Raw genomic sequence first — 144,179 nt, forward strand, 5'->3', positions numbered from 1 at the left:
AGTAGTGGAGGTGTGGGGATGGCCATGGCGAGGTGTTCGTCGTCATTGATGACATGTTGAAGGCTGCGGAGAACATGGCGTATTTTCTCCGCTCCGAGGATGTACTGGACGACGAAGGGTACTCTGTTGGTTGCGTCCCGTGTTGGTCTCCTGAGGAGGTCTATGCGATTTTTCGCTGTCGCCCGTCGGAACTGTCGATCGATGAGTCGAGCGTCATATCCCGTTCTTACGAGGGCGTCTTTCCGCGTCTGTAGGTGTCCATCGCGTTCCTCCTCGTCTGAGCAGATCGCAGGACCTGTCCATGGGGGATGGCCTCTTTGACGTGGTTAGGGTGGAATCTGGAAAAGTGGAGCATCGTGAGGTTGTCCGTGGGCTTGCGGTAGAGTGAGGTGCTGAGGTGCCCGTCTTTGATGGAGATTCGTGTGTCCAAGAAAGAAACTGATTCTGAGGAGTAGTCCATGGTGAGCTTGATGGTGGGATGGAACTTGTTGATGTTATCGTGTAGTCTCTTTAGTGATTCTTCGCCGTGGGTCCATAGAAAGAAAATGTCGTCGATGTATCTGGTGTATAGTGTTGGTTGGAGGTCCTGTGCAGTGATGAAGTCCTGCTCGAACTTGTGCATGCAAATGTTGGCGTATTGGGGTGCGAATTTGGTCCCCATGGCTGTTCCGTGTGTTTGGGTAAAGAACTGGTTATCGAAGGTGAAGACATTGTGATCCAGGATGAAGCGGATGAGTTGTTGGATGGCGGCTGTTGTTGGTGTTGAGTATTGATGCTGTCGCAACGATGCCGTCATCGTGGGGGATACTGGTGTAGAGTGCAGAAACGTCCATCGTGGTGAGAAGTGTTCCTGGTTCAACTGGTCCGTGGGTGCTGAGTTTTTGTAGGAAGTCTGCAGTGTCGCGACAGAAGCTGGGAGTTCCCTGTACGATGGGTTTCAGGAGTGAGAGGGGATATATCCGAGGGTTCGCCCACTGAGTCCATATGGGTAGAACTGAAAAATAAGAAGGGAGAGATCACTTTGATAGGATTGTACTACAGACCCCCAAATAGTCAACGGGAAATTGAGGAGCAAATATGTAAGGAGATTACAGACAGCTGCAAGAAAAATAGGGTGGTAATAGTAGGGGACTTTAACTTTCCCAACATTGACTGGGACAGCCATAGCATTAGGGGCTTGGATGGAGAGAAATTTGTTGAGTGTATTCAGGAGGAATTTCTCATTCAGTATGTGGATGGCCCGACTAGAGAGGGGGCAAAACTTGACCTCCTCTTGGGAAATAAGGAAGGGCAGGTGACAGAAGTGTTAGTGAGGAATCACTTTGGGACCAGTGATCATAATTCCATTAGTTTTAAGATAGCTATGGAGAAGGATAGGTCTGGCCCAAAAGTTAAAATTCTAAATTGGGGAAAGGCCAATTTTGATGGTATTAGACAGGAACTTTCAGAAGTTGATTGGGAGAGTCTGTTGGCAGGCAAAGGGACGTCTGGTAAGTGGGAGGCTTTCAAAAGTGTGTTAACCAGGGTTCAGGGTAAGCACATTCCTTATAAAGTGAAGGGCAAGGCTGGTAGAAGTAGGGAACCTTGGATGACTCGGGAGATTGAGGCACTAGTCAAAAAGAAGAAGGAGGCATATGACATGCATAGGCAGCTGGGATCAAGTGGATCCCTTGAAGAGTATAGAGATTGCCGGAGTAGAGTTAAGAGAGAAATCAGGAGGGCAAAAAGGGGATATGAGATTGCTTTGGCAGATCAGGCAAAGGTGAATCCAAAGAGCTTCTACAAATACATAAAGGGCAAAAGGGTAACTAGGGAGAGAGTAGGGCCTCTTAAGGATCAACAAGGTCATCTAAGTGCGGAACCACAAGAGATGGGTGAGATCCTGAATGAATATTTCACATCGGTATTTACGGTTGAGAAAGGCATGGATGTTAGGGAACTTGGGGAAATAAATAGTGATGTCTTGAGGAGTGTACATATTACAGAGAGGGAGGTGCTGGAAGTCTTAACGCGCATCAAGGTAGATAAATCTCCGGGACCTGATGAAATGTATCCCAGGACGTTATGGGAGGTTAGGGAGGAAATTGCGGGTCCCCTAGCAGAGATATTTGAATCATCCACCGCTACAGGTGAGGTGCCTGAAGATTGGAGGGTAGCAAATGTTGTGCCTTTGTTTAAGAAGGGCGGCAGGGAAAAGCCTGGGAACTACAGACCAGTGAGCCTGACATCTGTAGTGGGTAAGTTGTTAGAGGGTATTCTGAGGGACAGGATCTACAGGCATTTGGAGAGGCAGGGACTAATTAGGAACAGTCAGCATGGTTTTGTGAGAGGAAAATCATGTCTCACGAATTTGATTGAGTTTTTTGAAGGGGTAACCAAGAAGATAGATGAGGGCTGTGCAGTAGACGTGGTCTACATGGACTTCAGCAAAGCATTTGACAAGGTACCGCATGGTAGGTTGTTACATAAGGTTAAATCTCATGGGATCCAAGGTGAGGTAGCCAATTGGATACAAAATTGGCTTGACGACAGAAGACAGAGGGTGGTTGTCGAGGGTTGTTTTTCAAACTGGATGCCTGTGTCCAGCGGTGCGCCTCAGGGATCGGTGCTGGGTCCGCTGTTATTTGTTATTTATATTAATGATTTGGATGAGAATTTAGGAGGCATGGTTAGTAAGTTTGCAGATGACACCAAGATTGGTGGCATTGTGGACAGTGAAGAAGGTTATCTAGGATTGCAACGGGATCTTGATAAATTGGGCCAGTGGGCCGATGAATGGCAGATGGAGTTTAATTTAGATAAATGTGAGGTGATGCATTTTGGTAGATCGAATCGGGCCAGGACCTACTCCGTTAATGGTAGGGCGTTGGGGAGAGTTATAGAACAAAGAGATCTAGGAGTACAGATTCATAGCTCCTTGAAAGTGGAGTCACAGGTGGAAAGGGTGGTGAAGAAGGCATTCAGCATGCTTGGTTTCATTGGTCAGAACATTGAATGCAGGAGTTGGGATGTCTTGTTGAAGTTGTACAGGGCATTGGTGAGGCCACACTTGGAGTACTGTGTACAGTTCTGGTCACCCTATTATAGAAAGGATATTATTAAACGAGAAAGAGTGCAGAAAAGATTTACTAGGATGCTACCGGGACTTGATGGTTTGACTTACAGGGAGAGGTTAGACAGACTGGGACTTTATTCCCTGGAGAGTAGGAGGTTCAGGGGTGATCTTATAGAAGTCTATAAAATAATGAGGGGCATAGATAAGGTCGATAGTCAAAATCTTTTCCCAAAGGTAGGGGAGTCTATAACGAGGGGGCACAGATTTAAGGTGAGAGGGGAGAGATACAAAAGGATCCAGAGGGGCAATTTTTTCACTCAAAGGGTGGTGAGTGTCTGGAACGAGCTGCCAGAGGCAGTAGTAGAGGCGGGTACAATTTTGTCTTTTAAAAAGCATTTGGACAGTTACATGGGGAAGATGGGTATCGAGGGATATGGGCCAAGTGCAGGCAATTGGGACTAGCTTAGTGGTATAAACTGGGCGACATGGACATGTTGGGCCGAAGGGCCTGTTTCCATGTTGTAACTTCTATGATTCTATGATTCTATGATTCTCTACCCTCGATGTATCCAGAGAGGTTCTCACACAGGTGTCCGTTGCCTGATACGATAGGACGTCCGGGTGTGTTGGCTTTGTGTATCTTTGGGAGGCAGTAGAAGTCTCCCACGCGGGGAGTACGTGGGATGAGAGTGCGTTGGATGCTTTGAAGGTCTGGATCGAAGGTCTTGATCAGTTTGTTGAGCTGGTGGGTGTGTTCTTTGGTCGGGTCTGCGGGTAACCGTCTGTAGTGTTCCTGGTTGTCCAGTTGTCGGTATGCTTCTTCGCAATAGTCCGTTCTGTTCTGTATGACGATGGCTCCTCCTTTGTCCGCTGGTTTGATAACGATGTTGCGGTTGGTCTTGAGAGCGTTGATGGCGTTGCGTTGAGCTCGGGTGACATTCTGGACTGTCTGCTGAGTGCGGCTGATGAATCTGGCATAGACGCATTTCGTGACAGCTTGAGCATACATGTCAAGCTGGGGGCAGCGACCCTCCGGAGGCGTCCAGTTTGACTCTTTCCTCTTCGGTTGCTGTGCCACGGATCCCTCTGTCTGCTGTTCCAGATCGTTGATTGTCTCATTGGGTTCGCTGCTGAAATCTTGGGGTTTGTGGTAGAATTCCCGGAGCCTCATTCTCCTGATGAATTCCTCTGTGTCCGCCGCGAGACCAGTGGGGTCCATTTTGGTAGTGGGGCAGAAATTGAGCCCTCGGCTGAGAACTTCGATTTCGTCTGGTTGAAGGGTGTGGTCGGACAAATTGATGATAGACTTCCCTGTGGTTGCAACCGTGGTACCAGGAAAAGCTTGGTCGATGCTGGTGGTGATGCCGAGTTTCTCAAGCTTCCTGCTCTTCGTTTTCATGCAGGCAGCGTAGTTCCATTGCCTCATCTGTTTGGCGGTATCTCGTAGCTGGTCTGCTGTGTCCTGAGTACAGGTTGAGAGGATGGACTCTATCTTAGTTTCGAGGTTGCGGCGTCTGCTGTCGAGTTGGTGTACGAGATGGTTGCGGAGTGTGCGAGAGGTACGACGGCAGAGTCTCTCAGCGTAATCCGAGTTGTATGTGGACTTGAGTGGGTTCGTGATCTGTAGTCCTTTCGGGATCTTGTCTGCTTTCTTGCAGCTCTGTAAAAACATGATGTCTGTGTCTATATGCGCGATCTTCTTGGATATCCTTTCCACTGTCAGCCGGCAGTCTGTGGTGTCGATGGTAGCCATGATGTGGAGATGCCGGTGATGGACTGGGGCTGACAATTGTAAACAATTTTACAACACCAAGTTATCGTCCAGCAATTTTATTTGAAATTCACAAGCTTTCGGAGGCTTCCTCCTTCCTCAGGTGAACGTGGAAATGAAATCATCGAACCCTTCGCATTTATAAACCATAGAACAACACTTGGTGATTACAGACAGTGTTTTCAACTGCCCGTTGCAAAGGCAATCAGTGTGCAGACAGACCGGTGTTACCTACAGATCCCCCGAATATACAAATCACCAAAAAAAAAGGAGAGAGGCAGAAACATCGAAAAGACAGCAAATGACCCGTTGTATTAAAAACAGATAACATTTGTTCGCTGGTGGGGTAACGTGTAGCGTGAAATGAACCCAAGATCCCGGTTGAGGCCGTCCTCATGGGTGCGGAACTTGGCTATCAATTTCTGCTCGACGATTTTGCGTTGTCGTCTGTCTCGAAGGCCGCCTTGGATTCAGATAAAACATAATGCGAACACGACCAACTTCAGATAAAACACAGTGCTAACACTACCAACCTCAGATAAAACACAGCGCTAACACCACCAACTTCCGGAAAAACAGAGTGCTAACAATACCAACTTCAGATAAAACACAATGCTGACACCACCAACTTCAGATAAAACACAGTGCTAACGTTACCAACTGCAGATAAAACACAATGCTGACACCACCAACTTCAGGTAAAACACAGTGCGAACACGACCAAATTCAGGTAAAACATAGTGCTAAAACTACCAACTGCAGATAAAACACAATGCTAACACTACCAACTTCAGGTGTACAAAATTATGAGGGGCACAGATAGGATGGATACGAAGGAGCTTTTTCCCTTCGTTGAGGGTACTATAACAAGGGGACATAGATTCAAGGTAAAAGGCGGGAGGTTTAGAGGGGATTTGAGAAAGAACTTTTTCACCCAGAGGGTGGTTGGAGTCTGGAACTCACTGCCTGAAAGGGTTGTGGAGGCAGGAAGCCTCACAACATTCAAGAAGCATTTGGATGAGCACTTGAAATGCCATAGCATACAAGGCTACGGACCAAATGCTGGAATATGGGATTAGAGTCGACAGGGCTGATGGCCGGCGCGGACACGATGGGCCGAAGGGCCTCTATCCGTGCTGTATAACTCTATGACTCTAAATAAAAGACAGTGGTAACACCACCAAATTCAGATAAAAGACAGTGCTAACACGACCAACTTCAGATAAAACACGTTGTGAACACCACCAACTTCAGATTGAACAAAGTGCTAACACTACCAACTTCAGATAAAACACAGTGCTGACACTACCAACTTCAGATAAAACAATGTGCTTACACGACCAAATTCAGAAAAAACACAGTGCTCACACCACCTACTGCAGATAAGACACAGTGCTGACACTACCAACTTCAGATAAAACACAGTGCTAATACTGCCAACTTCAGATAAAACTCAGTGCTAACACTACCAATTTCCGATAACACACAGTGCTAACACTATCAAATTCAGATAAAAAACTGTGCTAAAACGACTAACTTCAGATTAAACACAATGCTAAAACTAACAAGTTCACTTAAATCGCAGTGCTAACACTGCCAACTTCAGATAACACAGCGTGAGCAACATCAAGTGCAGATAAAACACAATGCTGACACCGCCAACATCAGATAAAACACAGTGCTCACACGACCATCTTCAGATAAAAAAAGTGCTAACACTACCAACTTCAGACAAAACACAATGCGAACACTACCAACTTCAGATAAAACAAAGTGATAACACTTCCAACTGCAGATAAAACACAATGCTGACACCACCAACTTCAGATAAAATACAGTGCTAACACTACCAACTTCAGATAAAAACAATGCTAACACTACCAACTTCAGATAAAACAGAGTGCAAACACCACCAACTCGAGACAAAACACAATGCGAACAAGACCAACTTCAGTTCAAACACAGTGCAAACACTACAATCTTCAGATAAAACACAGTGCTAACACAGCAACTTCAGATAAAACACAGTGCTAAAACCTCTAACTTCAGATAAAAGACAACGCGAACACCACCAACTTCAGATAAAACACGTTGCGAACACCACCAACTTCAGATTGAACAAAGTGCTAACACAACCAGCTTCAGATAAAAGACAGTGCGAACAGTACCAACTTCAGATAAAACACGTTGCGAACACCACCAACTTCAGATAAAACACAGTGCAAACACCACTAACTTCAGACAAAACACAGTGCTAACAATACCAAATTCAGATAAAACATAGTGCTCAAACTACCAACTTCGGATAAAACAGCGCGAGCATCAGCAAGTGCAGATAAAACACAATGCTGACACCGCCAACATCAGATAAAACACAGTGCTCACACGACCATCTTCAGATAAAACAAAGTGCTAACACTACCAACTTCAGACAAAACACAATGCGAACACTACCAACTTCAGATAAAACAAAGTGCGAACACTTCCAACTTCAGATAAAACACAGTGCTAACACTACCAACTTCAGATAAAACCGTGCTAACGCGACCAACTTCAGACAAAACACAATGCTAACACGACCAAGTTCAGATGACACACAGTGCAAACACTACTAACTTCAGATCAAACACAGTGCTAACACTACCAACTTCAGACAAAACACAATGCGAACACTCGCAGCTTCACATAAAACACAGTGCAAACACCACCATCTTCAGATAAAACACAGTGCTAACACAGCAACTTCAGATAAAACACAGTGCTAACACGACCAACTTCAGACAAAAGACAATGCGAACACGACCAACTTCAGATAAAACACGTTGCGAACACCACCGACTTCAGATTGAACAAAGTGCTAAGACAACCAGCTTCAGATAAAAGACAGTGCTCACACGACCAACTTCAGATAAATCAATGTGCTAACACTAACAACTTCAGAAAAAAGACAGTGCGAACACCAGCAACTACTGATAAGACACAGTGCTGACAATACCAACTTCAGATATAACGCAGTGCTAACACGACCAACTTCAGATAAAAAAAAGTGCAAACACGACCAACTTCAGAAAAAACACAGTGCCAACACTACTAACTACAGAATAGACACAGTGCTGACACTACCAACTTCAGATAAAACACAGTGCTAATACGACCAACTTCAGATACAACACAGTGCTAACACTACCAAGTTCCAATAACGCACAGTGCTAACACTACCAACTTCTGATAAAAGACAGTGCTAACACGACCAACTTCAGATAAAACACAGTGCTAATACGACCAACTTCAGATACAACACAGTGCTAACACTATCAAGTTCCAATAACGCACAGTGCTAACACTACCAAATTCAGATGGCACACAGTGCAATCACTACTAACTTCAGATAAAACAAAGTGCTAACAATACCAACATCAGATAAAATACAGTGCTAACACTGCCAAATTCAGATAAAACACAGTGCTAACACAACAAACTTCAGATAAAACACAGTGCGAACACGACCAATTACGGATAAAACACAGTGCTGACACTGCCAACTTCAGATAAAACACAGTGCTAATACTGCCAACTTCAGATAAAACACACTGCTAACACTACGAAGTTCCAATGACGCACAGTGCTAACATTACCAAATTCAGATAAAAAATAGTGTTAACACTACAAACTTCAGATAAAACACAGTGCGAACACAACCAACCTCAGGAAAAACACAGTGCTAACACCACCAACTTCAGGTAAAACACAGTGCTGACACTACGAACTTCAGATAAAAGATAGTTATAACACGACCGACTTCAGATAAAACACCATGTTAACATCAGCAACTTCAGATAAAACACAGTGCTAACACTACCAACTTCAGATAAAACACAGTGCGAACACTACCAACCTCAGATAAAACACAGTGCTAAGACCACCAACTTCAGGTGAAACACAGTGCTGAAACTACCAACTTCAGATAAAAGACAGTGCTAGTACAACCAACTTCAGATAAGACACAGTGCTAACACGACCAACTTCAGATAAAACACAGTGCTAACACTACCAACTTCACATAAAACACACTGCTAACACCACCAACTTCAGATAAAACATTGTGAAAACAGGACCAACTTCAGATAAAACACAGTGCTAACTTTACCAACTTGAGATAAAACACGGTGCTAACACTACGAACTTCAGATAAAACACAGTGCTAATGCTACCAACGTCAGATAAAACACAGTGCGAACAATATCAACTTCAGATAAAACACAGTGCTAACAGTATCAACTTCTGATAAAACACAGTGCTAACACTATCAACTTCTGATAACACACAGTGCTAACACGAACAACTTCAGATAAAACACAGTGCAAACACTACCAAATTAAATTAAACACTGTGCTAAAACTACCAAATTCAGATAAAACACTGTGCTAAAACTACTAACTTCAGATAAAAAACAATGCTAAAACTAACAACTTCAGTGAAAACGCAGTGCTAACACTACCAAATTAAATAAAACACTGTGCTAAAACTACCAAATTCAGATAAAACACTGTGCTAAAACTACTAACTTCAGATAAAACACAATGCTAAAACTAACAACTTCAGTGAAAACGCAGTGCTAACACTACCAACTTCAGATAACACAGCGCTAGCAACAGCAACTGCAGATAAAACACAATGCGAACACTTCCAACTTCAGATAAAGCACAGTACTGACACCACCAACTTCAGATAAAATACAGTGCTAACACTACCAACTTCAGATAAAACACAATGCTAACACTACCAAGTTCAGTTGACACACAGTGCAAACACCACCAACTTCAGATAAAAGACAACGCGAACACGATCAACTTCAGATAAAACACGTTGCGAACACCACCAACTTCAGATTGAACAAAGTGCTAACACAACCAGCTTCAGATAAAAGACAGTGCTAACACGACCAACTTCAGATTAAAAAAAAGTGCGAACACGACCAACTTCAGAAAAAACACAGTGCTAACACTACCAACGACAGAAAAGACACAGTGCTGACACTACCAACTTCAGATAAAACACAGTGCTAATACTTCCAACTTCAGATACAACACAGTGCTAACACTACCAAGTTCCAATAACGCACAGTGCAACACTACCAAATTCTGATAAAACACAGTGCTAACACTACAAACATCAGATAAAACACAATGCGAACACGACCAACCTCAGAAAAAACACAGTGCAAACATCACCAACTTCAGGTAAAACACAGTGCTGATACTACCAACTTCTGATAAAAGACAGTGCTAACACGACCAACCTCAGATGAAACACAATGCTAACACTACCAAATTCAGATGGCACACAGTGCAATCACGACTAACTTCAGATAAAACACAGTGCTAACAATACCAACATCAGATAAAACACAGTGCTAACACTACCAAATTCAGATAAAACACAGTGCTAACACAACAAACTTCAGATAAAACACAGTGCGAACACGACCAATTACGGATAAAACACAGTGCTGACACTGCCAACTTCAGATAAAACACACTGCTAACACGACGAAGTTCCAATGACGCACAGTGCTAACATTACCAAATTCAGATAAAAAATAGTGTTAACACTACAAACTTCAGATAAAACACAGTGCGAACACAACCAACCTCAGGAAAAACACAGTGGTAACACCACCAACTTCAGGTAAAACACAGTGCTGACTCTACTAACTTCAGATAAAAGATAGTTATAACACGACCGACTTCAGATAAAACACAGTGTTAACATCAGCAACTTCAGATAAAACAAAGTGCTAACACTACCAACTTCAGATCAAACACAGTGCGAACACTACCAACCTCAGATAAAACACAGTGCTAAGACCAGCAACTTCAGGTGAAACACAGTGCTGACACTACCAACTTCAGATAAAAGACAGTGCTAGTACAACCAACTTCAGATAAGACACAGTGCTAACACGACCAACTTCAGATAAAACACAGTGCTAACACTACCAACTTCAGATAAAACACAATGCTAACACTACCAAGTTCAGATGACACACAGTGCAAACACTACTAACTTCAGATAAAACACAGTGCTAACACCACCAACTTCAGATAAAAGACAACGCGAACACGCCAAACTTCAGATAAAACACGTTGCGAACACCACCAACTTCAGATTGAACAAAGTGCTAACACAACCAGCTTCATATAAAAGACAGTGCTAACACGACCAACTTCAGATAAAACAAAGTGCTAACTTTCCCAACTTCAGATAAAACACGGTGCGAACACTGCCAACTTCAGATAAAACACAGTGCTAATGCTGCCAACGTCAGATAAAACACAGTGCTAACACTATCAACTTCTGATAACACACAGTGCTAACACTACCAACTTCAGATAAAACAGTGCGAAGGCGACCAACTTCAGATAAAACACAATGCTGACACTACCAACTTCAGATAAAACAGAGTACAAACACCACCAACTCGAGATAAAACACAGTGCGAACAAGAACAACTTCAGATCAAACACAGTGCTAACAATACCAACTTCAGATAAAACACAGTGCAAACACGAGCAACTTCAGATAAAACACAGTGCAAACACCACCATCTTCAAATAAAACACAGTGCTAACACAGCAACTTCAGATAAAAGACAACGCGAACACGACCAACTTCAGATAAAACACGTTGCGAACACCACCAATTTCAGATTGAACAAAGTGCTAACACGACCAACTTCAGATAAAACACAGTGCTCACACCACCAACTTCAGATAAAACACAGTGCTAACACTATCAACTTCTGATAACACACAGTGCTAACACGAACAACTTCAGATAAAACACAGTGCAAACACTACCAAATTAAATTAAACACTGTGCTAAAACTACCAAATTCAGATAAAACACTTAGCTAAAACTACTAACTTCAGATACAAAACAATGCTAAAACTAACAACTTCAGTGAAAACGCAGTGCTAACACTACCAAATTAAATAAAACACTGTGCTAAAACTACCAAATTCAGATAAAACACTGTGCTAAAACTACTAACTTCAGATAAAACACAATGCTAAAACTAACAACTTCAGTGAAAACGCAGTGCTAACACTACCAACTTCAGATAAAACACAGTGCTCACACGACCAACTTCAGATAACACAGCGCTCGCAACAGCAACTGCAGATAAAACACAATGCGAACACTTCCAACTTCAGATAAAGCACAGTGCTGACACCACCAACTTCAGATAAAATACAGTGCTAACACTACCAACTTCAGATAAAACACAATGCTAACACTACCAAGTTCAGATGACACACAGTGCAAACACCACCAACTTCAGATAAAAGACAACGCGAACACGACCAACTTCAGATAAAACACGTTGCGAACACCACCAACTTCAGATTGAACAAAGTGCTAACACAACCAGCTTCAGATAAAAGACAGTGCTAACACGACCAACCTCAGATAAATCAATGTGCGAACACTAGCTGGCCCGTGCACCATCTTCCTACCTGTCGCTGTCAAAGTCACCACTGCCCTCCCGAACTTCTGCTCCACAGCCTTCCAGGCTGCAACCGGGGACATCCCCGATGTCTCTCAGTCGTCTGCGCAGAAGGGCCCTGCAAATACACCTACACCCACTCTGCAGTGACACACTGGGTGGCATCAGTGGTGGGTCCTCATAGGGATACCCAGGAGCGGGCATTATTGCACAAACCGGACAGGATTCGCGAAGACATGGCAGTAGTGGTGCCAATATAATGTGTGATGTGAGTTGTTCTTTAATTCAATAGAAGTAAGAACCAAGACAATCCCTCAAACACACTTGTGCATCCCCTTCATGCTCACGACACGTTTGCCTTACGCTGCCTACTGCACATATGTGATGCATGCCCTGTGGCTGCAGCACAGGTGGTGGCAGGTTGAGTGAGGCTGGCCGTGAGAGAGATGCACGAGAGGGTGAGTATGGGATAGAGCCATGAGATTGTATGAGGATTGGTTTGCGTGGTAGTGGCGGGGTGAGTACTCGCGAGGTGAGTAGGTGGAGGTAAGTTGAGGATGAGGTTTGAGTGGGTATGAGGGGTCATGTGACAGAGTAGTGTTGGCAGTGCCGAAGGAGATGTGGGGTGGGGGCAGTGTTGTGGCAGGCGTAGTGTAGGGGAAAGACTACGTGTTCTCACTGTTGCTGACCTACTGAGGTCATTGGAGCGCCTCCTGCACTGTATGCAGGTGGGCGATATGTTTGTGGCGCAGGTGACCCCCTCTGCCACCTCGAGCCAGGCCTTCTTGGTGGCAGAGGTGGGCCGCTTCCTCCAGCCCGCCGGGGGGAAGATCTCTGTCCTCCCCCTCCTCCTCACCCCATCTAATGATACCTGGGGTGAGGCATCATTAAACTGGGAGCAGCGTTCCCCCTGGGCTGCTCCATGAGGTAATTTTTGCTGTTTGTGGCAGCATCTGTCAGTGGAGGACTGCCCCTTTAAATAGAGCGCCTCCAGCTGACAGATCTTACTGCGCATGCGCAGCCCGCCCAACGCGCAGATCAGCATCGGGGAACCCGGAGGAGCAGGTAAGTGGATCCAATTAGTGTGTTTCCTGCTACGATCGCGCGGGCAACCCACTAATTTCACCGGGCGCGTTACCCGCCGGAAACCCGCACCCCTGGTAAAATCGGGCCCAATGTTCTGTAATTAACATATAACTATTATAATAATAGACAGAAGGTGCTGGAATTATCACATAACTACTATAATAATAGGCACAATGTGCAGTAATTAACACATAACTATTCTAATAAAAGACACAAGGTGCTGGAATTAGCACATAACTATTAGAATAATAGACACAATGTGCTGTAATTAACACAAATCTATTATAATAATAGACACAATGTGCAGTAATTAGCACATAACTATTCTAATAAAAGACACAAGGTGCAGGAATTGGCACATAACTATTAAAATAAATGAAATTTCACTTCATTTCACTTCATTTGACCCCATTTGTTTTAATTGACCCAATTTCTTTTCTTGTCAATTCATTTGATCCTCTGTCACTTCACTTGACTTAATCTGACCCCCTTTCACTTCATTTGACATGATTTGAACCCTTTTCACTTCATTTCTCTTATTTTCAACCCATTTCACTTCATTTGAACCAATTTCACTTCATTGGTGTTAATTTGAACCCATTTTACTTCATTTTACACCATTTCACATCATTCTGACAAGAGAAATGGGGTCAAATGAAGTAAAAAGAGGGTGAAATGGGGTCAAATGTAGTGAAATGGGGTCAAATTAATTCAAATGAAATGAAATGGGTTCAAGTGAAATGAAATGTGGTCAAATAAAGAAAAATTAAGAGAAAAGGAGTCAAATGAAGTCAAGTAAAGTGATATCGGGTACAAATGAAGTCAAATAAACTGAAGTAGGGTCAAATGAACTTGAATGGAGTGAAATGGGTTCAAAAGAAATGAAATGGCATCAAATGCAGTGAAATGGGGGTCGAATGAAGTGAAGTGAAGACATAAATAAACTGAAATGGGTTCAAATGAACTCAAATTGAGTGAAATGTGGTCAAATAAAAAAAACGAAATAGGATCAAATGAAGTCGAATGAAATGAAAAGGACTCAAATAAAGTTAAGTGAAATGAAATGGGGTCAAATGTATGAACATGGGGTCAAATAAAGTTAAATGAATTGAGAGAGGGTCAAATGAAGTGAATTTGTGTCAATTGAAAGCTAATGAAATGACATGGTGTTAAGTGAACGCCAATGGATGAAAATGGGATGAAATGAAGTCATCTGAAGTGAAATCGGGTCAAATGAATTGTAATGAAGGCAAGTGGGGTCAAATGAAATCAAATGAAGTGAAATGTGAGCAAATAAAGAAAAATTAAGAAATGGGGTGAAATGCAGTCAATCGGGGTCAAATGAAGTGAAATGGGGGCAAAAAGAGAAAAATTAAGTGAAGTTTGATCAAATGAAGTCGAATGAAGTGAAATAAAGGCACAAATAAATTGAAATGGGTTCAAATGTAGTCTTACGGAGTGAAATGGGGTCAAATGAAGTGAAATCATGAAATGGTGTTTAATGAAGTCGAATGAAGTCAAATGATGGGGTCTAATGAATTCAAAGAAAAGATATGGTTCAAATGAATTGAAATGGGGTCAAATGAATTGAAATGGGGTCAATTGAAGTCAAATAAAGTGAAATGGGGGCGCCATCCCCAAGTTGGACCCCACTCACTGGCGTCGACCCCATACTGGTCTCCTCTTGCTGCCCCCGACCCAATTTGGTCCATTTACAGGTGCGTCAAATGAAGTTTAATGGAGTTAGATTTCATTTTATGAATTTATTTGACCCCATTTCTTCTCTTTTCAATTCATTTGACCCAATTTCACTTCCTTTGACACCATTTCTCATTATTTGTCCCCATCTCTCGTCATGGGGCCCCCTTTCCCATCATTTGACCCCATTTCACTTCATTTGACTGAATTTCACTTCATTTGTATTCATTTGACCCAATTTCTTTTCTTTTCAATTTATTTGACCCTCTTGTCACTTCACTTGACTTAATCTGACCCTGTTTGGCTGCATTTGACACAATTTCACTTAATTTGACATGATTTGAACCCTTTTCACTTCATTTCTCTTATTTTCAACCTATTCACTTCATTTGAACCAATTTCTCTTCATTTGACCACATTTCTCATTATTTGTCCCCATTTCTTGTCATTTGTCTCCATTTCTCGTCATGGGCTCCCCTTTGCCATCGTTTGATCCCATTTGACCCCATTTAACTTCATTTCACTTTATATGAACCCATTTCACTTTATCTGAGTTCATTTGGACCCATTTCACTTCATTTTACCCCATTTCACTTCATTTGACATAATTTGAACCCTTTTCACTTCATTTCTCTTATTTTCAATCCATTTCACTTCATTGGTGTTAATTTGAACCCATTTTACTTCATTTTACACCATTTCACATCATTCTGACAAGAGAAATGGGGTCAAATGAAGTAAAATGGTGTCAAATGGTGTCAAATTGAAATGAAATGTGGTCAAATAAAGAAAAATTAAGAGAAAAGGGGTACAAATGAAGTCAAATAAACTGAACTGGGGTCAAATGAACTTGAATGGAGTGAAATGGGTTCAAAAGAATTGAAATGGCGTCAAATGCAGTGAAATGGGGTTAAATTTGGTCAAATACAAAATCTGAAATGGGGTCAAATGAAGTTGAATGAAATGAAAAGGACTCAAATAAAGTTAAGTGAAATAAAGGAGGTTAAGGGGTGATCTTATGGAAGTCTATAAAATAATGAGGGGCATAGATAAGGTCGATAGTCAAAATCTTTTCCCAAAGGTAGGGGAGTCTATAACGAGGGGGCACAGATTTAAGGTGAGAGGGGAGAGATACAAAAGGATCCAGAGGGGCAATTTTTTCACTCAAAGGGTGGTGAGTGTCTGGAACGAGCTGCCAGAGGCAGTAGTAGAGGCGGGTACAATTTTGTCTTTTAAAACGCATTTGGACAGTTACATGGGGAAGATGGGTATCGAGGGATATGGGCCAAGTGCAGGCAATTGGGACTAGCTTAGTGGTATAAACTGGGCGACATGGACATGTTGGGCCGAAGGGCCTGTTTCCATGTTGTAACTTCTATGATTCTATGAAATGGGGTCAAATTAAGTGAAAAGGGCTAAAATGAATTTAAATGAATTGAGAGAGGGTCAAATGAAGTGAATTTGTGTCAATTGAAGGCTAATGAAAGGAAATGGTGTTAAATGAACTCAAATGGAGTAAAATGGGATGAAATGAAGTCATCTAAAGTGAAATGGGGTCAAATGAATTGCAATGAAGGCAAGTGGGGTCAAATGAAATCAAATGAAGTGAAATGTGAGCAAATAAAGAAAAATTAAGAAATGGGGTGAAATGCATTCAATTGGGGTCAAATGAAGTGAAATTCTGTCAAATGAAGTGAAATGAAGTGAAATAGGTTCAAATGAAGATAAAAGAAGTGAATTTGGTTCAAATGAAGTCAAATTCTATCAAATCAAGTGAAATGTGGGCAAATGAAGAAAAATGAAGTAAAATGGGATCAAATGAAGTGAAATGGAGTGAAATGTGGGCAAATGAAGTAAAATCATGACATGGTGTTTAAAGAAGTCGAATGAAGTGAAATGATGGGGTCTAATGAATTCAAAGAAAATATATGGGTCAAATGAAGTGAAATGGGGTCAAATAAAGTTAAATGAAGTGAAATGTTGGCACCGTACCCAAATTGGTCTCCGCTCACTGGCGCCGACCCCATACTGGGACATGTGAACCCAATAAAGGCAGAAGCAGGTGAGACTACAACGTGGATAAGAAAATGGCAGACTTGTTGAATGAATACGTTGTATCCGTTTTCACAGTGGAGGAAGAGGGGAACATACCAGTGGTACAAAGGAATCTAAAAATAAGTCAAGGGGCTAGTGAATTTCATATAAGTTAAAAAATGGCAATGGAGAAAACAATGGCACTGAATACAAATAAATCTCCAGGACCTCATGGTTTCCACCCTGGGGTATTAAAATAGGTAAAGAAATTGCAGATGAATTACTCAAATTTTCCAAAGCTCTGCAGATTCAGGAATTGTTCTTTTGGATTGGAAAATTGGAAATGTCACTCCATTATTTCAGAAGGGAGGGAGAAATCAGGTAACTGTAGGTCTGTCAGTTTAATGTTAATTATGGGGAAGTTACTGGAATCTATTATAGATAGAGGCCTAAATTTTATCTAGGAGGCGGGATCTCAGCGGGGGGGAGGTGAAAATAATCGGTGGGAGACCCGGAGAAAAAAATTGTGCGGTTTCCCGAGCAATTGCGACTCAAATGAAGCCACTTACCTCAGCTTCTGGGCTTTGTGTCCTCATGCCATGCGGTGGGCGGACTGCGCATCTGCATGACGCATTTAAAGCCCACTATTTAAAGGACCAATGCACTTTGAAGGAGATAGGAGGCTACAATGACTATGCAATGTTCCAGAGCCAAGGCAGCACCTAGGTTCTCCGATGCAGCACTGGAGACTTTGCTGAGCGCAGTGAGAAGCAGGAGGGATGTGCTTTAACCAGCAGATAGGAGGAAGAAACCTGGATTTGTCACAAAGGCAGCATGGCTGGAGGTGGCAGACCAGGTCAGTAGCAGGAGCACGGTGCCCTAGTCCTGGCTGCAATGCAGAAAGAGATTTAATGACCTAACCAGGTCAGGAAAAGTGAGTACATCTACTGATTGATCTGCATTCTGTGGTGATCATTACCCCCTTCACACTGCCCTGTGATGCCTACTCCATCACATCACTCTTCACACCCCCACTTAAGGTTCAGTGACAAGTTACCTTTCTATGCACTTCTTCACCCCCCTCACTTTGTGCACCCACCTCTCCCACTCATCCCAATCCTGATGCAATGTGATCAATCTGTCTGATAGTCACCCTCTGATGCATCTGCTTCATTGTCATTCTGACCCAAAGCAATGCATCCATCGGGTGACTACTTCATCCTCATTCACACGTCTGTACTTGTAGGGCAAGAGTGCGCAAAATGTAAGGGAGAGGGCGAGGACTTGAGGGGGGCTTCCACAAATCGTGGCCCTTACAGAGGCGGAGGAGGAGGCCTTGGAAATAAGTCGAACGGTGGAGTGCCTGGCCGTCAGAGATGCCGAGACTGGCACCCTGCAATCGTCTGGTGATAGAACTTTAACATCCCTCACACACAACATGGATTGATGTTATCAATGATTGACCTCATGGGATCCAAGGTGAGGTAGCCAATTGGATACAAAATTGGCTTGACGACAGAAGACAGAGGGTGGTTGTAGAGGGTTGTTTTTCAAACTGGATGCCTGTGTCCAGCGGTGTGCCTCAGGGATCGGTGCTGGGTCCGCTGTTATTTGTTATTTATATTAATGATTTGGATGAGAATTTAGGAGGCATGGTTAGTAAGTTTGCAGATGACACCAAGATTGGTGGCATTGTGGACAGTGAAGAACGTTATCTGGGATTGCAACGGGATCTTGATCAATTGGGCCAGTGGGCCGATGAATGGCAGATGGAGTTTAATTTAGATAAATGTGAGGTGATGCATTTTGGTCGATCAAATCGGGCCAGGACCTACTCCGTTAATGGTAGGGCGTTGGGGAGAGTTATAGAACAAAGAGATCTAGGAGTACAGATTCATAGCTCCTTGAAAGTGGAGTCACAGGTGGATAGGGTGGTGAAGAAGGCATGCTTGGTTTCATTGGTCAGAACATTGAATGCAGGAGTTGGGATGTCTTGTTGAAGTTGTACAGGGCATTGGTGAGGCCACACTTGGAGTACTGTGTACAGTTCTGGTCACCCTATTATAGAAAGGATATTATTAAACTAGAAAGAGTGCAGAAAAGATTTACGAGGATGCTACCGGGACTTGATGGTTTGACTTACAGGGAGAGGTTAGACAGACTGGGACTTTTTTCCCTGGAGAGTAGGAGGTTAAGGGTTGATCTTATGCAAGTCTATAAAATAATGAGGGGCATAGATAAGGTCGATAGTCAAAATCTTTTCCCAAAGGCAGGGGAGTCTATAACGAGGGGGCATAGATTTAAGGTGAGAGGGGAGAGATACAAAAGGGTCCAGAGGGGCAATTTTTTCACTCAAAGGGTGGTGAGTGTCTGGAACGAGCTGCCAGAGGCAGTAGTAGAGGCGGGTACAATTTTGTCTTTTAAAAAGCATTTGGACAGTTACATGGGTAAGATGGGTATAGAGGGATATGGGCCAAGTGCAGGCAATTGGGACTAGCTTAGTGGTATAAACTGGGCGACATGGACATGTTGGGCCGAAGGGCCTGTTTCCATGTTGTAACTTCTATGATTCTATGATTCTATGACCTGTTGCACACCTCTATATGCTCATCACAACATTACTGATTATTAATATTGTTGTATGTTCTCTTCCAGGGGCGTCATGGACTGAAGACGTGGTCAAGGGCGATTCCTCTGAGGATCTCCATGCCATGAGGGCTTACCGTCACATCTTAGCAAGCCATCCACCAGCGCAGATACTCATACCTTGGTGGGTCTTATTAGAGAGGTGGTTGGGTTATCACCTGGTGAATCAGCACACACAAGTGAGCACGAGCAGACACTGGGGTAGCGGTGGAGAGTCCGCGCATTTAGACACAATGCCTTTAGACTTGTCTTTTTAAGATTGCGAGTCATCTTAGTATTATTTTGCACTATGGCCCAATTTGTTTTTCGCCCTTGTTTTCTCTGCCTTCCACTATTACTTCTTCCCTTTCTATCCTTATTTCCCCCTCCTCTGTCCCCCTGCTCAGGTTACCATCCCCCTGCCATTCCAGTTTAAACCTTCCCCAACAGCACTAGCAAACACCCCCGCGAGGACATGGGTCCCGGTCCTGCTCGGGTGTAACCCGTCCCGCTTCTACAGGTCCCATCTTCCCCAGAACCGGTCCTAATGTCCCAGGAATTTAAATCCCTCCCTCCGACACCATCCCTGCATCCAAGCATTCATCTGGTCTATTGTCCTGTTCCTATACTCACTAGCACGTGGCACTGGTAGTAATTCTGAGATCACTACCTTTGAGGTCCTTTTTAAAAAAAAAATCTCCTAACTCCTTAAATTCAACTTGCAGGACCTCATCCCTTTTTTTAAACCGATGTCGTTGGTACCGATATGGACCACGACTACTGGCTGTTCACCCTCCCCCTCCAGAATGTCCTGAAGCCGCTCCGTGACTTCCTTGACCCTAGCACCAGGGAGGCAACATACCCTCCTGGAGTCACATTTGCGGCCGCAGAACCGCCTATCTGTTCCCCTTACAATTGAATCCCCTATCGTGACATCGCAGCTGATCCTGATCTTGTTCTTAACTGATATCCATAAACCTGCCCGTTTCAATTGAACCTATGCCTCTTGTAGAATCTGTGACTGTTAAACATAGAAGTTTATTTTCTCTATAGGAGCTTGAATACTTCAATAAGATCACCCCTGAGCCTTCTCTTCTGTGTAAACAATCCCAGCTTCTGCAGAGTCTTCTCAACTTGGGTGGCTCATCCCAATTATTAATTTAGTTTCCCTTCACTAACCCTAACCCCTCCAATGCCTGGGTATCTTTCTCATAATAACAAGTGACCAGAATTGTACACAGTACTCCATACCAATACTCTATACAATTCAGAATCACTTCCTAATATCTGCTCTTCTTCTAGTTATACAGCCCAAGATACTATTTACTTTCTCTCCTGCATAGTGTGCTGAAATCTTCAGCAATGTAACAATACCCCCTGCTCTCCTTTGTGTTGCCCTGAGGAATAATATTATTTGGCTTATATTGCCACTGTTGAGCATCCTTTCTCAAGCTCGTGACTTTGCATTTTTCCACATTAAATGACATCAGCCACTCATCAGCCCAGATTATAACGTCTTTAGAAAGGACAGGGGAAATTGGAAAAGGAAGAGTAGCAATATTGATAAAGGACATGATTGCAGCATTAGAATGGATATCAGTAAGAGTGAGCAGGCAATCGAAATTCTGGGTAGAATTGAGAAATAGAAAAAGATGTAAGACTTTGGTGAGAGTTGTCTACAGACCTGTTGGAGTGATAAAGTAACGGGATGCATACATATGGAAATCAGAGAAGCTTGTTGCAAAAGCAGCGTTGTTATAATGAGAGACTTAAATTTTCACATAGACTGGGAGAAGCAGAACAGCTCAAATCTAATGGAAAGAAAACAACTTGCGTTTGTATAGCACTTTTAACGTAGTAAAACGTCCCAAGACACTTCACAGGAGCATTATCAAACAAAATTTGACAATGAGCCACATAAAGAGATATTAGGACAGGTGAAGGAGGTAGGTTTTAAGGAGCGTCTTAAAGGAGGACAGAGATGCGGAGAAGTTTAGAGAGGGAATTCCACAACTTAGGGCCGAGACGGCTGAAGGCATGGCCGCCAATGGTGGGGCGATGGAAATCGGAGTTGTACAAGAGGCCAGGATTGGAGGAGCGCAGAGATCTATGATGGCTGTATTGTTGGAGAAGGTTATAGAGATAGGGAGGGGCGAGACCATGAGAGGATTTGTACACAGGATGAAAATTTTAAATTCGCGATGTTGCTGGACTGGGACAACGTAGGTCAGCGAGCACAGGGATGATGAGTGAACGGGACTTGGTGTGAGTTAGGATACAGGTAGCAGAGTTATGGAGGAGCTGAAGTTTACTGGCCAAGAGAGCAGGCAGATAACCAGTCTCTTGCACCTTATCGCTACTACTTGATTTACCCAAGTTCTCACTTAACTTTACCAACCTTGGTAGCTTCCTGCACTGTAGGCCTTCACCTAGGTTTCTCAACAAAAAAAAACCGAGATTGATTTCCTTTACCTACCATCTCCATTATTTTCAGCTTCTCCTCTAAAATAACATTTTCCCTTTTCAGTTGGCGCACAAGATTTTCCATGACTCTCAGCCGGGCTGAATTCCTCCTTTCTCGCTGCTGTATAACTTTCACCTTTTTCTGTAGGTTAGTAATGATCTCTTCAAGTTGCTCAATGGTCAGATCATTTTTGTAGTATGAATGTTCGCCTTGTACTTCCGGTGTGTCAGGTAGTGTGGACATAACTGTTTCTACAGCTGCAATGACTGGTTCAGGGGGCAGCACTGCATGGTTTTGCACAATTGGTAGAGTTGACATAATTGGCACAATGAGCGCAGAGGGCAACGTCAGTACTGTTTCGAAACCAGACACTGTTTTCAAAGATCCGGTTGCTGCAGTCAGTAATACGTTTGATGTCTGAGAAGACATGTTGGTGGGTGATAATTTATTTTTTTTATTCGTTCACGGGATGTGGGGGTCGCTGGCGAGGCCGGCATTTATTGCCCATCCCTAATTGCCCTTGAGAAGGTGGTGGTGAGCCGCCTTCTTGAACCGCTGCAGTCTGTGTGGTGAGGTTTCTCCAACAGTGCTGTTAGGAAGGGAGTTCCAGGATTTTGACCCAGCGACGATGAAGGAACGGCGATATATTTACAAGTCGGGATGGTGTGTGACTTGGAGGGGAACGTGCAGGTGGTGTTGTTCCCATGTGCCTGCTGCCCTTCTCCTTCTAGGTGGTAGAGGTGGCGGGTTTGGGAACTGCTGTCGAAGAAGCCTTGGCGAGTTGCTGCAGTGCATCCTGTGGATGGTACACACTGCAGCCACAGTGCGCTGGTGGTGAAGGGAGTGAATGTTTAGGGTGGTGGATGGGGTGCCAATCAAGCGGGCTGCTTTATCTTGGATGGTGTCGAGCTTCTTCAGTGTTGTTGGAGCTGCACTCATCCAAGCAAGTGGAGAGTATTCCATCACACTCCTGACTTGTGCCTTGTAGATGGTGGAAAGGCTTTGGGGAGTCAGGAGGTGAGTCGCTCGCCGCAGAATACCCAGACTCTGACCTGCTCTCGTAGCCACAGTATTTATATGGCTGGTCGAGTAAAGTTTCTGGTCAAGTGTGACCCCCAGGATGTTGATGGTGGGGGATTCGGCGATGGTAATGCCGTTGAATGTCAAGGGGAGGTGGTTAGACTCTCTCTTGTTGGAGATGGTCATTGCCTGGCACTTATCTGGCGCGAATGTTACTTGCCACTTATGAGCCCAAGCCTGGATGTTGTCCAGGTCATGCTGCATGCGGGCTCGGACTGCTTCATTATCTGAGGGGTTGCGAATGGAACTGAACACTGTGCAATCATCAGATAACATCCTCATTAATGACCTTATGATGGAGGGAAGGTCATTGATGAAGCAGCTGAAGATGGTTGGGCCTAGGACACTGCCTTGAGGAACTCCTGCAGCAATGTCCTGGGGTTGGGAGCATTGGCCTCCAACAACCACTACCATCTTCCTTTGTGCTAGGTACGACTCCAGCCACTGGAGAGTTTTCCCCCTGATTCCCATTGACTTCAATTTTACTAGGGCTCCTTGGTGCCACACTCGGTCAAATGCTGCCTTGATGTCAAGGGCAGTCACTCTCACCTCACCTCTGGAATTCAGCTCTTTTATCCATGTTTGGACCAAGCCTGTAATGAGGTCTGGAGCCGAGTGGTCCTGGCGGAACCCAAACTGAGCATCAGTGAGCAGGTTATTGGTGAGTAAGTGCCGCTTGATAGCACTGTCGACGACACCTTCCATCACTTTGCTGATGATTGAGAGTAGACTGATGGGGCGGTAATTGGCCGGATTGGATTTGTCCTGCTTTTTGTGGACAGGACATACCTGGGCAATTTTCCACATTGTCGGGTAGATGCCAGTGTTGTAGCTGTACTGGAACAGCTTGGCTAGAGGCGCAGCTAGTTCTGGAGCACAAGTCTTCAGCACTACAGCTGGGATGTTGTCGGGGCCCATAGCCTTTGCTGTATCCAGTGCACTCAGCCGTTTCTTGATATCATGTGGAGTGAATCGAATTGGCCGAAGACTGGCTTCCGTGATGGTGGGGATATCGGGAGGAGGCCGAGATGGATCATCCACTCGGCACTTCTGGCTGAAGATGGTTGCAAATGCTTCAGCCTTGTCTTTTGCACTCACGTGCTGGACTCCGCCATCATTGAGGATGGGGATATTTGCAGAGCCTCCTCCTCCCGTTAGTTGTTTAATTGTCCACCACCATTCACGACTGGATGTGGCAGGACTGCAGAGCTTTGATCTGATCCGTTGGTTGTGGAATCGCTTAGCTCTGTCTAAAGCATGTTGCTTCCGCTGTTTAGGATGCATGTCGTCCTGAGTTGTAGCTTCACCAGGCTGGCACCTCATTTTTAGGTACACCTGGTGCTGCTTCTGGCTTGCTCTTCTGCACTCCTCATTGAACCAGGGTTGATCCCCTGGCTTGTTGGTAATGGTGGAGTGAGGAATATGCCGGGCCATGAGGTTACAGATTGTGCTGGAATACAATTCTGCTGCTGCTGATGGCCCACAGCGCCTCATGGATGCCCAGTTTTGAGCTGCTAGATCTGTTCTGAATCTATCCCATTTAGCATGGTGGTAGTGCCACACAACACGTTGGATGGTGTCCTCAGTGCGAAGACGGGACTTCATCTCCACGAGGACTGTGCGGTGGTCACTCCTACCAATACTGTCATGGACAGATGCATTTGCGACAGGTAGATTGGTGAGGACGAGGTCAAGTAGGTTTTTCCCTCGTGTTGGTTATCTCACCACCTGCCGCAGGCCCAGTCTGGCAGTTATGTCCTTCAGGACTCGGCCAGCTCGGTCAGTAGTGTTGCTACCCAGACACTCTTGGTAATGGATATTGAAGTCCCCCACCCAGAGTACATTTTGTGCCCTTGCTACCCTCAGTGCTTCCTCCAAGTGGTGTTCAACATGGAGGAGGACTGATTCATCAGCTGAGGGAGGGCGGTAGGTGGTAATCAGCAGGAGGTTTCCTTGCCCATGTTTGACCTGATGCCATGAGATTTCATGGGGTCCAGAGTCAATGTTGAGGACTCCCAGGGCCACTCCCTCCTGACTATATCACTGTACCGCCACCTCTGGTGAGTCTGTCCTGCCGGTGGGACAGGACATACCCAGGGATGGAGATGTAAGAGTCCGGGACGTTGGCTGAAAGATATGATTCTGTGTGTATGGCTATGTCAGGCTGTTGCTTGACTAGTCTGTGGGACAGCTCTCCCAATTTTGGCACAAGTCCCCAGATGTTAGTAAGGAGGACCTTGCAGGGTCGACTGGGCTTGGTTTGCCGTTGTCGTGTCCGGTGCCTGGTGGTCCGATGCCGGGTGGATCGTACGGTTTTATTCTTATTGTGACTTTTCGTAGCGAGATTTTACAACCGAGTGGCTTGCTAGGCCATTTCAGAGGGCAATTAAGAATGTTTGATAAGTTGGCACTACAGCTAAAGCAGGCAAGTCCTCAAAGATTGACATCGCTAGAGGAGAAGGGACTGGCGTTGGAGGTTCTGGCTGGAAAGATGACAGGGTTTCAATATCTTGCGCAGCCGGGGGCACAATTTCTATGGACGTTAATGTGGGTTCTGATTCCTCGCGCGTCTGGGTTGGCACAAGCTATAAAGTTTCAACAGATGGCGACATTGCAGTAGCTCCTACAGTTTCAACCGATGCCAGTGTCTGTGTAAGTTGAACAGTTTCAACAGCTGCAACATTTTCAAATGGCAATGCAGATGACTCTGTTAGTGCATATTGAAAGGATCCGCCTTTATCTATCTCTAGTGACTCAAAGGAATCCATTGCCACATTCGGTAAAGGCTCAGAAGTCGGTATTATCGCTTCAGACAGAGATTCAACACAGTCACTGACAGCAGACATAGCTATCTTATCCAATTCAGTCACTGAAGCTGATATAGTTGTCTCAGTTGACAGAGTTGGTTCAGTTGCCATGGCTAGCACTGCAAGTGCATTTGGCTCATTCAATGCAGGTGACAGAACTGGAACGGTTTCCATTTTCAGCACAGTGTCTTCTTCACTGCTTTGAGCTTCCAACCCCTTTTTTTGCCGTTTATTCCCATTTGATCGAGCAAGAGCTTTCCTTTTCTGCAGAAAGTATTTTTTTTGAAGAGTTAAAACCCTTAGTCAAAAATGTCAATGATACAATTACAGATGATACTAAAATAGTTTCTATAGGATAAATTGTATCAGTGATATGTGCATACTTACAGTGAACATGCACAGGACTTTGTCTAGGTAGTCCTAATTATCTCAAGAGTCATATTTACATACAGTAGCTAATTGTCCATTGTTGGTCTGACAATGAATTCAATTCTGTTAGGCATTAGACATTTAAAAGTTTCCTAATCTAAATCTACACAAATAACATTACATAAGCTGCCCTGGTGGCCTAGTCAGTGAAGGCACTAGTGCTGGGAGAGCACGAAGCCATACGGACCAAAAGGTCCAGGTTTGATTCCTACCCTGTGCTGAGTTAGCTGATCTCAGCCAGGGCAACAACTGAGGCACTACATTTGGCCTCAACCCTTTGGGCTAGGGAGGGGGAGAAAAAAAATCAGCGAGAGTTTCTGCTACTGGCTGCTACACACCAATTTCTCTCATCCCTTTTGCTCAAGGATGTTCACGCAAGGGTCCAAATTGTGTGTGGCTATCAGTGAAATCAGAACCAAGCTCAACTGCAATGCCCTTCATGGTGCAATAGCCTCTGGCATTCACCATCTTGGCTCAGAGAAGAATGAATATCTGGGTGAGATATCAAAGAGATAGAACTTGCATTTATATAAAGTCTTTCATGTCCTCAGGATGTCTCAAAGCATTTCACAACTAATGAGATACTTTGAAGTGAAGTCACTGTTGTTGTGTAGGCAAGTGTAGCAGCCAATCTGTACACTGCAAGGTCCTACAAACAACAATGAGATGAATGGCCAGTTAATCTGTTTTGGTGTGTTTGTTGAAGGATAAATGTTGGCCAGGACATCAAGAAGACTTCCCTACTAATCTTCGAATAGTTACATGGAAGTTAGATTATGAAAAGAAATTAGCAAAAAATATAAAAACAGAGAGCAAGAGTTTCTATAGTTATATAAAAAGAAAAAGGGTGGCTAAGGCAAACATAGGTCCCTTAGAGGATGAGACCGGGAAATTAATGGTGGGAAACATGGAGATGGCAAAAATGCTGAACAAATATTTTGTTTCAGTCTTTACAGTAGAGGACACTAAGAATATCCCAACACTGGACAAACAGGGGACTCTCGGGGGGGAGGAGCTAAATACGATTAAAATCACTCAGGAGATGGTACTCAGTAAAATAATGGGACTCAAGGCGGATAAATCCCCTGGACCTGATGGCTTCCATCCTAGGGTCTTGAGGGAAGTGGCAGTAGGGATTGTGGATGCTTTGGTGATAGTTTTCCAAAATTCCCTGGACTCAGGAGAGGTCCCGGCAGATTGGAAAACTGCTAATGTAACACCGTTATTTAAAAAGGGTAGTAGGCAGAAGGCTGGAAATTATAGGCCAGTTAGCTTAACATCTGTGGTGGGTAAAATTTTGGAGTCTATTATTAAGGAGACAGTAACAGAACATTTAGATAAGCATAATTTAATAGGACAAAGTCAGCATGGCTTTATGAAGGGGAAGTCATGTCTGACAAATTTGCTTGAGTTCTTCGAGGATATAACGTATAGGGTGGATAAAGGGGAACCAGTGTACATAGTGTATTTAGACTTCCAGAAGGCATTCGACAAGGTGCCACATAAAAGATTATTACTTAAGATAAAAAATCATGGGATTGGGGGTAATATTCTGGCATGGGTGGAGGATTGGTTATCGAACAGGAAGCAGAGAGTTGGGATAAATGGTTCATTTTCGGACTGGCAACCAGTAACCAGTGGTGTTCCACAGGGGTCGGTGCTGGGTCCCCAACTCTTTACAATCTATATTAACGATTTGGAGGAGGGGACCGAGTGCAACATATCAAAATTTGCAGATGATACAAAGATGGGAGGGAAAGTAGAGAGTGAGGAGGACATAAAAAACCTGCAAGGGGATATAGACAGGCTGGGTGAGTGGGCGGAGATTTGGCAGATGCAATATAATATTGGAAAATGTGAGGTTATGCACTTTGGCAGGAAAAATCAGAGAGCAAGTTATTTTCTTAATGGCGAGAGACTGGAAAGTACTGCAGTACAAAGGGATCTGGGGGTCCTAGTGCAAGAAAATCAAAAAGTTGGTATGCAGGTGCAGCAGGTGATCAAGAAAGCCAACGGAATGTTGGCTTTTATTGCTAGGGGGATAGAATATAAAAACAAGGAGGTATTGCTGCAGTTATATAAGGTATTGGTGAGACCGCACCTGGAATACTGCATATAGTTTTGGTCTCCATACTTAAGAAAATACATACTTGCTCTCGAGGCAGTACAAAGAAGGTTCACTCGGTTAATCCCGGGGATGAGGGGGCGGACATATGAGGAGAGGTTGAGTAGATTGGGACTCTACTCATTGGAGTTCAGAAGAATGAGAGGCGATCTTATTGAAACATATAAGATTGTGAAGGGTCTTGATCGGGTGGATGCAGTAAGGATGTTCCCAAAGATGGGTGAAACTAGAACTAGGGGGCATAATCTTAGAATAAGGGGCTGCTCTTTCAAAACTGAGATGAGGAGAAACTTCTTCACTCAGAGGGTGGTCGGTCTGTGGAATTTGCTGCCCCAGGAAGCTGTGAAAGCTACATCATTAGATAAATTTAAAACAGAAATAGACAGTTTCCTAGGGGTTATGGGGAGCGGGCAGGAAATTGGACATGAAGCTGAGTTCGGATCGGTCAATGCCCTGTGGGTGGCGGAGAGGGCCCAGGGGCTATGTGGCCGGGTCCTGCTCCGACTTCTTGTGTTCTTTAGATTTGTGGTTGGGATCAGATCAGCCATGATCTTATTGAATGGCGGAGCAGGCTCGAGGGGCCGATTGGCCTACTCCTGCTCCAATTTCTTATGTTCTTATGTTCTTGTGTTCACCTTAACAGGAAGGAGAGGCCTCAGTTTAACACATTGTTCAAAGATGGCACCTCCTACAATGAAGAATTTCCTCAATACTCCAGTGAATGATCGGCCTAGATCATGTGATCAAATCCTGCAGCGGGACTTGAACCATAACTTTCGAACTCAAGAGGCAAGAGTACTATCATTGAACCAAGCTGCCAGTAACTGTACCCAAGCAAAAGTCAGTGTCCTCAGATGGAGCGAGAAAAAAAATTGGAATTAAAAAAAAAAATTAGTAATATTGTTGTTGTTTGTAGGACCTTGCAGTGTGCAGATTGGCTGCTACACTTGCCTACACAACAACAGTGACTTCACTTCAAATATCTCATTGGTTGTGAAATGATTTGAGACATCCTGAGGACATGAAAGACGTTATATAAATCCAAAATAGTGCTCAAAATATCATGTCACAGTAAGGTACAATTCCTGAGAATTGGTACATATTTATGAAATTAGAAATAGTAAAAGACAATTTACCTGCCAGTGGAATATTTAAAGTAGCTCGCCAGTTCCCCGAAGCTTCTTTTACATTAGGTTTAGTAGCATGCTAAGGCGGATGGCTAAGAAGGCACGGAATACAAGATAGCCTTTTGACTTGGGTTGGAAATTGGTTGGTAGGAGACAAGAGTGGTGATAAATGGCATGTACTCTGATTGGCAGGATGGGACAAGTGGTGTTCCCCAGAGATCTGTTCCTACGCCTCAACTTTTCACCATATTTATTAATGACTTGGATGAAGGAAGAGAGTTGTATATCCAAGTTCACACATAACAAAGTTAGGAGGGACAGTAAGTAGTGCAGCTGGGAGTAGGAAGTTGCAGAGGGACACACAGATTAAGTGAGTGGGCAAAACTATGGCAGATGGGAGTTCAATGTGGGCAAGTGTGAGGTCATTCACTTTGGATCCAAGAAAGATAAATCAGAGTATTTTCTAAATGGTGAGAAACTAGGAACTGTAGAGGACCAAAGAGATTTGGGAGACCAAATAGACAATTCATTAAAAGCTAGTAGACAGGTGCAGAAAGCAATTAAAAAGGTTAATGGAAGGTTGGCATTTTTCTCAGAGGCTGGAATACAAAGGGAAGGAAGTTGTGCTTCAGTTCTATACAGCCTTGGTCAGACCCCATCTGAAGTACTATGTTGAGTTTTGGGCAATGCACCTCAGGAAGGATATATTGGCCTTGGTGGGGGTACCACACAGAATCACCAGAATGATATCAGGACCTAAAGGATTAAATTACGAGGACAGGTTGCATAAACTTGGCTTGTATTCCCTTGAGTATAAAAGATTGAAGGCTGATCTGATCAAAGAGTTTAAAATGTTAAAAAGGATTTGATGGGGTAGACACATAAACTATTTCCTCTGCAGGGGGAATAAAGAATGAGGGTACATCATCTTAAAATTAGTAGGCCATTCAGGAACAAAAATCATAAAGCACTTTCTCACGCAACGGGTAGTAGAAATCTGGAATTCTCTCCCCCAGAGGGCTGTGGATGCTGGGTCAGTTGGAGCTTTCAAGACTGAGAGGACTGGATTTTTGTTAGGTAAGGATAACAGGGGATATGGAGCAAAGGCAGGTAAATGGAGTCGAGATACAGATCAGCCTTGATCTTTTGAATGGCAGAGCAGGCCCGAGGGGCTGAATGGCCTACGCAGGAGTTCCTATGTTCCTAAGATCTGGTGAGCAAATCCGGCAAGTTTACTTTGAGGTTGCCTCCAGCTGTTGACACCTGGGCATTCGGAGTTAGCAGCATTGGCATGCCACTAAATCCAATATTAAAACAGCTCTCGAGATGCAACTGGCCACACCACAAGATTCCCTGAGAGGAGCCGAGCCGAGCGGAGGGAGCGTCCGATAAAAGGCGGGATTTCAGAGCGCTGAGAACAGCTGAGAGGAGCCGAGCCGAGCGGAGGGAGCGTCCGATAAAAGGCGGGATTTCAGAGCGCTGAGAGGAGCCGAGCCGAGCGGAGGGAGCGTCCGATAAAAGGCGGGATTTCAGAGCGCTGAGAACAGCTGAGAACAGCCGAGCCGAGCGGAGGGAGCGTCTGATAAAAGGCGGGATTTCAGAGCGCTGAGAACAGCTGAGAGGAGCCGAGCCGAGCCGAGCGGAGGGAGCGTCCGATAAAAGGCGGGATTTCAGAGCGCTGAGAGGAGCCGAGCGGAGCGGAGCTGCGACCGAGTTCGAAGTGACGTCACGAATCAGATCGGGACGCGACACAGGGGAGGCACCTGATTGGTGAGTAGGTTCAGGTGAGTATTTCTCCTTATCGACAGTAACTGAAGTAAAAGGAAAGGGAAGGTCTGCAGGTCTTATAGGAAGTAGCGTTTATTTTTTAGTGAATCAAGGTCCCCAGTGTAGTTAACATTCTCTAAATTGAGAACAATTTAAAGGAGTAAACTCATTAAAGGGAGTGGTAAGTAGTTTTTCTTTCCTTTTTTTTTCTCTTAACATTGTAGTTGTTCTTAAGCTAATTTAAGGGTTAAGTCATGGCAGGAGATCCCAGCGCCGTGTCATGTTCCTCTTGTGGGATGTGGGAATTCAGGGCTCCTTCCTGTATCCCTGATTCCTTCACCTGCGGGAAGTGTGTCCAGCTGCAGCTATTGTTTGACCGCTTGACGGCTCTGGAGCTGCGGATGGACTCACTTTGGAGCATCCGCTATGCTGAGAAAGTCGTGGATAGCACGTTCAGTGAGTTGGTCACACCGCAGATAAAAATTACTGAGGGAGATAGTGAATGGGTGACCAACAGACAGAGGAAGAGTAGGAAGGCAGTGCAGGGGTCCCCTGCGGTCATCTCCCTCCAAAACAGGTATACCGTTTTGGATACTGTTGGCGGAGATGGCTCACCAGGGGAAGGTGGCAGTGGCCAGGTTCATGGCACCGTGGCTGGCTCTGCTGCACAGGAGGGCAGGAAAAAGAGTGGCAGAGCTATAGTGATAGGGGACTCGATTGTAAGGGGAATAGACAGGCGTTTCTGCGGACGCAACCGAGACTCCAGGATGGTATGTTGCCTCCCTGGTGCAAGGGTCAAGGATGTCTCGGAGCGGCTGCAGGACATTCTGGAGGGGGAGGGTGAACAGCCAGTTGTCGTGGTGCATATAGGCACCAACGATATAGGTAAAAAACAGGATGAGGTCCTACAAGCTGAATTTAGGGAGTTAGGAGTTAAACTAAAGAGTAGGACCTCAAAGGTAGTAATCTCAGGATTGCTCCCAGTGCCACGGGTTAGTCAGAGTAGGAATGACAGGATAGCTAAGATGAATACGTGGCTTGAGAGATGGTGCAAGCTGGAGGGATTCAAATTCCTGGGCCATTGGAACCGGTTCTGGGGGAGGTGGGACCAGTACAAATTGGACGGTCTGCATCTGGGCAGGACTGGAACCAATGTCCTAGGGGGAGTGTTTGCCAGTGCTCTTGGGGAGGGTTTAAACTAATGTGGCAGGGGGATGGGAACCGATGCAGGAAGTCAGTGGGAAATAAAGTGGTGACAGAAACAAAAGGCAGTAAGGGAGAGTGTACAGAACATGACCGGACAGATGGTCTGAGAAAGCAGGGCAAAGACCAAGGGAAGTCTAGATTAAACTGCATTTATTTCAATGCAAGAAGTCTGATGGGCAAGGCAGATGAACTCAGGGCATGGATGGGTACATGGGACTGGGATGTTATAGCTATTACTGAAACATGGCTAAGGGAGGGGCAGGACTGGCAGCTCAATGTTCCAGGGTACAGATGCTATAGGAAAGATAGAGCAGGAGGTAAGAGAGGAGGGGGAGTTGCGTTCTTGATTAGGGAGAACATCACGGCAGTAGTGAGAGGGGATATATCCGAGGGTTCGCCCACTGAGTCCATATGGGTACAACTGAAAAATAAGAAGGGAGAGATCACTTTGATAGGATTGTACTACAGACCCCCAAATAGTCAACGGGAAATTGAGGAGCAAATATGTAAGGAGATTACAGACAGCTGCAAGAAAAATAGGGTGGTAATAGTAGGGGACTTTAACTTTCCCAACATTGACTGGGACAGCCATAGCATTAGGGGCTTGGATGGAGAGAAATTTGTTGAGTGTATTCAGGAGGAATTTCTCATTCAGTATGTGGATGGCCCGACTAGAGAGGGGGCAAAACTTGACCTCCTCTTGGGAAATAAGGAAGGGCAGGTGACAGAAGTGTTAGTGAGGGATCACTTTGGGACCAGTGATCATAATTCCATTAGTTTTAAGATAGCTATGGAGAAGGATAGGTCTGGCCCAAAAGTTAAAATTCTAAATTGGGGAAAGGCCAATTTTGATGGTATTAGACAGGAACTTTCAGAAGTTGATTGGGAGAGTCTGTTGGCAGGCAAAGGGACGTCTGGTAAGTGGGAGGCTTTCAAAAGTGTGTTAACCAGGGTTCAGGGTAAGCACATTCCTTATAAAGTGAAGGGCAAGGCTGGTAGAAGTAGGGAACCTTGGATGACTCGGGAGATTGAGGCACTAGTCAAAAATAAGAAGGAGGCATATGACATGCATAGGCAGCTGGGATCAAGTGGATCCCTTGAAGAGTATGGAGATTGCCGGAGTAGAGTTAAGAGAGAAATCAGGAGGGCAAAAAGGGGATATGAGATTGCTTTGGCAGATCAGGCAAAGGTGAATCCAAAGAGCTTCTACAAATACATAAAGGGCAAAAGGGTAACTAGGGAGAGAGTAGGGCCTCTTAAGGATCAACAAGGTCATCTATGTGCGGAACCACAAGAGATGGGTGAGATCCTGAATGAATATTTCACATCGGTATTTACGGTTGAGAAAGGCATGGATGTTAGGGAACTTGGGGAAATAAATAGTGATGTTTTGAGGAGTGTACATATTACAGAGAGGGAGGTGCTGGAAGTCTTAACGCGCATCAAGGTAGATAAATCTCCGGGACCTGATGAAATGTATCCCAGGACGTTATGGGAGGTTAGGGAGGAAATTGCGGGTCCCCTAGCAGAGATATTTGAATCATCCACCGCTACAGGTGAGGTGCCTGAAGATTGGAGGGTAGCAAATGTTGTGCCTTTGTTTAAGAAGGGCGGCAGGGAAAAGCCTGGGAACTACAGACCAGTGAGCCTGACATCTGTAGTGGGTAAGTTGTTAGAGGGTATTCTGAGGGACAGAATCTACAGGCATTTGGAGAGGCAGGGACTAATTAGGAACAGTCAGCATGGTTTTGTGAGAGGAAAATCATGTCTCACGAATTTGATTGAGTTTTTTGAAGGGGTAACCAAGAAGATAGATGAGGGCTGTGCAGTAGACGTGGTCTACATGGACTTCAGCAAAGCATTTGACAAGGTACCGCATGGTAGGTTGTTACATAAGGTTAAATCTCATGGGATCCAAGGTGAGGTAGCCAATTGGATACAAAATTGGCTTGACGACAGAAGACAGAGGGTGGTTGTCGAGGGTTGTTTTTCAAACTGGATGCCTGTGTCCAGCGGTGTGCCTCAGGGATCGGTGCTGGGTCCGCTGTTATTTGTTATTTATATTAATGATTTGGATGAGAATTTAGGAGGCATGGTTAGTAAGTTTGCAGATGACACCAAGATTGGTGGCATTGTGGACAGTGAAGAAGGTTATCTAGGATTGCAACGGGATCTTGATCAATTGGGCCAGTGGGCCGATGAATGGCAGATGGAGTTTAATTTAGATAAATGTGAGGTGATGCATTTTGGTAGATCGAATCGGGCCAGGACCTACTCCGTTAATGGTAGGGCATTGGGGAGAGTTATAGAACAAAGAGATCTAGGAGTACAGATTCATAGCTCCTTGAAAGTGGAGTCACAGGTGGATAGGGTGGTGAAGAAGGCATTCAGCATACTTGGTTTCATTGGTCAGAACATTGAATGCAGGAGTTGGGATGTCTTGTTGAAGTTGTACAGGGCATTGGTGAGGCAACACTTGGAGTACTGTGTACAGTTCTGGTCACCCTATTATAGAAAGGATATTATTAAACTAGAAAGAGTGCAGAAAAGATTTACTAGGATGCTACCGGGACTTGATGGTTTGACTTACAGGGAGAGGTTAGACAGACTGGGACTTTATTCCCTGGAGAGTAGGAGGTTAAGGGGTGATCTTATAGAAGTCTATAAAATAATGAGGGGCATAGATAAGGTCGATAGTCAAAATCTTTTCCCAAAGGTAGGGGAGTCTATAACGAGGGGGCACAGATTTAAGGTGAGAGGGGAGAGATACAAAAGGATCCAGAGGGGCAATTTTTTCACTCAAAGGGTGGTGAGTGTCTGGAACGAGCTGCCAGAGGCAGTAGTAGAGGCGGGTACAATTTTGTCTTTTAAAAAGCATTTGGACAGTTACATGGGTAAGATGGGTATCGAGGGATATGGGCCAAGTTCAGGCAATTGGGACTAGCTTAGTGGTATAAACTGGGCGACATGGACATGTTGGGCCGAAGGGCCTGTTTCCATGTTGTAACTTCTATGATTCTATGATTCTATGATTCTATGATCACAACTCTGAGTTATAGATAGTAACTTCTTGTACGGATCCCTCTGAAAATTCAGACTTTTTTTGTCCTGTGACCTGAACTTTCCTACCAATCTCAACTGCTTGCACAGAACATCCTTTATCTATTGTCCAATGAGTTTAATTGCAGCTACAGCTCTATAGCACCCTTTCACAACTACTCCATCCATTTATCCTTGTAGCCATGATCAGAGACAAAAGCTTGACATCAACTCCAAAAACGTACGTTTTTAACATGCAAGCATAGTTGGCAGATTGGTATTTGATCATTTTCACAATTCTGTGTGAAACAGGACTAGCAAATGGGAGCTATTCAGCATCTATTATAGTCCATTATTTGCACTTAATGTTGTTTTCACATGTGTCAGGTAATTGATTAGAGAGTTTGCTGATAATCATTAACTAGAAGTGTAAATTACCACAGTGCTTGGTACAAAGGGATACATGAAGGAGAAACTGTTTCCTAGAGGTTTGTCCCTATATAACATAACTATTTGGAGCATTTGTCTTTCAGGATTTGTTCAGATACCATAGATTGAGAATAGGTCAGACTAATCCAAACCATGGGCCTATATTCTCTGGAGTTTAAAAGAATGAAAGGTGATCTCTTTGAAATGTTTAAAATTCTTAGAGGGCTTGACAGGGTAGATGCTGAGAGGCTGTTTCCCCTAGCTAGAGAGTCTAGAACTAGGGGAGCATCGTCTCAGGATAAGGGGTCAGTCATTTAGGACCGAGATGAGGAAACATTTCTTCACTCAGAGGGTTGTGAATCTTTGGAATTCTCTACTCCAGAGGGTTGTGGATGCTCAGTCATTGAGTATATTGAAGATTGAGATCGATAGATTTTTGGACTCTAGGGGAATCAAGGGATATGGGGATCGGGCGAGAAAGTGGAGTTGAGGTTGAAGATCAGCCATGATCTGAATGAATGACAGAGCATGCTCGAGGGGCCGAATGGCTTACTCCTGCTCATATTTCTTATGTTCTTATGTAATATGAACATAACCCATATTTCTCCTGTTTTGAGACAGCCCTCAGTTAGAATGACTTAAAAAAATCCCCAATCTGAATACCAAGCTTTATGAAACTCCTGGCAACAATCAAAGACACTTTGCCGATGCACTCAGTTACCATGACCTTTGCGCCAGCTCAAATCTCCCTCACCTGGAGGATAAAGTCTCCCTCTCTTCCACAGCGAGCCGGCACAGAAAGAGGCTGCTGGACACTATTGGGCAATCTATCAAGATAAGCAGCTCAGAACAGCAGAAAGCAGAGCAAACAGCAAAGAAAACAGAACATCGAGATTTGCAAAAACAAAAATACTGTCATGCTAGAAATCTGAAATGAAAACAGAAAATGCTGGAAACACTCAGCAGGTCAGGCAGCATCGGCGAAGAGAGAAACAGAGTTAACGTTTCAGGTCGATGACCTTTCATCAGAACAGGTCATCGACCTGAAACTTTAACTCTGTTTCTCTCTCCACAGATGCTGCCTGACCTGCAGAGTGTTTCCAACATTTTCTGTTTTTATTACTGAAGGAGATGGATGGACATATACTGATAAATGCTTGGTGCACAGGGCAGCCTGTCAGAGAGCTTGTGCACAGTGTCTCAGAGCATGGAAGCGTCCAACTCCAACTTGTCTCAAGAATTTGCGCAGATCATGGAGACCATTCTGCCCAACATGGACCAAGTGGTCAGATCCTTCAACAGCGCAGTGGAACCCGCTATGATGGAGCCTCTTATGACAGCTCTGATAGTTTCCATGGCAGCACAAACTGCCCGCTCCCCTGGGGCAGACACTCCGCCGCTGCAGTCTCTCAGTCCTCAGGAGCAGACTGCTGCAACCCACGCTGAGATACTACAGCCGGGCCTTCTAGGCCCACAGCTGCTCAATGTCGTCCTCCAAGACTATGTGAAGTGTCCTCAATAGAAGCGGAGCAGCCTTCCACCTCACAAGCTGTAACCACTGGGGAAGCTTTTTTTCAAATTTCAAAATATGCTTTATTCCAAAAAATTTAAAGATACACACAGTCTACAAACAGTTCAAATAAAGGGTACAAAATGGAGCACAGCACTTCAAAACAATACAGTGCAAATCGGACACACTATGATCTTATTGTTACAGTTTTAAAACACTACATATTTTCAAATACATTCTGTACAATACAAGGTGGGGTGACTTTACACGGTGGCCTTTCCCCATAGAGCCTTTGCGTAGGTCACACCTCGCTTAAGTGCGTCCCGCTGCACGTACTCCTTGACCTTGGAGTGTGCCAGTCGGCAACACTCGGTCATGGACAGCTCCATCAGCTGGAAGACCAGCAGGTTTTGGGCGGACCAAAGGGCCTCCTTCACCAAGTTGATGGTCTTCCATCCGCAGGTGATGTCCGTCTCGGTGTGAGCCCCGGGGAATAGTCCGTAGAGCACAGTGTCCTGTGTTACCGAGCTGTTTGGGATGAACCGGGACAGATACCAACACATCACCCTCTGCGCGAAGGGGCAGCCCATCAGGAGGTGGACGACAGTCTCCTCCCTGCCACAGCCTCGAGGGCAGCTCGCGGTGGCGCTGAGGTTCCGTGCGTGTTGGAAGGACCGCACTGGGAGGGCCTTTCTCACCACCGTCCAGGCTACATCTGGTGCCTGTTGGTCAGTTCCGGCAACGAGATGTTCTGACAAATAGCATCGACCATCTGGTCGGGGAAGAAACTGATCGAGTCCACTCTCTCCGTTCCTTGCAGGACTCTGAGCACGTTTTGTGTCGGCCACTGTCTGACGGCCTTGTGGTCGAAGGGGTTCCTCCTCAGGATCTTCTCCACCTGAGACAGGTGGGTGGGGACGGTCCAGCTGGACAGGATGTCCTGCTCGGCCAGCGTGGCCAGACCCAGCCTTCTCAGTGTGTTGGACAGGTAGAAACGCAGCACGAAGTGACACTTGGTGTTTGTGTACTGCGGCTCTACATACATCCCGAGGCAGCCACACACAAAGGTGGCCATCAGGATCAGAGTGGCGTTGGGGACGCTCTTTCCCCCTTTGTCTGGGGGTTATACATGGTGGCCCTGTGGACTCGTTCTAACTTGGACCTCCAGACAAAGTGGAAGATAGCTCGGGTGACTGTGATGGCGGAGTTGTGGGGAATGGGCCAGACCCTGCCCACGTACAGCAACACTGCGAGTACCTCACACCTTATCACCAGGTTCCTGCCGGGATCGCCCGACCCACATACCAAGCTTCTGTTTGGTCTTGGCAATCTGCTCCTCCCAGTTCTTTGTGCAGGCCTGGGGCCTCCTGAACCAGATCCCCAGAACCTTCAGGTAGTTGGATCTGATGGTGAAGGGGACAAAGAATTGGGTCACCCACCTGCCAAAGAACATGGCCTCGCTTTTATTTCAGTTCACTCTGGCCCCTGAGGCCAGCTGGAAACGGTCGCAGATGCCCATCAGTGTGACCGACTGCTGGTCAGAGCAGAAGACGGTGACATTGTCCACGTACAGGGAGGCCTTAACCTGAGAGCCTCCGCTGCCTGGGATCGTCACCACCCCTCCCCCCCCCCCCCCCCGCTTATACCTGGGTCATTCCTGATGGACTCGGCAAACGGCTCGATACAACATACGAACAAGACCCTGGAGAGAGGACAGCCCTGCCTGACTCCAGATCTGATCAGAAAGCTCTATGACTCCTACACTTTGATTACGACCGGACTATGGATGTCCGCGTAGATCAGTCGGATCCAATTGCAGATTCCCTCCCCAAAACCCATTTTGGAGAGCATGTCCATCAATACGTGTGGGATATTCTGTCGAAGGCCTTCTCCTGGTCTAGGCTGATGAGACAGTTGTTCACCCCCTGTCCTGTACATAGGCGATCGTATCCCTGAACAGCGCAAGGCTATCAGAGATCTTCCTGCCGGGTACGATGCAGATCTGATCCGGGTGGATCACCCACTCCAGAGCAGACTTCCTTGCTAAATGTCAACTACAAGACAGAATCTTGTAGTTGACATTTAGCAAGGAAATGCGTCACCAATTTCTGATTTCTTCCCTCTCCCCCTTCCGCTTGTAGATGAGGGTGATGATGCCTTTACTCATGGACTCTGACATGCTGCATGCCAGAAGCATACCCCTGTGCACTTCCAGTAGGTCTGGGCCTATCCAGTCTCACAGAGCTGAGTACAATTCGACCGGTATGCCGTCTCTTCTCGTGGGACTGGACTGCCTTTGTCAGCTTATCCAAAGTCAGTGGCTGATCCATGCTCTGCCTCTCGCTGTCCTCTAAGACCTCCGTGATAGAGGACAGGAAGGACTGGGAGGCCGTGCTGTCTGCGGGCTACGTGTCGTACAGCCCGACATAAAAGGATTTACTGATCCTCAGTATGTGGCCTGCGAGGACGTCAGCGAGCCATCTTCCTCTTTCAGGCTGCTGATCACAGAGGTCTCTCTGTGCAGCATTTGGAAGAAGAAACGCGAGCATTTCTCGCCCTGCTGCACAGAGCGGACTCTGGACCGGAAGATGATCTATGAAGCCTCGGAGGCGAAGAGCGAGCCTTGCTGGCCCTTCACCTCTCGGAGTTCCTCCCTGACATTGACCCCCATCGACTGCGGCTGGAGCAGATCCTGTGTGCTTTTCTCGAGTTGTGACACTTCCCTCTGTTTCTCTCTTGCCTTCTGAACACCTTTGCGGATGACGAACCTCTTGACGTTGGCCTTGATCGCTTCCCACCAGTGCACCGTGGAGTCGAAGAGGGGTTTCACGGTTCTCCAACCTGTGTAATCCCTCATTAGTTCCTCGCTGTTCTCCGGGGTCAACAGTCTCACGTTCGGCTTCCATATCCCCCTGCCCGCTCTCTGGTCCTCCTGCGATTGACAGTCGGCCAGTAGGAGGCAACGGTCAGAGAAGAACACTGGCTGGATGTCGGTGGATCTGACCTTGAACAATTCTACATAGAAACATAGAAACATCGAAAATAGGAGGACCATTCAGCCCTTCGAGCCTGCTCTGCCATTCAATATGATCATGGCTGATCCTCTATCTCAATACCATATTCCTGCTCTCTCTCCATACCTCTTGATGCCTTCTGTGTCTAGAAATCTATCGAGCTCCTTCTTAAATATATTCAGTGACTTGGCCTGCATAGCCTTCTGTGGTAGAGAATTTCACAGGTTCACCACCCTCTGAGTGAAGAAATTTCTCCTCATCTCAGTCCTAAATGTCCTACCCCGTATCCTGAGACTGTGACCCCTCGTTCTGGACCCCCCAGCCAAGGAAAACATCCTCCCTGCATCGAATCTGTCTAGCCCTGTCAGAATTTTATATGTTTCAATGAGATCCCCTCTCATTCTTCTAAACTCGAGTGAATACAGGCCGAGTCAACCCAATCTCTCCTCATACGACAGTACTGCCATCCCAGGAATCAGTCTGGTGAACCTTCGCTGCACTCCCTCTATGACAAGAATATCCTTTCTTAGGTAAGGTGACCAAAACTACACACAATACTCCAGATGTGGTCTCACCAAGGCCCTGTACAACTGCAGTAAAACATCCTTGCTCCTGTACTCAAATCCTCTTGCAGTGAAGGCCAACATACCATTTGTCTTCCTAACTGCTTGCTGCACCTGCATGTTTATTTTCAGTGACTGGTGTACAAGGACACCCAGGTCCCTTTGTACATTAACATTTCCTAATCTATCACCCTTTAAATAATACTCTGCCTTTCTGTTTTTCCTTCTGAAGTGGATAACTTCACATTTATCCACATTATATTGCATTTGCCATGTATTTGCCCACTCACTCAACTTGTGTAAATCGCCTTGAAGCCTCTTTGCATCCTCCTCACCACTCACGATCCCACCTAGTTTTGTGTGTCGTCAGCAAACTTGGAAATATTACATTTGGTTCCCTCATCCAAATCATTGATATGTATTGTGAATAGCTGGGGCCCAAGCACTGATCCCTGCGGTACCCCACTAGTCACTGGCTGCCACCCCGAAAAAGACCCATTTATTCCTACTCTCTGTTTGTCTGTTAACCAATTCTCAATCCATGCCAGTATATTCCCCCCAATCGCATGTGCTTTAATTTTGTACACTAACCTCTCATGTGGAACTTTATCAAAGGCCTTCTGAAAATCCAAATAAATCACATCCACTGGTTCTCCCTTATCTATTCTACCAGTTACATCCTCAAAAAACTCGAGTAGGTTTGTCAAACATGATTTCCCTTTCATAAATCCATGTTGACTTTGTCTAATCCCGTTGATATTTTCTGAGTGTCCTGTTATCACATCCTTTATAATAGACTCTAGCATTTTCCCTACTACTGATGTTAGGCTAACAGTTTCCTGTTTTCTCTGTCCCTCCTTTTTTAAATAGTGGGGTTACATTTGCCACCCTCCAATCTGCAGGAACTGTTCCATAATCTGTAGAATTTTGGAAGATAACAACCAATGCATCCACTTTTTCCATGGCTACCTCTTTTAGTACTCTGGGATGCAGATTATCAGGCCCTGGGGATTTATCGGCTTTCAGTCCCATTAATTTCTCCAGCACTTTTTTTTACTAATACTAGTTTCCTTCAATTCCTCCTTCTCACTCGTCCCTTGGTTCCCTAGCATTTCTGGGAAGTTATTTGTGCCCTCTTCCGTGAAGACAGAACCAAAGTATTTGTTTAATTGTTCTGCCATTTCCTTGTTCCCCATTATAAATTCTCCCGTTTCTGACTGTAAGGGACCTACATTTGTCTTCACTAATCTTTTGCTTTTTACATACTTGTAGAAGCTTTTACAGTCCACTTTTATGTTCCTTGCAAGTTTACTCTCCTACTCTATTTTTCCCCTCTTAATCAACTTCTTGGTCCTTTTTTGCTGAATTCTAAACCGTTCCCAATCCTCAGGTTTGCTACTTTTTCTGGCAAATTTATGTGACTCCTCTTTGGATCTAATACTATCCTTAATTTCTTTTGTTAGCCATGGTTGGGCAGCTTTTCCTTTTGTGTTTTTGCACCAGAAAGGAATGTATAACTGTTGCAATTCATGCATTCGTTCCTTAAATGTTAGCCATTGCCTATCCACCGTCATCTATCCTGGATCGGATGGACTCGGTGTATCTCTGCGGCGCACTGTCTGCAAGGTGGCTGAAGACGTCACGGAGCTTTGTGTCTTTCACCGCCTCTATCAGGAGTTTGGACGTGGTGTCCACGATACCGCTGCCCCTGCTGGATCATCCAGCCGCATCAATGATGCAGTTGAAGTCTCTGGCAAGAACGATCGGTCTGGAGGACACCAGCTGTTTTGGGAGGTGCTGGAAGACCTCCATCCGCTCGTTCCTGAGGGTTGGGGCGTACACATTGATCAGTCGGAGCGGGGTGTTCTCGCAGACACTGGGGAAACACCTTGTAAGAGCATCAGGATACTAAAACGAGCACACACGATAGGCACGAAGGTCTTGCACAAGGGTGATGAGTCACTCTTTTCTATCAAAGCTGTCTTAATTTTATTTATAAATTTATTTTTTGATCTGGTATTTGTCTTTGTAGTGAAGTGAGGGTAAGACCAGTGAGTTTGGAGTGAAGGAAGGCAATCTGATGGTGGTCGCAAGAAGAGAGGTAAGGATTGTGGGACTGCTGGTGAATGGGGAATGGGAGGGCTGATTTAGTTGAAGTACTCCTCAATGAGCAGGAGTCATGATCCATGTCCTGACGGGATAACTCTTGTCACCCAATATCCAGTCGGTAACTTGGTGGCCTGGTTGGGATCGGAGATTGAAAAGGAGAAATATTAAAAAGAAATAAATTGATTAGGGAAAGCCAGCACGGATTTGTTAAAGGCAAATTGTGTTTAACTAACCTGATAGAGTTTTTTGATGAGTTAACAGACAGGATAGATGAGGGCAATGCAGTTGATGTGGTGAATATGGACTTTCAAAAGGCGTTTGATAAAGTGCCACATGGTAGACTTATCATCAAGATTGCGGCCCATGGAACAAAAGGGGCAGTAGCAACATGGATGCAGAATTGGCTAAGTGACAGGAAACAGACAGTAGTGGTGAACGGTTGTTTTTCGGACTGGAGGGAGGTGTACAGTGGTGTTCCCCAGTGGTCGTTGCTTGGACCACTACTTTTCTTGATACATATTAATGAATTGGACTTGGGTGTACAGGTTCAATTTCAAAATTTGCAGATGACACAAAATTTGGAAGGGTAGTAAACAGTGAGGAGGATAGTGATATACTTCAAGAGGATATAGACAGGCTGGTGGCATGGGCAGACACATGGCAGATGAAATTTAATGCAGAAAAATGCAAAGTGATACATTTCGGTCGAAAGAACGAGGCGAGGCAATATAAACTAGAGGGCACAATTCTAAAAGTGGTACAGGAACAGAGAGACCTGGGGGTTTATGTACACAAATCGTTGATGGTGGCAGGGCAGGTTGAGAAAGCGGTTCAAAAAGCATACAAGGTCCTGAGCTTTACAGAGGGATAGGGTACAAAAGTATGGAAGTCATGCTGAACCTTCATAAAACACTGGTTTGGCCACAACTGAAGTATTGTGTCCAGTTCTGGGCACCGCACTTTAGGAAAGATGTGAAGGCCTTAGAGAGGGTGCAGAAAAGATTTACTGGAATGATTCCAGGGATGAGGGACTTCAGTTACGTGGATAGACTGGAGAAGCTGGGATTGTTCTCCTTGGAACAGAGAAGGTTGCGAGGAGATTCGATAGAGGTATTCAAAATCATGAAGGGTCTAGACAGAGTAGATAGAGAGAAACTGTTCCCACTAGCAAAAGGGTCAGGAACCAGAGGACATAGATTTAAGGTGTTTGGCAAAAGAACCAAAGGTGACATGAGGAAAAACTTTTCTACACAGCGAGCGGTTAGGATCTGGAATGCACTGCCCGAGGGGGTGGTGGAGGCAGATTCAATCATGGCCTTCAAAAAGGAACTGGATAAGTACTTGAAAGGAAAAAAATTGCAGGGCTACAGGGATAGGGCGGGGGAGTGGGACTAGCTGGATTGCTCTTGCATAGAGCCGGCACGGACTCGATGGGCCGAATGGCCTCCTTCCGTGCTGTAACCTTTCTATGATTCTATGATTCTATGAAAGCAAACTGAGCAAAAGAGAATTGGTTAGATTCTTGAAGGGGTAAAATTTGCAGGGCTGTGGGGAAGGAGCAGGGGAGTGGGACCAATTGGATAGCTCTTTCAAAGAGCCGGAACAGACACGATGGGCTGAATGGCCTCCTTCTGTGCTGTATGATTCTATGGATAAAGGCAGCATAGAGGACTGGCGCAGGATGAAAGAGGCATGACTGCTGCCAGGATAGCATGCACGGACCTGCATGATGCGCTCTCTGTGGTCACATACCAACTGTACGTTGAGGAAGTGGAATCCCTTTTGATTGATAAAGATGCCAGGCTGGTGATAGGGAGCACGCAAGGCAATCTGTGTGCAGTCAATGGCACCCTGCATCCTGGGGAAGCCTGCCATGCATGTGAAACGTGGTGCTCTGTTGTCCTGATTCGCTCTGTCCAAAGGGAAGGAGATGTGTTTCTCCTGGTGTGGAGAGCCTTGCTGACCTGCCTGATACATCGGCATACTGCGGACTGATGTTGCTGAGGTTACCTGTTGCAGCCTGAGAAAGGAGCTCGTGGCATAAAAGTTCAGTGCAATGGTGACCTTGACAGCCACAGGCAGTGCTGTCCATGCCCTGGTTTGAGCCTGGAGTTGTGGCTACAGGAAGTCTCATAGCTCAGTGACAGCCTCCTTGGTAAAGCGAAGGCGCTTCATACACTGCACTTCAGTAAAGTTGATGTACGAGAATTGCTCCCTGAAGACCCGCTGTGGATATGGCCTCCTGTAGAGTGCCCATCTCCTCTTCCTCCCTATTCCAGCATCTTCTCCTGGCCTGTGATGTCTTCCTTGATGCTCCCTGCTCATCCTCCAGCCCCAAAGGCAGCCCAACCAGATCACCCATGTCTGCAATCAGACTGTTTGTGAGGCAAAGAGCAACAACAGAGCAAAAGCATCAAAACCACTCTCTCTCTGCAGACAAAATGAACTTTGCAGAATGATACAAGACAGCAAAATATACCCAGAAGTCAAGCAGTGGCCAGAAATACTAAACCAGCAACTAGCCTGTAAGTCGTGTATGATGCCTTTAGATAATGCTGGTGAAGGGCCCTTCCTGCTGGTTAGCGCCACGTTGGGCTCGCGGTGAAGTCAGCACATGGCGAGTGAAACACTGGGGTGTTCATGGAACACGGGTCCTACAAGAAGCGCTACAGTTGTATAAAGCTATGGTTTAAACTGCGTTTGGATTACTGTGTTCAGTTTTGGGCACTGCAGCTCAGGACGGATATATTGACCTTTGAGTGGGTGTAGTGCAGATTCACCAGACTGATAATGGGGCTAAAAAGGGTTAAATTATGAGGACAGGTTGCATAGACTTAGCTTGTATTTCCTTGAGTATTGAAGATTATGGGGTGATGTGACCGAGTTGTTTTGGAATGTTTTACTATGTTAAAGATACTATATAAATGCAAGTTGTTGTTATAAACAGTTATTCAGGGTTCGAAACCTTTCCATTTGTTCCATTAATTTTAAGTAGAAGGGTGTACCTGAATAAGTGCAAAGATTTCCTGCTGCAGTGCAGTTTCCTGGTTTGCCTGTATCAGCATGTGATGAACCAAGGTTTCAGGTTTAGTGTGAAGGAACTGGGAATATTTTGTGCGACCTGTTTATTTACCCCATATCAGAAAGCTTGAGATTAAAAGAAACGGCAAAAGCTGGAAATCTGAAATAAAAACAAAAAAAATCCAGGAACACACATCCAGCTACTGGGCGTCTCTAAACAGAGGTACCCAGTGTCAATGACAAAATGTGGCATGGATCGATCACAAAACTGGAAGGGATGTATACAGCTCCCTTCAAGGTTAACTAAAAGAATGAAAGAAATACATTCTTTCAGTTAACCTTGAAGGGTAGCCATTGTTGTAATTTAGGAAACGCACAGCCAATTTGTACACATAAAATCATATAATTGTCACAGCACAGAAGGAGGCCATTTGGCCCACCGAGCCTGTGCCAGCTCTTTGTAAGAGCAATCCAGTTGGTCCCATTCCCCCGCTCTTTCCCCAAAACCCAGCAATTTTTTTCTCTTCAAATATTTATCCAATTCCTTTTTGAAAGCCACAATTGAATCTGCATCCACCACCCTTTCAGGTAGCGCATTCCAGATCATAACTACTTGCTGCGTAAAATAGTTTTTCCTCATGTCGCCTTTGGTTCTTTTGCCAATCACCTTAAATCTGTGTCCTCTGGTTCTCGACACTTCACAGCAAGCTCCCACAAACAACAACGTGATACTGACCAGAACATTTGTTGTAGTGTTGTTGGTTGAAGGATAAATATTGGCTAGGACACCAGAGAGAACTCCCCTGCTCTTCTTCCAACAGTGCCATGGGATCTTTTACATCCACCTGAGAGGGCAGACAGGGCCTCGGTTTAACGCCTTATCTGACAGATAGCACTTCTGTCAGTGAAGCACTCCCTCAATCAGCCTGGTTTTGTGCTCAAGTCTCTGGAGTGGGATTTGAACCTATAGCCTTCTAACTCAGAGGCGAAATGTGTTACCAACTGAGCCACGGTTGCCGCTGCTACATAGTAAACATTGTCAGCAATGATGGGGTTACCAAGTGTGAGCTGGCGACGGGATTTCCTCAATGTAGAAATGTCTTAAAATCCAGATTGGGGCCTTCTTCTTATGGCACAGACCTTCCCTAGTGTTGGGCGAGCAACGAGAGTTTTTAACACCTGGGGCCAGGAAAAGTGACCTAACCTTCGATGGCATCCATTTACATTGAACCCACCCCAGTATAATTGGGGAACCTTAGAAAACCACGTCCCGAGGAGGTTCTCTACTAACCAGATGGCAGCGATGCTGCTGTAGTCATTAAAGACTGGACTGTAATATAAAGGGAAAAAAAGAAATGGCGATGTCAGCAGTGTCCTTGTTGCAATCTTATTGGAGTCTGCTTCATCAGATATGTGTTCCCAGCGTTTTTAGCTTTTATTTCAGATTTCCAGCATTATGCCGTTTCTTTTAATCTCAAATATGGGGAGAACAGGTCACACAAATTATTCCCAGTTCCTTCACTCGGACACTGATCCTGAAACCTTGGTTCACCACATGCTGATACAGGCAAACCAGGAAACAGCATAGCAGCAGGAAATCTTTGCACTCATTCAAATACACCCTTTTACTTAAAATTAATGCAACAAATGGAAAGGTTTTGAACCCTGATTAACTGCCATCTGTTTACAACAACAACAACTTGCATTTATATAGCGCCTTTAACATAGTAAAACGTCCTAAGGCCCTTCACAGAAGCGTGATCAGACATAATTTGACACCAAACTCATAAGGAGATATTAGGACAGGTGATCAAAAGCTTGGTCAAAGAGGTCGGTTTTATGGAGTACCTTAAAGGAGAATAGCAAGGTAGAGAGGCAGAGAGGTTTATAGAAGGAATTCCAGAACTTAGGGTCTAGACAGCGGAAGGCACATCTGTCAGTGGTGGGGCAAAGGAAATCGGGAATGCACAAGAGGCTAGAATTGGAGGAACGCAGAGATCTCGGAGGGTTGCAGGACTGGTGGAGGTTACAGAGATAGGGAGGGGCGAGGCCATGGACGGATTTGAAAACGAAGATGAGAATTTTAAAACTGAGGCGTTGCCAGACCAGGAGTCAGTGTAGGTCAGCGAGCACAGGGGTGGTGGGTGAACGGGACTTGGTGCGAGTTAGGATACGGGCAGCAGAGTTTTGGATGAGCTAAAATTTATGGAGAAACTAGAATAGCAGCTGTAAGATAAAGCTGAACTTTACAGTACAGATTGTACAGTGTCTCTGTTGTAATCCTGATTGTTTTGGATTAACAATATTTATAACATTTCAAATGAATCATAATGTTATTATTATTGTTATGAACTATTTTCCACTGGTTTGTAAGGAGGGCATCAATTTAAGATCATCATCAGATAAATGAAGGGAGAGATAGGGAGAAATATTTTTGAGCAGCGGGTTGTTAGGACATGGAATACCCGAACTGAAATAGTTCGGGTATTCCATGTGCCTGAGGAAGGAGAAAATCTCCGAAAGCTTGTGAATTTAAAATAAAATTGCTGGACTATAACTTGGTGTTGTAAAATTGTTTACAATTGAAATAGTGGGGGAAGCAGAATCCATATTGGGCCAGATTTTGCTGTCAAAATAATGGTGAGGCTAATGGTGCTCACTGTTATTTATGCGCAAATGGTGCAGCAACTTCAGGCGTGGGGCAGATGCGCGGTAAACTCAAATATTCAAAAGTTGCCTTCCGAGTTGCGTTGCTCTGACATTAGCTTTGCGAAAACGGCATCTTGCTGTCTGCCTCACCATTGAAATAGTATTGAACAGCGTGAAGTTGCTGTATTTGTGCGGTAGATATGAACTAAACTCGCCACAGAAATTTCTTGTCAAGTCATTTCAAGTCGAAGCACCTTTTAAGGACATGATAAGCGTTAATTACTGCCAATCAACCTCTCTGGCACTGAAAATTAACTGTTACAAATGTGGAGTCTCATTCCTTTAGGTTTTAATTGTTGGAGATTTTTAAAATGTCAAATTTAACATTTAATTTTTTAAAAAAATTCCTTTCGATTTCTTTTTTTCTCTCTCTTAATCTGATCTTTCTTTCCCTCTCTTTATTTCTCTTTCTGTTCCTGATTTGACATTAAATTCACCCACTCTAATTTACATAGGAACATAGGAACAGGAGTCAGCCGTTCAGCCCCTCGTGCCTGCTCCGCCATTTGATAAGATCATGGCTGATCTGTGATCCAACTCCATATACCTGCCTTTGGCCCATATCCCTTAATACCTTTGGTTGCCAAAAAGCTATCTATCTCAGATTTAAATTTAGCAATTGAGCTAGTATCAATTGCCGTTTGCGGAACAGCGTTTCAAACTTCTACCACCCTTTGTGTGTAGAAATGTTTTCTAATCTCGCTCCTGAAAGGTCTGGCTCTAATTTTTAGACTGTGCCCCCTACTCCTAGAATCCCCAACCAGCGGAAATAGTTTCTCTCTATCCACCCTATCTGTTCCCCTTAATATCTTATAAACTTCGATCAGATCACCCCTTAACCTTCGAAACTCCAGAGAATACAACCCCAATTTGTGTAATCTCTCCGCGTAACGTAACCCTTGAAGTCCGGGTATCATTCTAGTAAACCTACGCTGCACTCCCTCCAAGGCCATTATATCCTTCCGAAGGTGCGGTGCCCAGAAATGCTCACAGTACTCCAGGTGCGGTCTAACCAGGGTTTTGTATAGCTGCAGCATAACTTCTGCCCCATTGTACTCCAGTCCTCTAGATATAAAGGCCAGCATTCCATTAGCCTTATTGATTATTTTCTGCACCTGTTCATGACACTTCAATGATCTATGTACCTGAACCCCTAAGTCCCTTTGGACATCCACTGTTTTTAACCTGTTACCATTTAGAAAGTACCCTGTTCTATCCTTTTTTGATCCAAAGTGGATGACCTCACATTTGTCTACATTGAATTCCATTTGCCACAGGTTTGCCCATTCACCTAATCTATCAATTGTAATTTTATGTTTTCATCTACACTGCTGACAATGCCACCAATCTTTGTGTCATCGGCAACCTTAGATATGAGACTTTCTGTGCCTTCATCTAAGTCGTTAATAAATATTGTGAATAATTGAGGCCCCAAGACAGATCCCTGCGGGACTCCACTAGTCACATCCTGCCAATGTGAGTACCTACCCATTATCCCTACTCTCTGTCGCCTTTCGCTCAACCAATTTCCTAACCAAGTCCGTACTTTTCCCTCGATTCCATTGGCTTCTAACTTAGCTAACAGTCTCTTATGTGGGACCTTATCAAATGCCTTCTGGAAGTCCATATAAATAACATCCATTGACATTCCCCTGTCTACTACTTTAGTCACTTCTTCAAAAAATTCAATCAGGTTTGTCAGGCATGACCTACCTTTCACAAATCCATGCTGGCTCTCTCTGATTAACTGAAAATTCTTGAGGTGTTCAGTCACCCTATCCTTAATTATAGACTCCAGCAATTTCCCCACAACAGATGTTAGGCTAACTGGTCTATAATTCCCCGGTTTCCCTCTCTCTCCTTTCTTAAAAAGCGGAGTGACATGTGCAATTTTCCAATCTAGAGGGACAGTTCCTGAATCTAGAGAACTTTGAAAGATGATAGTTAGGGCATCTGCAATGTGCTCACCTACTTCCTTTAAAACCCTGGGATGGAAACCATCTGGTCCTGGGGATTTGTCACTCTTTAGTGCTATTATTTTCTTCATTACTGTTGCTTTACTTATGTTAATTTTATCGAGTCCCTGTCCCCGATTCGATATTAGTTTTCTCAGGATTTCCGGCATGCTATCCTTTTTTTCCACTGTAAATACGCAAAGTAATTATTCAACATGTCCGCCATTTCCCCATTGTCAATGACAATATCCCCACTTTCAGTTTTTGAGGGGCCAACACTGCTCCTGACCACCCTCTTTTTCCTAATATAACTATAAAAGTTCTTCGTATTGGTTTTGATATCCCTTGCAAGTTTCTTTTCATACTCTCTTTTTGTCGCTCTTACTATCTGTTTTGTGACCCTTTGTTGATCTTTGTATCTTTCCCATTAGCCAGGATCTGTGCCATTTTTTGCCTTTTTGTATGTCCTTTCCTTATGTCTTATACTGTTCATTACCTCTTCAGTTGTCCAGGGCTGTTTTTTTTTGGCAAGTAGAGTTCTTGCCCCTCAGGGGTATAAACCGGTTCTGTATCTCGTTAAATGTTTCTTTAAACATTTCCCACTGATCATCAGTCGTTTTACCCATTAACAGATTTGCCCAGTTTACTGTGGACAGTCTCTGCCTCATCCCATTGAAGTCGGCCTTACCCAAGTCTAGGATCGTAGCAGCTGATTCACTTTTTTCCCTTTCAAACATTACATTGAACTTGATCATGTTATGATCACTATTTTATAGATGTTCAGGCACAGTTAAGCCGTTAACTAAATCTGGTTCATTACTCATTACTAAATCTACTATGGCTTGCCCCCTTGTTGCCTCCAGGACATACTGCTGTAGAAAACTATCCCGAACACACTCAAGAAATTCACTACCTTTCTGACAGTTGCTAGTCTGCTTTTCCCAATCTACGTGAAGGTTAAAGTCCCCCATTAAGACCACTATGCCTTTGTTACACGCTTGTCTAATCTCTGCATTTATACAATCTAGCACTTCAGAGCTGCTGCCAGGGGTCCTATACACAACTCCCACTATAGTCTTAGATCCTTTCCTATTTCTCAATTCAACCAATAAGGTCTCTGTTGGCTGCTTACCCCTCGTTATATCCTCCTTTATCATTGAAGTGATTTCATCTCTAATCACTAAGGCTGCTCCTCCCCCTCTTCCATTTTTTCTATCTCTCCTGTAGACCTTATAACCTGGTATATTTAGTTCCCAATCCTGACCATCCTGCAGCCAAGTCTCAGTAATAGCTATCATGTCATAAGAACATAAGAACATAAGAAATTGGAGCAGGAGTAGGCCAATCGGCCCCTCGAGCCTGCTCCGCCATTCAATAAGATCATGGCTGATCTGATCCCAACCACAAATCTAAAGAACACAAGAAGTCGGAGCAGGACCCGGCCACACAGCCCCTGGGCCCTCTCCGCCACCCACAGGGCATTGACCGATCCGAACTCAGCTTCATGTCCAATTTCCTGCCCGCTCCCCATAACTCCTAATTCCCTTTACTTCTAGGAAACTGTCTATTTCTGTTTTAAATTTATCTAATGATGTAGCTTCCACAGCTTCCTGGGGCAGCAAATTCCACTGACCTACCACCCTCTGAGTGAAGAAGTTTCTCCTCATCTCAGTTTTGAAAGAGCAGCCCCTTATTCTAAGATTATGCCCCCTAGTTCTAGTTTCACCCATCTTTGGGAACATCCTTACTGCATCCACCCGATCAAGACCCTTCACAATCTTATATGTTTCAATAAGATCGCCTCTCATTCTTCTGAACTCCAATGAGTAGAGTCCCAATCTACTCAACCTCTCCTCATATGTCCGCCCCCTCATCCCCGGGATTAACCGAGTGAACCTTCTTTGTACTGCCTCGAGAGCAAGTATGTCTTTTCTTAAGTATGGAGACCAAAACTGTATGCAGTATTCCAGGTGCGGTCTCACCAATACCTTATATAACTTCAGCAATACCTCCCTGTTTTTATATTCTATCCCCCTAGCAATAAAAGCCAACATTCCGTTGGCTTTCTTGATCACCTGCTGCACCTGCATACCAACTTTTTGATTTTCTTGCACTAGGACCCCCAGATCCCTTTGTACTGCAGTACTTTCCAGTCTCTCGCCATTAAGAAAATAACTTGCTCTCTGATTTTTCCTGCCAAAGTGCATAACCTCACATTTTCCAATATTATATTGCATCTGCCAAATCTCCGCCCACTCACCCAGCCTGTCTATATCCCCTTGCAGGTTTTTTATGTCCTCCTCACTCTCTACTTTCCCTCCCATCTTTGTATCATCTGCAAATTTTGATATGTTGCACTCGGTCCCCTCCTCCAAATCGTTAATATAGATTGTAAAGAGTTGGGGACCCAGCACCGACCCCTGTGGAACACCACTGGTTACTGGTTGCCAGTCCGAAAATGAACCATTTATCCCAACTCTCTGCTTCCTGTTCGATAACCAATCCTCCACCCATGCCAGAATATTACCCCCAATCCCGTGATTTTTTATCTTAAGTAATAATCTTTTATGTGGCACCTTGTCGAATGCCTTCTGGAAGTCTAAATACACTATGTCCACTGGTTCCCCTTTATCCACCCTATACGTTATATCCTCGAAGAACTCAAGCAAATTTGTCAGACATGACTTCCCCTTCATAAAGCCATGCTGACTTTGTCCTATTAAATTATGCTTATCTAAATGTTCCGTTACTGTCTCCTTAATAATAGACTCCAAAATTTTACCCACCACAGATGTTAAGCTAACTGGCCTTCAATTTGAATTTGAACCTGTAGTTCATTTAATTTATTCCTTATACTCCGTGCATTTGTATATAGAACTCTTAGTTGGGCCACACACCCTAGCCTGACCTTCAGCTTTGATGCTGGGTTAATCGCCTTATGCCTTCTAGTTTTTACTTTATCTGTAGTGTCTAAAGTACACTTTCTTTCTGCTGCTCTACGCTTTTCCCTTTCACTTGTTCTTGAACAACTGTTTGTACTATTTGTATTGTAAATTTCCCCAGGGTCTTCCCCTCTCTTGCCGCTTTCAACTTTACTTCCTTCTGTCTCCCCGCTCAGGTTCCCATCCCCCTGCCACTCCAGTTCAAACCTTCCCCAACAGCACTAGCAAACACCCCCGCGAGGACATTGGTCCCGGTCCTGCTCGGGTGTAACCCGTCACGCTTGTACAGGTCCCACCTTCCCCAGAACTGGTCCCAATGTCCCAGGAATCTAAATCCCTCCCTCCTACACCATCTCTGCAGCCACGCATTCATCCTGTCTATTCTCCTGTTCCTATACTCACTAGCACGTGGCACTGGTAGTAATCCTGAGATCACTACCTTTGAGGTCCTGCTTTTTAATTTATCTCCTAAGTCGTTGGTACCGATATGGACCACGACTATGGCTGTTCACCCTCCCCCTCTAGAATGCCCTGCAGCCGTTCCGTGACCTCCTTAACCCTAGCACCAGGGAGGCAACATACCACCCTGGAGTCACGTTTGCGGCCGCAGAACCGCCTATCAGTTCCCCTTACAATTGAATCCCCTATCACTATAGCCCTGCCACTCTTATTCCTCCCCTCCTGTGCAGCAGAGCCACCCGTGGTGCCATGAACTTGGCTTTTGCTGCTTTCCCCTGATAAGTCATCTCCCCCAACATTATGCAAAGCGGTATATCTGTTTGAGAGGGAGATGGCCCCAGGGAACTCCTGCTCTACCTGCCTAGTCCTATTACTCTGCCTGGCGGTCACCCATTTCCTTTCTGCCTGCATAATCTTTACCTGCGGTGTGATCACCTCACTGAACGTGCTATCCACGATAGTCTCAGTATCGCGATGCTCCACAGTGAATCCATCTGCAGCTCCAGCTCTGAAATGCGGTATGCTGGTAGTTGCAGCTGGACACACTTCCTGCACACATGGTCGCCAGGGACACTGGTAGTGTCCATGACTTCCCACATAGTGCAGGAGGAGCATATCACGGGTGCGAGCTCTGCTGACATGACTTGCCTTAGACTCTCAGACTCTCCTACTGCTCTCGGTCTCTCCTTTTATATTGTGCTCACCTCTCGGTCTCTCCTGCCTCACCTGTGATGTCGCACAGTAGTTTTCTCTTGTTGCAGGTCTGCTGCTGCCTTTATTCCCCAATCTCAGTCTTCTGCTGCTCAGGTCCACTGCCGCTCTGCGGAAAAAGTTCAGAAAAGCGAGGCAAAGCAGCACGTCCTTCCCCCACTTCACCGAATTCCCACACTTACCAAACTCTGAGGTGTTCACTCTGTGCTCTGCTGCACTTCCTTCTCAGTCCATGCGCTGTTAATTTCAGAATCCTTCAATCTAATTGGTTAAGGAGGTACCCAGTTGCTTGCCCTGTTCACTCAGGCCGCAGACGCCCCATTTCCCTCGCTGCGCCATTATCAGCTCCCACTTTCGGCAACTTGACACAGTTAGATGCCCTGCCAAAGCAAATTATTGCTTTTAAAAGGGAAGGGGATAAATATTTGACAACAAATGTATTTTAAAGGCTATGGGGAAGAATGGTGGAGAGCTCTTTCGGAGGGCCAGAACAGGCATGAAGGGCCGAATGGCCTCCTTCTGTGTTGTGCCTCGGGACATTTTACTGCATTAAAGACGCTATATAAATGCAAGTTGTTGTTGTAAACTTCTATGATTTCTATGTTATTTTGTGTTTCTTTTGTGATGAGTGAAAATTAATGATGGTCCTTAACAAGAGGAGATAAAAAGATTATCAGTCACATGATAAATTTAAAACATTTAAAATTGACTGCGTTGATGTGTGGTTTGACAGGCCTGTTGTGTCCTTGTGAAGCTTTGGTGATGTTTTGGATCAGAAGCAGAGTTTCGTTTCTGTGTTGAGAAGGAGTCAGCTCTCTTGACGTGTCAGTTCCTGCGGTTAAATTGGGAAAGAGGTGAATTTCAGTCTCAAACAACATCGCTGCAACTCCTAGAGCTTTCTGATCGCAGCACGCACAGGCAGCCGGAGATCCAGCAGCATGGCTTTCTCGCAAGGGTCTGAGCAACAGCCCATCTACAGCCCGGTATGTACCTGGTCCCAGCCCCAGCAGATGTCCCCCGGTGACTGACCATGATTGCGAAAGTCATTTGCTTGTTTGATCATTTTTTTCCCGGCAAATAGTCTCACTCATATTCATTCTTGCCGCCCTTTTGAACGAATGCATGGCAGTTCGGTAGTGGGGGGGGGTGGGGAACTGGTGGAGAGTGGAGGTTGGGGGAGAGAGGGAGAGAGAGGGAGAGACTGGGGGGAGAGAGTTTGGGACAGAGGGAGAGACTGGGAGAGTGAGGGAGACCGGGGAGAATGGTGGAGAGAGGGAGACTAGTGGTGAGAGGGAGACTAGGGGTTGGGGGGATTGGGGCTCCAGTGGGGGACAGAGACTGGGTGTTGGTCCCAGCGTTTCTTGCAGAGCAGCAGCATCCTGCTACTTGACAATTTGCATGTTTCTACATTACCTCATTCAGCCCTCATGTGCCTGTCCTTGTAGCCATAGATCCGCTCTAACTTTCTAATCTTATTCACATTCCCTAATTTTCCATATCTAAGGTGTTTCTAAGGCGGGTCCCTCTTCAAGGCTGGAGCGAACATAGACAACTTGTTTTGTCCGTTGCTGAGTTTCTTATCAGCTACAGCTCTCTGATTGGACTGCCTCCTAATTAAGTCCATAGTCCAAACTGAAACATTGCTTTTTACTGCATTTGATCTATATTAATAACTTGGACTTGGGTGTACAGGTCACAATTTCAAAATTTGCAGATGACACAAAACTTGAAAGTGTAGTGAACAGTGAGGAGGATAGTGATAGACGTCAAGAGGATATAGACAGGCTGGTGGGATGGGCGAACACATGGCAGATGAAAGTTAACGGAGAGAAGTGCAAAATGATACATTTTGGCAGGAAGAATGAGGAGAGGCAATATAAACTAAATGGTACAATTCTAAAAGGGGTGCAGGAACAGAGAGACCTGGCGGTATATGTACACAAAAGTGGCAGGACAGGTTGAGAAAGCGGTTAAAAAAACATACGGGATCATAAGAACATAAGAAATAGGAGCAGGAGTAGGCTATTTGGCCCTTCGAGCCTGCTCCGCCATTCAATAAGATAATGGCTGATTTGATTCTGGCCTCAAATCCACTTTGCCACCCTTTCGCCATATCCTTTGACTCCCTTGCTGATCAAATATTTGTCCAACTCAGCCTTGAATATATTCAATGACTCAGCCTCCGCCGCTCTTTGGGCAAAGAATTACAAAGGTTCATAACGCTCTGAGAGGAGAAATTTCTCTTCATCTCCGTCTTAAATGGGCAACTCCTTGTTCTGAGACTATGCCCCTTATTCTAGAATCTCTAGCCAGGGGGAACAATCTCTCAGCATTGACCCTGTCAAGCCCCCTCATAATCTTATATGTTTCAATGAGATCACCTCTCATTCTTCTAAACTCCAGAGAGTATAGGCCCATTCTACTCAACCTCTCTTCATTGGACAACCCTCATCCTAGGAATTATAGAAAGGTTACAGAACGGAAGGAGTCCATTCAGCCCATCGAGTCCATGCCGGCTCTATGCAAGAGTAATCCAGCTAGTCCCACTCCCCCGCCCTTTCCCCATAGCCCTGCAAATCTTTTCCTTTCATGTACTTATCTAATTCCCTTTTGAAGACCATGATTGAATCTGCCTCCACCACCCCCTCGGGCAGTGCATTCCAGCTCCTAACCACTCGCTGTGTAAAAGGGTTTATCCTCATGTCACCTTTGGTTCTTTTGCCAATCACCTTAAATCTATGTCCTCTGCTTCTTGAACCTTCCGCCAATGGGAACAGTTTCTCTCTATCGACTCTGACTAGACCCTTCATGATTTTGAATACCTCTATTAAACCGCCTTGCAACCGTCTCTGTTCCAAGGAGAACAACCCCAGCTTCTCCAGTCTACCCATGTAATTAAAGCCCCTCATCTCTGGAATCAATAAAGGAAATCTCTTCTGCACCCTCTCTAAGGCATATATAACCCCAGATCTCTCTGTTGCTGTACCCCTTCTTACTAAAATGTATCCAGTTATTCTAGTTATTCAATCCAGAAACCACCCAGATTTCTATCCATTGGTTGGAAACAAGGTTCAAAACAATCATCCCCTGGACTTAAAAGTTCCTCCAGTACTCTTTTACTGTTATTCATATTGTGGATAATATAAATTTCAATTTTTGGTGTTCACTCTAAATTGGAAATTCCAATTTTATATCTTTCTCTTCTTCAATTGACATCCCTCTTTTTTTTTATTCATTCATGGGATGTGGGCGTCACTGGCGAGGCCGGCATTTATTCCTCATCCCAGATTGCCCTTGAGAAGGTGGTGGTGAGCCGCCTTCTTGTACCGCTGCAGTCCGTGTGGTGAAGGTTCTCCCACAGTGCTGTTAGGAAGGGAGTTCCAGGGTTTTGACCCAGCGACAATGAAGGAATGGCCGATATATTTCCAAGTCGGGATGGTGTGTGACTTGGAGGTGATGTTGAACCCATGTACCTGCTGCTCTTGTCCTTCTAGGTGGTAGAGGTCGCGGGGCTGGGAGATGCTGTCGAAGAAGCCTTGGCGAGTTGCTGCAGTGCATCCTGTGGATGGCACACACTGCAGCCACAGTGCGCCGGTGGTGAAGGGAGTGAATGTTTAGGGTGGTGGATGGGGTGCCAATCAAGCGGGCTGCTTTGTCCTGGATGATGTCGAGCTTCTTGAGTGTTGTTGGAGCTGCACTCATCCAGGCAAGTGGAGAGTATCCATCGCACTCCTGACTTGTGCCTTGTAGATGGTGGAAAGTCTTTGGTGAGTCAGGAGGTGAGTCACTCGCCGCAGAATACCAAGCCTCTGACCTGCTCTTGTGGCCACAGTATTTATATGGCTGGTCGAGTAAAGTTTCTGGTCAATGGTGACCCCCAGGATGTTGATGGTGGGGGATTCGGCAATGGTAATGTCGTTGAATGTCGCGGGGAGGTGGTTAGACTCTCTCTTGTTGGAGATGGTCATTGCCTGGCACTTTTCTGGCGCGAATGTTACTTGCCACTTATGAGCCCAAGCCTGGATATTGTCCAGGTCTTGCTGCATGCGGGCTCGGGCTTATTCATGATCTGAGGGATTGCGAATGGAACTGAACACTGTGCAATCATCAGCGAACATCCCCATTTCTGACCTTATGATTGAGGGAAGGTCATTGATGAAACAGCTGAAGATGGTTGGGCCTCGGTCACTGCCTTGAGGAACTCCTGCAGCAATGTCCTGGGGCTGAGATGATTGGCGACCAACAACCACTACCATCTTCCTTTGTGCTAGGTATGACTTCAGCCACTGGAGAGTTTTCCCCTTGATTCCCATTGACTTCAATTTTACTAGGGCTCCTTGGTGCCACACTCGGTCAAATGCTGCATTGATGTCAAGGGCAGTCACTCTCACCTCACCTCTGGAATTCAGCTCTTTTGTCCATGTTTGGATCAAGGCTGTAATGAGGTCTGGAGCCGAGTGGTCCTGGCGGAACCCAAACTGAGCATCGGTGAGCAGGTTATTGGTGAGTAAGTGCCGCTTGATAGCACTGTCGACGACACCTTCCATCGCATTGTTGATGATTGAGAGTAGACTGATGGGGCGGTAATTGGATTTGTCCTGCTTTTGTGGACAGGACATACCTGAGCAATTTTCCACATTGTCGAGTAGATGCCAGTGTTGTAGCTGTACTGGAACAGCTTGGCTCGATACCAGTGTGTTTAACCCTATCCTGATTGTTTCATTACAAAGTTGGTTTCTCTATGGACCATGTGCGAGTGCCTTGATTAATCAAATTAAATCAGTAGTGATACAGTATATGTTCTCACTCACCTGAACCACATTTACCATTTCATGTGGTGGTATTATCAAGTAACTGAGCATGCCTGAGACCCATTCTTCAGTGCATCTTCATCATGCATTTTGCATACTAATTGCCTTAATTGCAACATATCACATTTATGCACAAGTGATCCCAACATCATGCCACACGTGACATCAAATACAAGCCATTCCTGCGCTTTCAGGTTTTTAAAATATCAGGGGTGTCTGGAGGTCTTTGTTTATCTCCCCCAGCATTGTCCTGGTGTCTCGGGTTGTGGCCAGGCTTATCAAATGCAACTTTCTCATTGTTCAGTATAGGCAAGGACACAGCCATCTCCAAGAGAAAGCTATCAATTAACTATTCTTAACTACACTTTGCTGACTTTCACTAGAATGGATATTGATACCAGATTGATATCTTTGGGTGAATCATGCCCAGGTGATTTATCTTACTCGTGGATGTTCTCAAACATCTCTTCCCTAAACCCTTCTGTTAGGATTCCTGAAATTCACCCACAATCACCAAGGGCGATAACCTTAGACCCCATTTGGTGGTATAATTTTCCTGTTTCTAGCTTATATCCTCAGTCACTTCCTCATGTCCAATTTACACGTCTCATTACATAATCTTGCCTGTCAAAACCCCATATAATTTATTTAGTATTTTGAGCCGTTAAGACCTCCATCTCCCCATCTGTTATATTATCCCAATGTCTTTGGTCATATCGATGGGGTTTTTTTTGGTGGGGGAGGGGGCTTCTGTTGCTAAAGCTGAAATACGGAGAGTTCCACCTGAACACAAATCCATGGACGATGCTTTTTATTGCTGTTTTATTGAAGTTTTTTGGCAACGAGGGGGCTGGGAGTGACCGTCTCTTGATGAGTTTACATAACCAGCAGTTTTTATGGAGTTACAGCCGTCCTCATCTCGCCACAGGTTTGGACTATGGCGTTTCGCCAGCTAAAAATAACTGCCATTTTTAAACAAAAATGTTACGGTGGGGGGAGCGGGATGGGGGTACACTGGGAAGGGGAGTCTTGAGGGGAGGGGGCCATTTCTGCTTCTGTGTGAGAATTCCGCAGCCACAGAATCATGGGGAAGAAAATGGGGCATTGAGTATTCTTCTAACTCTGTTTACCCTTTCTTTCAGATTATCCCTTTCACTGGGGCTATATTTGGTGGACTGCAAGACGGGAAAATGGTGATAATTCAAGGACAGGTGCCAGGACATGCTGAGAGGTAACCCTGCCATGACTCAAAATCAAGGAAGTTCCAGCCCTACGAACCTCCGAGATCTCTGCGTTCCTCCAACTCTGGCTTCTTGTGAATCCTCGATTTCCTTCGTCTCTCCATTGGGGGCCATGCCTTCAGCTGCCTAGGCCCTAAGCTCTGGAATTCCCTCTGCCTCTCTACCTCTCTCTCCTCCTTTAAGATGCTCATTAAAACCTACCTCTTTGACCAAGCTTTTGGTCACCTGTCCTAACACCTCTATTTGGTGTCAAATTCTGTCTGATACGCTCATGTGAAGCGCCTTGTGACATTTTACTATGTTAAAGGCATTGTATAAATACAAGTTGTTGTTGTACAGTTATATAATACAAGATGATTATCTCGACTCACAACTGTCTGCAAGAATTTCCGTGTGAATGTGAAGTTGGTTTTGCACAAACCAGATAAAATGATGTTGTCTTGTTATTAGCTGGCAGCCTCCTCAAATGTCCACACCCCAGTTGGAGGACCAGTGATCTATCTGCATGGGACCGGTCCCTTTGGTCTCTTTATGTGGGTGATACCCACTGTTGCAAAGTTGCAGTGGCTGGGCCTGGTGGGATTGTTAAGTTAGTCCCTTACAAAGGAAGTCTCTTCCCCGCCCTTCACCTTTCTCGTACTGGTTGACTCACCAGGTTCAATCCCACATCCAAATGGTCCACTGTGAAATTATATTATAAAATGGCTTTAAAGGATTTAGATCTGAGTGAATCAAAAAATACTAAGACTTGTGGAGATGAAAAACAGGAATGAAATGTAACATTTCCTGTTGTTCATTCTCAAGATTTTTGAATCTTTATTCCATGCTGCAAAAGTTCCGGTGGGAATAGTACGACTTGAGCTGCTCTGGGGTCTGTTACAGCCCTTAACCCAACGCACCCAAGCTCTGCTCAAAAAGGGTGTAAGGGTAAACCCAGCAACTACAGGCCAGTCAGTTTAACCTCGGCAGTGGAGAAACTTTTAGAAATGATAATCTGGGACAAAATTAACAGTCACTTGGACAAGTGTGGATTAATTAAGGAAAGCCAGCACAGATTTGTTAAAGGAAATATTGTTTAAGTAACTTAATAGAGTTTTTTGATGAGGTAACAGAGAGGGTTGATGAGGGCAGTGCGGTTGATGTAGTGTATATGGACTTCCAAAAGGAGTTTGATAAAGTGCCACATAATAAGCTTGTCATCGAAGCCCATGGAATAAAAGGGGCAGTTGCAGCATGGATACGAAATTGGCTAAGTAACAGGGAACAGAGAGTAGTGGTGAACGGTTGTTTTTCTGAATGGAGGGTACAGTGGTGTTCCCCGGGGGTCAGTGCTGGGATTTGCAGATGACACAAAACTTGGAAGGGTAGTGAACAGTGAGGGGAGGATGGTGATAGACTTCAAGGGGACCTAGACAGGCTGATGGAATGGGCAGACACATGGCAGATGAAATTTAACGCAGAAAAGTGTGGTGATACATTTTGGTAGGAAGAACAAGGAGAGGCAATATAAATTAAAGGGTACAATTCTAACAGGGTGCAGAAACAGAGAGATCTGGGGGTGTATGTGCACACATTGTTGGAGGTGGCAAAGCAGGTTGAGAAAGCGGTTAAGAAAGTATACGGGATCCTGGGCTTTATAAATACGAGGCATAGAGAACAAAAGCAAGGAGGTTACGATGAACCTTTATAAAACACTGGTTCGACCACAACTGGAGTATTGTGTCCAGGTCTGGGCACCGCACTTTAGGAAGGATGTGAAGGCCTTAGAGAGGGTGCAGAAGAGATTTATTGGAATGATTCCAGGGATGAGGGACTTTAGTTACGTGGATAGACTGGAGAAGCTGGGATTGGAGCAGAGAAGGTTGTGAGGAGATTTGATAGAGGTGTTCAAAATCATGAAGGGTCTGGACAGAATAGATAGAGAGAAACTGTTCCCATTGGCGGAAGGATTGAGAACCAGAGGACATAGATTTAAGGTAATTGGCAAAAGAACCAAAGGCGACATGAGGAAAAACTTTTTTTGACGTAGTGAGTGGTTAGGATCTGGAATGCACTGCCTGAGGGGGTGGTGGAGGCAAACTCAATCATGGCCTTCAAATGGGAATTGGATAAGTATTTGAAGGGAATCATTAGCAGGGCTAAGGGGATAGGATGGGGGAGTGGGACTAGCTGGATTGCTCTTGCAGAGAGCCAGCACGGACTCAATGGGCTAAATGGCCTTCTTCCGTTCTGTAACCATTCTATGATTCTATTAGGAGCGAGGGGCACAGCCTGTCCAAATGTGGGCCAGTGTTACAGTCAGTTGTCCAAAAAATTCCCAAAATGGAAATTGGACCACCTCCCCCACTAAAATATAATGAAAGAAAGAAATATAAATTTTAAAAAAGACATCAACATCTCACGCTGTGCTTATCAAAGTCTTCTCCATTGAGGGACCTCCTGCAAATATTAGCACACACCCAGGGACCCACTACAAATAATCGTATACAATAGGGGCCCCCTTCAAATAATAGCACGCTCCCAGGGACCCACTATAAATAATAGTATACAATAGGGGCCCCCTTCAAATAATAGCACGCTCCCAGGGACCCACTATCAATAATAGTACAACACCTGGGGCATTCTCCCAGGGACCCCCTAATTAATAACACAACAACAGTCTGGTGTTGCAGTGATGATCTATGTTCGGAGCAGCATGCACCCTTCAAGGAAGCTAACTGACCGAATTTGTCCTTGTCCCGTAGGTTTGCGGTGGATTTTCAGTGTGGTAGCTGTGAGGGTTGTGGAGGCAGGAACCCTCACAACATTCAAGAAGCATTTGGATGAGCACTTGAAATGCCATAGCATACAAGGCTACGGACCAAATGCTGGAATATGGGATTAGAGTAGACAGGGCTGATGGCCGGCGCGGACACGATGGGCCGAAGGGCCTCTATCCGTGCTGTATAACTCTATGACTCTATGACTCTATGAGAAGCCCCGTTCCGACGTCGCCTTTCACTTTAACCTGCGTTACGATGAAGGTAACATCGTTGTCTGCAACACGTTGGAGCGCGAATATTGGGGAAGTGAAGAGAGGAAGAACCAAATGCCCATCCCCTGCGGCTTATACTTTGAACTGATCGTTAACGTGCGCAGTTACTGTTTTCAGGTATGAAGAGGGACTAATTGACTCCATGTGAACGGATTCCTTGAAAAGTAGAACTATTAGGCCTACAAATATGTTCCCCTCTTCCTGTGGGCAAGTGCCTGCCCTACATGACTGAAATCAAGAGCTCACTGTCCAGGTGATCACAGGCCCAGACCCATATTCCATTGCTCCAACGTATTGTTCGTCACAGCATTGCTGAAGGTAGATCTCAAGCAAACCATGGCTTGTAAATGGGGCCCTGGATAAAGAGACAGTGCCATTGTGTCAGGTGGTGTGGGCAGTACCTGTGAGATATGTATAAACATTTTGTCAGAAACGCTACATCTCAGTTCAAATTGATTTTGCTTTAATCATGAATCTCGGGAACTGAATTTAAGTCCAGTACGGGAAGGGAAGGTGTGGAGGGGAGGGGAGTGGGGGCCGGGAGGCAGATTCAACGAATGAATCCAATCGGGAATTCAGGAGTAACTTCTTTACTCAGAGAGCGGTGAGAATGTGAAACTCGCTACCACATGGAGTAGTTGAGGTGAATAACAGAGATGGATTTAAGGGGAAGCTGGATAAACACATGAGGGAGAAAGGAATAGAAGGATAGGAGGATAGGGTGAGATGAAGTAAGGTGGGAGGAGGCTCGTGTGGAGCATAAACACCAGTGTAGCCATTTGGGCCGAATAGCCTGTTTCTGTGCTGTGTAATTCTATGTAAAACTCCAAGATGGAGGACTGATAACTTGTGCTTTCATAAGTAATTTGATTGCTTTTCTTTCTTCCAAAGGTTTCTGTGAATGGTCAGCATTTCCTTTAATACAACCACAGGCTGCTCCTCAGTAGAGTGGACACGCTCAAGATTTCAGGAGATGTCCATGTGAATGCCATCACCTTCAGAAGCCCAAATGTAAGTAGCTCACCGCCATTTGCCAAGTCCAAAACTGGACAGGGAGGCAGAGATCAGGACAGCTGGGACCATGGTTTGAGTTGTGAAGCTTGCTCTGCTGGTCATGAAAATTGATTGAAAATCTTTATAACCAATGCAACCATGTCACAAGACAGAAGTGAGGGAGAAAGATGACTTTTAATTGAAAGCAAGACATTTGGGGCTGGATTTCCCTCTATTATTCTGCCCAAAATTGGGCGGGATAACATCTGAAAAAGGTGGGAAATTGGACAGTGAGGCCTACTGGAGTCTCATCGCCCAGACCTCAGTTTCTCTCTCCTGGCCCAAGGCATGACTGCTGCTGGCCGCTCTTTCCCTGCCCCCACCACATGCGAGTGCCAGTTGGTAGCTTTACCCCAAGTGATTAAAGCATGGAAGAATGTGGAGCTCTTTACAGATTATATCAGACATACCTTCTCGCATACCAGGATGTCCTTCTGCACACTAAGAGCAGTCAACAGTTGGAATGGACTCCCAGATAGAGTAGTGGAGGTGAAAGACCTGGAATCATTTAAGAAACGAATGGATGCCGCAATCGGGGCACCAGTGGGCTTCGCTGGATGGATAAATTAAGATGGGCTGAATGACCGTCCTCATCTGTAATGATCTTTTGACCTCCACAAGTTGAGTCTCTGACCTCTCGTGCAGAGGCACCAAGCAGAAATCAGATGTTTGCCCATGAAAGGAAAGGGAGCGGACAGCACGGTGTGAGGACAACAGAGTGTGCTGAGAGTTCGGTAAGTGTGGGAGTTGAAGGGTTAATCTCTTTAAATCTAGTGCATATTGCTTCAACTGTTTAAGGTCAATTTAAAAGTTTAAATTTCTAAGTTTCTGTCAGGCTTCAGTAGAGAGCTGCTGTAGCAAGTTAATTGGTTAGCTAGATTCAATTGGTCCCTGAAGGTGGGGCAGGCCTGACTCATCTGAGTCTCAACTGTAGAAATACAGGGGCCTGTCAGTGCGGACAGCACGGTGTGAGGACAGCACAGTGTGCTGAGAGTTCGGTAAGTGTGGGAGTTTGGTGAAGTGGGGGAAGGAGGTGCTGCTTTGCCTTGCTTTTCCTGCAGAGCGGTAGTGGACCTGAGAGCGGTGAGCGGCGGGAGAGAGCGAGACCAGAGCGGGGATAAAAACAGCGCGGAGAGAGCGAGAGTTTAGTCGGTGAGCGGCGGTAAAGAGCGAGACCAGAGCGGGGATAAAAACAGCGCGGAGAGAGCGAGAGTCCAGTCGGTGAGCGGCGGTAAAGAGCGAGACCAGAGCGGGGATAAAAACAGCGCGGAGAGAGCGAGAGTTCAGTCGGTGAGCGGCGGGAGAGAGCGAGACCAGAGCGGAGATATAAACAGCACGGAGAGAGCGAGAGTTCAGTCGGTGAGCGGCGGGAGAGAGCGAGACCAGAGCGGGGATATAAACAGCGCGGAGAGAGCGGGAGTTCAGTCGGTGAGCGGCGGGAGAGAGCGAGACCAGAGCGGGGATATAAACAGCGCAGAGAGAGCGAGACCAGAGCGGGGATATAAACAGCGCGGAGAGAGCGAGACCAGAGCGGGGATATAAACAGCGCGGAGAGAGCGAGACCAGAGCGGGGATATAAACAGCGCGGAGAGAGCGAGACCAGAGCGGGGATATAAACAGTGCGGAGAGAGCGAGACCAGAGCGGGGATATAAACAGCGCGGAGAGAGCGAGACCAGAGCGGGGATATAAACAGCGTGGAGAGAGCGAGACCAGAGCGGGGATATAAACAGCGTGGAGAGAGCGAGACCAGAGCGGGGATATAAACAGCGTGGAGAGAGCGAGACCAGAGCGGGGATATAAACAGCGCGGAGAGAGCGAGACCAGAGCGGAGATATAAACAGCGGGGAGAGAGCGAGAGTTCAGTCGGTGAGCGGCGGGAGAGAGCGAGACCAGAGCGGGGATATAAACAGCGCGGAGAGAGCGAGACCAGAGCGGAGATATAAACAGCGCGGAGAGAGCGAGACCAGAGCGGGGATATAAACAGCGCGGAGAGAGCGGGACCAGAGCGGGGCTATAAACAGCGCGGAGAGAGCGAGACCAGAGCTTACTCTGAGAGCGAGACTCTGAGACCAGCGGCAGTTCGGGGTGACGTCACCAGTCAGAAAGTGACGCGGCACAGGGGAGGCAGCTGATTGGTGATCAGGTTCAGGTGAGTATTTCTACCATTTTACTGTAAGTAAAGTAAGAAGAAAGGCAAGATCTGCAGGTTTTATAGCAGATAGTGTTTTTTTTTAGTGAACCTAGGTCCCTAGTATAGTTAACATTTTCTAATTTCAACGTAATTTAAAAGGGGTAACTAAGCTAAGGCAAGTCATGGCAGCAGACCTCGCACCCGTGATATGCTCCTCCTGCAAGATGTGGGAAGTCATGGACACTACCAGTGTCCCTGCCGACCATGTGTGCGGGAAGTGTGTCCACCTGCAGCTACTGACCGATCGTATCTCGGAGCTGGAGCTGCGGGTGGACTCACTGTGGAGCATCCGCGATGCAGAGAAACTCGTGGATAGCACGTTTAGCGAGTTGGTCACACAGCAGGTAAAGGGTATACAGGCAGGAAGTGAATGGGTGACCACCAGGAAGAGTAATAGATGCAGGCAGGTAGTGCAGGGGTCCCCTGTGGCCATCCCCCTCTCAAACAGATATGCCACTTTGGACGCTGTTGGGGGGGATGACTTATCAGGGGAAGGCAGCAGCAGCCAACTTCCTGGCACCACGGGTAGCTCTGCTGCACAGGCTGGGAGGAAAAAGAGTGGCAGAGCGATAGTGATAGGGGACTCAATTGTAAGGGGAATAGACAGGCGTTTCTGCGGCCGCAACCGAGACTCCAGGATGGTGTGTTGCCTCCCTGGTGCAAGGATCAAGGATGTCTCGGAGCGGCTACAGAACATTTTGGAGGGGGAGGGCGAACAGCCAGCTGTCGTGGTGCACATAGGCACCAACGATATAGGTAAAAAAGGGGATGAGGTCCTAAAAGCAGAATATAGGGAGTTAGAAGGTAAATTAAAAAATAGGACCTCAAAGGTAGTAATCTCAGGATTGCTGCCAGTGCCACGTACTAGTCAGAGTAGAAATAGGAGGATATTTCAAATGAATACGTGGCTAGAGGAATGGTGCAAGGGGGAGGGATTCAAATTCCTGGGACACTGGAAACGGTTCTGGGGGAGGTGGGACCAGTACAAACCGGATGGTCTGCACCTGGGCAGGGCCGGGACCGCTGTCCTAGGAGGAGTGTTTGCTCGTGCTGTTGGGGAGGGTTTAAACTAAAGTGGCAGGGGATTGGGAACCTGAGCAGGGAGAGAGAGGAAAGCGTAACAGGAAGGGACAGAAAGTATGGAGTAATAGGTAAAGTGTTAAAAAAGGAAAAAGCAGGAACTAAGCGTCACAAAACAGATTTGAAAGTTCTTTATCTGAATGCACGTAGCATTCGTAATAAAATGGACGAGTTAACGGCACAAATAACTACGTGTGGGTATGATCTTGTGGCCATTACAGAAACATGGCTGCAGGGTGACAACGACTGGGAATTAAATATGCCAGGGTATTTAACAATCAGGAAGGACAGGCAGGAAGGAAGGGGAGGTGGGCTGGCTATGTTAATAAAGGAAGGAATCACTGTAATACAGAGAAATGATATTGGGACAAAGCATCAAGATAATGAAACAGTTTGGGTGGAGATAAGGAATAATAAGGGGGAAAAAAACATTAGTCGGCGTAGTATACAGGCCTCCTAATAGTTGCAACTCTGCTGGAAGAAGTATTAATCAGGAAATAGTCGGGGCATGTAATAAGGGAACAGCCATAATGATGGGGGATTTTAATTATCATATTAACTGGACAAATCAAATTGGGCAGAGCAGCCTTGAGGACGAGTTCATTGAGTGCATCAGGGATGGATTTCTTGAGCAGTATGTAACTGATCCTACAAGGGGGCAGGCAACCTTGGACCTGGTCCTGTGTAATGAGTCAGGATTAATTAATAATATCCTCGTTAAGGATCCCCTTGGAACGAGCGACCACAACATGGTTGAATTCCATATCCAATTAGAGGGTGAGAAGGTTGATTCTCAAACAAGCGTACTGAGCTTGAATAAAGGAGACTATGATGGTATGAGAGCGGAATTGATTAAAGTGGACTGGGAAAATAGATTAAAGGTTAAGACGGTACATGAGCAGTGGTGTTCATTTAGGGAGTTATTTTACAACTTTCAAAATAAATATATTCCACTGAGGAAAAAAGGGTGTAAAAGAAATGACAGCCATCCGTGGCTAAGTAAAGAAATCAAGGATAGTATCCGACTAAAAACAAGGACATATAAGGTAGCCAAACTTAGTGGGAGGATAGAAGATTGGGAATTCTTCAAAAGACAGCAAAAAGTAACTAAAGGATTGATTAAGAAAGGGAAGTTAGATTATGAAAAGAAATTAGCAAAAAATATAAAAACAGATAGCAAGAGTTTCTATTGTTATATAAAAAGAAAAAGGGTGGCTAAGGCAAACGTAGGTCCCTTAGAGGATGAGACCGGGAAATTAATGGTGGGAAACATGGAGATGGCAAAAATGCTGAACAAATATTTTGTTTCAGTCTTTACAGTAGAGGACACTAAGAATATCCCAACACTGGACAAACAGGGGACTCTCGGGGGGGAGGAGCAAAATACGATTAAAATCACTCAGGAGATGGTACTCAGTAAAATAATGGGACTCAAGGCGGATAAATCCCCTGGACCTGATGGCTTCCATCCTAGGGTCTTGAGGGAAGTGGCAGTAGGGATTGTGGATGCTTTGGTGATAGTTTTCCAAAATTCCCTGGACTCAGGAGAGGTCCCGGCAGATTGGAAAACTGCTAATGTAACACCGTTATTTAAAAAGGGTAGTAGGCAGAAGGCTGGAAATTATAGGCCAGTTAGCTTAACATCTGTGGTGGGTAAAATTTTGGAGTCTATTATTAAGGAGACAGTAACGGAACATTTAGATAAGCATAACTTAATAGGACAAAGTCAGCATGGCTTTATGAAGGGGAAGTCATGTCTGACAAATTTGCTTGAGTTCTTTGAGGATATAACGTATAGGGTGGATAAAGGGGAACCAGTGGACATAGTGTATTTAGACTTCCAGAAGGCATTCGACAAGGTGCCACATAAAGGATTATTACTTAAGATAAAAAATCACGGGATTGGGGGTAATATTCTGGCATGGGTGGAGGATTGGTTATCGAACAGGAAGCAGAGAGTTGGGATAAATGGTTCATTTTCGGACTGGCAACCAGTAACCAGTGGTGTTCCACAGGGGTCGGTGCTGGGTCCCCAACTCTTTACAATCTATATTAACGATTTGGAGGAGGGGACCGAGTGCAACACATCAAAATTTGCAGATGATACAAAGATGGGAGGGAAAGTAGAGAGTGAGGAGGACATAAAAAACCTGCAAGGGGATATAGACAGGCTGGGTGAGTGGGCGGAGATTTGGCAGATGCAATATAATATTGGAAAATGTGAGGTTATGCACTTTGGCAGGAAAAATCAGAGAGCAAGTTATTTTCTTAATGGCGAGAGACTGGAAAGTATTGCAGTACAAAGGGATCTGGGGGTCCTAGTGCAAGAAAATCAAAAAGTTGGTATGCAGGTGCAGCAGGTGATCAAGAAAGCCAACGGAATGTTGGCTTTTATTGCTAGGGGGATAGAATATAAAAACAGGGAGGTATTGCTGAAGTTATATAAGGTATTGGTGAGACCGCACCTGGAATACTGCATACAGTTTTGGTCTCCATACTTAAGAAAAGACATACTTGCTCTCGAGGCAGTACAAAGAAGGTTCACTCGGTTAATCCCGGGGATGAGGGGGCGGACATATGAGGAGAGGTTGAGTAGATTGGGACTCTACTCATTGGAGTTCAGAAGAATGAGAGGCGATCTTATTGAAACATATAAGATTGTGAAGGGTCTTGATCGGGTGGATGCAGTAAGGATGTTCCCAAAGATGGGTGAAACTAGAACTAGGGGGCATAATCTTTGAATAAGGGGCTGCTCTTTCAAAACTGAGATGAGGAGAAACTTCTTCACTCAGAGGGTGGTAGGTCTGTGGAATTTGCTGCCCCAGGAATCTGTGGAAGCTACATCATTAGATAAATTTAAAACAGAAATAGACAGTTTCCTAGAAGTAAAGGGAATTAGGGGTTATGGGGAGCGGGCAGGAAATTGGACATGAAGCTGAGTTCGGATCGGTCAATGCCCTGTGGGTGGCGGAGAGGGCCCAGGGGCTGTGTGGCCGGGTCCTGCTCCGACTTCTTGTGTTCTTTAGATTTGTGGTTGGGATCAGATCAGCCATGATCTTATTGAATGGCGGAGCAGGCTCGAGGGGCCGATTGGCCTCCTCCTGCTCCAATTTCTTATGTTCTTATGTTCTTATCACCGTCTGGGGCACCGCTCCGTAGCCAGTCTCAGAGCAAACACGGGTGAAGGCTTGAGAGGGAGGTGGGGGGAAGGTTACCTTCCCTTCTGTTTGGGGCAGGTTTGTGGTGCAGGAACAAGCAAGGGAAGAAAAATCTGATAAATTGAGGAAGACTCACCTTTGAAAAAAGGAAAGATATTAAAACGTACTCAAATCCAGTCTTTGTAATTATTTTGGTAAATAAGTTTGGAATCCAAGTTCTGATGAAAAATCTCACCCAAAATGTTAGTTTATCTTCCTCTTTCAGACTCTGATTTAACTGCTATGCATTTCCAGGGTTTTGGACTTTTGATTCAGATTTCTGTATCTTAACCTCGCACCGAGTCCCATTCAGCGACCACCCCTGTGCTCGCTGACCAACATTGGCTCCCGGCCCACCAACACCTCCATTTTAAAATTCTAATCCTCATGTTCAAATCCCTCCATGTCCTCGCCCCTCCCTATCTCTTTAACCTCCTCCAGCACTACAACCCTCTGAGGATTCTGTGTTTCTCCAACTCTGGCCTCTTGTGCATCCCTCACTTCCTTCGCCCCACCATTGTTGGCTAGAGCTGCCTGGGTCCAAAGCTCTGGAATTCCCTCCTTAAACCTCTCCGACACTCTCCTTCTTTGACCAAGCTTTTGATCACCTGTCCTAATGGCTTGGTGTCAATGCTTGTCTGACAACGCTCCTGTGAAGCACCTTGGGACTAAATTAAAGGCGCTAAATAAATGCAGGTTGTTGTTGTTGTTCCATCGTTTTTTGTTCCTTTTAATCCACCCCAATCCTGTTCTCTGATTCTGTTTTGGCTATAGGTTCCTCCAGCCCGTGCTCCTCCCACTTATGCTCACATTCCGGTCTTCCATGTAAGGCTGGTTGTTTTGGTTCTTTCTGCAAATTGCTTCTGTCAGATTTTCAGTTGCACAAATGCCAGTTATTCTCCAAAATGGCAACAGGCCAAGTTTGCCGATTGCCTTGTTGAGGCCCCTGTCCAGACATTCCCTGCCATCTGAATTCTCAAGAACTGCTCACATATTTTAAATAACACATACATGCAGGTGCTGTGATGAGCTTCAAAAGGGAACTGGATAAGTACTTGAAACGAAAATTAGAGAGGATGCAAAGGAGATTTACAAGAATGATTCCAGGGATGAGGGACTTAAATTACTGGGATAGACTGGAGAAGCTGGGGTTGTTCTCCTTGGAACAGAGATGGTTGAGAGGAGATTTGATAGAGGTGTTCAAAATCATGAATGATCGAGACAGAGTGGATATAATCTGTTCCCATTGGCAGAAGGTCAAGAACCAGAGGGCAAAGATTGAAGGTGATTGGCAAAAGAACCAAAGGTGATATGAGGGAAATCTTTTTTACACAGCGAGTGGTTAGGATCTGGAATGCACTGCCCCTGGGAGTGGCGGACTGGATAAGTACTTGAAACGAAAATTGAGTACTGGTTTACTCTGGGTGGATGCGCTTTGGTTATCGGTATCTGCCTTGTGATCTTTTCCTGGAATTATGTGGTTAGTTTACTGGCATATTTTTGTATCAAAAAAGCTGTGGAACTCTGATAAACAAAGCACTAGTGTGTAGATTCAAAGCTGTGTTCCAAAGGAGGAGACTTGAGAAACGTGGGGTGTCTCGATTAGAACAAATACAGCTAAGGGAAGGACTGATGGAGGTGTTTAAAATGATGAGGGGTTTAAATAAGGTAAATCGGGAAAATCTATTTCCACAGGTCAGTGAGTCCGTATGAATTTAAGATCACCAAAAGGGCAAAGGGAAAGATTTGGAGAATTTTTTTTTATGCTGAGGATTGTTCGGTCATGGAATGCCCAACCAGAAATATTGGGGGAAGCAGAATCCATAATACTTTTTAAAATAGAAATGCAATAGAAAAATTTAAAAGGGGAATGGGGCTAAGCGGAGAGCTCCGTCAAAGAGCTAGCACAGGTGTGATGGGCCGAATGGCTTCTTTCTGTGAATCATTGAATCAAAGAAGGTTACAGCACGGAAGGAGGCCATTCGGCCCATCGAGTCCGCGCCGGCTCTATGCATGAGAAACCCAGCTAGTCCCACTGTCCCATAGCCCTGCACATTTTTTCGTTTCAAGTACTTCTCCAGTTCCCTTTTGAAGGTCATGATTGAATCTGCCTCCACCACCCCCTCGGGCAGTGCATTCCAGATCCTAACCACTCGCTGTGTAAAAAAGTTTTCCCTCATATCACCTTTGGTTCTTTTGCCAATCACCTTAAATCTATGTCCTCTGGTTCTTGACCTTCTGCCAATGGGAACAGTTTCTCTCTATCTGCTCTGTCTAGACCCTTCATGATTTTGAATACCTCTATCAAATCTCCTCTCAACCACCTCTGTTCCAAGGAGAACAATCCCAGCTTCTCCAGTCTATCCACGTAATTTAAGTCCCTCATCCCTGGAAGCATTCTAGTAAATCTCCTCTGCACCCTCTCTAAAGCCTTCACATCCTTCCTAAAGTGCAGTGCCCAGAACTGGACACAATGCTCCAGTTGTGGCCGAACCAGTTTTTTATAAAGGTTCATCATGACTCCCTTGCTTTTGTACTCTATGCCTCTATTTATAAAGCTCAGGACCCTGTATGCTTTTTTAACCGCTTTCTCAACTTGCCCTGTCATCTTCAATGATTTATGCACCATATACCCCCAGATCTCTCTGTTCCTGTACCCCTTTTAGAGTTGTGCCCTCTGGTTTATATTGCCTCTCCTCATTTTTCCTACCGAGATGCATCAAGTCGAATTTTTCTGCATTAAATTTCATCTGCCATGTGTCCGCCCATTCCACCAGCCTGTCTATATCCTCTTGAAGTCTAGCACTATCCTCCTCACTGTTCACCACACTTCCAAGTTTTGTGTCATCTGCAAATTTTGAAATTGTGACCTGTACTCCCAAGTCCAAGTCATTAATATATATCACGAAAAGCTGTGGTCCCAGCACCGACCCCTGGGGAACACCACTGTACCTCCCTCCAGTCCGAAAAACAACCGTTCACCACTACTCTCTGTTTCCTGTCCCTTAGCCAATTCTGTATCCATGTTGATACTGCCCCCTTTTATTCCATGGGCCGCAATCTTGATAATAAGCCTATCGTGCGGCACTTTATCAAACGATTTTTGAAAATCCATATTCACCACATCAGCTGCATTGCCCTCATCAACCCTCTCTGTTCCTCGTCAAAAAACTCTATCAAGTTGGTTAAACATAATTTGCCTTTAGCAAATCCGTGCTGGCTTTCCCTAATCAATCCACCCTCGTCCAAGTATCTGTTAATTCTGTCCCAGGTTATCGTTTCCAAAAGTTTCCCCACCACCGAGGTTAAACTGACTGGCCTATAGTTGCTGGGTTTATCCTTTCACCCTTTTTTGAACAAGGGTGTAACATTTGCAATTCTCCAGTCCTCTGGCACCACCCCCGTATCTAAGGATGATTGGAAGATTATGGCCAGTACCTCCACAATTTCCACCCTTACTTCCCTCAGCAACCTCGGATGCATCCCATCCGGACCAGGTGATTTATCTGTATTAAGTACATCTAAGCTTTCTAGTACCTCTTTCTCAATTTTTAGCCCATTCAGTATCTTAAATATATCTTCTTTTACTGAGACTCTGGCAGCATCTTCTTCCTTGGTAAAGACCGATGCAACTATATACCCACGACAGATGTCAGGCTCACCGGTCTGTAGTTCCCAGGCTTTTCCCTGCCGCCCTTCTTAAACAAAGGCACAACATTTGCTACCCTCCAATCTTCAGGCACCTCACCTGTAGCTGGCGATGATTCAAATATCTCTGCTAGGGGACCCGCAATTTCCTCCCTAACCTCCCATAACGTCCTGGGATACATTTCATCAGGTCCCGGAGATTTATCTACCTTGACAAGGCTGAAGCGTTTGCAACCATCTTCAGCCAGAAGTGCCGAGTGGATGATCCATCTCAGCCTGATATCCCCACCATCACGGAAGCCAGTCTTCGGCCAATTCGATTCACTCCACGTGATATCAAGAAACGGCTGAGTGCACTGGATACAGCAAAGGCTATGGGCCCCGACAACATCCCAGCTGTAGTGCTGAAGACTTGTGCTCCAGAACTAGCTGCGCCTCTAGCCAAGCTGTTCCAGTACAGCTACAACACTGGCATCTACCCGACAATGTGGAAAATTGCCCAGGTATGTCCTGTCCACAAAAAGCAGGACAAATCCAATCCGGCCAATTACCACCCCATCAGTCTACTCTCAATCATCAGCAAAGTGATGGAAGGTGTCGTCGACAGTGCTATCAAGCGGCACTTACTCACCAATAACCTGCTCACCGATGCTCAGTTTGGGTTCCGCCAGGACCACTTGGCTCCAGACCTCATTACAGCCTTGGTCCAAACATGGACAAAATAGCTGAATTCCAGAGGTGAGGTGAGAGTGACTGCCCTTGACATCAAGGCAGCATTTGACCGGGTGTGGCACCAAGGAGCCCGAGTAAAATTGAAGTCAATGGGAATCAGGGGGAAAACTCTCCAGTGGCTGGAGTCATACCTAGCACAAAGGAAGATGATAGTGGTTGTTGGAGGCCGATCATCTCAGCCCCAGGACATTGCTGCAGGAGTTCCTCAAGGCAGTGTCCTCGGCCCAAGCATCTTCAGCTGCTTCATCAATGAGCTTCCCTCCATCATAAGGTCAGAAATGGGGATGTTCGCTGATGACTGCACAGTGTTCAGTTCCATTCGCAACCCCTCAAATAATGAAGCAGTCCGAGCCCGCATGCAGCAAGACCTGGACAACATCCAGGCTTGGGCTCACAAGTGGCAAGTAGCATTCGCGCCAGACAAGTGCCAGGCAATGACCATCTCCAACAAGAGAGAGTCTAACCACCTCCCCTTGACATTCAACGGCATTACCATCGCCGAATCCCCACCATCAACATCCTGGGGGTCACCATTGACCAGAAACTTAACTGGACCAGCATATAAATACTGTGGCTACGAGAGCAGGTCAGAGGCTTGGTATTCTGCGGCGAGTGACTCACCTCCTGACTCCACAAAGCCTTTCCACCATCTACAAGGCACAAGTCAGGAGTTTGATGGGATACTCTCCACTTGCCTGAATGAGTGCAGCTCCAACAACACTCAAGAAGCTCGACACCATCCAAGATAAAGCAGCCCGCTTGATTTGCACCCCATCCACCACCCTAAACATTCACTCCCTTCACCACCGGCGCACTGTGGCTGCAGTGTGCATCATCCACAGGATGCACTGCAGCAACTCGCCAAGGCTTCTTCGACAGCACCTCCCAAACCCACGACCTCTACCACCTAGAAGGACAAGAGCAGCAGGCACATGGGAACAACACCACCTGCACGTTCCCCTCCAAGTCACACACCATCCCGACTTGGAAATATATCGCCGTTCCTTCATTGTCGCTGGGTCAAAATCCTGGAACTCCCTTTCGAACAGCACTGTGGGAGAACCGTCAGCACACGGACTGCAGCGGTTCAAGAAGGCGGCTCACCACCACCTTCTCGAGGGCAATTGGGGATAGGCAATAAATGCTGGTCTTGCCAGCGACGCCCACATCCCGTGAACGAATTAAAAAAAAATGATGCGCGTTAAGACTTCCAGCACCTCCCTCTCTGTCATATGTACACTCCTCAAGACATCACTATTTATTTCCCCAAGTTCCCTAACATCCATGCCTTTCTCAACCTTAAATACCGATGCGAAATATTCATTTAGGATCTCACCCATCTCTTGTGGTTCCGCACATAGATGACCTTGTTGATCCTTAAGAGGCCCTACTCTTTCCCTCGTTACTCTTTTGCCCTTTATGTATTTGTAGAAGCTCTTTGGATTCTCCTTTGCCTTATCTGCCAAAGCAATCTCATGTCCCCTTTTTGCCCTCCTGATTTCTCTCTTAACTCTATTCCGGCAATCTCTATACTCTTCAAGGGATCCACTTGATCCCAGTTGTCTATGCATGTCATATGCCTCCTTCTTCTTTTTGACTAGGGCCTCAATCTCCCGAGTCATCCAAGGTTCCCTACTTCTACCAGCCTTGCCCTTCATTTTGTCAGTAATGTGCTTACCCTGAACCCTGGTTAACACACTTTTGAAAGCCTCCCACTTACAGACTCTCCCAATCAACTTCTGAAAGTTCCTGTCTAATACCATCAAAATTGGCCTTTCCCCAATTTAGAATTTTAACTTTTGGGCCAGACCTATCACTCTCCATAGCTATCTTAAAACTAATGGAATTATGATCACTGGTCCCAAAGTGATCCCTCACTAACACTTCTGTCACCTGCCCTTCCTTATTTCCCAAGAGGAGGTCAAGTTTTGCCCCCTCTCTAGTCGGGCCATCCACATACTGAATGAGAAATTCCTCCTGAAGACACTCAACAAATTTCTCTCCACCCAAACCCCTAATGCTATGGCTGTCCCAGTCAATGTTGGGAAAGTTAAAGTCCCCTACTATTACCACCCTATTTTTCTTGCAGCTGTCTGTAATCTCCTTACATATTTGCTCCTCAATTTCCCGTTGACTATTTGGGGGTCTGTAGTACAATTATATCAAAGTGAACTCTCGCTTCTTATTTTTCAGTTCTACCCATATAGACTCAGTGGGCGAGCCCTCGGATATATGCCCTCTCACTACTGCCGTGATGTTCTCCCTAATCAAGAACGCAACTTCCCCTCCTCTCTTACCTCCTGCTCTATCTTTCCTATAGCATCTGTACCCTGGAACATTGAGCTGCCAGTCCTGCCTCTCCCTTTGCCATTTTTCAGTAATAGCTATAACATCCCAGTCCCATGTACCCATCCATGCCCTGAGTTCATCTGCCTTGCCCATCAGACTTCTTGCATTGAAATAAATGCAGTTTAATCTAGACTTCCCTTGGTCTTTGCCCTGCTTTCTCAGACCATCTGTCTGGTCATGTTTTGTACACTCTCCCTTACTGCCTTTTGTTTCTGTCACCACTTTACTTCCCACTGACTTCCTGCATCGGTTCCCATCCCCCTGCCACTTTAGTTTAAACCCTCCCCAACAGCACTAGCAAACACTCCCCCTACGACATTGGTTCCAGTCCTGCCCAGATGCAGACCGTCCAATTTGTACTGGTCCCACCTCCCCCAGAACCGGTTCCAATGGCCCAGGAATTTGAATCCCTCCCTCTTGCACCATCTCTCAAGCCACGTATTCATCTTAGCTATCCTGTCATTCCTACTCTGACTTGCCCGTGGCACTGGTAGCAATCCTGAGATTACTACCTTTGAGGTCGTACTCTTTAGTTGGACTCCTAACTCCCTAAATTCAGCTTGTAGGACGTCATCCCGTTTTTTTACCTATATCGTTGGTACCTATATTCACCACGACAACTGGCTGTTCACCCTCCCCCTCCAGAATGTCCTGCAGCCGCTCCGAGGCATCCCTGACCCTTGCACCAGGGAGGCAACATACCATCCTGGAATCTCGATTGCGTCCGCAGAACCACCTATCTATTCCCCTTACAATCGAGTCCCCTATCATTATTGCTCTGCCACTCTTTTTCCTGCCCTCCTGTGCAGCAGAGCCAGCCACGGTGCCATGAACCTGGCCGCTGTCACCTTCCCCTGGTGAGCCATCTCCCCCAACTGAATCCAAAACGGTATACCTGTTTTGGAGGGAGATGACCGCAGGGGACCCCTGCACTGCCTTCCTACTCTTCCTCTGTCTGTTGGTCACCCATTCACTATCTCCCTCAGTATTTTTTATCTGTGGTGTGACCAACTCACTGCACGTGCTATCCACGACTTCCTCAGCATCGCGGATGCCCCAAAGTGAGTCCATCCGCAGCTCCAGAGCCGTCAAGCGGTCAAACAGTAGCTGCAGCTGGACACACTTCCCGCAGGTGAAGGAATCAGGGACACAGGAAGGATCCCTGAATTCCCACATCCCACAAGAGGGATGTGGGATAACACAAGTGTGAACCAGGCTGAATATAGAAAGTTCAGAGGGGAAGTGAAAAAGGAAATAAGAGGGGCAAAGAGAGAGTATGAGAATAGACTGGTAGCAAACATAAAAATGAATCCAGATGTCTTCTAAAGGCATGTGAACAGTAAACTGATAGTAAGAGGAAGGGTAGGGACCACAAAGGAGATCTATTTATGGAGGCAGAGGGCATGACCGAGGTACTAAATATATACTTTGTATCTGTCTTCACTAAGGAAGAAGATGGTGCCAGAGTCTCAGTATAGGAAGCTGTAGTTGAGATACTGGAATGGCTAGCTAGATTAGTCACCCGGTCCGGATGGGATGTATCCTAGGTTGCTGAGGGAAGTAAGGGTGGAAATTGCGAGGTACTGGCCATAATCTTCCAATCCTTCTTGGATACCGGGGTGGTGCCAGAGGACTGGAGAATTGAAAATGTTACACCCTTGTTCAAAAAAGGGTGTAAGAATAAACCCAGCAACTACAGGCCAGTCAGTTTAACCTCAGTGGTGGGGAACCTTTTAGAAACGATAATCCGGGACAGAATTAGCGGTCACTTGGACAAATATGGATTAATTAGGGAATGCCAGCACTGATTTGTTGAAGGCAAATCGTGTTTAACTAACCTGATAGAGTTTTTTTGATGAGGAACAGAGAGGGTTGATGAGGGCAATGCAGTTGATGTGGTGAATTTGGACTTTCAAAAGGCGTTTGATAAAGTGCCATATGGTAGGCTTATCATCAAGATTGCGGCCCATGGAATAAAAGGGGCAGTAGCAACATGGATACAACATTGGCTAAGTGACAGGAAACAGACAGTAGTGGTGAACGGTTGTTTTTCGGACTGGAGGGAGGTGTACAGTCCGAAAAACAACCGTTCCCCAGGGGTCAGTGCTGCGACCACTACTTTTCTTGATACATATTAATGACTTGGACTTGGGTGCACAGGGCACAATTTCCAAGTTTGCAGATGACACAAAACTAGGAAGTGTAGTGAACTGTGAGGAGGATAGTGATAGACTTTAAGAGGATATAGACAGGCTGGTGGAATGGGTGGACATGTAGCAGATGAAATTTAACGCAGAAAAATGCGCCGTGATACATTTTGGTAGAATGAGGAGAGGCAATATAAACTAGAGGGCACAATTCTAAAAGGGGTTCAGGAACAGAGAGATCTGGGGGTATATATACACAAATCATTGAAGATAACAGGGCAGGTGGAGAAAGCGGTTAAAAAAGCATACGGGATCCTGAGCTTTATAAATAGAGACATAGAGTACAAAAGCAAGGAAGGTATGATGAACCTTTATAAAACACTAGTTCGGCCACAACTGGAGTATTGTGTCCAATTCTGGGCACCACACTTTAGGAAAGATATGAAGGCCTTAGAGAGGGTGCAGAAGAGATTTACGAGAATGATTCCAGGGATGAGGGACTTTAGTTACGTGGATAGACTGGAGAAGCTGGGGTTGTTCTCCTTGGAACTGGGAAGGTTGCGAGGAGATTTGATAGAGGTATTCAAAATCATGAAGGGTCCAGACAGAGTAGATAGAGAGAAACAGTTCCCATTGGTGGAACGGTCAAGGAGCAGAGGACATAGATTTAAGGTGATTGGCAAAAGAAACAAAGATGATATGAGGGAAAACTTTTTTACACAGTAAGTGGTTTATGATCTGGAATGCACTGCCAGAGGGGGTGGTGGAGGCAGATTCAATCATGGTTTTCAAAAAGGAACTGGATAAGTTCTTGAAAGGAAAAAAAATTGCAGGGCTACAGGGATAGGACGGGGGAGTGGGACTAGCTGGATTGCTCTTGCATAGAGCCGGCACGGACTCGAAGTGCCGAATGGCCTCCTTCCGTGCTGTAACCTTTCTATGATTCTACGATATATCCAATTCACCAAACCGTTCATAATTATGAACACTCTATGAAATTTCTCCATAACCTTCTCTGCTATCCTATCCTAGCCTCTCCAGATAACTGAAGTCCCTCTACCCTGGTATCATTCTAGTAAATCTCACTCTGCACCTAAAGTGCGTTGCCCCGCATTGGACACAATACTCCACAGAAGCCTAACCAGTGATTTATAAAAGTTTAGCATAACTTCCTAGCTTTTGTACTCTATGCCTCTATTTATAAAGCCCAGGATCCCATATGCTTTTTTAACAGCCTTACCAACTTGTCCTGCCACCTTCAAAGATTTGTATATGTGATCCCCCAGGTCTCTTGTTCCTGTACCCCCTTTTAAAATTATACCATTTAGTTTCTGTTGCCTCTCCTCATTCTTCCTTCCAAAATGCATTACTTCATTCTTGTATTGTAATACAGTAGTAGTTCTGATACTGGACGAGCAACCCAGAAATCCCACCATGGCAATTCATGAAATTGAATTCAATTAATCTGGTCATTTATGGGCTGGCACCAGATAAAAATGACCGAACAGGTTCACTGGTGTCCTTCAGGGAAGAGAATCTGCCACCCCTACCCTACCTGGTCTGGGCTACATGTGACTCCAGTACACACTAGTGCCTGGTTAGTCACTCAGTTGTACAAACAATCACTTGCAACTAGGTACAGGCAGTAAATGCAGCCTTCTCACCACATCCTGAGAACATTGTTGCTGTGAACCTCCAGTACATTATCCAAATGACCATTTTCGTGCTTAAGTCGAGACACTGTACCTTGGCAGGCTATTTGGCTGTGATGTGCATCACAGCAGAGTCTGATCCTCTCGGCCTCATGTCCACACATGCACTTTTCCGCAGGATCACTGTATGATGGGAGCAGGAACACTGGGTAATTATTTCACCCCAAGCACTTCCCTAACCAAGAGACATTTGGGTTGGTTTTGACTGCCTTTGCCTGGCCTCAAAATGGGGTTTAGTAGTGTCAGCGCCCAGTTAACACTGGCGATGCGGCAAGCTCCATTTAGAAATCGCCAGTGTCCAAATCGCCCACTGGTTTCAGACGCTAGGCCACATTTTAATATGGTAATCGGGGTCCTATCACATAAATAGAGCCCCGATTGCCATTTTAGGTCGGAACACATTTGAAGGAGTAGACAAAAGGTGGAACAAGAAGAAGCTGCAAGTTGCAAACTGATTCATCTACCAGCCCACATTATGCTTTTTTTCAGGTTTACCATTAATCTGAAGACGAGTTATGGTGATATCATTGCCCTCCACATCGATCAAAGATTCAGTGAAAACGCAGTGGTTAGGAACAGTCGGATCAACCAGAGCTGGGGTAGAGAGGAACGGTTGTCATTTCTCCCATTCATACCTGGCCAAACATTTGAGGTATGCTTTCTGACTTTGCATTGAGTGATGCTACTACGCCAAACCTCTTGGGCTTGCAGTAGATCAAGCACGTAACGTGGAACTAACTGTGGGCTAACCTCTACACCAATAACATTGATGTTGTGGAACGTTTCTAGCACAGAGGGATCAGTTATTCAGAACAGGGAAGCCTCCCCCTCACTTTAATTGCTGTAGTGGGTATGGTAACCTACTGGTTATGGGATAGACTAGCAACTCAAGAGATCATGAGTTCAAATCTCACCAATGACAAGTTCTGTTTTTGATTTTTTTTTAAAAATCTGGTAATTAGCACCAGAAAATGAACTTCCAGATTGCTGTAAAAACCTAACTGGTTCATTAATGCCCATCAGGCCTACATGTGACTCCAGTCCCAAGCTATGTGGTTGACCCACACTGCCATCAAGATGACTCAGGAGGTTAATCAACAGCACCTTGCAAACTGAGTCATCTACCAGCCCATGTTATGCTTTTTTTATGTTTACCATTAATCTACCATCCCAAGGACAAATTTTAAAATAGATTTGTTTTAGATATTTAAGATGCTGTTATTAATTTTGTGGTACAACTGGTCGACAACCCTGGTTGGATGTATTCATGAAGGTTTCATCACATGACCTCCCGCCTCTAACTGCCCCGCCAGGTTTTATCATTCGTGAATATTTTTATAACTAATAAACGAAAATCAAAAATAAACACTCTTTAATGCATCTATGATATTTCTCACTGGATGTTGCTCGCAGCAGTGACCCGGAGATTAATCTTTAATTCCTGGAGACTCCAGGCCAATCCAGGAGGGCTGACGACACTAAGTACAATGCTGAGGAGCTTTGTTTGGTTACCAGTTACTGAAGTCAATAACAGTAAATCTGATCACTTGAATATGTTCATTTTGTTTACATTATGAATACTCATTAACTTCCTGTCGAGGGGGCACTCCTCACCTATTGTACCCCTCTCAGAGTGGTTAAGTTTTCACGTTGATACCAAGTGATTTTGAGTGCTCATTGATGCAAAACAGTCCAACTCATGTCATGTCCTAATCTGACAGTCGCGCATCTTTCAGCCTAGTGGGCTGAGGTTCCACGACCCCCTCTCTCCCAAGAGAGTGTCTCGTGTCTCGTGTCTCTTCAGTTTCGCACTGGCTGCAATATAAATCCAGTCCAGTTCAAAGCCGTATTTTAGGTCTGTCTGTGTGTTCCACTCTCACTTTTAAAACCTTTGATTGTTATGATTGTTAAGGCACTCCTAATGCTAACAACTAGTTGCCTATGGGAGCGGAACTTTGTACACATATTGCAGCAAACCTGCATGGAGCCCTGTTATTGTTGCTGCACCTCAGTCCCAGTCAGACTGAGATCAGTGCGCAAGAGGTCTGCTGACTGCCATCATAGATGGTAGGTACTGGCCCTCGATCGGGGGCTCAGGTATACTGGCAGTTACTCCCTCCACCACCATATTCAGTGGGATTATGGGTCGCATTGTAGCCCTATCCCTGGCTCGCACTTCACTTTGAAGGGTGGCTCCCCATCAGGAGTGTGGGATGGGTGACTTTGCCTTTAAGTCGTCATCCACGCTGTCGCCACACCCAGAGTTTGCAGGATGTGGATGGAGCGCCAGAGACACAGGCAGCACAATGTGCGTTGAGGGCCACAGGTGGGGTAAAGATGGGCTCCATTTGGTTTCCAGTTTGGATTCTGAATACCAAATATGTTGTTGGGTTGTTAATAGAACTTCTATGGATCTATAGGAGGATTGGGTGGTGGAATGGATTTCGGCACTGGGTTTGCACTTCTAGGATGAATAAAGGTCTCCTCTATCTGCTGCTTGTAAGGGTCCTGTCTGTCTGGGGTTCAGGTGGATATTAAAGTTCCCACGCCACAATTCCAAGAAGAGCACAGTGTTTTCCCAGTGTCCCGGCCAACATTCCTCCCTCAGCATACACCACCTAACAACAGACTATTATTTATCTCATTGTTATTTGTAGGATCTTGCTGTGTGTAAAATGTGTTTCTTTATATGATAACAGCATTGACACTCCAAAGTAATTCATGTGTGAAATGCTTTGAGACATGATAAGACCCTATGTAAATACAAGTCCTTTGTTTCTTAGTACTTTGTGTCTGACCAGATTACAAAAGACCTCTTGACGTGTTGATGAAGGGACTTCATGATTTATCTGGAATTGTTTCTTGTCAGATGCTAATTGTGGTTCACCCATCCTGCTATGAAGTCTCAGTCAATGGAAGACACCTGTTCAACTTCAACCATCGGATTCAACCCTTGAACAAGATGTATAGCGAGTTGTTTTGATCTGGAATGTACTGCCTGAAAGGGTGGTGGAAGCCGATTCAATAGTAACTTTCAAAAGGGAATTGGATAAACACTTGAAGGGAAAAAAATTGCAGGGTGGTGAACCTGTGGAATTCTCTACCACAGAAGGCAGTGGAGGTCAAGTTATTAGATGTATTCAAGGAGGAGATATCCCGGCCTACAAAACTACATGCTACCATTTTTATGGCACTAATCACTGGTACACGAAAGCACTGCATCGCTGGATCAAAATCTTTAAGCACAGTTGCATTTGTGCCATTGTATAATAAACCAAAGAAACAATCATTAATTCTGTTCACATTTTTTGTTTGGATCTCAATAGAAAGATAGAAAATAGGAGCAAGATTAGGCCATTCGGCCCTTCGGGTCTGCTGCGCCATTCAAAACGATCATGGCTGATCGTCTAACTCAGTACCCTGTTCCCGCTTTGTCCCCATATCCCTTTAGCATTAGGAAATATATCTATCGCCTTCTTGAATACATCTAATGACTTGGCCTCCATTGCCTTCTGTGGTAGAGAATTCCACAGGTTCACCACCCTCTGAGTGAAGAAATTTCTCATCTCGCTTCTAAATGGCATACCCCATATCCTGAGACTGTGACCCCTGGTTCTGGACTCCCCATCCTCCCTGCATCTAATCTGTCTAGTCCTGTTAGAATTTTATATGTTTTGATGAGATCACCTCTCATTCTTGTAAACTCTAGTGAATATAGGCCTAGTCGACCCAATCTCTCCTCATACATCAGTCCTGCCAACCCAGGAATCAGTCTGGTAAACCTTCGTTGCACTGCTTCCGTGGCAAGAACATCCTTCCTCAGATAAGGAGACCAAAACTGCACACAACACTCCAGATGTGGTCACACCAAGGCCCTGTATAACTGCAGTAAGACATCACTGCACCTGTACTCAAATCCTCTTGCAATGAAGGCCAACATACCATTCGCCTTCCTAACTGCTTGCTGCACCTGAATGCTCACTTTCAGCGACTGGTGTACAAGGACACCCAGGTGTCGTTGCACCTCCCCTTTTCCCAATCTATCACCATTCAGATAATAACTTGCCTTTCTGTTTTTACAACCAAAGTGGATAACCTCACATTTATCCACGTTATACTGCATCTGCCATGTTCTTGCCCATTCACCCAGCTTGTCTAAATCACATTGGAGCCTCTTTGCATCCTCCTCATAGCTCACATTCCACCCCAGCTTTGTGTCGTCTGCAAACTTGCAAATGTTACATTTAGTTCCCTCATCCAAATCATTGATATATATTGTGACTAGCTGGGGCCCAAGCACTGATCCCTATGATACCTCCCTAGTCACAGCCTGCCACCTGGAAAACGACCCGTTTATTCCTACTCTCTGGTTGACAGACAGGAAACAATTCTCAACCCATGCCAGTATACTCCCCCCAATCCCATGTGCTTTAATTTTGCACACTAACCTCTTGTTTGGGACCTTATCAAAAGCCTTCTGAAAATGCTCAAGGCTGAAATGCCCATTAGTCCCACTGCAGGATTATGGTAAGTTAGTTTTACTGCTGTCAGAAGAGACTCACTGCTTCATCGTCCTTCTCTTCATGCTCTGTTTCTTTGTCACTATCGTCATCCTTCTCACTTTGGGATTCTTTGTTAGTCGTCTCTTCCTCAGACTCACTCCCTTTATCTGATAAATCGTCTTCATCCTCATCTCTGTTTGCTGGATCCTAGAATGAAAGAAATTGAAAACATAGATCTGATTCAAAATAAATACATTTTTGTGCTGAATTGTCTAAAAGACCACAGATCTGGCAATTGTAAAATAGAGAGACTAAGAGCTTCAAGGTGGCACAAAAGTTGAAAGAGAAAGTTTTAAAATCTACATTTCTTCAGTGGGGATGGCAATGAATTTACCAGATGTCTACCTTGTCCCAGGCCCAGCAAAATGAACATTCCGGTATTTCACCCTACCCTTTTCACCTGCGTGACTGACAATGTACAGATACCCTGCAACCTATGTAACATGTTTTAATTTTCGATATATAACAGTGCTGTCCAGCTATCTTTTTTTGGCTATGCATGCTTGTTTTTGTATGAAAAAAATTCAGATAAATTGTTGAAAATCTACAATTATGTAGATTTAGCCAATAACCTTTCAAGATATGCCAAATGTTTGATATGACATCAATTCCAGAGAGGAGAAAATAGCGCTCTTTTGAGGATTGTGACAGCATTTAGGTGTCAGAATAACTAGAACATTTACTTCAAGAATCCTTAAAAGAATTTAGGAGTGAGAAGAGAGCACCCAGCCTGCCCCAACTATGTTCTCTTTCGGGACCCAATACAGGAACAGGAGTAGGTCATTCAGCCTCTCGAGCCTGTTCCACCATTCAATTAGATCATGGCTGATCTGTATCTGCCCATATGACAATTTTATTGTAATTTTTTTAACTTTCCAAGTCATACCCTTCTACTCCTTGCTAATCTTTCCTTAACACATATACGCTCTCAAGATCCAGATGATAAATTTCATTCCCAACCAGTGCCTCCCAGCAGTGGGGTGAGACTTTTGAGAGGTGAGTCATTCCTAGCAAATGGACCATATCGTTGTGGTGTAGTAAGCGGGTCTTGGTGGGGTTGGGGCAGTAGATGGACTCTTCCTCTGCATCTAAAGGAGCTTTTGTATTGTACTAATTCATGGGGCGGCCTGAGAGCAGATCCCAGATGCAGGCAGATGTAAAGCTGCCGGGACTTGTTAAAAACAGGTTTCCCCACAGACAATCAAGTGGAGTCAAGGCAGCTTTTAATTTGGTTTATGGCTGGCTTCCCGCAGGCCAGTGGCAATAGTGTAAAAGTGACTGATCTGTGCTACAACTCACCTGGGAATGCTCAATACTGAAATTGTGGAAGGGGGGGTGGTGGGGTTGGGAGGTGGAGGGTTGGGCGGGGGAGTGGAGTGTCTCCACTTCCTGGCGCCTTCCCCAAATTGGACTCCACTCTCTGCCGCTGTCCACAAATTGGTCACCACTCAATGGCGCCATCCCCAAATTGGTCTCCACTCGGTGGGTCATCTCAAATTGGTCTCCACTCGCTGGCTCCGTCCCCAAAATGGTCTCTACTCACTGGCGCATTCCCAGATTGGTCTCCACTCGTTAGGGCTGTCGCCAAATTGCTCTCCACTCAATGGCGCCATCCCCAAAATGGATTCCACTCGCTGGCGCCGCCCCCACATTGGTCTCCACTCGCTGGGTCGTCCCAAATTGATCTCGGCTCTCTTGCGCCTTTCCGAAATTGGTCTCCACTCACTGGTGTCGTCCCCAAATTGGTCTCCACTCGCTGGCTCCGTCCCCAAATTGGTCTGCACTTCCTGGCGCCATCCCCAAATTCGTCTCCACTCGCTCGGGCCTTCCCCAAGTTGGTCTCCACTCAATGGCGCCATCCCAAATTGGTCTCCACTCGCTGACGCAGTCGCCAACTTGGTCTCCACTGACTGGCGCCATCCCGAAATTGGTCCACACTTGCTGGCGCCGTCCCCAAATTGATCTTCTCTCGCGGGCGCCGTCCCCAAAGTCATCTCCACTCCCCGGCGCCGTCCCCAAATTGGTCCCCACTCACCTGCACCATCCCAAAATTCGTCTCCACTCCCTGGCGCCGTCCCCAAATTGGTCCCCACTCACCTGCACCATCCCAAAATTGGTCTCCACTCGCTGGCGCCGTCACCATATTGGACTCCACTCACTGGCGCTGTCCCCAAATTGGTCTCCACTCTCGCGAACCAACCCCAAATTGGTGTCCACTCGCTGGCGGCGTCCCCAAATTGGTCCATATACGCTGGCGCCGTCTATACTTGCTGGCGCTGTCCTCAAATTGGTCTCCACTCGCTGGCGCCTACTCCAAATTGGTCTCCGCTCGCTGGCGCCGTCCCCAAATTGGACTCCACTCGCTGCCGCTGTCCCTAAATTGGTCTCCACTCGAGAGGGCCGTCGCCAAGTTGCTCTCCACTCATTGGCGCCATACTCAAATTGGACTCCAATTGCTGGCGCCATCGCCAAATTGTTCTCCACACGCTGGCGCCGTCTCCACATTGGTCTCCAATCTCTGGCGCCATCCCCAAATTGGTCTTCTCTTGCTGGCGCCGTCCCAAATTTGTCTCCATTCGCTGGGTCATCCCAAATTGGTCTCCACTCTCTTGAGCCGTCCCAAAATTGTTCTCCACTCACTGGCGCCATCCTCAAATTGCTCTCCACTCGCTGACTCACAGTGCTGACACTACCAAATTCAGTTAAAACACAGTGCGAACGCTACTAACTTCAGATAAAACACAATGCTAACACTATCAACATCAGATAAAACACAGTGCCAACACAACCAACTTCAGAAAAAACACAGTGCAAACACTACCAACCCCAGATAAAACACACTTCGAACACCACCAAATTCAGATAATACAAAGTGCTAACACTACCAACGTCAGATAAAACACAGTGTGAACAACACCAACTTCAGTTAAAACAAAGTGCTGACACGACCAACTTCAGATAAAACACACTGCTAACACCACCAACTTCAGACAAAACACAGTGCTAACACTACCAACCTCCGACAAAACACAGTGCTAACACGACCAACTTCAGAGAAAACACAGTGCGAACACGACCAACTTCAGATAAAACACAGTGCGGACACTACCAACTTCAGATAAAACAAAGTGCGAACACGACCAACTTCAGATAAAACACAGTGCTAACATTAGCAACTTCAGATAAAACACAGTGCTAAAACAACCCACTTCAGATAAAAAAAACAGTGCTAACACGACCAACTTCAGGTAAAATTCAGTGCGAAAACTAACAAGTTCAGACAAAATTGAGTGCTAACATTAACAACATCAGATAAAACACAGTGCTAACACGACCAACTTCAGATAACACACAGTGCTAACACGACCAACTTCAGATAACACACAGTGCTAACAATACCAATTTCAAAAAAACCACACTGCTAACACTACCAACTTCAGATAAAACACAGTGCTAACATTACCAACATCAGAGAAAACGCAGTGCTAACACGACCAACTTCAGATAACACACAGTGCTAACACGACCAACTTCAGATAAAACACAGTGCTAACAGTACCAACCTCAAATAAAACACAGTGCTAACATCACCAACTTCAGATAAAACACAGTGCGGACCCTACCAACTTCAGATAAAACACAGTGAAAACACTACCAACTTCAGATAAAACACAGTGCTGACACTACCAACTTGAGATAAAACACAGTGCTAACACTACCAACCACTGACAAAAAACAGTGCTAACACGACTAAATTCAGATAAAACACAATGCTAACACTACCAAGTTCAGATAACACACAGTGCTAACAATACCAACTTCAGATAAAATTCAGTGCGAACACTAACAACTTCAAATAAAACACACTGCTAACACCACCAACTTCAGATAAAACACAGTGCGAACACGACCAACTTCAGATAAAACACAGTGCTAATAGTACCAACTTCAGATAAAACACAGTGCCAACATTACCAACTTCAGAAAAAACACAGTGCGAACACGACCAACCTCAAATAACACACAGTGCTGACACCACCAACTTCAGACAAAACACAGTGTGGACACTACCAACTTCAGACAAAACACAGTGTGGACACTACCAACTTCAAATCAAACACACTGCTAACACCACCAACTTCAGATAAAACACAGTGCGAACACGACCAACTTCAGATAAAACACAGTGCTAATACTACCAACTTCAGATAAAACACAGTGCCAACATTACCAACTTCAGAAAAAACACAGTGCTAACACTACCAACTTCAGATAACACACAGTGCTAACATGACCAACTTCAGATAACACACAGTGGTGACACCACCAACTTCAGACAAAACACAGTGCGGACACTACCAACTTCAGATAAAACACAGTGCGAACACTACCAACTTCAGATAAAACACAGTGCGAACATTAGCTACTTCAGATAAAACACAGTGCTAACACCACCAACTTCAGATAAAACATAATGCTAACACCACCAACTTCAGATAAAACACAGTGCTAACACGACCAACTTCAGCTCACACAGTGCTAACACTACCAACTTCAGATAAAACACAGTGCGAACACCAACAACTTCAGATAACACACAGTGCTAACACGACCAACCTCTAATAAAACACAGTGCTAACACTACCAACTTCAGATAAAACACCGTGCTAACACCAACTTCAGATAAAAAACAGTGCTGACACTACCAACTTCAGATAAAACACAGTGCTAATAGCTCCAAGTTTAGATAACACACAGTGCTAACACGACCAAATTCAGATGAAACACAGTGCGGACACTACCAACTTCAGATAAAAGACAGTTCTAACACGACCAACTTCAGATAAAACACAGTGCGAACACCACCAACTTCAGATAAAATACAGTGCGGACACTAACAACTTCAGATAAAACACAGTGGTAACACCACCAACTTCAGATAAAAGACAGTGCTGACACTACCAACCTCAGATAAAGCACAGTGCAAACACCACCAACTTCCGGTAAAACACAGTGCCAACAATACCAACTGCAGATAAAACACAATGCTGACACCACCAACTTCAGATAAAACACAGTGCGGACACTACCAACTTCAGATAAAACAAAGTGCATACACTACCAACTTCAGATAAAACACAGTGCGAACACTACTAACTTCAGATAAAACACAGTTAAAACACAACCAACTTCAGATAAAACAAAGTGCTTACACTACCAACTTCAGATAAAACACAATGCTAATAGCACCAAGTTTAGATAACAGACAGTGCTAACATTAGCAACTTCAGATAAAACACAGTGCTAAAACTACCAACTTTCGATAAAACACAGTGCTCACACCACCAAGTTCAGATAACAAACAATGCTAAAAAAAACAACTTAAGGTAAAATTCAGTGTGAACACTACCAAGTTCAGATAAAATTGAGTGCTAACATTAACAACATCAGATAAAACACAGTGCTAACACGACCAACTTCAGATAACACACAGTGCTAACAATACCAATTTCAAAAAAAACACACTGCTAACACTACCAACTTCAGATAAAACACAGTGCTAACATTACCAACATCAGAGAAAACGTAGTGCTAACACGACCAACTTCAGATAACACACAGTGCTAACACGACCAACTTCAGATAACACACAGTGCTAACAGTACCAACCTCAAATAAAACACAGTGCTAACATCACCAACTTCAGATAAAACACAGTGCGGACAGTACCAACTTCAGATAAAACACAGTGATAACACTACCAACTTCAGATAAAACACAGTGCTGACACTACCAACTTGAGATAAAACACAGTGCTAACACTACCAACCACTGACAAAAAACAGTGCTAACACGACTAAATTCAGATAAAACACAATGCTAACACTACCAAGTTCAGATAACACACAGTGCTAACAATACCAACGTCAGATAAAATTCAGTGCTAACACTAACAACTTCAAATCAAACACACTGCTAACACCACCAACTTCAGATAAAACACAGTGCGAACACGACCAACTTCAGATAAAACACAGTGCTAATACTACCAACTTCAGATAAAACACAGTGCCAACATTACCAACTTCAGAAAAAACACAGTGCTAACACTACCAACTTCAGATAACACACAGTGCTAACATGACCAACTTCAGATAACACACAGTGCTGACACCACCAACTTCAGACAAAACACAGTGCGGACACTACCAACTTCAGATAAAACACAGTGCGAACACGACCAACTTCAGATAACACACAGTGCTAACATGACCAACCTGAAATAACACACAGTGCTGACACCACCAACTTCAGACAAAACACAGTGCGGACACTACCAACTTCAGATAAAACACAGTGCGAACACTACCAACTTCAGATAAAACACAGTGCGAACATTAGCTACTTCAGATAAAACACAGTGCTAACACCACCAACTTCAGACAAAACACAATGCTGACACCACCAACTTCAGATAAAACACAGTGCTAACACTACCAACTTTAGATAAAACATAATGCTAACACCACCAACTTCAGATAAAACACAGTGCTAACACGACCAACTTCAGCTCACACAGTGTTAACACTACCAACTTCAGATAAAACACAGTGCGAACACCAACAACTTCAGATAACACACAGTGCTAACACGACCAACCTCAAATAAAACACAGTGCTAACACTACCAACTTCAGATAAAACACAGTGCTAACACCAACTTCAGATAAAAAACAGTGCTGACACTACCAACTTCAGATAAAACACAGTGCTAACACTGCCAACTTCAGCTAACACAGTGCTAACACTACCAACTTCAGATAAAACACAGTGCGAACACCACCAACTTCAGATAAAACAGAGTGCTGATACTACCAACTTCAGTTAAAACACAGTGCTAATAGCTCCAAGTTTAGATAACACACAGTGCTAACACGACCAAATTCAGATGAAACACAGTGCTAACACCACCAACTTCAGATAAAATACAGTGCGGACACTACCAACTTCAGATAAAACACAGTGCGAACACTTCCAACTTCAGATAAAACACAGTGGTAACACCACCAACTTCAGATAAAAGACAGTGCTGACACTACCAACTTCAGATGAAACACAGTGCTAACACTACCAACCTCAGATAAAGCACAGTGCTAACACCACCAACTTCCGGTAAAACACAGTGCCAACAATACCAACTGCAGATAAAACATAATGCTGACACCACCAACTTCAGATAAAACACAGTGCTGACACTACCAACTTCAGATAAAACATAATGCTAACACTACCAACTTCAGATAAAACACAGTGCGAACACCACCAACTTCAGATAACACACAGTGCAAACACGACCAACCTCAAATAAAACACAGTGCTAACACTACCAACTTCAGATAAAACACAGTGCTAACACCAACTTCAGATTAAAAACAGTGCTGACACTACCAACTTCAGATAAAACACAGTGCTAACACTGCCAACTTCAGCTAACACAGTGCTAACACTACCAACTTCAGATAAAACACAGTGCGAACACCACCAACATTAGATAAAACAGTGCTGACACTACCAACTTCAGATAAAACACAATGCTAACACTATCAACCTCAGATAAAACACAGTGCTAACACAACTAATTTCGGAAAAAACAAGTGCGAACGCGACCAACCCCAGATAAAACACAGTGATAACACCACCAGCTTCAGATAAAACACACTGCTAACACCATCAACTTCAGACAAAACACAGTGCTAACACTACCAACTTCAGTTAAAACACAGTGCTAACACTAACAACCCCAGATAAAACACAGTGCTAACACCACCAACTTCAGATGAAACACAGTGCGAACACAACCAACCTCAGATAAAACACAGTGCCAACATTACCAACTTCAGATAAAACACAGTGCGAACACTACCAACTTCAGACAAAACACAGTGCTCACACGACCAGGTTCTGAAAAACACACAGTGCTAACACTACCAATTTGAGATAAAACAGCGTGCTAACACTACCAACTTCAGATAAAACACAGTGCTAACAATACTAACTTCAGATAAAACACAATGCTAACACTACCAACTTCAGATAAAACACAATGCTAACACGACTAACTTCAGATAAAACACCGTGCTAACACTACGAAATTCAGTTAAAAAACAGTGTTAACACAACCAACTTCATATAACAAATTGTGCTGACACAACCAACATCAGATGAAACACAGTGCTGACATCACCAACATCAGATGAAACACAGTGCGAACACCACCAACTTCAGATAAAAGACAGTGCTAACACGACCAACTTCAGATAAAACACAGTGCGAACAGCACCAACTTCAGATAAAACAAAGTGCTGACACTACCAACTTCAGATAAAACACAGTGCTAAAACTGCCAACTTCAGATTACACAGTGGTAACAATACCAACTTCAGAATAAAAACAGTGCTGACACTTCCAACTTCAGATAAAACACAGTGCTAACACTACGAACTTCAGATAAAACACAATGCTAACACTAGCAAGTTCAGATAACACACAGTGCTAACAATACCAACTTCAGATAAAACACGGTGCTAACACTACCAACTTCAGCTAAAACACAGTGCTGACACTACCAATTTGAGAAAAAACTCAGTGCTAACACTACCAACTTCAGATAAATCACAGTGCAAACAATACTAACTACAGATAAAACACAATGCTAACACTACCAACTTCAGATAAAACACAATGCTAACACTACCAACTTCAGATAAAACACAATGCTAACACTACCAACTTCAGATAAAACACAGTGCCAACATTACCAACTTCAGAAAAAACACAGTGCTAACACTACCAACTTCAGATAACACACAGTGCTAACATGACCAACTTCAGATAACACACAGTGCTGACACCACCAACTTCAGACAAAACACAGTGCGGACACTACCAACTTCAGATAAAACACAGTGCGAACACGACCAACTTCAGATAACACACAGTGCTAACATGACCAACCTGAAATAACACACAGTGCTGACACCACCAACTTCAGACAAAACACAGTGCGGACACTACCAACTTCAGATAAAACACAGTGCGAACACTACCAACTTCAGATAAAACACAGTGCGAACATTAGCTACTTCAGATAAAACACAGTGCTAACACCACCAACTTCAGACAAAACACAATGCTGACACCACCAACTTCAGATAAAACACAGTGCTAACACTACCAACTTTAGATAAAACATAATGCTAACACCACCAACTTCAGATAAAACACAGTGCTAACACGACCAACTTCAGCTCACACAGTGTTAACACTACCAACTTCAGATAAAACACAGTGCGAACACCAACAACTTCAGATAACACACAGTGCTAACACGACCAACCTCAAATAAAACACAGTGCTAACACTACCAACCACTGACAAAAAACAGTGCTAACACGACTAAATTCAGATAAAACACAATGCTAACACTACCAAGTTCAGATAACACACAGTGCTAACAATACCAACGTCAGATAAAATTCAGTGCTAACACTAACAACTTCAAATCAAACACACTGCTAACACCACCAACTTCAGATAAAACACAGTGCGAACACGACCAACTTCAGATAAAACACAGTGCTAATACTACCAACTTCAGATAAAACACAGTGCCAACATTACCAACTTCAGAAAAAACACAGTGCTAACACTACCAACTTCAGATAACACACAGTGCTAACATGACCAACTTCAGATAACACACAGTGCTGACACCACCAACTTCAGACAAAACACAGTGCGGACACTACCAACTTCAGATAAAACACAGTGCGAACACGACCAACTTCAGATAACACACAGTGCTAACATGACCAACCTGAAATAACACACAGTGCTGACACCACCAACTTCAGACAAAACACAGTGCGGACACTACCAACTTCAGATAAAACACAGTGCGAACACTACCAACTTCAGATAAAACACAGTGCGAACATTAGCTACTTCAGATAAAACACAGTGCTAACACCACCAACTTCAGACAAAACACAATGCTGACACCACCAACTTCAGATAAAACACAGTGCTAACACTACCAACTTTAGATAAAACATAATGCTAACACCACCAACTTCAGATAAAACACAGTGCTAACACGACCAACTTCAGCTCACACAGTGTTAACACTACCAACTTCAGATAAAACACAGTGCGAACACCACCAACTTCAGATAAAACAGAGTGCTGATACTACCAACTTCAGTTAAAACACAGTGCTAATAGCTCCAAGTTTAGATAACACACAGTGCTAACACGACCAAATTCAGATGAAACACAGTGCTAACACCACCAACTTCAGATAAAATACAGTGCGGACACTACCAACTTCAGATAAAACACAGTGCGAACACTTCCAACTTCAGATAAAACACAGTGGTAACACCACCAACTTCAGATAAAAGACAGTGCTGACACTACCAACTTCAGATGAAACACAGTGCTAACACTACCAACCTCAGATAAAGCACAGTGCTAACACCACCAACTTCCGGTAAAACACAGTGCCAACAATACCAACTGCAGATAAAACATAATGCTGACACCACCAACTTCAGATAAAACACAGTGCTGACACTACCAACTTCAGATAAAACACAATGCTAACACTACCAACTTCAGATAAAACAGTGCTAACATCAGCAACTTCAGATAAAACACAGTGCTAAAACTACCAACTTCAGATAACACAGTGCTAACACTACCAACTTCAGATAAAACACAGTGCCAACACTATGAACTTCAGATAAAACACAATGCTAACACTACCAAGTTCAGATAACACACAGTGCTAACAATACCAACTTCAGACAATTGTAAACAATTTTACAACACCAAGTTATAGTCCAGCAATTTTATTTTAAATTCACAAGCTTTCGGAGATTTTCTCCTTCCTCAGGCAAATGTTTCAAGATCTCCTTGAAGCCTACGCATTTATACATATTGAACAATAATACATGGTGTTTACAGACTGCCCCTGCAACTGCCCGTTGCCAAGGCAATCACCGTGTTCAGACAGAGAGGTGTTACCTGCAGAACCTCCGAATACACATTCAACAAAAAAACAAACAGGGAAAAAAAACAGAGAAAAAAAAAAACACAGAGAGAGGCAGAAACATCCGGAAGGCAGAGAGAGCCAGCAAATGACCCATTATATTAAAAACAGATAACATTTGTTCGCTGGTGGGGTAACGTGTAGCGTGACATGAACCCAAGATCCCGGTTGAGGCCGTCCTCATGGGTGCGGAACTTGGCTATCAATTTCTGCTCGACGATTTTGCGTTGTCGTGTGTCTCGAAGGCCGCCTTGGAGTACGCTTACCCGAAGGTCGGTGGATGAATGTCCATGACTGCTGAAGTGTTCCCCGACTGGGAGGGAACCCTCCTGTTTGGCGATTGTTGCGCGGTGTCCGTTTATCCGTTGTCGCAGCGTCTGCATGGTCTCGCCAATGTACCATGCTCTGGGGCATCCTTTCCTGCAACGTATGAGGTAGACAACGTTGGCTGAGTCACAGGAGTATGAACCATGCACCTGGTGGGTGGTGTCATCTCGTGTGATGGTGGTATCTGTGTCGATGATCTGGCATGTCTTGCAGAGGTTACCGTGGCAGGGTTGTGTGGCGTCGTGGACGCTGTTCTCTTGAAAGCTAGGTAGTTTGCTGCGAACGATGGTCTGTTTGAGGTTGGGTGGCTGTTTAAAGGCGAGTAGTGGAGGTGTGGGGATGGCCATAGCGAGGTGTTTGTCCTCATTGATGACATGTTGAAGGCTGCGGAGAACATGGCGTAGTTTCTCCGCTCCGGGGAAGTACTGGACGACAAAGGGTACTCTGTTGGTTGCGTCCCGTGTTAGTCTCCTGAGGAGGTCTATGCGATTTTTTGCTGTGGCCCGTCGGAACTGTCGATCGATGAGTCGAGCGTCATATCCCGTTCTTACTAGGGCGTCTTTCAGCGTCTGTAGGTGTCCATCGCGTTCCTCCTCGTCTGAGCAGACCCTGTGTATTCGCAGGGCCTGTCCATAGGGGATGGCCTCTTTGACGTGGTTAGGGTGGAAGCTGGAAAAGTGGAGCATCGTGAGGTTGTCCGTGGGCTTGCGGTAGAGTGAGGTGCTGAGGTGCCCATCTTTGATGGAGATTCGTGTGTCCAAGAAAGAAACTGATTCTGAGGAGTAGTCCATGGTGAGCTTGATGGTGGGATGGAACTTGTTGATGTTATCGTGTTGTCTCTTTAGTGATTCCTTGCCGTGGGTCCATAGAAAGAAAATGTCGTCGATGTATCTGGTGTATAGTGTTGGTTGGAGGTCTTGTGCAGTGAAGAAGTCCTGCTCGAACTTGTCAGAACTTCAGACAAAACACAGTGCTCACACTACCAACTTCAGACAAAACACAGTGCAAACACGAACAACTTCAGATAAAACACAGTGCTAACACGACAAACTGCATTTAGCACACAGTGCTAACACGACTAACTTCAGATCTGGCATGTCTTGCAGACGTTGCCGTGGCAGGGTTGTGTGGTGTCGTGGACGCTGTTCTCCAGAAAGCTGGGTAATTTGCTGCGAACGATGGTCTGTTTGAGGTTGGGTGGCTGTTTAAAGGCGAGTAGTGGAGGTGCGGGGATGGCCATAGCGAGGTGTTCGTCGTCATTGATGACATTTTGAAGGCTGCGGAGAACATGGCGTATTTTCTCCGCTCCGAGGATGTACTGGACGACGAAGGGTACTCTGTTGGTTGCGTCCCGTGTTGGTCTCCTGAGGAGGTCTATGCGATTTTTCGCTGTCGCCCGTCGGAACTGTCGATCGATGAGTCGAGCGTCATATCCCGTTCTTACGAGGGCGTCTTTCCGCGTCTGTAGGTGTCCATCGCGTTCCTCCTCGTCTGAGCAGATCGCAGGACCTGTCCATGGGGGATGGCCTCTTTGACGTGGTTAGGGTAGAATCTGGAAAAGTGGAGCATCGTGAGGTTGTCCGTGGGCTTGCGGTAGAGTGAGGTGCTGAGGTGCCCGTCTTTGATGGAGATTCGTGTGTCCAAGAAAGAAACTGATTCTGAGGAGTAGTCCATGGTGAGCTTGATGGTGGGATGGAACTTGTTGATGTTATCGTGTAGTCTCTTTAGTGATTCTTCGCCGTGGGTCCATAGAAAGAAAATGTCGTCGATGTATCTGGTGTATAGTGTTGGTTGGAGGTCCTGTGCAGTGATGAAGTCCTGCTCGAACTTGTGCATGCAAATGTTGGCGTATTGGGGTGCGAATTTGGTCCCCATGGCTGTTCCGTGTGTTTGGGTAAAGAACTGGTTATCGAAGGTGAAGACATTGTGATCCAGGATGAAGCGGATGAGTTGTTGGATGGCGGCTGTTGTTGGTGTTGAGTATTGATGCTGTCGCAACGATGCCGTCATCGTGGGGGATACTGGTGTAGAGTGCAGAAACGTCCATCGTGGTGAGAAGTGTTCCTGGTTCAACTGGTCCGTGGGTGCTGAGTTTTTGTAGGAAGTCTGCAGTGTCGCGACAGAAGCTGGGAGTTCCCTGTACGATGGGTTTCAGGATACCCTCGATGTATCCAGAGAGGTTCTCACACAGGTGTCCGTTGCCTGATACGATAGGACGTCCGGGTGTGTTGGCTTTGTGTATCTTTGGGAGGCAGTAGAAGTCTCCCACGCGGGGATTACGTGGGATGAGAGCGCGTAGGATGCTTTGAAGGTCTGGATCGAAGGTCTTGATCAGTTTGTTGAGCTGGTGGGTGTGTTCTTTGGTCGGGTCTGCGGGTAACCGTCTGTAGTGTTCCTGGTTGTCCAGTTGTCGGTATGCTTCTTCGCAATAGTCCGTTCTGTTCTGTATGACGATGGCTCCTCCTTTGTCCGCTGGTTTGATAACGATGTTGCGGTTGGTCTTGAGAGCGTTGATGGCGTTGCGTTGAGCTCGGGTGACATTCTGGACTGTCTGCTGAGTGCGGCTGATGAATCTGGCATAGACGCATTTCGTGACAGCTTGAGCATACATGTCAAGCTGGGGGCAGCGACCCTCCGGAGGCGTCCAGTTTGACTCTTTCCTCTTCGGTTGCTGTGCCACGGATCCCTCTGTCTGCTGTTCCAGATCGTTGATTGTCTCATTGGGTTCGCTGCTGAAATCTTGGGGTTTGTGGTAGAATTCCCGGAGCCTCATTCTCCTGATGAATTCCTCTGTGTCCGCCGCGAGACCAGTGGGGTCCATTTTGGTAGTGGGGCAGAAATTGAGCCCTCGGCTGAGAACTTCGATTTCGTCTGGTTGAAGGGTGTGGTCGGACAAATTGACGATAGACTTCCCTGTGGTTGCAACCGTGGTACCAGGAAAAGCTTGGTTGATGCTGGTGGTGATGCCGAGTTTCTCAAGCTTCCTGCTCTTCGTTTTCATGCAGGCAGCGTAGTTCCATTGCCTCATCTGTTTGGCGGTATCTCGTAGCTGGTCTGCTGTGTCCTGAGTACAGGTTGAGAGGATGGACTCTATCTTAGTTTCGAGGTTGCGGCGTCTGCTGTCGAGTTGGTGTACGAGATGGTTGCGGAGTGTGCGAGAGGTACGACGGCAGAGTCTCTCAGCGTAATCCGAGTTGTATGTGGACTTGAGTGGGTTCGTGATCTGTAGTCCTTTCGGGATCTTGTCTGCTTTCTTGCAGCTCTGTAAAAACATGATGTCTGTGTCTATATGCGCGATCTTCTTGGATATCCTTTCCACTGTCAGCCGGCAGTTTGTGGTGTCGATGGTAGCCATGATGTGGAGATGCCGGTGATGGACTGGGGCTGACAATTGTAAACAATTTTACAACACCAAGTTATCGTCCAGCAATTTTATTTGAAATTCACAAGCTTTCGGAGGCTTCCTCCTTCCTCAGGTGAACGTGGAAATGAAATCATCGAACCCTTCGCATTTATAAACCATAGAACAACACTTGGTGATTACAGACAGTGTTTTCAACTGCCCGTTGCAAAGGCAATCAGTGTGCAGACAGACCGGTGTTACCTACAGATCCCCCGAATATACAAATCACCAAAAAAAAAGGAGAGAGGCAGAAACATCGAAAAGACAGCAAATGACCCGTTGTATTAAAAACAGATAACATTTGTTCGCTGGTGGGGTAACGTGTAGCGTGAAATGAACCCAAGATCCCGGTTGAGGCCGTCCTCATGGGTGCGGAACTTGGCTATCAATTTCTGCTCGACGATTTTGCGTTGTCGTCTGTCTCGAAGGCCGCCTTGGATTCAGATAAAACATAATGCGAACACGACCAACTTCAGATAAAACACAGTGCTAACACTACCAACCTCAGATAAAACACAGCGCTAACACCACCAACTTCCGGAAAAACAGAGTGCTAACAATACCAACTTCAGATAAAACACAATGCTGACACCACCAACTTCAGATAAAACACAGTGCTAACGTTACCAACTGCAGATAAAACACAATGCTGACACCACCAACTTCAGGTAAAACACAGTGCGAACACGACCAAATTCAGGTAAAACATAGTGCTAAAACTACCAACTGCAGATAAAACACAATGCTAACACTACCAACTTCAGGTGTACAAAATTATGAGGGGCACAGATAGGATGGATACGAAGGAGCTTTTTCCCTTCGTTGAGGGTACTATAACAAGGGGACATAGATTCAAGGTAAAAGGCGGGAGGTTTAGAGGGGATTTGAGAAAGAACTTTTTCACCCAGAGGGTGGTTGGAGTCTGGAACTCACTGCCTGAAAGGGTTGTGGAGGCAGGAAGCCTCACAACATTCAAGAAGCATTTGGATGAGCACTTGAAATGCCATAGCATACAAGGCTACGGACCAAATGCTGGAATATGGGATTAGAGTCGACAGGGCTGATGGCCGGCGCGGACACGATGGGCCGAAGGGCCTCTATCCGTGCTGTATAACTCTATGACTCTAAATAAAAGACAGTGGTAACACCACCAAATTCAGATAAAAGACAGTGCTAACACGACCAACTTCAGATAAAACACGTTGTGAACACCACCAACTTCAGATTGAACAAAGTGCTAACACGACCAACTTCAGATAAAACACAGTGCTGACACTACCAACTTCAGATAAAACAATGTGCTTACACGACCAAATTCAGAAAAAACACAGTGCTCACACCACCAACTGCAGATAAGACACAGTGCTGACACTACCAACTTCAGATAAAACACAGTGCTAACACTACCAACTTCAGAAAAAAATACAGTGCTAACACTACCAACCACAGATAAGACACAGTGTTGACACTACTAACTTCAGATAAAACACAGTGCTAATACTGCCAACTTCAGATAAAACTCAGTGCTAACACTACCAATTTCCGATAACACACAGTGCTAACACTACCAAATTCAGATAAAAAACTGTGCTAAAACGACTAACTTCAGATTAAACACAATGCTAAAACTAACAAGTTCACTTAAATCGCAGTGCTAACACTGCCAACTTCAGATAACACAGCGTGAGCAACATCAAGTGCAGATAAAACACAATGCTGACACCGCCAACATCAGATAAAACACAGTGCTCACACGACCATCTTCAGATAAAAAAAGTGCTAACACTACCAACTTCAGACAAAACACAATGCGAACACTACCAACTTCAGATAAAACAAAGTGATAACACTTCCAACTGCAGATAAAACACAATGCTGACACCACCAACTTCAGATAAAATACAGTGCTAACACTACCAACTTCAGATAAAAACAATGCTAACACTACCAACTTCAGATAAAACAGAGTGCAAACACCACCAACTCGAGACAAAACACAATGCGAACAAGACCAACTTCAGTTCAAACACAGTGCAAACACTACAATCTTCAGATAAAACACAGTGCTAACACAGCAACTTCAGATAAAACACAGTGCTAAAACCTCTAACTTCAGATAAAAGACAACGCGAACACGACCAACTTCAGATAAAACACGTTGCGAACACCACCAACTTCAGATTGAACAAAGTGCTAACACAACCAGCTTCAGATAAAAGACAGTGCGAACAGTACCAACTTCAGATAAAACACGTTGCGAACACCACCAACTTCAGATAAAACACAGTGCTAACACTACAAACATCAGATAAAACACAATGAGAACACAACCAACCTCAGATAAAACACAGTGCAAACACCACTAACTTCAGACAAAACACAGTGCTAACAATACCAACATCAGATAAAACACAGTGCTAACACCACCAAATTCAGATAAAACATAGTGCTCAAACTACCAACTTCGGATAAAACAGCGCGAGCATCAGCAAGTGCAGATAAAACACAATGCTGACACCGCCAACATCAGATAAAACACAGTGCTCACACGACCATCTTCAGATAAAACAAAGTGCTAACACTACCAACTTCAGACAAAACACAATGCGAACACTACCAACTTCAGATAAAACAAAGTGCGAACACTTCCAACTTCAGATAAAACACAGTGCTAACACTACCAACTTCAGATAAAACCGTGCTAACGCGACCAACTTCAGACAAAACACAATGCTAACACGACCAAGTTCAGATGACACACAGTGCAAACACTACTAACTTCAGATCAAACACAGTGCTAACACTACCAACTTCAGACAAAACACAATGCGAACACTCGCAGCTTCACATAAAACACAGTGCAAACACCACCATCTTCAGATAAAACACAGTGCTAACACAGCAACTTCAGATAAAACACAGTGCTAACACGACCAACTTCAGACAAAAGACAATGCGAACACGACCAACTTCAGATAAAACACGTTGCGAACACCACCGACTTCAGATTGAACAAAGTGCTAAGACAACCAGCTTCAGATAAAAGACAGTGCTCACACGACCAACTTCAGATAAATCAATGTGCTAACACTAACAACTTCAGAAAAAAGACAGTGCGAACACCAGCAACTACTGATAAGACACAGTGCTGACAATACCAACTTCAGATATAACGCAGTGCTAACACGACCAACTTCAGATAAAAAAAAGTGCAAACACGACCAACTTCAGAAAAAACACAGTGCCAACACTACTAACTACAGAATAGACACAGTGCTGACACTACCAACTTCAGATAAAACACAGTGCTAATACGACCAACTTCAGATACAACACAGTGCTAACACTACCAAGTTCCAATAACGCACAGTGCTAACACTACCAACTTCTGATAAAAGACAGTGCTAACACGACCAACTTCAGATAAAACACAGTGCTAATACGACCAACTTCAGATACAACACAGTGCTAACACTACCAAGTTCCAATAACGCACAGTGCTAACACTACCAAATTCAGATGGCACACAGTGCAATCACTACTAACTTCAGATAAAACAAAGTGCTAACAATACCAACATCAGATAAAACACAGTGCTAACACTGCCAAATTCAGATAAAACACAGTGCTAACACAACAAACTTCAGATAAAACACAGTGCGAACACGACCAATTACGGATAAAACACAGTGCTGACACTGCCAACTTCAGATAAAACACAGTGCTAACACTACGAAGTTCCAATGACGCACAGTGCTAACATTACCAAATTCAGATAAAAAATAGTGTTAACACTACAAACTTCAGATAAAACACTGCGAACACAACCAACCTCAGGAAAAACACAGTGCTAACACCACCAACTTCAGGTAAAACACAGTGCTGACACTACTAACTTCAGATAAAAGATAGTTATAACACGACCGACTTCAGATAAAACACCATGTTAACATCAGCAACTTCAGATAAAACACAGTGCTAACACTACCAACTTCAGATAAAACACAGTGCGAACACTACCAACCTCAGATAAAACACAGTGCTAAGACCACCAACTTCAGGTGAAACACAGTGCTGAAACTACCAACTTCAGATAAAAGACAGTGCTAGTACAACCAACTTCAGATAAGACACAGTGCTAACACGACCAACTTCAGATAAAACACAGTGCTAACACTACCAACTTCACATAAAACACACTGCTAACACCACCAACTTCAGATAAAACATTGTGAAAACAGGACCAACTTCAGATAAAACACAGTGCTAACTTTACCAACTTGAGATAAAACACGGTGCTAACACTACGAACTTCAGATAAAACACAGTGCTAATGCTACCAACGTCAGATAAAACACAGTGCGAACACTATCAACTTCAGATAAAACACAGTGCTAACAGTATCAACTTCTGATAAAACACAGTGCTAACACTATCAACTTCTGATAACACACAGTGCTAACACGAACAACTTCAGATAAAACACAGTGCAAACACTACCAAATTAAATTAAACACTGTGCTAAAACTACCAAATTCAGATAAAACACTGTGTTAAAACTACTAACTTCAGATAAAAAACAATGCTAAAACTAACAACTTCAGTGAAAACGCAGTGCTAACACTACCAAATTAAATAAAACACTGTGCTAAAACTACCAAATTCCGATAAAACACTGTGCTAAAACTACTAACTTCAGATAAAACACAATGCTAAAACTAACAACTTCAGTGAAAACGCAGTGCTAACACTACCAACTTCAGATAACACAGCGCTAGCAACAGCAACTGCAGATAAAACACAATGCGAACACTTCCAACTTCAGATAAAGCACAGTACTGACACCACCAACTTCAGATAAAATACAGTGCTAACACGACCAACTTCAGATTAAAAAAAAGTGCGAACACGACCAACTTCAGAAAAAACACAGTGCTAACACTACCAACGACAGAAAAGACACAGTGCTGACACTACCAACTTCAGATAAAACACAGTGCTAATACTACCAACTTCAGATACAACACAGTGCTAACACTACCAAGTTCCAATAACGCACAGTGCAACACTACCAAATTCTGATAAAACACAGTGCTAACACTACAAACATCAGATAAAACACAATGCGAACACGACCAACCTCAGAAAAAACACAGTGCAAACATCACCAACTTCAGGTAAAACACAGTGCTGATACTACCAACTTCTGATAAAAGACAGTGCTAACACGACCAACCTCAGATGAAACACAATGCTAACACTACCAAATTCAGATGGCACACAGTGCAATCACGACTAACTTCAGATAAAACACAGTGCTAACAATACCAACATCAGATAAAACACAGTGCTAACACTACCAAATTCAGATAAAACACAGTGCTAACACAACAAACTTCAGATAAAACACAGTGCGAACACGACCAATTACGGATAAAACACAGTGCTGACACTGCCAACTTCAGATAAAACACACTGCTAACACGACGAAGTTCCAATGACGCACAGTGCTAACATTACCAAATTCAGATAAAAAATAGTGTTAACACTACAAACTTCAGATAAAACACAGTGCGAACACAACCAACCTCAGGAAAAACACAGTGCTAACACCACCAACTTCAGGTAAAACACAGTGCTGACACTACTAACTTCAGATAAAAGATAGTTATAACACGACCGACTTCAGATAAAACACAGTGTTAACATCAGCAACTTCAGATAAAACACAGTGCTAACACTACCAACTTCAGATAAAACACAGTGCGAACACTACCAACCTCAGATAAAACACAGTGCTAAGACCAGCAACTTCAGGTGAAACACAGTGCTGACACTACCAACTTCAGATAAAAGACAGTGCTAGTACAACCAACTTCAGATAAGACACAGTGCTAACACGACCAACTTCAGATAAAACACAGTGCTAACACTACCAACTTCAGATAAAACACAATGCTAACACTACCAAGTTCAGATGACACACAGTGCAAACACTACTAACTTCAGATAAAACACAGTGCTAACACCACCAACTTCAGATAAAAGACAACGCGAACACGCCAAACTTCAGATAAAACACGTTGCGAACACCACCAACTTCAGATTGAACAAAGTGCTAACACAACCAGCTTCATATAAAAGACAGTGCTAACACGACCAACTTCAGATAAAACAAAGTGCTAACTTTCCCAACTTCAGATAAAACATTGTGAAAACAGGACCAACTTCAGATAAAACACAGTGCTAACTTTACCAACTTGAGATAAAACACGGTGCTAACACTACGAACTTCAGATAAAACACAGTGCTAATGCTACCAACGTCAGATAAAACACAGTGCGAACACTATCAACTTCAGATAAAACACAGTGCTAACAGTATCAACTTCTGATAAAACACAGTGCTAACACTATCAACTTCTGATAACACACAGTGCTAACACGAACAACTTCAGATAAAACACAGTGCAAACACTACCAAATTAAATTAAACACTGTGCTAAAACTACCAAATTCAGATAAAACACTGTGTTAAAACTACTAACTTCAGATAAAAAACAATGCTAAAACTAACAACTTCAGTGAAAACGCAGTGCTAACACGACCAAATTAAATAAAACACTGTGCTAAAACTACCAAATTCCGATAAAACACTGTGCTAAAACTACTAACTTCAGATAAAACACAATGCTAAAACTAACAACTTCAGTGAAAACGCAGTGCTAACACTACCAACTTCAGATAACACAGCGCTAGCAACAGCAACTGCAGATAAAACACAATGCGAACACTTCCAACTTCAGATAAAGCACAGTACTGACACCACCAACTTCAGATAAAATACAGTGCTAACACGACCAACTTCAGATTAAAAAAAAGTGCGAACACGACCAACTTCAGAAAAAACACAGTGCTAACACTACCAACGGCAGAAAAGACACAGTGCTGACACTACCAACTTCAGATAAAACACAGTGCTAATACTACCAACTTCAGATACAACACAGTGCTAACACTACCAAGTTCCAATAACGCACAGTGCAACACTACCAAATTCTGATAAAACACAGTGCTAACACTACAAACATCAGATAAAACACAATGCGAACACGACCAACCTCAGAAAAAACACAGTGCAAACATCACCAACTTCAGGTAAAACACAGTGCTGATACTACCAACTTCTGATAAAAGACAGTGCTAACACGACCAACCTCAGATGAAACACAATGCTAACACTACCAAATTCAGATGGCACACAGTGCAATCACGACTAACTTCAGATAAAACACAGTGCTAACAATACCAACATCAGATAAAACACAGTGCTAACACTACCAAATTCAGATAAAACACAGTGCTAACACAACAAACTTCAGATAAAACACAGTGCGAACACGACCAATTACGGATAAAACACAGTGCTGACACTGCCAACTTCAGATAAAACACACTGCTAACACGACGAAGTTCCAATGACGCACAGTGCTAACATTACCAAATTCAGATAAAAAATAGTGTTAACACTACAAACTTCAGATAAAACACAGTGCGAACACAACCAACCTCAGGAAAAACACAGTGCTAACACCACCAACTTCAGGTAAAACACAGTGCTGACACTACTAACTTCAGATAAAAGATAGTTATAACACGACCGACTTCAGATAAAACACAGTGTTAACATCAGCAACTTCAGATAAAACACAGTGCTAACACTACCAACTTCAGATAAAACACAGTGCGAACACTACCAACCTCAGATAAAACACAGTGCTAAGACCAGCAACTTCAGGTGAAACACAGTGCTGACACTACCAACTTCAGATAAAAGACAGTGCTAGTACAACCAACTTCAGATAAGACACAGTGCTAACACGACCAACTTCAGATAAAACACAGTGCTAACACTACCAACTTCAGATAAAACACAATGCTAACACTACCAAGTTCAGATGACACACAGTGCAAACACTACTAACTTCAGATAAAACACAGTGCTAACACTACCAACTTCAGATAAAACACAGTGCTAACACCACCAACTTCAGATAAAACACGTTGCGAACACCACCAACTTCAGATTGAACAAAGTGCTAACACAACCAGCTTCATATAAAAGACAGTGCTAACACGACCAACTTCAGATAAAACAAAGTGCTAACTTTCCCAACTTCAGATAAAACACGGTGCGAACACTGCCAACTTCAGATAAAACACAGTGCTAATGCTGCCAACGTCAGATAAAACACAGTGCTAACACTATCAACTTCTGATAACACACAGTGCTAACACTACCAACTTCAGATAAAACAGTGCGAAGGCGACCAACTTCAGATAAAACACAATGCTGACACTACCAACTTCAGATAAAACAGAGTACAAACACCACCAACTCGAGATAAAACACAGTGCGAACAAGAACAACTTCAGATCAAACACAGTGCTAACAATACCAACTTCAGATAAAACACAGTGCAAACACGAGCAACTTCAGATAAAACACAGTGCAAACACCACCATCTTCAAATAAAACACAGTGCTAACACAGCAACTTCAGATAAAAGACAACGCGAACACGACCAACTTCAGATAAAACACGTTGCGAACACCACCAATTTCAGATTGAACAAAGTGCTAACACGACCAACTTCAGATAAAACACAGTGCTCACACCACCAACTTCAGATAAAACACAGTGCTAACACTATCAACTTCTGATAACACACAGTGCTAACACGAACAACTTCAGATAAAACACAGTGCAAACACTACCAAATTAAATTAAACACTGTGCTAAAACTACCAAATTCAGATAAAACACTGTGCTAAAACTACTAACTTCAGATAAAAAACAATGCTAAAACTAACAACTTCAGTGAAAACGCAGTGCTAACACTACCAAATTAAATAAAACACTGTGCTAAAACTACCAAATTCAGATAAAACACTGTGCTAAAACTACTAACTTCAGATAAAACACAATGCTAAAACTAACAACTTCAGTGAAAACGCAGTGCTAACACTACCAACTTCAGATAAAACACAGTGCTCACACGACCAACTTCAGATAACACAGCGCTAGCAACAGCAACTGCAGATAAAACACAATGCGAACACTTCCAACTTCAGATAAAGCACAGTGCTGACACCACCAACTTCAGATAAAATACAGTGCTAACACTACCAACTTCAGATAAAACACAATGCTAACACTACCAAGTTCAGATGACACACAGTGCAAACACCACCAACTTCAGATAAAAGACAACGCGAACACGACCAACTTCAGATAAAACACGTTGCGAACACCACCAACTTCAGATTGAACAAAGTGCTAACACAACCAGCTTCAGATAAAAGACAGTGCTAACACGACCAACTTCAGATAAATCAATGTGCGAACACTAGCTGGCCCGTGCACCATCTTCCTACCTGTCGCTGTCAAAGTCACCACTGCCCTCCCGAACTTCTGCTCCACAGCCTTCCAGTCTGCAACCGGGGACATCCCCGATGTCTCTCAGTCGTCTGCGCAGAAGGGCCCTGCAAATACACCTACACCCACTCTGCATTGACACACTGGGTGGCATCAGTGGTGGGTCCTCATAGGGATACCCAGGAGCGGGCATTATTGCACAAACCGGACAGGATTCGCGAAGACATGGCAGTAGTGGTGCCAATATAATGTGTGATGTGAGTTGTTCTTTAATTCAATAGAAGTAAGAACCAAGACAATCCCTCAAACACACTTGTGCATCCCCTTCATGCTCACGACACGTTTGCCTTACGCTGTGATGCATGCCCTGTGGCTGCAGCACAGGTGGTGGCAGGTTGAGTGAGGCTGGCCGTGAGAGAGATGCACGAGAGGGTGAGTATGGGATAGAGCCATGAGATTGTATGAGGATTGGTTTGCGTGGTAGTGGCGGGGTGAGTACTCGCGAGGTGAGTAGGTGGAGGTAAGTTGAGGATGAGGTTTGAGTGGGTATGAGGGGTCATGTGACAGTGTAGTGTTGGCAGTGCCGAAAGAGATGTGGGGTGGGGGCAGTGTTGTGTCAGGCGTAGTGTAGGGGAAAGACTACGTGTTCTCACTGTTGCTGACCTATTGAGGTCATTGGAGCGCCTCCTGCACTGTATGCAGGTGGGCGATATGTTTGTGGCGCAGGTGACCCCCTCTGCCACCTCGAGCCAGGCCTTCTTGGTGGCAGAGGTGGGCCGCTTCCTCCAGCCCGCCGGGGGGAAGATCTCTGTCCTCCCCCTCCTCCTCACCCCATCTAATGATACCTGGGGTGAGGCATCATTAAACTGGGAGCAGCGTTCCCCCTGGGCTGCTCCATGATGTAATTTTTGCTGTTTGTGGCAGCATCTGTCAGTGGAGGACTGCCCCTTTAAATAGAGCGCCTCCAGCTGACAGATCTTACTGCGCATGCGCAGCCCGCCCAACGCGCAGATCAGCATCGGGGAACCCGGAGGAGCAGGTAAGTGGATCCAATTAGTGTGTTTCCTGCTACGATCGCGCGGGCAACCCACTAATTTCACCGGGCGCGTTACCCGCCGGAAACCCGCACCCCTGGTAAAATCGGGCCCAATGTTGTGTAATTAACATATAACTATTATAATAATAGACAGAAGGTGCTGGAATTATCACATAACTACTATAATAATAGACACAATGTGCAGTAATTAGCACATAACTATTCTAATAAAAGACACAAGGTGCTGGAATTAGCACATAACTATTAGAATAATAGACACAATGTGCTGTAATTAGCACAAATCTATTATAATAATAGACACAATGTGCAGTAATTAGCACATAACTATTCTAATAAAAGACACAAGGTGCAGGAATTGGCACATAACTATTAAAATAAATGAAATTTCACTTCATTTCACTTCATTTGACCCCATTTGTTTTAATTGACCCAATTTCTTTTCTTGTCAATTCATTTGATCCTCTGTCACTTCACTTGACTTAATCTGACCCCCTTTCACTTCATTTGACATGATTTGAACCCTTTTCACTTCATTTCTCTTATTTTCAACCCATTTCACTTCATTTGAACCAATTTCACTTCATTGGTGTTAATTTGAACCCATTTTACTTCATTTTACACCATTTCACATCATTCTGACAAGAGAAATGGGGTCAAATGAAGTAAAAAGAGGGTGAAATGGGGTCAAATGTAGTGAAATGGGGTCACATTAATTCAAATGAAATGAAATGGGTTCAAGTGAAATGAAATGTGGTCAAATAAAGAAAAATTAAGAGAAAAGGAGTCAAATGAAGTCAAGTAAAGTGATATCGGGTACAAATGAAGTCAAATAAACTGAAGTAGGGTCAAATGAACTTGAATGGAGTGAAATGGGTTCAAAAGAAATGAAATGGCATCAAATGCAGTGAAATGGGGGTCGAATGAAGTGAAGTGAAGACATAAATAAACTGAAATGGGTTCAAATGAACTCAAATTGAGTGAAATGTGGTCAAATAAAAAAAACGAAATAGGATCAAATGAAGTCGAATGAAATGAAAAGGACTCAAATAAAGTTAAGTGAAATGAAATGGGGTCAAATGTATGAACATGGGGTCAAATAAAGTTAAATGAATTGAGAGAGGGTCAAATGAAGTGAATTTGTGTCAATTGAAAGCTAATGAAATGAAATGGTGTTAAGTGAACGCCAATGGATGAAAATGGGATGAAATGAAGTCATCTGAAGTGAAATGGGGTCAAATGAATTGTAATGAAGGCAAGTGGGGTCAAATGAAATCAAATGAAGTGAAATGTGAGCAAATAAAGAAAAATTAAGAAATGGGGTGAAATGCAGTCAATCGGGGTCAAATGAAGTGAAATGGGGGCAAAAAGAGAAAAATTAAGTGAAGTTTGATCAAATGAAGTCGAATGAAGTGAAATAAAGGCACAAATAAATTGAAATGGGTTCAAATGTAGTCTTACGGAGTGAAATGGGGTCAAATGAAGTGAAATCATGAAATGGTGTTTAATGAAGTCGAATGAAGTCAAATGATGGGGTCTAATGAATTCAAAGAAAAGATATGGTTCAAATGAATTGAAATGGGGTCAAATGAATTGAAATGGGGTCAATTGAAGTCAAATAAAGTGAAATGGGGGCGCCATCCCCAAGTTGGACCCCACTCACTGGCGTCGACCCCATACTGGTCTCCTCTTGCTGCCCCCGACCCAATTTGGTCCATTTACAGCTGCGTCAAATGAAGTTTAATGGAGTTAGATTTCATTTTATGAATTTATTTGACCCCATTTCTTCTCTTTTCAATTCATTTGACCCAATTTCACTTCCTTTGACACCATTTCTCATTATTTGTCCCCATCTCTCGTCATGGGGCCCCCTTTCCCATCATTTGACCCCATTTCACTTCATTTGACTGAATTTCACTTCATTTGTATTCATTTGACCCAATTTCTTTTCTTTTCAATTTATTTGACCCTCTTGTCACTTCACTTGACTTAATCTGACCCTGTTTGGCTGCATTTGACACAATTTCACTTCATTTGACATGATTTGAACCCTTTTCACTTCATTTTTCTTATTTTCAACCTATTCACTTCATTTGAACCAATTTCACTTCATTTGACCACATTTCTCATTATTTGTCCCCATTTCTTGTCATTTGTCTCCATTTCTCGTCATGGGCTCCCCTTTGCCATCGTTTGATCCCATTTGACCCCATTTCACTTCATTTCACTTTATATGAACCCATTTCACTTTATCTGAGTTCATTTGGACCCATTTCACTTCATTTTACCCCATTTCACTTCATTTGACATAATTTGAACCCTTTTCACTTCATTTCTCTTATTTTCAATCCATTTCACTTCATTGGTGTTAATTTGAACCCATTTTACTTTATTTTACACCATTTCACATCATTCTGACAAGAGAAATGGGGTCAAATGAAGTAAAATGGTGTCAAATGGTGTCAAATTGAAATGAAATGTGGTCAAATAAAGAAAAATTAAGAGAAAAGGGGTACAAATGAAGTCAAATAAACTGAACTGGGGTCAAATGAACTTGAATGGAGTGAAATGGGTTCAAAAGAATTGAAATGGCGTCAAATGCAGTGAAATGGGGTTAAATTTGGTCAAATACAAAATCTGAAATGGGGTCAAATGAAGTTGAATGAAATGAAAAGGACTCAAATAAAGTTAAGTGAAATGAAGGAGGTTAAGGGGTGATCTTATAGAAGTCTATAAAATAATGAGGGGCATAGATAAGGTCGATAGTCAAAATCTTTTCCCAAAGGTAGGGGAGTCTATAACGAGGGGGCACAGATTTAAGGTGAGAGGGGAGAGATACAAAAGGATCCAGAGGGGCAATTTTTTCACTCAAAGGGTGGTGAGTGTCTGGAACGAGCTGCCAGAGGCAGTAGTAGAGGCGGGTACAATTTTGTCTTTTAAAACGCATTTGGACAGTTACATGGGTAAGATGGGTATAGAGGGATATGGGCCAAGTGCAGGCAATTGGGACTAGCTTAGTGGTATAAACTGGGCGACATGGACATGTTGGGCCGAAGGGCCTGTTTCCATGTTGTAACTTCTATGATTCTATGAAATGGGGTCAAATTAAGTGAAAAGGGCTAAAATGAATTTAAATGAATTGAGAGAGGGTCAAATGAAGTGAATTTGTGTCAATTGAAGGCTAATGAAAGGAAATGGTGTTAAATGAACTCAAATGGAGTAAAATGGGATGAAATGAAGTCATCTAAAGTGAAATGGGGTCAAATGAATTGCAATGAAGGCAAGTGGGGTCAAATGAAATCAAATGAAGTGAAATGTGAGCAAATAAAGAAAAATTAAGAAATGGGGTGAAATGCATTCAATTGGGGTCAAATGAAGTGAAATTCTGTCAAATGAAGTGAAATGAAGTGAAATAGGTTCAAATGAAGATAAAAGAAGTGAATTTGGTTCAAATGAAGTCAAATTCTATCAAATCAAGTGAAATGTGGGCAAATGAAGAAAAATGAAGTAAAATGGGATCAAATGAAGTGAAATGGAGTGAAATGTGGGCAAATGAAGTAAAATCATGACATGGTGTTTAAAGAAGTCGAATGAAGTGAAATGATGGGGTCTAATGAATTCAAAGAAAATATATGGGTCAAATGAAGTGAAATGGGGTCAAATAAAGTTAAATGAAGTGAAATGTTGGCACCGTACCCAAATTGGTCTCCGCTCACTGGCGCCGACCCCATACTGGGACATGTGAACCCAATAAAGGCAGAAGCAGGTGAGACTACAACGTGGATAAGAAAATGGCAGACTTGTTGAATGAATACGTTGTATCCGTTTTCACAGTGGAGGAAGAGGGGAACATACCAGTGGTACAAAGGAATCTAAAAATAAGTCAAGGGGCTAGTGAATTTCATATAAGTTAAAAAATGGCAATGGAGAAAACAATGGCACTGAATACAAATAAATCTCCAGGACCTCATGGTTTCCACCCTGGGGTATTAAAATAGGTAAAGAAATTGCAGATGAATTACTCAAATTTTCCAAAGCTCTGCAGATTCAGGAATTGTTCTTTTGGATTGGAAAATTGGAAATGTCACTCCATTATTTCAGAAGGGAGGGAGAAATCAGGTAACTGTAGGTCTGTCAGTTTAATGTTAATTATGGGGAAGTTACTGGAATCTATTATAGATAGAGGCCTAAATTTTATCTAGGAGGCGGGATCTCAGCGGGGGGGAGGTGAAAATAATCGGTGGGAGACCCGGAGAAAAAAATTGTGCGGTTTCCCGAGCAATTGCGACTCAAATGAAGCCACTTACCTCAGCTTCTGGGCTTTGTGTCCTCATGCCATGCGGTGGGCGGACTGCGCATCTGCATGACGCATTTAAAGCCCACTATTTAAAGGACCAATGCACTTTGATGGAGATAGGAGGCTACAATGACTATGCAATGTTCCAGAGCCAAGGCAGCACCTAGGTTCTCCGATGCAGCACTGGAGACTTTGCTGAGCGCAGTGAGAAGCAGGAGGGATGTGCTTTAACCAGCAGATAGGAGGAAGAAACCTGGATTTGTCACAAAGGCAGCATGGCTGGAGGTGGCAGACCAGGTCAGTAGCAGGAGCACGGTGCCCTAGTCCTGGTTGCAATGCAGAAAGAGATTTAATGACCTAACCAGGTCAGGAAAAGTGAGTACATCTACTGATTGATCTGCATTCTGTGGTGATCATTACCCCCTTCACACTGCCCTGTGATGCCTACTCCATCACATCACTCTTCACACCCCCACTTAAGGTTCAGTGACAAGTTACCTTTCTATGCACTTCTTCACCCCCCTCACTTTGTGCACCCACCTCTCCCACTCATCCCAATCCTGATGCAATGTGATCAATCTGTCTGATAGTCACCCTCTGATGCATCTGCTTCATTGTCATTCTGACCCAAAGCAATGCATCCATCGGGTGACTACTTCATCCTCATTCACACGTCTGTACTTGTAGGGCAAGAGTGCGCAAAATGTAAGGGAGAGGGCGAGGACTTGAGGGGGGCTTCCACAAATCGTGGCCCTTACAGCGGCGGAGGAGGAGGCCTTGGAAATAAGTCGAACGGTGGAGTGCCTGGCCGTCAGAGATGCCGAGACTGGCACCCTGCAATCGTCTGGTGATAGAACTTTAACATCCCTCACACACAACATGGATTGATGTTATCAATGATTGACCTCATGGGATCCAAGGTGAGGTAGCCAATTGGATACAAAATTGGCTTGACGACAGAAGACAGAGGGTGGTTGTAGAGGGTTGTTTTTCAAACTGGATGCCTGTGTCCAGCGGTGTGCCTCAGGGATCGGTGCTGGGTCCGCTGTTATTTGTTATTTATATTAATGATTTGGATGAGAATTTAGGAGGCATGGTTAGTAAGTTTGCAGATGACACCAAGATTGGTGGCATTGTGGACAGTGAAGAAGGTTATCTGGGATTGCAACGGGATCTTGATCAATTGGGCCAGTGGGCCGATGAATGGCAGATGGAGTTTAATTTAGATAAATGTGAGGTGATGCATTTTGGTAGATCAAATCGGGCCAGGACCTACTCCGTTAATGGTAGGGCGTTGAGGAGAGTTATAGAACAAAGAGATCTAGGAGTACAGATTCATAGCTCCTTGAAAGTGGAGTCACAGGTGGATAGGGTGGTGAAGAAGGCATGCTTGGTTTCATTGGTCAGAACATTGAATGCAGGAGTTGGGATGTCTTGTTGAAGTTGTACAGGGCATTGGTGAGGCCACACTTGGAGTACTGTGTACAGTTCTGGTCACCCTATTATAGAAAGGATATTATTAAACTAGAAAGAGTGCAGAAAAGATTTACTAGGATGCTACCGGGACTTGATGGTTTGACTTACAGGGAGAGGTTAGACAGACTGGGACTTTATTCCCTGGAGAGTAGGAGGTTAAGGGGTGATCTTATAGAAGTCTATAAAATAATGAGGGGCATAGATAAGGTCGATAGTCAAAATCTTTTCCCAAAGGTAGGGGAGTCTATAACGAGGGGGCACAGATTTAAGGTGAGAGGGGAGAGATACAAAAGGATCCAGAGGGGCAATTTTTTCACTCAAAGGGTGGTGAGTGTCTGGAACGAGCTGCCAGAGGCAGTAGTAGAGGCGGGTACAATTTTGTCTTTTAAAAAGCATTTGGACAGTTACATGGGTAAGATGGGTATAGAGGGATATGGGCCAAGTGCAGGCAATTGGGACTAGCTTAGTGGTATAAACTGGGCGACATGGACATGTTGGGCCGAAGGGCCTGTTTCCATGTTGAAACTTCTATGATTCTATGATTCTATGACCTGTTGCACACCTCTATATGCTCATCACAACATTACTGATTATTAATATTGTTGTATGTTCTCTTCCAGGGGCGTCATGGACTGAAGACGTGGTCAAGGGCGATTCCTCAGAGGATCTCCATGCCATGAGGGCTTACCGTCACATCTTAGCAAGCCATCCACCAGCGCAGATACTCATACCTTGGTGGGTCTTGTTAGAGAGGTGGTTGGGTTATCACCTGGTGAATCAGCACACACAAGTGAGCACGAGCAGACACTGGGGTAGCGGTGGAGAGTCCGCGCATTTAGACACAATGCCTTTAGACTTGTCTTTTTAAGATTGCGAGTCATCTTAGTATTATTTTGCACTATGGCCCAATTTGTTTTTCGCCCTTGTTTTCTCTGCCTTCCACTATTACTTCTTCCCTTTCTATCCTTATTTCCCCCTCCTCTGTCCCCCTGCTCAGGTTCCCATCCCCCTGCCATTCTAGTTTAAACCTTCCCCAACAGCACTAGCAAACACCCCCGCGAGGACATGGGTCCCGGTCCTGCTCGGGTGTAACCCGTCCCGCTTCTACAGGTCCCATCTTCCCCAGAACCGGTCCTAATGTCCCAGGAATTTAAATCCCTCCCTCCGACACCATCCCTGCATCCAAGCATTCATCTGGTCTATTGTCCTGTTCCTATACTCACTAGCACGTGGCACTGGTAGTAATTCTGAGATCACTACCTTTGAGGTCCTTTTTAAAAAAAAAATCTCCTAACTCCTTAAATTCACCTTGCAGGACCTCATCCCTTTTTTTAAACCGATGTCGTTGGTACCGATATGGACCACGACTACTGGCTGTTCACCCTCCCCCTCCAGAATGTCCTGAAGCCGCTCCGTGACTTCCTTGACCCTAGCACCAGGGAGGCAACATACCCTCCTGGAGTCACATTTGCGGCCGCAGAACCGCCTATCTGTTCCCCTTACAATTGAATCCCCTATCGTGACATCGCAGCTGATCCTGATCTTGTTCTTAACTGATATCCATAAACCTGCCCGTTTCAATTGAACCTATGCCTCTTGTAGAATCTGTGACTGTTAAACATAGAAGTTTATTTTCTCTATAGGAGCTTGAATACTTCAATAAGATCACCCCTGAGCCTTCTCTTCTGTGTAAACAATCCCAGCTTCTGCAGAGTCTTCTCAACTTGGGTGGCTCATCCCAATTATTAATTTAGTTTCCCTTCACTAACCCTAACCCCTCCAATGCCTGGGTATCTTTCTCATAATAACAAGTGACCAGAATTGTACACAGTACTCCATACCAATACTCTATACAATTCAGAATCACTTCCTAATATCTGCTCTTCTTCTAGTTGTACAGCCCAAGATACTATTTACTTTCTCTCCTGCATAGTGTGCTGAAATCTTCAGCAATGTAACAATACCCCCTACTCTCCTTTGTGTTGCCCTGTAGAATAATATTATTTGGCTTATATTGCCACTGTTGAGCATCCTTTCTCAAGCTCGTGACTTTGCATTTTTCCACATTAAATGACATCAGCCACTCATCAGCCCAGATTATAACGTCTTTAGAAAGGACAGGGGAAATTGGAAAAGGAAGAGTAGCAATATTGATAAAGGACATGATTGCAGCATTAGAATGGATATCAGTAAGAGTGAGCAGGCAATCGAAATTCTGGGTAGAATTGAGAAATAGAAAAAGATGTAAGACTTTGGTGAGAGTTGTCTACAGACCTGTTGGAGTGATAAAGTAACGGGATGCATACATATGGAAATCAGAGAAGCTTGTTGCAAAAGCAGCGTTGTTATAACGAGAGACTTAAATTTTCACATAGACTGGGAGAAGCAGAACAGCTCAAATCTAATGGAAAGAAAACAACTTGCGTTTGTATAGCACTTTTAACGTAGTAAAACGTCCCAAGACACTTCACAGGAGCATTATCAAACAAAATTTGACAATGAGCCACATAAAGAGATATTAGGACAGGTGAAGGAGGTAGGTTTTAAGGAGCGTCTTAAAGGAGGACAGAGATGCGGAGAAGTTTAGAGAGGGAATTCCACAACTTAGGGCCGAGACGGCTGAAGGCATGGCCGCCAATGGTGGGGCGATGGAAATCGGAGTTGTACAAGAGGCCAGGATTGGAGGAGCGCAGAGATCTATGATGGCTGTATTGTTGGAGAAGGTTATAGAGATAGGGAGGGGCGAGACCATGAGAGGATTTGTACACAGGATGAAAATTTTAAATTCGCGATGTTGCTGGACTGGGACAACGTAGGTCAGCGAGCACAGGGATGATGAGTGAACGGGACTTGGTGTGAGTTAGGATACAGGTAGCAGAGTTATGGAGGAGCTGAAGTTTACTGGCCAAGAGAGCAGGCAGATAACCAGTCTCTTGCACCTTATCGCTACTACTTGATTTACCCAAGTTCTCACTTAACTTTACCAACCTTGGTAGCTTCCTGCACTGTAGGCCTTCACCTAGGTTTCTCAACAAAAAAAACCGAGATTGATTTCCTTTACCTACCATCTCCATTATTTTCAGCTTCTCCTCTAAAATAACATTTTCCCTTTTCAGTTGGCGCACAAGATTTTCCATGACTCTCAGCCGGGCTGAATTCCTCCTTTCTCGCTGCTGTATAACTTTCACCTTTTTCTGTAGGTTAGTAATGATCTCTTCAAGTTGCTCAATGGTCAGATCATTTTTGTAGTATGAATGTTCGCCTTGTACTTCCGGTGTGTCAGGTAGTGTGGACATAACTGTTTCTACAGCTGCAATGACTGGTTCAGGGGGCAGCACTGCATGGTTTTGCACAATTGGTAGAGTTGACATAATTGGCACAATGAGCGCAGAGGGCAACGTCAGTACTGTTTCGAAACCAGACACTGTTTTCAAAGATCCGGTTGCTGCAGTCAGTAATACGTTTGATGTCTGAGAAGACATGTTGGTGGGTGATAATTTATTTTTTTTATTCGTTCACGGGATGTGGGGGTCGCTGGCGAGGCCGGCATTTATTGCCCATCCCTAATTGCCCTTGAGAAGGTGGTGGTGAGCCGCCTTCTTGAACCGCTGCAGTCTGTGTGGTGAGGTTTCTCCAACAGTGCTGTTAGGAAGGGAGTTCCAGGATTTTGACCCAGCGACGATGAAGGAACGGCGATATATTTACAAGTCGGGATGGTGTGTGACTTGGAGGGGAACGTGCAGGTGGTGTTGTTCCCATGTGCCTGCTGCCCTTCTCCTTCTAGGTGGTAGAGGTGGCGGGTTTGGGAGGTGCTGTCGAAGAAGCCTTGGCGAGTTGCTGCAGTGCATCCTGTGGATGGTACACACTGCAGCCACAGTGCGCTGGTGGTGAAGGGAGTGAATGTTTAGGGTGGTGGATGGGGTGCCAATCAAGCGGGCTGCTTTATCTTGGATGGTGTCGAGCTTCTTGAGTGTTGTTGGAGCTGCACTCATCCAAGCAAGTGGAGAGTATTCCATCACACTCCTGACTTGTGCCTTGTAGATGGTGGAAAGGCTTTGGGGAGTCAGGAGGTGAGTCGCTCGCCGCAGAATACCCAGACTCTGACCTGCTCTCGTAGCCACAGTATTTATATGGCTGGTCGAGTAAAGTTTCTGGTCAAGTGTGACCCCCAGGATGTTGATGGTGGGGGATTCGGCGATGGTAATGCCGTTGAATGTCAAGGGGAGGTGGTTAGACTCTCTCTTGTTGGAGATGGTCATTGCCTGGCACTTATCTGGCGCGAATGTTACTTGCCACTTATGAGCCCAAGCCTGGATGTTGTCCAGGTCATGCTGCATGCGGGCTCGGACTGCTTCATTATCTGAGGGGTTGCGAATGGAACTGAACACTGTGCAATCATCAGCGAACATCCTCATTAATGACCTTATGATGGAGGGAAGGTCATTGATGAAGCAGCTGAAGATGGTTGGGCCTAGGACACTGCCTTGAGGAACTCCTGCAGCAATGTCCTGGGGCTGGGAGGATTGGCCTCCAACAACCACTACCATCTTCCTTTGTGCTAGGTACGACTCCAGCCACTGGAGAGTTTTCCCCCTGATTCCCATTGACTTCAATTTTACTAGGGCTCCTTGGTGCCGCACTCGGTCAAATGCTGCCTTGATGTCAAGGGCAGTCACTCTCACCTCACCTCTGGAATTCAGCTCTTTTATCCATGTTTGGACCAAGCCTGTAATGAGGTCTGGAGCCGAGTGGTCCTGGCGGAACCCAAACTGAGCATCAGTGAGCAGGTTATTGGTGAGTAAGTGCCGCTTGATAGCACTGTCGACGACACCTTCCATCACTTTGCTGATGATTGAGAGTAGACTGATGGGGCGGTAATTGGCCGGATTGGATTTGTCCTGCTTTTTGTGGACAGGACATACCTGGGCAATTTTCCACATTGTCGGGTAGATGCCAGTGTTGTAGCTGTACTGGAACAGCTTGGCTAGAGGCGCAGCTAGTTCTGGAGCACAAGTCTTCAGCACTACAGCTGGGATGTTGTCGGGGCCCATAGCCTTTGCTGTATCCAGTGCACTCAGCCGTTTCTTGATATCATGTGGAGTGAATCGAATTGGCCGAAGACTGGCTTCCGTGATGGTGGGGATATCGGGAGGAGGCCGAGATGGATCATCCACTCGGCACTTCTGGCTGAAGATGGTTGCAAATGCTTCAGCCTTGTCTTTTGCACTCACGTGCTGGACTCCGCCATCATTGAGGATGGGGATATTTGCAGAGCCTCCTCCTCCCGTTAGTTGTTTAATTGTCCACCACCATTCACGACTGGATGTGGCAGGACTGCAGAGCTTTGATCTGATCCGTTGGTTGTGGAATCGCTTAGCTCTGTCTAAAGCATGTTGCTTCCGCTGTTTAGGATGCATGTCGTCCTGAGTTGTAGCTTCACCAGGCTGGCACCTCATTTTTAGGTACACCTGGTGCTGCTTCTGGCTTGCTCTTCTGCACTCCTCATTGAACCAGGGTTGATCCCCTGGCTTGTTGGTAATGGTGGAGTGAGGAATATGCCGGGCCATGAGGTTACAGATTGTGCTGGAATACAATTCTGCTGCTGCTGATGGCCCACAGCGCCTCATGGATGCCCAGTTTTGAGCTGCTAGATCTGTTCTGAATCTATCCCATTTCGCATGGTGGTAGTGCCACACAACACGTTGGATGGTGTCCTCAGTGCGAAGACGGGACTTCATCTCCACGAGGACTGTGCGGTGGTCACTCCTACCAATACTGTCATGGACAGATGCATTTGCGACAGGTAGATTGGTGAGGACGAGGTCAAGTAGGTTTTTCCCTCGTGTTGGTTATCTCACCACCTGCCGCAGGCCCAGTCTGGCAGTTATGTCCTTCAGGACTCGGCCAGCTCGGTCAGTAGTGTTGCTACCCAGCCACTCTTGGTAATGGATATTTAAGTCCCCCACCCAGAGTACATTTTGTGCCCTTGCTACCCTCAGTGCTTCCTCCAAGTGGTGTTCAACATGGAGGAGGACTGATTCATCAGCTGAGGGAGGGCGGTAGGTGGTAATCAGCAGGAGGTTTCCTTGCCCATGTTTGACCTGATGCCATGAGATTTCATGGGGTCCAGAGTCAATGTTGAGGACTCCCAGGGCCACTCCCTCCTGACTATATCACTGTACCGCCACCTCTGGTGAGTCTGTCCTGCCGGTGGGACAGGACATACCCAGGGATGGAGATGTAAGAGTCCGGGACGTTGGCTGAAAGATATGATTCTGTGTGTATGGCTATGTCAGGCTGTTGCTTGACTAGTCTGTGGGACAGCTCTCCCAATTTTGGCACAAGTCCCCAGATGTTAGTAAGGAGGACCTTGCAGGATCGACTGGGCTTGGTTTGCCGTTGTCGTGTCCGGTGCCTGGTGGTCCGATGCCGGGTGGATCGTACGGTTTTATTCTTATTGTGACTTTTCGTAGCGAGATTTTACAACCGAGTGGCTTGCTAGGCCATTTCAGAGGGCAATTAAGAATGTTTGATAAGTTGGCACTACAGCTAAAGCAGGCAAGTCCTCAAAGATTGACATCGCTAGAGTAGAAGGGACTGGCGTTGGAGGTTCTGGCTGGAAAGATGACAGGGTTTCAATATCTTGCGCAGCCGGGGGCACAATTTCTATGGACGTTAATGTGGGTTCTGATTCCTCGCGCGTCTGGGTTGGCACAAGCTGTAAAGTTTCAACAGATGGCGACATTGCAGTAGCTCCTACAGTTTCAACCGATGCCAGTGTCTGTGTAAGTTGAACAGTTTCAACAGCTGCAACATTTTCAAATGGCAATGCAGATGACTCTGTTAGTGCATATTGAAAGGATCCGCCTTTATCTATCTCTAGTGACTCAAAGGAATCCATTGCCACATTCGGTAAAGGCTCAGAAGTCGGTATTATCGCTTCAGACAGAGATTCAACACAGTCACTGACAGCAGACATAGCTATCTTATCCAATTCAGTCACTGAAGCTGATATAGTTGTCTCAGTTGACAGAGTTGGTTCAGTTGCCATGGCTAGCACTGCAAGTGCATTTGGCTCATTCAATGCAGGTGACAGAACTGGAACAGTTTCCATTTTCAGCACAGTGTCTTCTTCACTGCTTTGAGCTTCCAACCCCTTTTTTTGCCGTTTATTCCCATTTGATCGAGCAAGAGCTTTCCTTTTCTGCAGAAAGTATTTTTTTTGAAGAGTTAAAACCCTTAGTCAAAAATGTCAATGATACAATTACAGATGATACTAAAATAGTTTCTATAGGATAAATTGTATCAGTGATATGTGCATACTTACAGTGAACATGCACAGGACTTTGTCTAGGTAGTCCTAATTATCACAAGAGTCATATTTACATACAGTAGCTAATTGTCCATTGTTGGTCTGACAATGAATTCAATTCTGTTAGGCATTAGACATTTAAAAGTTTCCTAATCTAAATCTACACAAATAACATTACATAAGCTGCCCTGGTGGCCTTGTCAGTGAAGGCACTAGTGCTGGTAGAGCACTAAGCCATACGGACCAAAAGGTCCAGGTTTGATTCCTACCCTGTGCTGAGTTAGCTGATCTCAGCCAGGGCAACAACTGAGGCACTACATTTGGCCTCAACCCTTTGGGCTAGGGAGGGGGAGAAAAAAAATCAGCTAGAGTTTCTGCTACTGGCTGCTACACACCAATTTCTCTCATCCCTTTTGCTCAAGGATGTTCACGCAAGGGTCCAAATTGTGTGTGGCTATCAGTGAAATCAGAACCAAGCTCAACTGCAATGCCCTTCATGGTGCAATAGCCTCTGGCATTCACCATCTTGGCTCAGAGAAGAATGAATATCTGGGTGAGATATCAAAGAGATAGAACTTGCATTTATATAAAGTCTTTCATGTCCTCAGGATGTCTCAAAGCATTTCACAACGAATGAGATACTTTGAAGTGAAGTCACTGTTGTTGTGTAGGCAAGTGTAGCAGCCAATCTGTACACTGCAAGGTCCTACAAACAAAAATGAGATGAATGGCCAGTTAATCTGTTTTGGTGGTGTTTGTTGAAGGATAAATGTTGGCCAGGACATCAAGAAGACTTCCCTACTAATCTTCGAATAGTTACATGGAAGTTAGATTATGAAAAGAAATTAGCAAAAAATATAAAAACAGAGATCAAGAGTTTCTATAGTTATATAAAAAGAAAAAGGGTGGCTAAGGCAAACATAGGTCCCTTAGAGGATGAGACCGGGAAATTAATGGTGGGAAACATGGAGATGGCAAAAATGCTGAACAAATATTTTGTTTCAGTCTTTACAGTAGAGGACACTAAGAATATCCCAACACTGGACAAACAGGGGACTCTCGGGGGGGAGGAGCTAAATACGATTAAAATCACTCAGGAGATGGTACTCAGTAAAATAATGGGACTCAAGGCGGATAAATCCCCTGGACCTGATGGCTTCCATCCTAGGGTCTTGAGGGAAGTGGCAGTAGGGATTGTGGATGCTTTGGTGATAGTTTTCCAAAATTCCCTGGACTCAGGAGAGGTCCCGGCAGATTGGAAAACTGCTAATGTAACACCGTTATTTAAAAAGGGTAGTAGGCAGAAGGCTGGAAATTATAGGCCAGTTAGCTTAACATCTGTGGTGGGTAAAATTTTGGAGTCTATTATTAAGGAGACAGTAACAGAACATTTAGATAAGCATAATTTAATAGGACAAAGTCAGCATGGCTTTATGAAGGGGAAGTCATGTCTGACAAATTTGCTTGAGTTCTTCGAGGATATAACGTATAGGGTGGATAAAGGGGAACCAGTGGACATAGTGTATTTAGACTTCCAGAAGGCATTCGACAAGGTGCCACATAAAAGATTATTACTTAAGATAAAAAATCACGGGATTGGGGGTAATATTCTGGCATGGGTGGAGGATTGGTTATCGAACAGGAAGCAGAGAGTTGGGATAAATGGTTCATTTTCGGACTGGCAACCAGTAACCAGTGGTGTTCCACAGGGGTCGGTGCTGGGTCCCCAACTCTTTACAATCTATATTAACGATTTGGAGGAGGGGACCGAGTGCAACATATCAAAATTTGCAGATGATACAAAGATGGGAGGGAAAGTAGAGAGTGAGGAGGACATAAAAAACCTGCAAGGGGATATAGACAGGCTGGGTGAGTGGGCGGAGATTTGGCAGATGCAATATAATATTGGAAAATGTGAGGTTATGCACTTTGGCAGGAAAAATCAGAGAGCAAGTTATTTTCTTAATGGCGAGAGACTGGAAAGTACTGCAGTACAAAGGGATCTGGGGGTCCTAGTGCAAGAAAATCAAAAAGTTGGTATGCAGGTGCAGCAGGTGATCAAGAAAGCCAACGGAATGTTGGCTTTTATTGCTAGGGGGATAGAATATAAAAACAAGGAGGTATTGCTGCAGTTATATAAGGTATTGGTGAGACCGCACCTGGAATACTGCATACAGTTTTGGTCTCCATACTTAAGAAAAGACATACTTGCTCTCGAGGCAGTACAAAGAAGGTTCACTCGGTTAATCCCGGGGATGAGGGGGCGGACATATGAGGAGAGGTTGAGTAGATTGGGACTCTACTCATTGGAGTTCAGAAGAATGAGAGGCGATCTTATTGAAACATATAAGATTGTGAAGGGTCTTGATCGGGTGGATGCAGTAAGGATGTTCCCAAAGATGGGTGAAACTAGAACTAGGGGGCATAATCTTAGAATAAGGGGCTGCTCTTTCAAAACTGAGATGAGGAGAAGCTTCTTCACTCAGAGGGTGGTCGGTCTGTGGAATTTGCTGCCCCAGGAAGCTGTGAAAGCTACATCATTAGATAAATTTAAAACAGAAATAGACAGTTTCCTAGGGGTTATGGGGAGCGGGCAGGAAATTGGACATGAAGCTGAGTTCGGATCGGTCAATGCCCTGTGGGTGGCGGAGAGGGCCCAGGGGCTATGTGGCCGGGTCCTGCTCCGACTTCTTGTGTTCTTTAGATTTGTGGTTGGGATCAGATCAGCCATGATCTTATTGAATGGCGGAGCAGGCTCGAGGGGCCGATTGGCCTACTCCTGCTCCAATTTCTTATGTTCTTATGTTCTTGTGTTCACCTTAACAGGAAGGAGAGGCCTCAGTTTAACACATTGTTCAAAGATGGCACCTCCTACAATGAAGAATTTCCTCAATACTCCAGTGAATGATCGGCCTAGATCATGTGATCAAATCCTGCAGCGGGACTTGAACCATAACTTTCGAACTCAAGAGGCAAAGGTACTATCATTGAACCAAGCTGCCAGTAACTGTACCCAAGCAAAAGTCAGTGTCCTCAGATGGAGCGAGAAAAAAAATTGGAATTAAAAAAAAAAATTCGTAATATTGTTGTTGTTTGTAGGACCTTGCAGTGTGCAGATTGGCTGCTACACTTGCCTACACAACAACAGTGACTTCACTTCTAAGTATCTCATTGGTTGTGAAATGATTTGAGACATCCTGAGGACATGAAAGACGTTATATAAATCCAAAATAGTGCTCAAAATATCATGTCACAGTAAGGTACAATTCCTGAGAATTGGTACATATTTATGAAATTAAAAATAGTAAAAGACAATTTACCTGCCAGTGGAATATTTAAAGTAGCTCGCCAGTTCCCCGAAGCTTCTTTTACATTAGGATTAGTAGCATGCTAAGGCGGATGGCTAAGAAGGCACGGAATACAAGATAGCCTTTTGACTTGGGTTGGAAATTGGTTGGTAGGAGACAAGAGTGGTGATAAATGGCATGTACTCTGATTGGCAGGATGGGACAAGTGGTGTTCCCCAGAGATCTGTTCCTACGCCTCAACGTTTCACCATATTTATTAATGACTTGGATGAAGGAAGAGAGTTGTATATCCAAGTTCACACATAACAAAGTTAGGAGGGACAGTAAGTAGTGCAGCTGGGAGTAGGAAGTTGCAGAGGGACACACAGATTAAGTGAGTGGGCAAAACTATGGCAGATGGGAGTTCAATGTGGGCAAGTGTGAGGTCATTCACTTTGGATCCAAGAAAGATAAATCAGAGTATTTTCTAAATGGTGAGAAACTAGGAACTGTAGAGGACCAAAGAGATTTGGGAGACCAAATAGACAATTCATTAAAAGCTAGTAGACAGGTGCAGAAAGCAATTAAAAAGGTTAATGGAAGGTTGGCATTTTTCTCAGAGGCTGGAATACAAAGGGAAGGAAGTTGTGCTTCAGTTCTATACAGCCTTGGTCAGACCCCATCTGAAGTACTATGTTGAGTTTTGGGCAATGCACCTCAGGAAGGATATATTGGCCTTGGTGGGGGTACCACACAGAATCACCAGAATGATATCAGGACCTAAAGGATTAAATTACGAGGACAGGTTGCATAAACTTGGCTTGTATTCCCTTGAGTATAAAAGATTGAAGGCTGATCTGATCAAAGAGTTTAAAATGTTAAAAAAGGATTTGATGGGGTAGACACATAAACTATTTCCTCTGCAGGGGGAATAAAGAATGAGGGTACATCATCTTAAAATTAGTAGGCCATTCAGGAACAAAAATCATAAAGCACTTTCTCACGCAACGGGTAGTAGAAATCTGGAATTCTCTCCCCCAGAGGGCTGTGGATGCTGGGTCAGTTGGAGCTTTCAAGACAGAGAGGACTGGATTTTTGTTAGGTAAGGATAACAGGGGATATGGAGCAAAGGCAGGTAAATGGAGTCGAGATACAGATCAGCCTTGATCTTTTGAATGGCAGAGCAGGCCCGAGGGGCTGAATGGCCTACGCAGGAGTTCCTATGTTCCTAAGATCTGGTTAGCAAATCCGGCAAGTTTACTTTGAGGTTGCCTCCAGCTGTTGACACCTGGGCATTCGGAGTTAGCAGCATTGGCATGCCACTAAATCCAACATTAAAACAGCTCTCGAGATGCAACTGGCCACACCACAAGATTCCCTGAGAGGAGCCGAGCCGAGCGGAGGGAGCGTCCGATAAAAGGCGGGATTTCAGAGCGCTGAGAGGAGCCGAGCCGAGCGGAGGGAGCGTCCGATAAAAGGCGGGATTTCAGAGCGCTGAGAACAGCTGAGAGGAGCCGAGCCGAGCGGAGGGAGCGTCGGATAAAAGGCGGGATTTCAGAGCGCTGAGAGGAGCCGAGCCGAGCGGAGGGAGCGTCCGATAAAAGGCGGGATTTCAGAGCGCTGAGAACAGCTGAGAACAGCCGAGCCGAGCCGAGCGGAGGGAGCGTCCGATAAAAGGCGGGATTTCAGAGCGCTGAGAGGAGCCGAGCGGAGCTGCGACCGAGTTCGAAGTGACGTCAGGAATCAGATCGGGACGCGACACAGGGGAGGCACCTGATTGGTGAGTAGGTTCAGGTGAGTATTTCTCCTTGTCTACAGTAACTGAAGTAAAAGGAAAGGGAAGGTCTGCAGGTCTTATAGGAAGTAGCGTTTATTTTTTAGTGAATCAAGGTCCCTAGTGTAGTTAACATTCTCTAAATTGAGAACAATTTAAAGGAGTAAACTCATTAAAGGGAGTGGTAAGTAGTTTTTCTTTCCTTTTTTTTTCTCTTAACATTGTAGTTGTTCTTAAGCTAATTTAAGGGTGAAGTCATGGCAGGAGATCCCAGCGCCGTGTCATGTTCCTCTTGTGGGATGTGGGAATTCAGGGCTCCTTCCTGTATCCCTGATTCCTTCACCTGCGGGAAGTGTGTCCAGCTGCAGCTATTGTTTGACCACTTGACGGCTCTGGAGCTGCGGATGGACTCACTTTGGAGCATCCGCTATGCTGAGAAAGTCGTGGATAGCACGTTCAGTGAGTTGGTCACACCGCAGATAAAAATTACTGAGGGAGATAGTGAATGGGTGACCAACAGACAGAGGAAGAGTAGGAAGGCAGTGCAGGGGTCCCCTGCGGTCATCTCCCTCCAAAACAGGTATACCGTTTTGGATACTGTTGGCGGAGATGGCTCACCAGGGGAAGGTGGCAGTGGCCAGGTTCATGGCACCGTGGCTGGCTCTGCTGCACAGGAGGGCAGGAAAAAGAGTGGCAGAGCTATAGTGATAGGGGACTCGATTGTAAGGGGAATAGACAGGCGTTTCTGCGGACGCAACCGAGACTCCAGGATGGTATGTTGCTTCCCTGGTGCAAGGGTCAAGGATGTCTCGGAGCGGCTGCAGGACATTCTGGAGGGGGAGGGTGAACAGCCAGTTGTCGTGGTGCATATAGGCACCAACGATATAGGTAAAAAACAGGATGAGGTCCTACAAGCTGAATTTAGGGAGTTAGGAGTTAAACTAAAGAGTAGGACCTCAAAGGTAGTAATCTCAGGATTGCTACCAGTGCCACGGGTTAGTCAGAGTAGGAATGACAGGATAGCTAAGATGAATACGTGGCTTGAGAGATGGTGCAAGCTGGAGGGATTCAAATTCCTGGGCCATTGGAACCGGTTCTGGGGGAGGTGGGACCAGTACAAATTGGACGGTCTGCATCTGGGCAGGACTGGAACCAATGTCCTAGGGGGAGTGTTTGCCAGTGCTGTTGGGGAGGGTTTAAACTAATGTGGCAGGGGGATGGGAACCGATGCAGGAAGTCAGTGGGAAATAAAGTGGTGACAGAAACAAAAGGCAGTAAGGGAGAGTGTACAGAACATGACCGGACAGATGGTCTGAGAAAGCAGGGCAAAGACCAAGGGAAGTCGAGATTAAACTGCATTTATTTCAATGCAAGAAGTCTGATGGGCAAGGCAGATGAACTCAGGGCATGGATGGGTACATGGGACTGGGATGTTATAGCTATTACTGAAACATGGCTAAGGGAGGGGCAGGACTGGCAGCTCAATGTTCCAGGGTACAGATGCTATAGGAAAGATAGAGCAGGAGGTAAGAGAGGAGGGGGAGTTGCGTTCTTGATTAGGGAGAACATCACGGCAGTAGTGAGAGGGGATATATCCGAGGGTTCGCCCACTGAGTCCATATGGGTAGAACTGAAAAATAAGAAGGGAGAGATCACTTTGATAGGATTGTACTACAGACCCCCAAATAGTCAACGGGAAATTGAGGAGCAAATATGTAAGGAGATTACAGACAGCTGCAAGAAAAATAGGGTGGTAATAGTAGGGGACTTTAACTTTCCCAACATTGACTGGGACAGCCATAGCATTAGGGGCTTGGATGGAGAGAAATTTGTTGAGTGTATTCAGGAGGAATTTCTCATTCAGTATGTGGATGGCCCGACTAGAGAGGGGGCAAAACTTGACCTCCTCTTGGGAAATAAGGAAGGGCAGGTGACAGAAGTGTTAGTGAGGGATCACTTTGGGACCAGTGATCATAATTCCATTAGTTTTAAGATAGCTATGGAGAAGGATAGGTCTGGCCCAAAAGTTAAAATTCTAAATTGGGGAAAGGCCAATTTTGATGGTATTAGACAGGAACTTTCAGAAGTTGATTGGGAGAGTCTGTTGGCAGGCAAAGGGACGTCTGGTAAGTGGGAGGCTTTCAAAAGTGTGTTAACCAGGGTTCAGGGTAAGCACATTCCTTATAAAGTGAAGGGCAAGGCTGGTAGAAGTAGGGAACCTTGGATGACTCGGGAGATTGAGGCACTAGTCAAAAATAAGAAGGAGGCATATGACATGCATAGGCAGCTGGGATCAAGTGGATCCCTTGAAGAGTATGGAGATTGCCGGAGTAGAGTTAAGAGAGAAATCAGGAGGGCAAAAACGGGATATGAGATTGCTTTGGCAGATCAGGCAAAGGTGAATCCAAAGAGCTTCTACAAATACATAAAGGGCAAAAGGGTAACTAGGGAGAGAGTAGGGCCTCTTAAGGATCAACAAGGTCATCTATGTGCGGAACCACAAGAGATGGGTGAGATCCTGAATGAATATTTCACATCGGTATTTACGGTTGAGAAAGGCATGGATGTTAGGGAACTTGGGGAAATAAATAGTGATGTCTTGAGGAGTGTACATATTACAGAGAGGGAGGTGCTGGAAGTCTTAACGCGCATCAAGGTAGATAAATCTCCGGGACCTGATGAAATGTATCCCAGGACGTTATGGGAGGTTAGGGAGGAAATTGCGGGTCCCCTAGCAGAGATATTTGAATCATCCACCGCTACAGGTGAGGTGCCTGAAGATTGGAGGGTAGCAAATGTTGTGCCTTTGTTTAAGAAGGGCGGCAGGGAAAAGCCTGGGAACTACAGACCAGTGAGCCTGACATCTGTAGTGGGTAAGTTGTTAGAGGGTATTCTGAGGGACAGGATCTACAGGCATTTGGAGAGGCAGGGACTAATTAGGAACAGTCAGCATGGTTTTGTGAGAGGAAAATCATGTCTCACGAATTTGATTGAGTTTTTTGAAGGGGTAACCAAGAAGATAGATGAGGGCTGTGCAGTAGACGTGGTCTACATGGACTTCAGCAAAGCATTTGACAAGGTACCGCATGGTAGGTTGTTACATAAGGTTAAATCTCATGGGATCCAAGGTGAGGTAGCCAATTGGATACAAAATTGGCTTGACGACAGAAGACAGAGGGTGGTTGTCGAGGGTTGTTTTTCAAACTGGATGCCTGTGTCCAGCGGTGTGCCTCAGGGATCGGTGCTGGGTCCGCTGTTATTTGTTATTTATATTAATGATTTGGATGAGAATTTAGGAAGCATGGTTAGTAAGTTTGCAGATGACACCAAGATTGGTGGCATTGTGGACAGTGAAGAAGGTTATCTAGGATTGCAACGGGATCTTGATAAATTGGGCCAGTGGGCCGATGAATGGCAGATGGAGTTTAATTTAGATAAATGTGAGGTGATGCATTTTGGTAGATCGAATCGGGCCAGGACCTACTCCGTTAATGGTAGGGCGTTGGGGAGAGTTATAGAACAAAGAGATCTAGGAGTACAGATTCATAGCTCCTTGAAAGTGGAGTCACAGGTGGATAGGGTGGTGAAGAAGGCATTCAGCATACTTGGTTTCATTGGTCAGAACATTGAATGCAGGAGTTGGGATGTCTTGTTGAAGTTGTACAGGGCATTGGTGAGGCCACACTTGGAGTACTGTGTACAGTTCTGGTCACCCTATTATAGAAAGGATATTATTAAACTAGAAAGAGTGCAGAAAAGATTTACTAGGATGCTACCGGGACTTGATGGTTTGACTTACAGGGAGAGGTTAGACAGACTGGGACTTTATTCCCTGGAGAGTAGGAGGTTAAGGGGTGATCTTATAGAAGTCTATAAAATAATGAGGGGCATAGATAAGGTCGATAGTCAAAATCTTTTCCCAAAGGTAGGGGAGTCTATAACGAGGGGGCACAGATTTAAGGTGAGAGGGGAGAGATACAAAAGGATCCAGAGGGGCAATTTTTTCACTCAAAGGGTGGTGAGTGTCTGGAACGAGCTGCCAGAGGCAGTAGTAGAGGCGGGTACAATTTTGTCTTTTAAAAAGCATTTGGACAGTTACATGGGTAAGATGGGTATCGAGGGATATGGGCCAAGTGCAGGCAATTGGGACTAGCTTAGTGGTATAAACTGGGCGACATGGACATGTTGGGCCGAAGGGCCTGTTTCCATGTTGTAACTTCTATGATTCTATGATTCTATGATCACAACTCTGAGTTATAGATAGTAACTTCTTGTACGGATCCCTCTGAAAATTCAGACTTTTTTTGTCCTGTGACCTGAACTTTCCTACCAATCTCAACTGCTTGCACAGAACATCCTTTATCTATTGTCCAATGAGTTTAATTGCAGCTACAGCTCTATAGCACCCTTTCACAACTACTCCATCCATTTATCCTTGTCGCCATGATCAGAGACAAAAGCTTGACATCAACTCCAAAAACGTACGTTTTTAACATGCAAGCATAGTTGGCAGATTGGTATTTGATCATTTTCACAATTCTGTGTGAAACAGGACTAGCAAATGGGAGCTATTCAGCATCTATTATAGTCCATTATTTGCACTTAATGTTGTTTTCACATGTGTCAGGTAATTGATTAGAGAGTTTGCTGATAATCATTAACTAGAAGTGTAAATTACCACAGTGCTTGGTACAAAGGGATACATGAAGGAGAAACTGTTTCCTAGAGGTTTGTCCCTATATAACATAACTATTTGGAGCATTTGTCTTTCAGGATTTGTTCAGATACCATAGATTGAGAATAGGTCAGACTAATCCAAACCATGGGCCTATATTCTCTGGAGTTTAAAAGAATGAAAGGTGATCTCTTTGAAATGTTTAAAATTCTTAGAGGGCTTGACAGGGTAGATGCTGAGAGGCTGTTTCCCCTAGCTAGAGAGTCTAGAACTAGGGGAGCATCGTCCCAGGATAAGGGGTCAGTCATTTAGGACCGAGATGAGGAAACATTTCTTCACTCAGAGGGTTGTGAATCTTTGGAATTCTCTACTCCAGAGGGTTGTGGATGCTCAGTCATTGAGTATATTGAAGATTGAGATCGATAGATTTTTGGACTCTAGGGGAATCAAGGGATATGGGGATCGGGCGAGAAAGTGGAGTTGAGGTTGAAGATCAGCCATGATCTGAATGAATGACAGAGCATGCTCGAGGGGCCGAATGGCTTACTCCTGCTCATATTTCTTATGTTCTTATGTAATATGAACATAACCCATATTTCTCCTGTTTTGAGACAGCCCTCAGTTAGAATGACTTAAAAAAATCCCCAATCTGAATACCAAGCTTTATGAAACTCCTGGCAACAATCAAAGACACTTTGCCGATGCACTCAGTTACCATGACCTTTGCGCCAGCTCAAATCTCCCTCACCTGGAGGATAAAGTCTTCCTCTCTTCCACAGCGAGCCGGCACAGAAAGAGGCTGCTGGACACTATTGGGCAATCTATCAAGATAAGCAGCTCAGAACAGCAGAAAGCAGAGCAAACAGCAAAGAAAACAGAACATCGAGATTTGCAAAAACAAAAATACTATCATGCTAGAAATCTGAAATGAAAACAGAAAATGCTGGAAACACTCAGCAGGTCAGGCAGCATCGGCGAAGAGAGAAACAGAGTTAACGTTTCAGGTCGATGACCTTTCATCAGAACAGGTCATCGACCTGAAACTTTAACTCTGTTTCTCTCTCCACAGATGCTGCCTGACCTGCAGAGTGTTTCCAACATTTTCTGTTTTTATTACTGAAGGAGATGGATGGACATATACTGATAAATGCTTGGTGCACAGGGCAGCCTGTCAGAGAGCTTGTGCACAGTGTCTCAGAGCATGGAAGCGTCCAACTCCAACTTGTCTCAAGAATTTGCGCAGATCATGGAGACCATTCTGCCCAACATGGACCAAGTGGTCAGATCCTTCAACAGCGCAGTGGAACCCGCTATGATGGAGCCTCTTATGACAGCTCTGATAGTTTCCATGGCAGCACAAACTGCCCGCTCCCCTGGGGCAGACACTCCGCCGCTGCAGTCTCTCAGTCCTCAGGAGCAGACTGCTGCAACCCACGCTGAGATACTACAGCCGGGCCTTCTAGGCCCACAGCTGCTCAATGTCGTCCTCCAAGACTATGTGAAGTGTCCTCAATAGAAGCGGAGCAGCCTTCCACCTCACAAGCTGTAACCACTGGGGAAGCTTTTTTTCAAATTTCAAAATATGCTTTATTCCAAAAAATTTAAAGATACACACAGTCTACAAACAGTTCAAATAAAGGGTACAAAATGGAGCACAGCACTTCAAAACAATACAGTGCAAATCGGACACACTATGATCTTATTGTTACAGTTTTAAAACACTACATATTTTCAAATACATTCTGTACAATACAAGGTGGGGTGACTTTACACGGTGGCCTTTCCCCATAGAGCCTTTGCGTAGGTCACACCTCGCTTAAGTGCGTCCCGCTGCACGTACTCCTTGACCTTGGAGTGTGCCAGTCGGCAACACTCGGTCATGGACAGCTCCATCAGCTGGAAGACCAGCAGGTTTTGGGCGGACCAAAGGGCCTCCTTCACCAAGTTGATGGTCTTCCATCCGCAGGTGATGTCCGTCTCGGTGTGAGCCCCGGGGAATAGTCCGTAGAGCACAGTGTCCTGTGTTACCGAGCTGTTTGGGATGAACCGGGACAGATACCAACACATCACCCTCTGCGCGAAGGGGCAGCCCATCAGGAGGTGGACGACAGTCTCCTCCCTGCCACAGCCTCGAGGGCAGCTCGCGGTGGCGCTGAGGTTCCGTGCGTGTTGGAAGGACCGCACTGGGAGGGCCTTTCTCACCACCGTCCAGGCTACATCTGGTGCCTGTTGGTCAGTTCCGGCAACGAGATGTTCTGACAAACAGCATCGACCATCTGATCGGGGAAGAAACTGATCGAGTCCACTCTCTCCGTTCCTTGCAGGACTCTGAGCACGTTTTGTGTCGGCCACTGTCTGACGGCCTTGTGGTCGAAGGGGTTCCTCCTCAGGATCTTCTCCACCTGAGACAGGTGGGTGGGGACGGTCCAGCTGGACAGGATGTCCTGCTCGGCCAGCGTGGCCAGACCCAGCCTTCTCAGTGTGTTGGACAGGTAGAAACGCAGCACGAAGTGACACTTGGTGTTTGTGTACTGCGGCTCTACATACATCCCGAGGCAGCCACACACAAAGGTGGCCATCAGGATCAGAGCGGCGTTGGGGACGCTCTTTCCCCCTTTGTCTGGGGGTTATACATGGTGGCCCTGTGGACTCGTTCTAACTTGGACCTCCAGACAAAGTGGAAGATAGCTCGGGTGACTGTGATGGCGGAGTTGTGGGGAATGGGCCAGACCCTGCCCACGTACAGCAACACTGCGAGTACCTCACACCTTATCACCAGGTTCCTGCCGGGATCGCCCTAACCACATACCAAGCTTCTGTTTGGTCTTGGCAATCTGCTCCTCCCAGTTCTTTGTGCAGGCCTGGGGCCTCCTGAACCAGATCCCCAGAACCTTCAGGTAGTTGGATCTGATGGTGAAGGGGACAAAGAATTGGGTCACCCACCTGCCAAAGAACATGGCCTCGCTTTTATTTCAGTTCACTCTGGCCCCTGAGGCCAGCTCGAAACGGTCGCAGATGCCCATCAGTGTGACCGACTGCTGGTCAGAGCAGAAGACGGTGACATTGTCCACGTACAGGGAGGCCTTAACCTGAGAGCCTCCACTGCCTGGGATCGTCACCACCCCTCCCCCCCCCCCCCCCCGCTTATACCTGGGTCATTCCTGATGGACTCTGCAAACGGCTCGATACAACATACGAACAAGACCCTGGAGAGAGGACAGCCCTGCCTGACTCCAGATCTGATCAGAAAGCTCTATGACTCCCACACTTTGATTAGGACTGGACTATGGATGTCCGCCTAGATCAGTCGGATCCAATTGCAGATTCCCTCCCCAAAACCCATTTTGGAGAGCATGTCCATCATGTACGTGTGGGATATTCTGTCGAAGGCCTTCTCCTGGTCTAGGCTGATGAGGCAGTTGTTCACCCCCTGTCCTGTACATAGGCGATCGTATCCCTGAGCAGCGCAAGGCTATCAGAGATCTTCCTGCCGGGTACGATGCAGATCTGATCCGGGTGGATCACCCACTCCAGAGCAGACTTCCTTGCTAAATGTCAACTACAAGACAGAATCTTGTAGTTGACATTTAGCAAGGAAATGCGTCACCAATTTCTGATTTCTTCCCTCTCCCCCTTCCGCTTGTAGATGAGGGTGATGATGCCTTTACTCATGGACTCTGACATGCTGCATGCCAGAAGCATACCCCTGTGCACTTCCAGTAGGTTTGGGCCTATCCAGTCTCACAGAGCTGAGTACAATACGACCGGTATGCCGTCTCTTCTCGTGGGACTGGACTGCCTTTGTCAGCTTATCCAAAGTCAGTGGCTGATCCATGCTCTGCCTCTCGCTGTCCTCTAAGACCTCCGTGATAGAGGACAGGAAGGACTGGGAGGCCGTGCTGTCTGCGGGCTACGTGTCGTACAGCCCGGCATAAAAGGATTTACTGATCCTCAGTATGTGGCCTGCGAGGACGTCAGCGAGCCATCTTCCTCTTTCAGGCTGCTGATCACAGAGGTCTCTCTGTGCAGCATTTGGAAGAAGAAACGCGAGCATTTCTCGCCCTGCTGCACAGAGCGGACTCTGGACCGGAAGATGATCTATGAAGCCTCGGAGGCGAAGAGCGAGCCTTGCTGGCCCTTCACCTCTCGGAGTTCCTCCCTGACATTGACCCCCATCGACTGCGGCTGGAGCAGATCCTGTATGCTTTTCTCGAGTTGTGACACTTCCCTCTGTTTCTCTCTTGCCTTCTGAACACCTTTGAGGATGACGAACCTCTTGACGTTGGCCTTGATCGCTTCCCACCAGTGCACCGTGGAGTCGAAGAGGGGTTTCACGGTTCTCCAACCTGTGTAATCCCTCATTAGTTCCTCGCTGTTCTCCGGGGTCAACAGTCTCACGTTCGGCTTCCATATCCCCCTGCCCGCTCTCTGGTCCTCCTGCGATTGACAGTCGGCCAGTAGGAGGCAACGGTCAGAGAAGAACACTGGCTGGATGTCGGTGGATCTGACCTTGAACAATTCTACATAGAAACATAGAAACAAAGAAAATAGGAGGACCATTCAGCCCTTCGAGCCTGCTCTGCCATTCAATATGATCATGGCTGATCCTCTATCTCAATACCATATTCCTGCTCTCTCTCCGTACCTCTTGATGCCTTCTGTGTCTAGAAATCTATCTAGCTCCTTCTTAAATATATTCAGTGACTTGGCCTACATAGCCTTCTGTGGTAGAGAATTTCACAGGTTCACCACCCTCTGAGTGAAGAAATTTCTCCTCATCTCAGTCCTAAATGTCCTACCCCGTATCCTGAGACTGTGACCCCTCGTTCTGGACCCCCCAGCCAAGGAAAACATCCTCCCTGCATCGAATCTGTCTAGCCCTGTCAGAATTTTATATGTTTCAATGAGATCCCCTCTCATTCTTCTAAACTCGAGTGAATACAGGCCGAGTCAACCCAATCTCTCCTCATACGACAGTACTGCCATCCCAGGAATCAGTCTGGTGAACCTTCGCTGCACACCCTCTATGACAAGTATATCCTTTCTTAGGTAAGGAGACCAAAACTACACACAATACTCCAGATGTGGTCTCACCAAGGCCCTGTACAACTGCAGTAAAACATCCTTGCTCCTGTACTCAAATCCACTTGCAGTGAAGGCCAACATACCATTTGTCTTCCTAACTGCTTGCTGCACCTGCATGTTTACTTTCAGTGACTGGTGTACAAGGACACCCAGGTCCCTTTGTACATTAACATTTCCTAATCTATCACCCTTTAAATAATACTCTGCCTTTCTGTTTTTCCTTCTGAAGTGGATAACTTCACATTTATCCACATTATATTGCATTTGCCATGTATTTGCCCACTCACTCAACTTGTGTAAATCGCCTTGAAGCCTCTTTGCATCCTCCTCACCACTCACGATCCCACCTAGTTTTGTGTGTCGTCAGCAAACTTGGAAATATTACATTTGGTTCCCTCATCCAAATCATTGATATGTATTGTGAATGGCTGGGGCCCAAGCACTGATCCCTGCGGTACCCCACTAGTCATTGGCTGCCACCCCGAAAAAGACCCATTTATTCCTACTCTCTGTTTGTCTGTTAACCAATTCTCAATCCATGCCAGTATATTCCCCCCAATCGCATGTGCTTTAATTTTGTACACTAACCTCTCATGTGGAACTTTATCAAAGGCCTTCTGAAAATCCAAATAAATCACATCCACTGGTTCTCCCTTATCTATTCTACCAGTTACATCCTCAAAAAACTCGAGTAGGTTTGTCAAACATGATTTCCCTTTCATAAATCCATGTTGAATTTGTCTAATCCCGTTGATATTTTCTGAGTGTCCTGTTATCACATCCTTTATAATAGACTCTAGCATTTTCCCTACTACTGATGTTAGGCTAACAGTTTCCTGTTTTCTCTGTCCCTCCTTTTTTAAATAGTGGGGTTACATTTGCCACCCTCCAATCTGCAGGAACTGTTCCATAATCTGTAGAATTTTGGAAGATAACAACCAATGCATCCACTTTTTCCATGGCTACCTCTTTTAGTACTCTGGGATGCAGATTATCAGGCCCTGGGGATTTATCGGCTTTCAGTCCCATTAATTTCTCCAGCACTTTTTTTTACTAATACTAGTTTCCTTTAATTCCTCCTTCTCACTCGTCCCTTGGTTCCCTAGCATTTCTGGGAAATTATTTGTGCCCTCTTCCGTGAAGACAGAACCAAAGTATTTGTTTAATTGTTCTGCCATTTCCTTGTTCCCCATTATAAATTCTCCCGTTTCTGACTGTAAGGGACCTACATTTGTCTTCACTAATCTTTTGCTTTTTACATACTTGTAGAAGCTTTTACAGTCCACTTTTATGTTCCTTGCAAGTTTACTCTCCTACTCTATTTTTCCCCTCTTAATCAACTTCTTGGTCCTTTTTTGCTGAATTCTAAACTGTTCCCAATCCTCAGGTTTGCTACTTTTTCTGGCAACTTTATGTGACTCCTCTTTGGATCTAATACTATCCTTAATTTATTTTGTTAGCCATGGTTGGGCAGCTTTTCCTTTTGTGTTTTTGCACCAGAAAGGAATGTATAACTGTTGCAATTCATGCATTCGTTCCTTAAATGTTAGCCATTGCCTATCCACCGTCATCTATCCTGGATCGGATGGACTCGGTGTATCTCTGCGGCGCACTGTCTGCAAGGTGGCTGAAGACGTCACGGAGCTTTGTGTCTTTCACCGCCTCTATCAGGAGTTTGGACGTGGTGTCCACGATACCGCTGCCCCTGCTGGATCATCCAGCCGCATCAATGATGCAGTTGAAGTCTCTGGCAAGAACGATCGGTCTGGAGGACACCAGCTGTTTTGGGAGGTGCTGGAAGACCTCCATCCGCTCGTTCCTGAGGGTTGGGGCGTACACATTGATCAGTCGGAGCGGGGTGTTCTCGCAGACACTGGGGAAACACCTTGTAAGAGCATCAGGATACTAAAACGAGCACACACGATAGGCACGAAGGTCTTGCACAAGGGTGATGAGTCACTCTTTTCTATCAAAGCTGTCTTAATTTTATTTATAAATTTATTTTTTGATCTGGTATTTGTCTTTGTAGTGAAGTGAGGGTAAGACCAGTGAGTTTGGAGTGAAGGAAGGCAATCTGATGGTGGTCGCAAGAAGAGAGGTAAGGATTGTGGGACTGCTGGTGAATGGGGAATGGGAGGGCTGATTTAGTTGAAGTACTCCTCAATGAGCAGGAGTCATGATCCATGTCCTGACGGGATAACTCTTGTCACCCAATATCCAGTCGGTAACTTGGTGGCCTGGTTGGGATCGGAGATTGAAAAGGAGAAATATTAAAAAGAAAGAAATTGATTGGGGAAAGCCAGCACGGATTTGTTAAAGGCAAATTGTGTTTAACTAACCTGATAGAGTTTTTTGATGAGTTAACAGACAGGATAGATGAGGGCAATGCAGTTGATGTGGTGAATATGGACTTTCAAAAGGCGTTTGATAAAGTGCCACATGGTAGACTTATCATCAAGATTGCGGCCCATGGAATAAAAGGGGCAGTAGCAACATGGATGCAGAATTGGCTAAGTGACAGGAAACAGACAGTAGTGGTGAACGGTTGTTTTTCGGACTGGAGGGAGGTGTACAGTGGTGTTCCCCAGTGGTCGTTGCTTGGACCACTACTTTTCTTGATACATATTAATGACTTGGACTTGGGTGTACAGGTTCAATTTCAAAATTTGCAGATGACACAAAATTTGGAAGGGTAGTAAACAGTGAGGAGGATAGTGATATACTTCAAGAGGATATAGACAGGCTGGTGGCATGGGCAGACACATGGCAGATGAAATTTAATGCAGAAAAATGCAAAGTGATACATTTCGGTCGAAAGAACGAGGCGAGGCAATATAAACTAGAGGGCACAATTCTAAAAGTGGTACAGGAACAGAGAGACCTGGGGGTTTATGTACACAAATCGTTGAAGGTGGCAGGGCAGGTTGAGAAAGCGGTTCAAAAAGCATACAAGGTCCTGAGCTTTATAGAGGGATAGGGTACAAAAGTATGGAAGTCATGCTGAACCTTCATAAAACACTGGTTTGGCCACAACTGAAGTATTGTGTCCAGTTCTGGGCACCGCACTTTAGGAAAGATGTGAAGGCCTTAGAGAGGGTGCAGAAAAGATTTACTGGAATGATTCCAGGGATGAGGGACTTCAGTTACGTGGATAGACTGGAGAAGCTGGGATTGTTCTCCTTGGAACAGAGAAGGTTGCGAGGAGATTCGATCGAGGTATTCAAAATCATGAAGGGTCTAGACAGTGTAGATAGAGAGAAACTGTTCCCACTAGCAAAAGGGTCAGGAACCAGAGGACATAGATTTAAGGTGTTTGGCAAAAGAACCAAAGGTGACATGAGGAAAAACTTTTCTACACAGCGAGCGGTTAGGATCTGGAATGCACTGCCCGAGGGGGTGGTGGAGGCAGATTCAATCATGGCCTTCAAAAAGGAACTGGATAAGTACTTGAAAGGAAAAAAATTGCAGGGCTACAGGGATAGGGCGGGGGAGTGGGACTAGCTGGATTGCTCTTGCATAGAGCCGGCACGGACTCGATGGGCCGAATGGCCTCCTTCCGTGCTGTAACCTTTCTATGATTCTATGATTCTATGAAAGCAAACTGAGCAAAAGAGAATTGGTTAGATTCTTGAAGGGGTAAAATTTGCAGGGCTGTGGGGAAGGAGCAGGGGAGTGGGACCAATTGGATAGCTCTTTCAAAGAGCCGGAACAGACACGATGGGCTGAATGGCCTCCTTCTGTGCTGTATGATTCTATGGATAAAGGCAGCATAGAGGACTGGCGCAGGATGAAAGAGGCATGACTGCTGCCAGGATAGCATGCACGGACCTGCATGATGCGCTCTCTGTGGTCACATACCAACTGTACGTTGAGGAAGTGGAATCCCTTTTGATTGATAAAGATGCCAGGCTGGTGATAGGGAGCACGCAAGGCAAT

At 44.9% G+C, this 144,179-nt stretch overlaps 1 protein-coding gene and 2 pseudogenes across 1 annotated transcript; 1 reads left to right on the forward strand and 2 right to left on the reverse strand.

Moving 5' to 3' along the window:
- Positions 1–213: 213 nt before the first annotated feature.
- On the reverse strand, positions 214–31,104 carry LOC137319605 (THAP domain-containing protein 5-like; annotated as a pseudogene).
- Positions 31,105–56,071: 24,967 nt separating this feature from the next.
- Positions 56,072–72,825, forward strand: LOC137319606 (galectin-5-like; annotated as a pseudogene).
- Positions 72,826–99,869: 27,044 nt separating this feature from the next.
- Positions 99,870–130,027, reverse strand: LOC137319607 (THAP domain-containing protein 5-like). Its single transcript, XM_067981703.1, has 5 exons — positions 129,971–130,027; positions 124,638–125,314; positions 121,176–121,608; positions 101,377–101,506; positions 99,870–99,994 (listed from the first exon to the last, which is right to left on the reverse strand). Exons 1-5 carry the CDS (start codon positions 130,025–130,027, stop codon positions 99,870–99,872), a joined length of 1,422 nt encoding a protein of 473 aa, XP_067837804.1.
- Positions 130,028–144,179: the final 14,152 nt, after the last annotated feature.

Source organism: Heptranchias perlo, unplaced genomic scaffold, assembly GCF_035084215.1.
Source record: "Heptranchias perlo isolate sHepPer1 unplaced genomic scaffold, sHepPer1.hap1 HAP1_SCAFFOLD_88, whole genome shotgun sequence".
In the NCBI taxonomy this organism is placed as follows: domain Eukaryota; kingdom Metazoa; phylum Chordata; class Chondrichthyes; order Hexanchiformes; family Hexanchidae; genus Heptranchias; species Heptranchias perlo.

Coding starts and splice junctions, on each gene's coding strand:
- LOC137319607 (XM_067981703.1), bottom strand. CDS start 130,027: ATGCCAATGCTGCTAACTCCGAATGCCCAGGTGTCAACAGCTGGAGGC. Junction 121,609..124,637: donor GTAGTGCCAACTTATCAAAC/ATTCTTAATTGC, acceptor TAAAAAAAATAA/ATTATCACCCACCAACATGT. Junction 99,995..101,376: donor CATCAACCAAGCTTTTCCTG/GTACCACGGTTG, acceptor CCACTTTTCCAG/ATTCTACCCTAACCACGTCA.